Source organism: Artibeus jamaicensis, unplaced genomic scaffold (genome assembly GCF_021234435.1).
Source record: "Artibeus jamaicensis isolate MK-2021 breed Jamaican fruit bat unplaced genomic scaffold, CSHL_Jam_final contig_760, whole genome shotgun sequence".
NCBI lineage: Eukaryota > Metazoa > Chordata > Mammalia > Chiroptera > Phyllostomidae > Artibeus > Artibeus jamaicensis.
The window spans coordinates 1299605-1443783 of NW_026521955.1; the positions used below are offsets into that span (position 1 = coordinate 1299605).

At 39.5% G+C, this 144179-nt stretch overlaps 1 protein-coding gene and 1 long non-coding RNA gene across 8 annotated transcripts; one reads left to right on the forward strand and one right to left on the reverse strand.

Annotated features, from left to right (window-relative positions):
* Positions 1–12911: 12911 nt before the first annotated feature.
* Positions 12912–32903, reverse strand: MBIP (MAP3K12 binding inhibitory protein 1). 7 transcript variants are annotated; one of them, XM_053672537.1, is made up of 9 exons: positions 32732–32901; positions 28996–29115; positions 27001–27225; positions 26816–26912; positions 24281–24346; positions 23901–24050; positions 19903–20000; positions 14519–14557; positions 12912–13526 (listed from the first exon to the last, which is right to left on the reverse strand). In XM_053672537.1, exons 1-9 carry the CDS (start codon positions 32858–32860, stop codon positions 13422–13424), a joined length of 1029 nt encoding a protein of 342 aa, XP_053528512.1. In that variant the 5' UTR covers positions 32861–32901; the 3' UTR covers positions 12912–13421. The 7 variants fall into 7 exon arrangements, with proteins under 7 accessions (XP_053528512.1, XP_037019895.2, XP_037019896.2 ...); XM_037164000.2 differs by having other exon boundaries at positions 12912–13529; XM_037164001.2 differs by lacking the exon at positions 23901–24050 and having other exon boundaries at positions 12912–13529.
* Positions 32454–78174, forward strand: LOC119062926 (uncharacterized). Its single transcript, XR_005085074.2, has 5 exons — positions 32454–32675; positions 53797–53890; positions 63619–63667; positions 73297–73390; positions 78048–78174. It is a non-coding gene; the product is annotated as an uncharacterized LOC119062926 (long non-coding RNA).
* Positions 78175–144179: the final 66005 nt, after the last annotated feature.

Sequence of the window (144179 nt, forward strand, 5' to 3'; positions counted from 1 at the left end):
CCCTGCTGGGAGGTAAAGTCTGTGCTTTAATTATCTGCAAAACGCTCTGGCAGCGGGAACGTTTCTCTTTCCTCCTGTTCTCACTCAGTGTACTGGCTGCTGGTTTATTGCCTTGGAGTTTTCAAAGACTCCCCCGCCTTCCTTTCTGGTAACTAATGCCAGTTAGACTCCCCAAATATATTCCTCAGGAAAGGCCCCCTTGGGCCATAGGTGTACTGATTTATTGGCTCAAGTGATTCTACCTGCAAGCCCAGAGAGGCCAGACAGGGGCTGAGAGAATTACTGAAATTGGTTTTGTTTCTCTTCCCTTCCTCCTCTTCCTTCTTTTTGCTTTGCTGTTTTGTAAACAAGTAAAAAGGCACAAAAAACATGGTTCACCCATGTTTAGAAAAACACACATGGCTCACACCAAGTCCCACAAAGAGGCTAGATACGCTTTCACTTTGCTCAACTAAGTGAATTATTTTTGCTTGTTCAGATACAGCTAGTGAAAAAACTAAGCATTACTTTAAGGGCTGACTCCTATTCCCTACTTCTCATAAGTAGGGATCTAAATACTTCAGCAATTATTCCAGAAACCCTGAGTGCTGACCATGTGCACAGTACTCTGTGGCATGTCCGGCATCCAGCCCTTGTTCTCTTTACCTGAATATAGGTGCACCTGCGTCCTGGCTAGCTGGCCTTCTCTGTGAGGCAGGCTAACACAGGCCAGCATCCCCCCTTGCACTCCTCTTGTCAACGCTCACCAGTTCCTGAAGTTTTTGGTAGTTGACGACCAATTAACGAGATGTGTCAGCTAATGGTGCCACCAGGCATATTGTTGTAAGATCTCTACCACGCGGCAGGGAGGCTGGTTTCAGGAAGAAATTTCCTGTGCCCCTCAAATCTCAGTATGTGGATTACATTGGCTGTCCAACGGGCCCTGGATTAGACTGTATCTTTGACATGAATGGAACCTTCAGAGTAACTGGATCTCCCTTCAAAGAGAATCTGTATTCTAGAATTTTTGGCACAAACGTGGGTAAAAGTGTCTTTTGGGGAGGGGAGAGCCACCGTCCCCTGTAGCGAGGGGTGCTGCCTTGCCAGGCAGCCAAACCTGCTAAAAGCAGCTGCCATTTGGGGGATCCGAATGCTGATCAAACCTCCCTGCCCAGTGACAAATACCAGGTTCTGTGAGAGGGGCTGTGTTAAATAAGTTAATAAGTACTCTTCTTTCCTGTAACATTTTATCTTTAACATTAGTACCTCAGCAAGAAGGCCAGCTCTTGGATTCCACAGTTCAACACAAACGATGTTTTTGGTTGTGCTTGTGGTATCCCCCCAAAATTCAAAGTTGATACTCTCCAAGCTCCGTATTTCTTCTTTGGAGAAGCAAACACCTGTTTTGCTCCTATCAAAAGGGGAATTCCTCATAATTTTATTTATTTTTAAATTAATTTTTCCCTTTTCTCCCAGCTGATCATTTCACCCCTTTATTCTGTTTTTATTCAAGGTTACCTCGGCCTTTCCCCTTCCCATCTGCACCCTAAATTAGCTGTGCTACATGTAAGTGTGTTGGCGGCTTTTTGTAGAGGCAAGAACGTGAACCTCTGAGAGGGTGGGTGAGGGCAGGCTCACCAACCCTGCCCCGTACAGAGGCAGCACTCACCTTTCTAACCTCAAATCTAGTATCTGCAAACAGGGATAATAACACAGTCACTGCTCTGCTTTTTGGAAAGATTAAGCGAGGTAATTCATGAGAAGGCCTCCATCCTCTTCTGGTCTGAGCGAGGGTATTCATAATTGTTGGTTCCTGCCAGCTCTCCCTTCCTTTTTCTCCATTTTAAATTCTTCCCTCCGTCCCAAGGTTGAGGTGTAAGGTATATATATATTGGTAGTAGGGTTAGTGTTGGAGTTTAGCTCAGTGTTTGGTTTAGTTTTAGGATACTATTAGGTCTAGGATTAGGGTTAGGGATAGGTTTAGGATTAGAGTTAGTTGAAATTCAGAGAATTGAATAAAATTGCAGATGTTTGCTGTACAGATAATGGCCTTAAAATGGCATTGAAATAGACTAATGAGATATTTAGAACAAATCTGTTGTGATTTCTTCAAAGGGCCCTTTTTTTTTTTTTGAAATTTTTCTTTTGAGGCCTAGAGTTCAAGGTTAAGACCATGTTTATAATAACTTCTTAATCAAGTATAATGTACCTAAGTATAGTAACCTATTCACACTATAGCAGAAGCCAGAGTAATTTTCCTACCATTCAAGTCTGATCAGGTCTGCCCCCTGCTCCTCCCACTGGCTTCTTTAACTGATTTCCAAGGCCCTTGGGAGGGTGGGAGAGGTTCCCTCTCAGGGGTGCTTCTCTCACCCTCCCCCACTCTGCCACCCCCAACACCTGGAAGTGTGGTGGACTCTGTAGCTACACAAGGGCAATGTGTTGAATGGATACACAGATGAATGAATCAAGAAAGAACACAGTGGTTACATAGTCCATAGCCTGTACTGAGCTCAAGAACCCCACAGATGGCCTTCTTGCTGCAGCAGAGAAAAAGTTTATTTTTTTAATTTAAATACAGGGTGAGACAAAAATAGGTTTACAGTTGTGAGTAGGCAACACATTTTATTCTTGTATTAGGACTCATTAATTATTATTTTATTTTCCATGTAAACAGCTGTAAACCTACTTCAGCCCAACTCTGCATATATCTGTATCTGGCTATTAAAGAAAGGTCATAACTGGGAAATTCAATCAGTGTTGAATTTCCCAATTGTTTGTTTTTCCCAATCCAACCCAATTAGGATTGTTTTTAAGGTCATTTTTCCCCCCATGGACATTTTCTATTTTGTGATCTATATGTCTGGTGTATTTTTTGGAAGACAAATTTCTTTTCTATAGACTATTGCTTTGGATGGAAACCAGTTACATTAACATATATGCATATGTATTAGGTGTGTGAGAACAGCGAGGGTGGAGAGATAGAGGTGCCCCTCCACACTTCCCTCAGTGTTTTCCCAGAAGAACCTCCAACTCTGAAACAATGGAAGAGAAGTATGCTGAGAAATAAAATTCTGTAACCTTACAACAAATCATGCTGAAACTGTTCACATGGAGATTTTTTTCCAGAGGAGGGAGACAGACAATAAATGTGACATTTGAGTCAATTACGTAGTTTGCTAGAAGAAACTGAGTGTTAGGAGGAAGGAAAAAACAAAGCAGGTGAGAGGAATCTGGAGTCTGGGAGAAGAGGGACAGAAAGAAATACTTGGGTCAGGGTAGAACCCCTTGTGAGGTTGCCAAATTTAGGTAAAAATGAAACCCAAACAACAGGATGCCCAGAAAATGTGAGTTTCAGATACACAATGGAGAATTTACTCAGTCTATGTCCCATGCAGTATTCGGGACATCGACTCAGGTGCTATTCATTGCACATCCGAAGTCCAGATGTAACTGGTACCTTTATTTTTTCTGACACCCCCAATCGCACCGAGAGTGAGATCTGAGCAAGGGTCTGAAGGGGACGTGCGACAGCACCGCGGGGAGCAGCGCTCCAGGTGCCATTCCAGGCGGCAGGAAGGCCGGTCTGGCTGGGCCCGAGGAGCCCAGCGGAGATGGGCAGAGAAGGAGGGGGCCTCCCCGGCAGGCCTTAGGGAGAACTGTATTTTCTCTCCTGAGGGAACTAAGAATCCATTGTAGGGTTTTCAGCGCAGGAGTGATGTGAACTGACTTCTGATTTCGAGGGCTCACTCTGGCTGCTGTGATGAAAACAGAGAACAGAGGGGCCAGGGCAGAGTCAGGGGGACCCCAGGGAGACCTTGAGATAATCCAGGGGCTTAGAGCGATGGTCACTCAAATTGGGCTGGTAGCCGTGTAGCCAAGAGAAATGGTTGGATTTTGAATATATGAGTATTTTGAGGAGACAGCAGAATTTTCTGACAAATTGAATGTGGGATATGAAAGAAAGGCCGGAGTTAAAGATAGGAATCACGGGTGATTTTTTTGGTCTGAGGGCCTGAAAAGTGGGGAATCGCCGCCATCCATTGAGATGAGAGAGCTGTGACTGGAGCAGGTCAGAGGAAAAGATCAGGAGTTTATAGTCTCAGAAGTGCTGAGTTTGATATAACTGAAGGCACCTAAGGAGTGACTTTAAGTGGGCCACTTGATGCAGGAGTCCGGGCCGGGCAGGAGATGGAAATTTTGCACTCTCTGTAACCTCCATTTAGATCAGCACTCCCCAAGAGGAATGGCTTGTCACAGTCCTCTTAAGGACATTTTTGTGCCATCCTTCTAGTTTTACTTAGAAAATATCTTTCTTTGCACATATTGTTTTGTTTAGTTTTCTATCATCTATCCATCTTTTCAATGATAAGGATGAAGGGTGATGGATTTAAAACATTTCTTCCATTTTTTACCCCCTGAAATTCAGGGAAGGGGGAAGAGTCTTTTTCCTACACAAGGTCCCCTCCAGTGAGATTCTTCTCTGCTTTGTCTTTGAGGATCTCACTGTAGGTAATCTGACTTTTGTCTCTTTCACAATCTGTTTGTAACTAGGATTTAAAGGCACACAAGAGTCTAGCCCAAGGCTTGCTGGATTCTGAGTTTATATGGAAGAATTCCTAATAGAGGAAGGTGACAGGAACATTCAGAAAACAAACATTTTGAATCTAATATATCAAAGGTCGTTAGATTTCAGGGACCTGAAAGCTGAGGCTAGCTTGGAGAAGGTATGATCTAAAAGAACACATCATATTGTAATTTATTCTCAAGAGAGATTGTGACTTTTGGACAGTTTTTTTTTTACAGGATTTTACAGTATCAAATAATTTTAAGTTACATGAAATTATAAAATAGCTCCAAAGCATTGGATTATGAATGAAGTAGTTCTGATGCTTTAACTACTTAGCCATGAAGTCTTTGGGCAAATCTTTTAACTTTTGGCATGTCCCAGGTCTCGTATCTAAAAAATAAGTAATCAATTACAGTTGTTTATTCCTTCCTAGACTAAGAATGAGATACAATTCAGATTAATGTCTGAGAAAGCACTTTAAAGACATAACATATTCTATAAACTTAAGAGATTATTTCCCTATTGTCAACAGTATTATTTAATCCAAGAATTTCATAAAGTTTGGCTTACTAGCAAAATACAGAGTCAGGGACATACTTTCATTTCTTAAAAGAAGAGTATTCTTTCCATAATGGTATTTCATTGATGAAATGAACAACATTTTAAATGTTGAGTAACACCTAATTTGTTTTACTTCCCATCTGAAGTTTCAAACGGTAATATTTTGCTGAGAGCCAGAAATGATCAGGAAGACTTTGTGGGGGGGAATAGGCATCTCCCAACACTGATCTGGCCTCCCTATTGCAGATAGCTAGTGTAGTCAGATGAAAACTTTAAAAACAAAGTAGTCGATCAGTTGGTTTAACACGTATTCTAATTTCCCATCTGCAGCATTGTCTGTACATCCCTACACTTTGCACAACACTTGTCCTCTGCTTGGTTTGTTCGTATTTGTTTCTTTCCTTTCTTTCTTTCTTTCTTTTTTTACTCTGTAGTAGAGCACATTTGGCATGTGGTAGCTCAATATTTTAAATTGGGCAAAAGTAGTCTAAGGCAGTCATGGAAATGTAATTCCTTTGCCAGTGATTGGTTTAAGAAGGTGCATGTGATGCAGTTCCGGCCAATGAGATATAAGAGAATGTCTCATAAAAAAAGATACCTGGAGGGAAATACCATATTTCGCCCCATATAGTGCACTCTCATGTATAATGAGCACCCATGTGTTTGACCCAAACTTTCAGGAAAAAAAATGGTTTTGATTTTTAATCCAAGTATTTATTTATTTATATTTAGATACTTGTTTTGTGTGTGTGTTATAAAGAAATTTTAGCATTTATTTTTGAACATATTATGGGACAAGAAATTTTAACCAATAATTACAAAACACAAGAACAGATACAAGGTATTTCAGGTACTCCCCATGTACAATGAGCACCCTTAATTTTTCCCTCAAACATCTGAGTAAAAAAGTGTGCATTACACACGGCAAAATACTGCATTTCATGCTCTCCTGCATTGTTTTATCTGGATGTGACTCCTGCGGGTGTGGCAGCCATCTCGCCTCCACAAAGGCCTCAGGTGATAAAGTGTGAAGATGGGAAGAACCTAATGAATTAACCAAACTTGGACTTATCATATGTGTAATAACAAACCCCCCTGTTTAAGCCAGTTGAGTGAGATTTTTCTGTTATTTGCATACAATACTAGTATGATATAAAAATTGTAATAATGTTTAGCTTCTCTGGTTATTTTTTCATATATTCTCTTTATTATGTTAGCTATGCTTCGTGGGCATCTCCAGATGCTCCTAGCTTTCTTGAAAAGAAGCAACAGGGTAGTTATCGTGCTGTGGGTGAGGATAAGCATTCTGAATGTAGAGATTCTGTGTTTTATGTATCAGAATTTGCCCAGCCTTATTGTAGTGCTTGTTATTCAATACATGGTAAATGAAAAAATTGATGTTCCATAATTCCTTTTGTTAAAAAAAATTCATAATGGCACATTGGGCTGACAGTCTCAGGCCACACACTAAGGGGTACAGAATGCCCCTTCAATTCCTTTTTCCTGATTTTACCTTATAAAGGTAAATAGAGGTGATAGGCCATGAGTTTTTAAGCATCAGGCATATTTTTTTTTTCTCTAGATTTGTTAATTGGCATGAGAGTTCATCTATGCTTGGCTTTCTAATGAGACAGAAAAATGAGATCAGGATTCCAAGAGCAAGAGAAAAAAAGGCAATGTATAGCACTATTTAATAGGCGGCCACATGAAGGCTGAAGTTCTTTAGCAACAGTGAATTTCAAAGCATACACCTCATGCTTTTAAATCAACCGAGATAATACAGGAAAGAAACGACATTCAAAAATGAACGTACATTTTAGGCTTGGCTTATACTTTTCTGTCTACCACTTGAAATACCTGGTTCTATCCATAATAAATAAATAAATAACTTGTTAATTTGCATCCCTGTTTTAAACTGACATTTCAGTAAATCTCTGGGCTCACTTGTCTGCCAAGGTTGGAAGCTATGTGCTTGCAAGCTACCCACTCCAGCGGCCACCACACACAGTCCAGGGTGTCCTCCCAGAAATGAAGGGGTGGGAGCAACTTAGGTGTCTCTGGTTTGGGAAATGGACAGTAAACTACGGTTAATTCATACATTTGAAATATTAAATGGCAGTTAAAGTAGGTAAAGAAGACCTGCATAAGTCAATATTCTTAAAACTCAAAACAATGTCCAGTGAAAAGCAAGTTTTAAGTGTGATAGAATTAATGTAACATGTTAAAACCGAAACAGGACTTTAAAAATGCATGAGAATGATGCATATCAAACTCAGAACTGTGGTTCCCTTGGGGGTGGGGAGGACTGATTTTCTCTATTCCTGTGCTTGGCCTAATTCTTTCAAAATAAAAACTTCAAGTAAACATAGCAAATGTGACTTGTTAAAGCTGGGTGGTGAGGCCTGGTTGTCTGATACATAGTCTGTACTTCACTGTGTGTTTGAAATAGTTCATACTTTTTTCTAACGAGCTAATTCCACAATTCTAGAATGGCAAAAATCTATTATTAACCCCTTCTGTTTGACAGTTTCAATTTATATCAGTATTTTAAGTTTAATTTTAAGATAACTTGGAAAAAATTCTATTTCCTAGTGATTTATAGTAGTGTAGATAAAGGTCATCCTACAAATGCCAGTTGAAGACAAGCAAATAGTACTTATAATAAACTAAATTTCTGAGATAGTTCTGTGCTTACTAAGAGCTGCAAGTTATAAGAAATAAGTAAGCACATTTGAAGTATTTTGTCCTACAGGAACAGATTATTTTGGAAAGTATCCTAACTTTTTATGTTGAGAAAGCTGTCTGTCAGCTACTTAAGCATTTAGGATTTTTAAAAAGCAAAAATGTGAGCATTTTGCAATCCAAGGATTTTCTCAGATTTATTCATTCCTCTTGACTAAAGATTCCATTATTCCATTTCCTTATTATTTACAAAGCATGTGGGGAAGTAATCTCACACGTTTTTAACTTTCTTGGAATCATTTAAAAAATAAATCTTCGAAAAAATAAAATAAACCTTTGAAAGTGATTTAATCTATATTTAAGATATAAAAATATATAAACTCTCAATACCAGGAAAAACAGTCATCACCATTTACCACCAGGGTCCAAGGAGTCTTACAATTTTTAAAAATATTGTATGTATTTATATAATTTTATGACTAATTTATAGAAGTATAAGGAGATAGTTTAACTAGAAACTTTAATAAGAATTTAAGCATAGTAAGCAATTTTTATTTCATTTTTTTAGACTTTGAAGTTACATATACTTGAAATGGGCAAAGTTGGTTGAACGTAACATCACCTGTCATGCATTAATTTGAAACATATTCATCTTGTAAATAGTGACTCCAGATTTCAAATACATTTGTTAGGTTCTAACTTATCTTTACTTCTGGTTCTTTTTTGCACTTGCATCACCAAAATGCAATACTTTTAAAAAAACTCTGATGTTATGATTTGTTGAAGAAGGGTAGTGATTATTGGAAAACATTTTAATTTTTGGATTTAGAAGTGCTGATTAGTATGATCAGTCTATTTTTTTCATTTCTACATTATTTCCTTTCAGTCACCTTTGTACACATAGCTGTCTTCAGAATGTTTCAACTTAGCAATTATAGCAAGTAGATTTTGGTGAATAAACATCAATAAAGATGAAAGAATACCGCCGTGCCATCCACTTAGCAGAATTAGAGGGTCCAGCTTCTTGCTGTAAAGCATTGTATGATGAAGCCCTTCCTGTGGTAAAACTGGGTGAGAAAACCGTACTTCCCTTTTGTCCTTAGAAGTACATAGTTATCTGTTCTTGAGTTTGAGAAAACTTATTTAGAACACGCACCCAGAGTCACGGTCTGAGACTTTGCTTACCTGACCAATTTAATCCACACCATTAGGATCTAGAGCAGTCTTGTTATTTTGCATTCACCTTGTGATTCCTTTAATACGTGTGAAAACTTCTGTTAATTTTCTCCTATTTGCCATTATGGTTAAAAGGAAAAATTTTAAACTCTCAACTATAGTCACTGAAAGCCTACAACAAAGGACTCTAAGGGTCGTGTCTCCCCAGACTTTAGTATCTTCAATGATGCGATACTTTGGTCAATGCTACATGAAAATTGAAAGATTATGTAATAGTGATCATTTATGTCACTATTATGTTCTTCTTTTAGGTGATTCTATCATTGTTGTATTTCTTTATTATTTTAAAAAAATAGTGGATTAGTGATTAAATAATTCCTAGGATAATAAAAATAGCAAAATATTCCAAAAGAGGCAGGAAAAATTAAATCACCGAGACCCTATAATGTATCTTAGAGTTATAAAAGGGCCCAATAGACCTATATGGGATTTGAAAGATAAGAGTTTTATTCTACTTTTTAAAGGAAATTCTCTTTAAAATTCTCTTGGAGAATATTAGGGATGACTAAAAGTCATTAAACATCGATTGTTACAGTTAGAGCTGCTCAAAAAACTAAAATTTTGTTCAGTAGCCCCAGATTATATCTCCAGGGTTAAAGGATCATAAAAAGATTTTGGTTAAAGTCATGGAAAAAGTTATTTCTTAGAGAACTGAACACCTTAAAAAGGCCAGCTGTACACCAGTCTAGACCACAGGGGCAGAGTTCCAAGGCCACGCTTTCTGTGTTGGAACTGCCCCTCATCCCACAAGGAGCTCGGCGTGTGGTCTTGGAAAGACTAACATTCAAACCACAGATAATTAATTTGTCTGTAGATGGACAGTTGACCCAAGTTGAGAATACAAATTCCTCTTTTTCCAGATTTTTGAATGATAACAAACACAAACGGGCCACCGGAGCCAGGAGCTAGGCCAGAGCTAGCAGCACCGCAGAGCCCAAAGTCTAGGGCAAAACCAAACTGCGAAGAAGCAGGAAGGAAGATGTCTTCAGAGAAGCCAAGCCAGGGAGGGAACCAGATACATAGAATCGGGACAATGTGGTCCAGTAATGGGAAGAAGGTGACAAAACATGACTGAACTTCCTGCAATTTGAATTATTCACATTCTTTATAACAAAATCCCTTTACTTAGATTTCCGTTCCTTGAAAACAACACATCTCTATAACAGAAATTAGTGCTAAGAATGGGAATGTAAGTAACCAGCTCGGAGTGAAAATGTCCAACCAGCTGTGGAGTAGGCAGAGGGCTGGGGCACCGGCAGGGGGCGCAGCCCACTGCAACCCTGGGCCAGTCAGCACCAGAAGAACCTTAGTGCCCCATCCCGTGGACGACTGGCAGTGTTGAGGTAAGAGATGGCAAGATAGCTGATTAAACACTTGTCTGAAATCTTGGGACACACACCATATGTCACTAAAGGCAAAGCTTCAGATTTAAAAATTGTCAAATATTGAAATTAGGAATGTACTAGACATAATTAAAATTCAGTGGCAAAGAGGGTTTTCTACACCAGGTTGTCTGGCTAAAAGCAGATAGAGAAAAGCAGCAAATTACATACTTATGTTTCATCAAGGGAAATATTTTCTGCTCAGATTGCTGAAAATCAAATCCAGATATTATTTGTGAATTTGGAAAAGCCCAGTGCTCAGGAGCCTAGCAGCTGAAAGGAAGGTGTCTAGCAGTAGCTAGAAGTTAGGGAACCCCACCTCTTCCGCAGGCTAAACACCTACGCCCCTCACCACCAGACCCCACTACTAATAAAACACTTCCCCAAACTGGAATGTAACCTGTGGAGTAGGAGATTTAGGAACCACAGGGAAGTGCTTCCTGTCCTGCAAATCTCTTTCCAGTCACTTTTTCTTCTTTATTCTTTTGAGGACAAGACCATTAACGATGGGTCTAAGAAGAGCTGAATAACAAAAATCCTCAAGTAATGGTCATTAGGCAGCCTGGTGAGTAAGGGTGCCAATTCACCCTGCGGAAATTCCTGGCATGCCTTTTACTCAATGATGTACTCAAGACAGTTTTGAAAGCTCACTGAAATTCTGAGGTAGTTATCACCAGAAGAACCTTACTCTTGAACAAGCACCTATACCAACTTATACCAACACAGTGTCGAGTCCTGGCCTCTTCTGGAGGCTCTGACTCAAGTAGAAAAGGATGCTGGCACCAGACAATAGTCACTGAAGTGCAGAGAGGAAGACTCTAATGTCCTTTAGAAAAGCAGGCCTGAAGGACAGTGAAAAAAGGAAATCCTTCTAATGGCCAGACCCTGGAACTGTCAGGCGTGACTTAGGAACTTGTCTAGTGCCAAAGGAGTCAGCAAACATACTCAGGGCCTTAATTTAGGGGCAGACTGGCAACCTGCATGTGATCCTGTTGTCTGGGTTTCTTTTTTTTTTTAAAGATTTTACTTGCTTATTTTTAGAGAGAGGGGAAAGGAGAGAAATATCGATCAGTTGCGTTCCGCATGCCCCCAGCTGGGGACCTGGCCAGCAACTCACTCTCATGCTGACTGTGGACTGAGCATCGTCTCTGGGTTTGCAGGCCAGAGCTCAGCCCCCTGAGCCGCACCAGCCAGGGCTGTTTTCTAGGTTTCTTGTCTACAAGCAAGTCAGCCTCTTTTTCTAAGTGATCATTTTTATTGATGGCTTACCTATTGCATTGGTAGTGTGATGGTGGTAAAATGTGCCAATAAGCCCAGAGGGGGTCATTCTATAGCAGGATGGTGATTACAAGGACCAGATACAAACTGAGGGGCAGGTATCTGTAGCAGCTGTACCCATAATACTGGAGCATGTTAGGCGAAACTATCTTGAAAGATGAGTTTACTTCACAGAGAAGAAATATAGTAAGAGTTAGTAGAACTGACTTAGTGTGTACATCAAGTTCTTGGGAATGATTCCAAAACCCCCATTTTTTACCAGGTGATTCCACTTCCAAGGCTGCCACAAACAGTTGTGCACGGTTGTGTGTACACTGCAGTACTACAAAGAGGTTCCTGCCTCGTTGTCCTGTCCACAAGAGACCCCTCATCATCGCACCGAATGAGATTCAGTCTCTGAAGGACTTGAACTAAGCAGTACAAAGACAGGTAAGCAGCAGTGGTCCATGGCGTTGTGAGGCTTTGTAAAATTGGGTTCAGAGTGTGTACCATGGCAGCTCGGAGGCATGAAGAGGCCAAGGCCACGGAGACAGGACTAACGTGTCACCCTGAGTGGGGAAGCAGAAATGAAGAGGTCTTCAGAGAAACCAGTTGAGAGAGAGAGAAAGAAAGAAGATGCAAAAGTGATTATATGTAAAAGAGAAAAGTGAGGAAGAGGGAGACAGAGGGTGAGCAGGAAATGAGGGGAGAGGACAGAGACAGAACCACCCAGAGAGAGGAGAGACAGAGGCAGCTGGAGACGTAGTGAGATGAGCTGCTACTGACTTTCTAGACATCACCATGTCCAGCTGTATACTTCCTGCCATTAAATTTCAGGTTTCCAATTTTTTTAAACAATTCCCCTTTTCCTAATGATATAGACTTCTTCTGATTCTTACAACTAAACAATTCTTGACCTAAATGTCTGCTCCTTGACTGTAGTTGCATCTTTTAAATGTTTACTTTGCAACTATGGAAATATATGTACTGCCTAACATAACTGGGGTACTGTAAAAAAAAGTGAAGCTCTCAAGAGCTTGTAATTCACTTGTATTATTTATACAATAATAGCTAACACTTATTGAGCACTTCCTTTGGGGTAGTTTCAAAAGTTGTCCATGCATGATTTCACCTATTCTTCATGACAACCGTATGTATTATTATTATCCGTCCCATTTTACAGATAAGGAAAGTAAGGCACAGAGACAGATCAATAAATAACTTGCTCCAGGTCACACAGTCAATGAGAGAATAAAGGTGGAATATACTGTTTATTTACATTACAATTGACATCTGGAAAAAGTATCCATTCATTTAAAAATCATTTTGGTCAATTAAGTTTTTGTTGAATGCCTTATTATGTACAAAGTACTAATTTAAAGTAATAAACCAGTTAATGTCAGTGTGACAAATATAAAGTCCTTTTAAAATATCACTATTCAAAGCAATCTTCCTTCTGTGGTACATACGCACACACAAAAAAACATGTATTAAATTAAGTTTTTTAATTCCCAAAATACCTCCTTTAAAACAGAAGGAAATAAATTCTGACAATGCTCTTTTCAATGCATCAACTATTTCAAAATTCACTGGAATATCTGAAGATTACCTGTTGTACAATGAATGGACTCGTGAAAACAAACAATGATTTCAGAGGGACAGCTACATTGAAAAATATGCATCCATTTAACTAATTACAAAGTAAGTTACACACATGAATATAAGAAGTAAATGACAAGGATAAGAGGAGTTTTTCACGGAAGGTGGTGAGTTGCTATGGATTCTGCTTCTCTGGATTTTCGAAGCAGGGCTTGCCTGAGAGCACTAATTTTCTCATCGAGTTCGGCCAGTGAATAGTTCTGCTGTAAACAGTAAGAACACAAACTGCTGAGTAAGACTCTGAAGAATCTCAATGCAGATAAAGTGCTAAATGAACTATAAATATTTAAAATACACGAAAGCATAAATGTCTTCTTTTCTCATGAGAATAATTTTAAAACTGAACCATGTGTGTTGACTTTATCATGAATTTTAAGGTATAAAATAACAAGGCTTAAATATTTCTTTCTCTTTCCTAATGAAAGCTCTTCTGGGCTTTTTATTCTGTGAAAGGATAATAAGAACTTTTTTTAACTGACTGTCCTCATAATCAACAATGAAAAAACAAAAATTAAAGTTCAGGAGTAGCGTGAGTGCTTGAAATACCTGGAAATTGTCTTTTAATGGCTCAACCGCAATCAACTACCTCTCCTGGAGAAAAAAATGGATCCTCTAAAAAATGTACTCTAAATTTTACAATAAAAAAATAAGTAACGTGCTACACTAAAATAACCCAACCAAAAAATTTTTTTAACATTTTCCCCAACTTTAAATTTATATTGCCACCCCAACTTTAAATTTACGTTAGTAAGGCTAACAAAACCTTACTAACTATGATTAAACTAATGAATACATCATTACTGTGGACAGGGGTGGGCTGAAGACACCCTCTGTCCCCCTGCTTTGATTTAGATGCTGCTAATTAGTGGTGTCTGCAAAAAGGGGTGGGGGTGAGATTTAAATTACTCAAGCATTTATTACTTTTTGGCATTTTGTAACTTGATACTTCCCTTCTACTACTATTAACAGCTGAATACAGACTTTTATATTCATTAGGCCCATCTGAGTCATCCCATGCCGTTGAACTAAAATTAATTCTCTAATTCAGGTACATTAGTTCATGGTGCCCTTTATTTTAGTTCTAAATGCCAAGGTATGACCTAAAAAGCAACAGTAGTAGAAGCTTTTATTAAGAAAGGTATAAAGCAAATCAAACTGTTTCAAAAGCTATAATGAAAATGCAGTAACTTACCTGAGGTGGGTGAACTTTTCTTCTTTTGCCAGAAAAGTTCTAGGTTAAAAGTGAAAAATATTAATGCTTACAAGATGTAATCAATTTTCCTTTGTAGAGTACTGAATAAAATATGGACGACCCTGGCAGAGACAAAGCCCACACACTCAGCAAGTGCTGTCTGCCACCATCATCCACATTCTTGTATTCTGGAAGTTACTCTCCAAAGATATTAAAAGTACACAGAAGTTACACCACAGCAACATGCCTATCCCTGGCTATACACACTTCCCCACTAATTCTCAGCTCCTAATGAGGTTGAGTGTTTGTGGAAAGAGGTGCTCTGGGGATCTTCTTAGTTTCTTTTTTTTTATCATCTTTCCATCCCAGGATACTGAACAAATGAAGCAGCCACCGACACGAGGAAAACAGAATCTGGACCACCAGGCCAAAGGGTGGAAACACACCACACACGCTCCTGACCAACTGCAACGGGACACTGGGCTGAGGGAGCACCTACCCGCTGCTCCTCCGTCGCCCGGGGAACTCGGGTCGCCCCATCGGTCCTGTCAGTGCCCACAATGGGCACGGGGCCACTTCTGGCCAATCAGTGAGGAGAGGTGTGCTGGGGATTGGGGGGAGAGCCTCTGAACAAAATGTCCTCACTTCTAAAGAAAACCCTAAAAGGAGGCAGTTCCTCAGGACACTGCTGCTGGGCAGGACAGGTGACAGTGCTGTCGTCACCTTGCCATCTACCCGAGGAAGAAGGCAGGACTAAGAGCTGAGGGGGGGAAAGACCCCAATTCTTTGCCAATCATGATTCAGCCAATGAACCATTTAACCCTGAGGACTGCACTAACATTGAAATTCCTCTTTTATACGGTAATTTCTATGCTGTTTAAGCCATTTTTAGTTTAAATTTCTATTATATTAAGTTGACAACATCCTCACACACTGCTGAACCTTTTAAATGAATTGTCTAGATACTGTTTTTGGTTTCAAAGAACCACAAGCTTTCAAAAGGCACATCAGTGTATTGATACATTTGACAAAGAAACTGTCAATGTGGAAAACAATTTTCTCATGAACATTTCTCACCACTGAGGTTTAAAACAAGGGTGAAGACTCATTTTCCTTTGTGTCAAAAGCTGTTTAGAATATTGAGGTAAGCCTCTTATCAATACTTATAAATAGGAAATCATTAAAGTGTGAGAATTATTAAATATGGGGGAAAAACTGCTTTATAAACATGTTCCTTCCTTTGCCAAACCAAGCCGAATACCTGCTGGTGGTGCCTGTGGGCAGGTAAGGGCTTAATGTTTAATTTGGTCACTGCTCAGTGTCTTAACCTCCCCAGAGGTGGCTTTTTACAAACCTGATGAAAATATACTCCCCTTTGTTTTCCCAACAGTTTAATCTAAAAGTATTGCTAGTTTCCATGTCACTGAGCAATCAGACTTACTGTATCATGACACTAAAGTGAAAAGTATCAGAATAAGGAGAGTAAGGACATCAGTGGTGAGGTGACTAGAAACAGTGAAACGTGGGCCTTGCCCAGTGTGACTCAGTTGGCTGCAGGGTGGTCCCGTAAACTGAAAGGTGGTGGGTTGGATCCCTGGTTGAGAAGCCTGTGAGGCAACCAATCAATGTTTCTCTCTGTCTCTCTCTCCCTCTCTCTCTTTTGCTAACAATGAAAAACAATGTCCTTGGGTAAGGATGAAAAAAAAAACAGTAAGATGTCTTAGGGGCTAATCTGAGACCTGAGCAGAGTATTTTAACAGGCAGAACACTTAGTAACACATCTACTGTGGGTACACTGGACTAGCTTTAAAATTCATTGTTTTTAGGCACAAGGCAGAAATTTTTAAGTTCTTGGTATCTGAGAGAAATATTTGAGAGCATAGCACACTAAATAGCTAAACAGACATAATTTTAAAAATGTCTCTTCTCTCCAGTTATTTTACCTTAGCAGATAATTTAGCTGCATTGCTCATGTCCTGATGAAAAGGCGATCTCTCTCTCTCCCCACCCCTTTCTCTCTCTCTCTCTCTCTCTCTCTCTCTCTCACACACACACACACACACACACACACACACACACACACACAGACAGAGAGAGGTCCAGAGGTCCAGGGAGCCCATGCTCTAAGGAAGCTCAGTGGTAAGGAGGCCTCTTCTCTGACCAACCCCCTTCCTTATTCCTGATCAGTTCAGGACTACTGACTTTAAAGATGCTGTGTCTTAAATGCTTCCCTTCTGGCCCCACTGCCCTGACTCAGACTTCATTTCTTCCTGGTGTGGACAACGATGTTTCCTGAACTCCTCTCCTTGACTCTAATCTCTTTCCAACTCACACTTCATAATGCCATCAGATAGGCACCTCAATTATAGGTTTCTTTTTCTCAATGACACTGGAATTGCAAACTGGGTCCTGTGACCTTCAAGACCCTCCTAAATGTGTTTGCAATTTAACTTTCCAGCTGGATCCAGTGTTTGCTTCATGCTTCAGGTCCACCAGGCCTGGCCTGTATGCGGAAGGTTGACTTGGTCTTCAGCAACCCCCTCTCCCGACACTTCCCTTAGAACCAGGAGTTACCATTACAGAACAAATTCAAGACTCCGTCTAGTTAGTGTTTAGGAACAAAGTTAACACACCTTCAAAAGTTCAATAATTAACGATCAGCCAAATCTTACCCATTCATTTGCACATGTATTCAATGCCTACTACATTCTGTGTGTTAAAAGATGAATAAGACAGTTCTTGTCCTTCAGAGATTCAAAATACAGTGTGAAAAACAGATGTGACAACATGTAATTATAAGTGATAAGTGCTATCAAATGAAGAAAGTGCTGTGGAAATATACTTGTTAAGCATGCTATACTCACTGTTTTCAAGGGTCATAATTTAAAATTAGTAATTCTTTGGAAATACTCATCAGGATTGTGCCTTTAAAATGGTCTGTTATGCGATGCCCTTAAATTTTTAAAAACATTACCACACAAATCTTTCCATGCTAAATGTGAAGGGTAAAGATTTTTGGAGTAATTACATTAAAGGGGGAGAAATACTATTCTCCATCATACTTCCTACTTTATGTATGTTAACTATTTTTAGAGTTTTGTGTGTTTCATAAATGAACATACCTTTACATTGTCCAGCGTTATTTTATGAACCCAGGACAACACGCGTCTTGTTTTCCTGTCAATGCCCCTGTTTTGTGAGCTGCACTTCAGTGTCACCCAGTCTCTCAAGTGTTGAGTCCTACATCCTGAACAGCTTACCCAGTATTTCTATCTGTATATCCCGCTATGACTTCAAATTCACATTCCCCCACAAAACATCTCCTCCTCCAGATTTTATTTCTATTAATGGTAGCATCATTTTCCCAACAAGAAACTGGACTCACTCTTGCTCTATGTCCCTCCACATATTAATGATCTACACTGTATTTGTCAACTTTTCTTTCCTCCTGACTCCTGCATTAATCTTTCTATTCTCATGTCCTTAGCTCAGGATCTCACTTCACATGTAAGTATAATACCGTCTCCTTGTTCTTAGTCTTTCCATTTCCATTTCCCTCCCAGGACAATACTAGATAAATCATCTAAGTAACACTTGAACAAGTCACTTCTCTACTTAAATGCTTTTAAGAGCATTTAAACTTTGGATACTTTAAATTTCTGGGTGTATCATTTAAGGTCCTCTATAATCTGACTACTTCTTCCTCTTTAACCAAACACCCTAAAAATTCTATCCTATGTATAGTAGATCCCCCAAAACAAGATTATTATTTGAAGAACCTGTTCTTTTGTTAGTGAGTTACATAACCGGTATATGTTAAGCTTTTATAAATCAGAATCAGAGAGAAGAGATAAATGGTGGGGCAAGGTCTCCCTGGAGGTGTCTAATACTTTGATATTCTCTTGTAAGATCAGTTCTATCATTAACAAGAATTATATTAACAAGGTATGAAATTGAACTGAAAAAATATCCTGCCTGGTAATTACATAATGAAAGCAACTTTAATGGGAAAACTTATGCTAGACTGTTATAGGAAAAGGCATAAAATCTTTATAAAGTTTCCTAGAAAGATACTTAATCCTAGCAGTACAAAGACCTTTGAAATCATGTAGTATAAACAACAGTTCTCAAACTGTTTAAGTGTAGGCTAGAACTGTGTGACATTCCCAGTTACACAGCTACTTCATGGCTGGTTCCCGAAATGCGGTAACTGGCAATATATACTGACGTTTTACCATGTGCTGGGTCGGGTGGTAAGTGCCTGACCGGTGTTATCTCACTCACTCCTTGCATTAGCCCTTAGTACTTTAATAAACAGCATTTTACGTCGGAGGGAAGTAAATCACTAAAACTCTTTCTTTGAACTTGTGATCTTTAGAATTCACTGCTCACTTTTGTTATGTAACCTGCCTTCTCTGGAAATAACTTCTTTTGTGTACCTCACTCTAATACCCAATTTAAGGCTTTGGAAAGATTGATGCTATACCTAAAATAATTTTAAATATATTTTCACCAGTGACTTATAATGATCCATGCTGATATGAGCTATTTTACATATTTCAAAAAGTTTTAGAAAAAATATTACTAAAACTTTTGTCCACTTTTACATTATTTTAGTTTTTTCTAATATGCCACAGCTTAAAAAAACAAAAACACACATCCAGACCTCAGAAAAGGCAGTCCTTATGGTAAAATCACTCCAGAAGATGGAGGGAATACAATGAGCTCAGGATCATTGTCTAAAGCACAATAATGTTACAAAGAAGATACCTATCGGCACAACACTGTTTCTTATTGTCTTTGAAAGAGATAAAAAATGAATAAATGAGCAAATAAATAAATGCTAGAGTTGAGGAATCGGGCAATACAGACTAGCCTTTCAAAGCCCAGTGGCTAAGGTAAAGAAAAAGGCAGGGTGGCAGACTGAGGTCTGTGTGTTCAGCACGGGGGAGAGCCGGGGGAGAGACTTAAACGCCCACGAGCTGAGGACAGGAGTCTGTGAAGAGTAAGGGATTAAAGAGACAGGAAGGAGACTGACAGAGCAAGGTCCCAGAAGCCTTTGCGTTGCAAGGCAGCAGGTTCACAGTGACAAGACAGACCACCACCTAGTCTGATATGTTATGCCACGAGAATGGCTTAAGTTTCAGAAACTGGGTAATGTACGATCAAATTACCCTTTTTAAAACGATCATGAGTCTATAGTACAATATTTGGAATCATAATTTTTAAAGAACTAGGCAACACCCTACACAGAACTACGTTCATTCATCTCGGAATTATTAAAAGTGTTTTATCTACAGCAGATCAATGACTAAATTATTATATAATGAAGAATCCTAAAATAAAACAACACTTAGTTATTTTTAAAAGATACTTATACTCACTACAGATTGAAAATACTCAGGAGAGATGCCTTCCAATTCAAGGATCTTATCCTCAAGTTTTTTAATTCTCTGATAAATGTCTCTTGGCACTGGACCACCTAAACACATTTGAAAACATTCTGAGATACTTTTGAACAATTCCCTTCACAGTTTTTATTCTTAAAATACCAGGCAAACATATACTTATGCATAGGAATGGGAAATATTTAAACTTAAGGAAATAAATTAACAAGAGTAGATTAGAATGAAATCCTTAGCTCACATTTTCATCTTATAGACTATAGGATATATTATTATACTATACCTCTCCCCAAGCTCCATTTAGGTTTCCTATATCACTATGAGTTTTGTTTTATGTTAAATCCATTTTAGAAGATATTGAACAGTCCTGTATAGAACAATTTGTATTTTTAATAGACTTTGATAGTTACTTGGCAGGAGAAAAATACAGTCATAACTGATAATTCAACTCAGTGGCTGCAATATGCCGATCATTTTTTTCAACTTATATTACTCTCCATTTATATTACTCTCTACAATTTATATCACTCTCCATATTTTCTCCTTTAACCTAGAACGACATTGCGAGGAGTTTTACAATTTTCTTAATTAACAAACCTTCCAGGGTGGGGGGATGGTAAATTAAGGTCACTCAAATGTCAAGGTTATGACCACATCCCAAATCTTTTCATTTCTCAACACCTCCGACGCAGCTGTTCTGGCCCAGACCCCCACCATCTCTCCCTGGACCACCACCATGACCTCCAAACCGGGCTCCTTGTTGCCTTGCTCCCACTGAGCATATTCTCAACATGGTGGCCAGTAATCCTTTTAAAATGTAAGACAGCATTCCCCTGACTATAGAGACTCCAGAACCCTCAAAATCTTAATCCCCCAGCACACAGTGTCTTATCTGCCCTCTTGCTAGAGAGATCTCGAGCCTCTTCACATACCCAGATCCCCACATACCTACCGAAATTCGAGGTTTCTTTGAGTTTGGAATGCTCTTCTACATTGCTCATCTCATTTATCTAGAACTCCCTCCTTTCACACCACCGCCAACCAATTAGCCTACAATAATGTCTTTTGTTTGTTAATTAAAATTTTTTTGAGCTAACATCTTTTAAAACTCGGCTCCTTACTTTCTGTCCTCCATGTCCTCTTCCCTCAAACCTAGTGACTTAGATGCCTTCTTCTCTGCTCAAAACTTTCACATGTTACTCGAAGTCAAAGCCTTTACAACAGTCTACAGGTCCCACAGAGTTTGGACATTGTTCTCATAATCATATCATCCCAGCCTCTTAATTACTTCTTCTGTTACTCAACTAGGCCAAGCACCCTCAGTTTTAGTGCTTGTGGCTCCCTCTGCCTCCATATTCACGAGGCTTACTCTCACCAACCTCAGGTCAGGGTTCACAACCCTTTAAAAACTACCAGTGTTACCACCTCCCCCTACCTGGCACCCCTATCCTCATTCCTTTCCCTTATTTTTCTCCAAACCATTACTACCACTCAATATTCTGTAGATGTATTTTGTTTATTTATTGCTTGATTCTCCACTCTGAGATCCAGGAGGGCATAATTTTACCATTTGTTCATTGGGTATGCCTGTCAGCTTGTGCCCTGCACAAACCTAGGAAGCATCAGTCAGCAGACTACACAGGTGCTCACTATATAATGACTGAATGAACCCATGACTGTGCAATGAAACAATATGGGAAAATTTCTTATCAAAAGTTATTAGCTTGTAAAATATAAAAATTCTAAAAATATATATTTTATCTCGGGATCTTGGTGATTCTTGCTCTTGAATAAAGTAAAATGAATAACTTATTCATGTGACTTTGTTCTTGCCGCTCCCTTTACCTAGAACACCCTCTGCCTCGCCCTTGCACCTTTCAAGAGCCAGTTCAAGTTTCACTGACTCAATAAAGCACTGCCCAAATCACTTCACATCGTGGCTCCTTGTGCCCCCACCACACTCTTCCTTCACAGCCCCCTTAACACTCCACTTCACTATTAATCTGTTTTCTCCCAAACAATTATAAAGTCCTTGAAGTGCAAGACTATGATTACATCATCTCAGTATCCCTCCTGTCTAAAACAGAGCTTGGCATGTAGTGGACATTCAAAAGGTATTTTTCAAAATTAACTACTTGATACTATTAAACTTAACAAATCTGTCAATCCTTTCATACAGCTATATTTTAAATTCCTTTAGCTCTGGGCAAAAGGATTAATTTGAATACTAATCTCTTATAACCCTCAAAGCTTTACTCATTCTCTTTTACCTCTATCCAGCAAATACTCCAGCTGGACAGGACTCAGAAATTTCCTGAGCCATATTTTGTGCCTCAGTACTTTTTGCAGATGCTGTTCATTTTCGGAATCCTTTGCTCCTGTCCACTGAAAAACTCCTACGAACCCTTCAAAGGCTCAAATGTCACTTTACCAGGGACACCATTCCTTGACCTCCCAAGACAGCTAGATGTTAACTTTGTAAACCCACTGTGCTTTGCAGATATCTAAAAAGGTAAAATGAGCAAATTGTTCCTTCAGCAAATACTTGTTTTGTGCCAAACAAATACCTGTTTTGTGCCAGGCACTGCACTAGGTACATAGTAATGAACCTGACAGTTTGATCTCACTGACCTTACTATCTAGTAGAGGAGACAAGAGTACCAAGTGCTATGAGGCTAAATAATAAAGGGTAACCACACCAGTGTGGGGTCAGGAGGGAAAGTATGGTTTTAAAAAAAAGCCTGGGTAAAGGCCCTATGATAGCAAAATTAATAGAAAGCTTGGGGAGGCCAGAGATGTGGCTGAGATTAAAGATGTAGATCATGCTGTTTAAAATTATTACCCTTACCCATCTGAATCTCCTTCCCCTTTCCTTGGTCAAGCTGCTCCATCCATAGACCTTCTTTCCTAGTGGAGCATATAATTGATGTACTAGAATTTCTGACTACGTGTATTCTCAGTGCCTAGAATAGTACCTGGCTTATCGTAGGAACTTAATACCTATTTGTGGAATGAATAAGTACTAAGTTTGGTATGCATATAAGGGCAACAGCAAACCACTAAAAAATTTTTAGCTGGGGAGTGGCAAGACAGGATTTGAGCTTTAAGAAAAGCAACTGGGCCACAAGGTAAAAAAAATTGGTCTCAAGAAGGAAGTCCAATGGCAGAACAACCAGTTAACATCCTTCCACCAGTCTAAGAATACAGTCACTTCAACTAGAGTAGCTGCTGTGGACACAGAAAGACGTCGGTAGATTTGAGGAAGATTTTAGAGAGAGAACAGACAGAATCTGGTGACTAGAGGAGGAGGGAGACCCAGGCTTTGCAGCCAGTTAATATCTAGGTTTGACTTCTAGCTGTCACTACCTTGGGCATGTTGCCGGAGCTCTCTGAACTGCAGTTTCTTTATCCAACAACGGTAGCAGCTCCAACACCTCACAAGAGAACTGTTAAATATTAAGTGCACTGACATATGCAGAATTCTCTCAGAGTGACTGGCACTTAGTATTATTCAATAAGTGTTAGTTCACTTTCCCCGTGGCATTCATTTATTTATATGCTTACCCTCACTGAGAGTTCCATGAGGACTAGAATCACATTTATCAATACTTTGTACCTAGTACAGTAGATGACAGGAACAAACAATGGTCACAGTTAGGTTATGAAACTAATGGCAGAAAAAGACTTAGTTTCCAGCTCTAACTTTAATAAATTGAGTGTCAGGATCTCCTTAGAACCTGTTCCCATTCTACTAAAACTCTCAAACTGGTGAGAAGAGGAAGAAGAGCATAAACACATGAACTATAAATTCTTTGAGAGCAGGGACCATGTTTTGTTTTTTATTTTTGTACCAACCAAAACCCTGTTTTGAACAATACATAACAGGAGCTGAATAAAAATTTGGTGACTAAATGAACTGCATTTCTTCAGCCACTTGCACAGTTAGACTACAGAGCACTGCCCAGCACTCTGCTTACCTGTCTGCAATCGCAAGTGAGCCTCAATATTCTGTAGTCGCTCTTCTACAGCCTGATTACCACAATCTCGGAGCATGCTCGGTGTATGGCCTGACCCTTGCACTCCTTCAGGCCGAGTCTGTGGTCCGTATGTATTCACAACTCTAGAAACTAAGTTAAGAAATTTCTGAACCTATTAAACTTACATTTCAAAAACCAGAAATTCTTTCTCCTTAACGGGACTTTATATATTTACATAAAGACTATCTAACCACAAATCCAAGTACAACAAAAGGCAGGATTTTTTGGTTTAAAATGAACAAAATTTAGATAGAAAAAGTGATTTTTACTACATTTTGCTTATAATCTACAATAAGCCTCATCAAATAGTAGATACTTACCTTTTACATGACTTTTAAATCCAGGGTAAGGGGTAAAAACGGCATCGGTTCTTGCACAACTATTTTCTAAGGAGAAGTTAGATAAATATAAGTATATTCTTACTTCAAATGTATGAGATTTTGACAAAGTTCCAATAATTTGTATTAGTTAACATATTATTATAATAAGAGAATACAGTCTTAAGAAATAGTAATTAAATTACCATCACATACAGGATAAAATGTAGTGATCTCTGTCCTCTAAAATGTGTAACATCTAATCTAATTTTTGAATTTATACATACAACAGTCCTCAACATTCGGTGGCATAATATAATTTTTAATGAATACCAATATCCCTAAAAATCATCTGGGTCTCTGGAGGAAAACTTTATATAGCAGAGAGAATATCTTAATTCTAAGTCAAAGAGATGTTATTCACTTTATTTCAACACAGAAATGAAAAAAACTAATTATTTTTACTAAACTTCCTTTTTAAAAGACCCAGCATTTTTTGATATTACATACTGACCAAATTAGTGACCATCTAACAAAAAGGATTCATTACACATTTCCACATTTTTATATCCGAACTCCACATAAACATTTTACCCAGATTCCCAATGCTCCTTTAAAAAAATCTCTGTATTACAAAGCCATCTATCTACCTCTTTCCAGACTGCCACCCTTTCGAAAAAATGCAATTTTACAAAAGCTACCTTGTGGGAATTTGTTCTTTTTTTTCTAAGATTAAAAGTATAGTTTCTTACAAATCAGGTATCAATAAATAAATGTTTTAAAAAGGGGTACTACTAGAAAGATGTTAACATAATATATAAATGTTTCAAATACTATAAAATAGCATTTTAAATTATATTAGGTAAAACCATCCATTACCATATATTTTCTGAAATATTATCCTTATTTTATAATAAATGGCAAGAGAGATACTGAAAAAAATTCTTTCCCCACTAAATTTTTTTAAAAACCCACTGTTTATATATTTAAATCAAACTGAGAAGCATTGAAAGGAATACACTAACACGTTAGAGTAACACATTTTTATTTTTTTCAGTCTGAGTTTTCATAATAGTTCTGCTGATAAAACCAAACTGTGTGAATAAATGCCAAATTCACTTACCTTTTATAGATAAATACTAAACAATCCTTTTCTTTTTCTTTTCTTTTTTAATTTTTGTTTTGAGACACCTCAAAATATAATTTAGAGGGCCATCACTTCTCCATTCCCTTTCTAAAATTTCACAGGGCTAAGGGTTAAAAAAAGAAGCTATCATCCATTCTGGAGCTATATTACAAATATATAGATTAAATGACCCATCAGAGAGAAATTCAGCACGGTGTGAAGACAGTGAATGTAGGAGTGCTAGGCACTCTCCACAGCAATTCTTCCCAGCACTGTTTGGAGCCAGCAAGAAATTGAATGGGCCAAGGAATCCTGCTGAGCATTTCAATTCTTGTCAATTTCTATCCCCTGGTGGTTTATAATAATAGAGTTAGCAGGGAGAACAGAGGAATGACATTAGTGACACATGTGCTTGCTCCCTCAACAAACCCTTTCTCATGGGTTGTTTGCAGTGGGACTGTAGCACCTGAGATTCTGCCAGTGTTGCACCTGTTTTGAGAAACTAACAGGAAAATATACCAAATCTAGAGATATGCACATATAATGTTAACAGTAGAAAAGGCTGATTTTAGGACCCAACTTGAGAATGTATTATTTCATTATTAAGAGAATCAGTGTACCAATATAGTAAGAGTCAATTCTAGGTTCATCTGACAATTCTATATTCATGATAATTAGCCATGAGATATTAGAAGCAACAAGGAAAATCCTCATTCCAATTAGAACCTCTTCTCCATAATTTTTATAAGACTACTTGTTCTGATTATTACTATGGTGCCTGAATGCCCTATGCCAGTGCTTTACAATGTTTTGTATTCTGCAGCATACCTGCAGGTCTATAAATATACTACAGCATCAACTGGGGAGGAAGAGGAGAATCTGATGAAAAACAGCAAGTGAGAGAAAGAAAAAAGCATAAGCATCACAGTTTCATGACAAATTGTTTTATCGTGACATAAAACATTTTGAACAGCGTAGGAGCATTGAGAAAACTGCTCCCTCTTGAGGAATATTAACTTTACAATGTTCACTTTATGTAAGTTCACATCATAATTTCGTAAGTACATTTACAGGCATGAAATTTATATAGCTTAGTTCCTTCTTACTAATGAGACCCAGCAACTCTGTTACCCACACTTCATTTTCATTTTCTAAAAAAATTTCAAAACATTTCACCTGTGGTAAACATGCGCCTTTTATTATGCTACCATTTATTTGATTTTTGTGTAAATGAAACCATTTTGCAATATAGTCTATTATTAAACAGAAGGAAATTCTGTTGCCTTGGTTTCTAAGTAAACTTATGAAATAAACTGCATTCTTAATGTTATTTTTAAAAACAAGTGAAAGATCAGAGCAACTGTAAAAACTGTTCTTAAAATCCTATGAAAATTATTCCTGTAGATAGTTACCTTGATTACAATCAATAACATTGCAAAATTCCCTGACGTTGTTTTCATTGATTTCAGCTTGCTTTCTTTCAATAAATGCAGATATTCGTCTGTCAATCTACAAACAGTAAGTATGCATGTTTAAATAACTCAAATATAACAATATTTAAAAACTAATGCTCCCCCCGAAAATAAAACCTTCTTACTTCTGCTTTTCCAGCCTTTATTTGAACTACTTCTGGATCAAAATGGACCTGTGTCTTTTTCACATCCCCTAAATCACAGTCTTTGTGCTGTTCTTCCTTCTGTAGGTCACCAACGGGAAATATGGCATCTACTTCATTCTTGCTCCCTTTTTCTCCTTTTCCTATCTCTTCAACAACAGCTGTATTCTCCTCTTTTATCAGAGGCTGAAGTTTTGCTAAAAAAGGCTAAGAAGAACACAATCCATTTGCTGGGGTTCAAACTGATCAAAATTAATTATACATTTATCATATTTATATAAATTCCTGCTACATAAGTGAAATATTTAGAGTCAATTAGCTAAATATAAAAAGTTAGCATATCAGAATATATAAATCTGACCACTAGTAACTGTATGCTGTTCTCTGTATTGTGACCATTAGTATTTGTTATATGTCTGGTTTTTTTTTTTTTTAAAGGAGAGACAGAAAACCTGAGGAAATTTAAAATTTTCTTTGAGGGAATCGTTCTGTCACTCATCTTTTATTTTGTGCCATATCAAAGCCTCAGCCTCTGGCACCAATGCCACTTAATTAACATGTCATTCAAATGCCTCCTCAGAACACTAGGCTTAGTATTTTTCCTCTTTAACATGAGAGCCAGTGCTCTCACTCAGCAAAGCCCTGCATTATCACTATATCACTGGAGATTCTCCACTTGAAACTGCAGTTGGCCAAAGTGAATGAGAGAGTATAGACATGAAATACATAGGTGTTAGGCTGAGTGAACACTCAGGCTTTTCTTGACATGGCAAGGTATCTTCTTGGGTCACGAAATCAAATTTTTACAAAGAAAATGAACAAAACAACAAAAAAAGAAACCTACCACGACCCACAGATGAAAAGAGACAGATGCCTATCAGTATACTAGAGGGGAAAAAAACCCTGCTGTATAATGTGAATTATACTACTTATGTCCCCACCACAATTAGGCCTCAACTGAGTTCTAGAGTCACTGCTTCTGCCCTTTAAAACTATTAGGGCAGAAATAGGGCTAACTATTACTTTTAACATAAAACAGAATTAAAAATTTCCAAAGTCATTAAACAGAGAATTGAAAATTAATGTCTCTTCCATTAATCAAAACACACCTGCGCTTGTCTATATTTCAATTATTTTGCTTCCATTGTTTGCTATACCAAATACTCTTCTGAAAACCTTACATCGCAATAGCAACAAACTGACCAGTCTAAATAGTTCTTCCAGTTACCTTTTGACACTTCATATTTTATATTTTGATAAGAGATAAACTGCAAACTTGCATCAATTATAATTGTAGACATGTTCAACTGAAAACCAGCAAGATCAAAATGCTATTCAGTTATTTGAACTAATATACTAAATATTTTATAACATGGCAATATTATTATAAACAACAACTTAATCTTGACTTCTAATACAAAGTATGAATTATTTCAAACCATTAAGAAAAAGAAAAGGTAACATAGTGACTGGATACTGACTAAGATGAGACATTAATGCCACAGAAATTACTTTCTTTTTTAAAAACTATGCTGAAACTGTTTAATTGCAACAGACACTCCAGGATGTGTCATGCTGGGATAATGCCACTTCTTGAACCACTGAAAGCACTCCATGAGCCTCCAAACTCACCCAAGGCATGGAATCATTATCATGGCATGACACACACCTGCCGTGTCTTATTGCTTAATTATAACCCACCATAGATGCAACTGTATTGAATTTTCAGTGCAAGTCTCGAATTGAATAGAATTGTGTTCATTCAATCTTCATACCCACATCGGCCTATTGGGCTATATTCCTGTAACTGTCCTGATCACTATGTAAATTGACAGATTTGGATCCAATCTGGTTGAAGTAATCTTTTATTATTAATACTATTAATACAGTGTTAAGACAGAACTGACAAATACTCCAACTTATAATTAAAGTACACTTAATACTTATATCGAGTTAACATTTTAAACAAGAATTTACCTGTAAATATAAAACGTGCTGCTCGAGTGCACTAAAGAGCAAAGCAGGCTGGAATGCTGAGAGACTCTGGAGTTTGTTCCAATCGATTGTAATTTTCACCACATCATCTCTGAGGTTAAGCTTCAAAAGGGCAAACCAGCAACATTACAAAAATTATACGATTAAGCTGTACGTATATGGGATTCTCACACACAAAAAAAGATTTCTAAACAGTAACGCGCCTATTTAGATCAAAGTTATCAAGTTTTTAATGATACATTATTAACACGCTCTATCAAGTTACCATTTGAAAAGGCCAATAAAGGTGCCATTCTCATTAAAAAGTAAAATGACATCTCATTCTAATTCTATTCTTGGTTTTTTGTAATGGGATCATTTAGGGGGTGAAACCATCCACAAAAGATGAAAAGATGAGGCTTTTTTTTGACACTTCAATATCTAAAAACCTTTTGACAGAGGCCAGGATATGCTTGCGCTATTCAGAATCCTACACTTCAGGTTCAGAGCATTAAACAGAGGGGCATGCACATTTATGAAAGTGCTGATATCCACATTCCTTCTGTGGAATATATACATAAATAGATAACTGAACTATATTATTACTCTGACATCTTCTGTACCACATTTTTATTGTTTTCAACTTTAAACAATTTTCAAAATAAATTAAAAGTCATAATTATTCACATATATAGTCTAGGGATAAATGACAACATGTTTATCTACTTCAAATAAAAATTAAACTTTTATTAATTGTGGAAACCTGAAATTGAAAAACAAATGCTTTTCTACAATAGTGAAATAAACAGCCAGAGACTGGATGAAATGACCAGATGTTTTGCTGAACTGTATTTTCAATTTATTATAAGTTAGGTAAATGTGACCTATTTAAATAAAGTTACATATGGAAAAAACTACCAAAACCCTAAATTTACAATTAATATCAAAATCAGCAAAAATTTCAGAGGGAAAGCCTCTATCCTTAATCCTTCGAATGAATAAAAGTGAACCTCCATAAACAGCAACACGTGTTTATACTATAAGGATATATATCCTGCATAGCAGGATCAAGTTAACTACTATATTATTTTTTCAGAAATCGTTTTTTAAAAACTAGTCACATTTTGTACAAAATAAAGACAAGCATGACAGTTCAAATACAAGTCTTATGAGTTGTAATTATAATAAAACAAAAAAAATGAATAACTACCAAGAACCAAAGAAATTCAAAAAACACTATAGTGAATGAACAGTGTAAGACAGAAATCTACCACTCTCTGAACAGGAGACCAGAAATCACTTATAGTCCGTATTAGACAAGTACAAAGAAAAAGGAAGTTTTGTATAGGTTGCACTGACAAAGGTTAGTTTATATCAATTGTACTAAGGTTCTACATTAAGATTACCACGTTAATCTTGTGTTACTTAATATCTATAAACACTTTTTTAGACAACTTATATATGAAATAAACTATTACTATAGTTTTACAGTCTTCAAAAAGATCTATATTCAACTATACAAACTTATGAATACTGTTTGGGGATAAAGCAAACAATCCTTAACCAAAGAACAGAATCAAATTTTCTAGAGAAAATAATGACTTACAGAAAATAAATCATAATATTTGGATCACATTCTCATTTTCAGTCAGCAAGATTATGTAAAACTTCAAGTGAAATTAAAGAAGTGCAACTTCAGAAGACCACATAATACTGCTACAAATTAAAACTATCCCAACACATTCAATAGTTACTCAACAAATTCCGTTAGTAGTACAAATTCTATGTATTTTTACCATATAGAACTTGTAACTGTAAAACACTCACTCAAAAGTGTATTAGTCTGCCATTAATGTGAACTATTTAAATATGCATTTTCAATAAAAACTTTATTAGATTAACCTAAAAATCCAAGCTCAAAATAAGCAATTCTTCAGCTTGGTAAAATGGCCCACCCAGAGACAAGCAGTAAGGTTAAAAATCAGTAAATTTGAAACATGAAATAGAAAATACTTTTTTATATTCAATTTTATGTTCCCCTTTTGAGAGCTAATATAATATACAGAATGAACTTAGGCACATTACAACATGCATTTTTAAAAAATCCTTTAAACTTGTTGCAAAAAGAAATAGAAACTTTCTCCATGGGCAATTTTGTAAAGTATGCTACTCAGGCTTCCATTCTCATCTTTAAGAAATAAATTTCAAAATATAGAGTATTATCAAAATGGTTAGCCATTTAATTGATGACACAATTTTATTTTTTAACACCTGTATACACGGTCACTTCATTGTATTAAGTAAACTGCCAAATATTTACTCTAAACATTTGACAGGTGACATGAGCAAATTTTAATCACATCTGTACTTGTACCTACAGAATACTTGTTTAAATTTTTAAACGAGTTTTCAAAATTCAGTACACCAAATATTTTAAAAGGCACGTTAAAATTATGTCTTTTTTCATTAAAAAAAATCTCATCACAAAAAACTAAAAACCTTAAAAGTTCCATGTCCAGGCCAGAAAAAAGTTCTCCAACTTTTAAACCATTTATAGGTTTTGGGTCTTAAGACTGAAATGTTAATGTCCCCAAGTCTTTGGAATAGCTTTTTATAAGTTCATGGCAAATAACTGAATTTAAATGCTACAGCTTTTAGCAGATTCTATTAATAATCGTTCTAGTACACCAAACTGAATGTTTAACTTAAAGCAATGCTCTTTGTAAATCACGATAAACATATTAGGACTTTCTAAAATATTGATTTTCCATCCCCCCAAAGCTTTTAAAAATAATTTTCACAAATCAGACAAACGCTCTTTTCATAAGAGTTACATTATCTTTGACACAAACGCCTTCCGTTCCTACTACATGCACTAGTACCTGCCCCTCAACAAAGTTTTATATTTAGAAAATACTCCATCTAAGCTATAAGCAAAAATATTTCTTTAAAAAAAAACAAGCTCTTTCAAGTTGTTTTTTATTTAAAATTTGCTTTACACTTTACATCATGAAACAAAATAGTGACTTGACTGGAATACTGTAAGGAGCACTTTTATTTAAACAGCATTTTATTCTGACGTTTCTGCAAAAAGCTATACATCAGCCAATTAAAGTAGTTAACAGTTAAACAACAGTTCTGACGTGAACAGTATCCACCATGGATAACTCATACAACTTTTTGATCTAATTATTTCAGATTAATTTATTTTATGTTTCTCCTCCTTTGAAAAGGTAATTAGAGCACACAACGGCCAAAAGGAAAAAAGAAAGTCAGTGACTCCTAAGGGCAAATCATATATATACATATATAAAAAAGGTGGAGAGATTTTCCAGAAACCTCAGGCCATACTAACCTACCAATTTCTACAGAGAACGAACTGGAGGAAAAGGTACCTAAGCGCCAGGAGCGTACCAAGCCCTCACGGCTCTTCCGCACTCGTTCAACCGGTTCCTCTCGGAGCCAGGTTTCCACTAACCTCACTCACTCCTGGGGAGAGAAGCTGCAAGGAAATCTCGCCCGCAGCGGGTCCTGAACTCGGTTCGCTCCGCCACCCTCACTCCGACCCCAGGTGGCTGGGCACCGGCTCCTCCAGGACCTCAGCTACTTCGGCCGGGCCCCAGGCAGGCCTCGGGGGTCCCCAAGCTCCAAGGCCCCCGTCCCGCCCCTCGCCTCAGCTAGAGGTAAGAGGAGGGGCGGGAGGGTTCTCGTACCAACACTCCCACAGGCCATCACTCACTTGTCCAGCCAGGGTATGCAGGGAGCGAAAGATTTCGAACAGCACCTCTTGGGAGAGGTTGGGGCTGCAGCTCTGCTCCAGGCTCCGGTCACCGGCGCACGGGAGACTAAGCTCAGCCACAGCAGCCATGATACCTACACAAGCTGCCCCCAACACCACCCCCGCCTCCCTCCTGCTTTTGTCGCTCGGCGATGACGTAAAACAGCGCTCGGTGAAAGCGGGACTTTGAGAACCCACTCTTTCGACTTGACTGACAAACTCATAAACCAATCAGGTGCAGCTATGGCTTTACGCCCAGTGCGTGGACTGGGTAATTGCCCACCTGCCTGGGACTGGAAACAGTATTCAAGGTGATGGTTGCAGGTGTCGTTCACTGAGGGGTAGCTTTGTGAAGTTTTCCTTGACCGGTAGATGTTGCTTACGAGTGCTAGTAAGAGGATATTTATAGTTAAATGATAGAATGTTAGTTCCAACTTAAAAGTTGACATTTTAATGTGCTAATTGGACAGAACATTTGCATCTCTACGAGGTAGTTTAAAACACGCAAATTAACGTCACTAATTTTTCATGCGAGCATAAACAATAAAGTGCTCTATTATGCCTCATTTACTGTCAAGGGAATGGCATTTAAAAAGCTATGAAATAACTGTCATTTTTATATTAAAAGTTTTTTTAATGTTATTCCATTACAGTTGTCCCAAATTTTCCCCATTTGCACTCCCCCCCCCCACAGTCAATCCCCATACCTTGTCCATGTCCATGGGTCCTTCATATAAATTCCCTGAATAATTTCTTCATCTTTCAAACAGTCTCTGTCTCCATCCTTCTATCCTACAGCTATCAGTGTGTTCCATGATTCTGTTGCCTCTGGTTCTATTTTGCTCAGTTTATTTTGGTCATTAAATTCCTCTTATAAGTGAGGTCATATGGTATTTCTCTTATACTGACTTCTTATTTAACTTGGCATAATAGTTTGTACTTCCATCCATGCAGTCCTAACAGGTAGGAGTTCCTTCTTTCTTTCTGTTGCATAGTATTTCATTGTGTAAATGTACCACAGTTTTTTATCTCATTTACTGATGGGCACATGGTCTGTTTCCACCACTTGGCTATTGTAAATATCACTGCTATGAAAATTGGGGTGCATAAGTTCTTTTGAATTGGAAATTCGTGATTCTTAGGTTCTATTCCCAGCAGTAGAATTGTGGGATCAAAAGGCAGTCCATTTTTTTTTTTTGAGGAAATTCCATGCTGTTTTGCATAGTGGCTGCACTATTCTGCATTCCCACCAACAGTGCACTAGGGTTCCCTTTTCTCCGCATCCTTGGCAGCCCTTCTTCGCTGTTGATTTATTAATGATAGCCATTTTGGCAGATGTGGGGTGATATCTCATTATGGTTTTAATTTGCATATCTGATGGCTACTGATGTTGAGCATCTTTTCGTATGTCTATGGGCCATATGTATGTCTTCCTTGGAAAAGTATCCTTTATTCAGGTCCTTTGCAATTTTTTAATTGGGTTATTTGCCTTCCTGGTATTGAGTAATATGACTTCTTTTTTTTAAAGTAGAGAATACATATTTTTTTAATTTTAATTTTTTTGTTTAATTGTTGTTTGACACTGAAATAGAGAACAGGCTGACAGAGTAATAGGAGTTCTTTATATATTTTGGAGACGAAACCCTTGTCCAATATACTATCGGCAAATATGTTCACTCATAAAATAGGTTCCCTTTTCATTTTGATGATGATTTCTTTAGCTCTGCATAAGCTTTTTAATTTGACGTAGTCCCGTTTATTTTTTCTTTATTTCCCTTGCTATAAGGAGATATATAAGCAAAAAATAGTGCTACATAGGATATCTAAAATTTTACTACTTATGCTTTTCCTCCAGGACTTTTTTGGTATCATGACTTATATTTAAGTATTTTATCCATTTTGAGTTTATTCTGGTGTATGCTGTAAGTTGGTGGTCTAGTTTCATTTTTTAAGTGTATTTTATTGATTATGCTATTAGAGTTGTCCCATTTCCCCCTGTAATTGCCCTCTGCCCCGCACACACCGCCCCACCTGCATCCCCCACCCCTAGTTCATGTCCATGGGTCGTACATATAAGTTCTTTGGCTTCTGCATTTCCTACACTATTCTTAACCTCCTTCTGTCTATTTTGTACCTACCATTTATGCCACTTATTCTGTATACCTTTTCCCTCATCCCCCCATTCTCTGCACTGATAACCCTCCATGTGATCTCCATTTGTGTGATTCTGTTCCTGTTTTAGTTGTTTGCTTAGTTTGTTTTTGTTTTTGTTTTCTTTTTAGGTTCAGTTGTTGATAGTTGTGAGTCTGTTGTCATTTAACTCTTCATATTTTTTATCTTCTTTTTCTTAAATAAGTCCCTTTAACATTTCATATAATAAGGGCTTGGTGATGATGAACTTCTTTAATTTGACCTTGTCTGGGAAGCACTTTATCTGCCCTTCCATTCTAAATGATAGCTTTGCTGGATAGAGTAATCTTGGATGTAGGTCCTTGCTTTTCATCACTTTGAATACTTCTGTTCAGCCTCTTCTTGCCTACAAAGTTTCTTTTGAGAAATCAGCTGTTAATCATATGGGAACTTCTTTGTGGGTAACTGTCTCCTTATCTCTTGCTGCTTTTAATATTCTCTTCTTACCTTTAATTTCGGATTATGTAATTATGATGTGGCTTGGTGTGTTCCTCCTTGGGTCCAACTTTTTTGGGACTCTGAGCTTCCTGGGCTTCCTGGAAGTCTATTTTCTTTGCCAAATTGGGGAAGATTTCCTTCATTGTTCAAATAAATTTTCAATTTCTTGTTCTTTCTCTTCTTCTTCTGGCACCCCTGTGATTAGATTAAGATATTGGAACGTTTAAAGTTGTCTCAGAGGTTCCTAAGCTTCTTGTCATTTTTTGAATTCTTGTTTCTTCATTCTGTTCTGGTTGAATGTTTATTTCTTCCTTCTGGTCTAAACTGTTGATTCGAGTCCCAGTTTTCTTCCCTTCACTGTTAGTTCCCTTTATTTCACTTTTCATAGCCTTCACTTTTTCCACTATTTTGTGACCCTACTCCACCATTTCTGTGAGGATCCTGAGTACCAGTGTTTTCAACTGTGCATCTGATAGGTTGGATATCTCTTCCTTGCTTAGTTGTATTTTTTCTGAAGATTTGTTCTGTTCTTTCATTTGGGCCATTTTTTTTTGGTCTCCTCCTGCCTGTTATGTAGTAAGTGGCAGAACCTTAGATATTCTCCGGGGTAGGGCAACAGAAGTTACCATGTTGTGGTGCTGTATGTGGGGGAGGGGTCCAAGAGGGAACAATACCACTTGCTCAGCTCTCTGCTGGCTTTCAGTCACTTCCTCCACTACCCACAAGCAAATTGGGCCCTTCTGGTGCAGATTCCAAGGTGGGTGGGTCCTGTACATTCTAGGACCCTGTGGGTCTCTCCAGTGAACCCTCCTGTGAGGGTGGAGTGTCTCCCACTGCCTCAACCCCACAAGTTTTTTCTGTCAGAGGTTTTGAGGCTTTATTTCACCACACCGGAACCCTGGGTTGCGCAGTCTGTCTTGCTCCCCAGTTCCATCCAGTTTAACCTGCACTTGAATGTGGGACCACCCGCTTTGCCAGCCACCGCCTCGTCTGCCCCTGTTCTCCAGCCACTGCCTTGCTGTGAGTCCTTTCTTCCTGGCTGCCCATCTCTGCCCCTCCTACCGGTCTGGGTGGATGTTTCTTCTGTAACTCCTTGGTTGTCAGACTTCCACACAATTTGATTTTCTGGCAGATCTGTGGTTTTTTGCTTTTAAATTTGTTGTTTTTCTTTTGGTCATGCAAGGAAGCACAGTGTGTATGCCTCCATCTTAACTGGAAATCTCTAGTTTCATTTTTTTCTTACATGTACCAGTCCAGTTCTCCCAACCACTTATGGACGAGGCTATTTTCACTCTGTTGTATGCTCATGTCCCCCTTTGTCAAATGTTAATTGACTGTAGAGACATGCATTTATTTCTGGGCTCTCTATTTTGTTCCATTGATCTATGTGTCTGTTCTTATGCCAATACCAGACTGTTTTGATTATAGTGGTCTTGTAGTATAGTTTGATATCAGGTATTATGATCCCTCCTACTTTGTCCTTCTTTCTCATGATGGCTGAGGCTTTTGGGGGTCTTTTTTTGTTCTATACAAATTTTTGAAATACTTGTTCTAGATCTGTGAATTATGCCATTGGTATTTTAATAGGAATTGCATTGCATCTATAGATTGCTTTGGGGAGGAGGGACATTTTAACAATGCTTATTTTCCAGTCCATAAACAGAGTATATGCTTCCATTTATTTGTATCTTCCTTCGTTTCTTTCTTCAGTGTTCTTGGTTTTCTAAGTACAGGTCTTTTTCCTCCTTGGTTAAATTTGCTGTTAGGTACTTTGCTTTTCTTGTTGCTATAGTAAGTGGGAATTTTTTCTTAGTTTCCCTTTCTGGTAGTTTATTGTTGGTGTATGAAAAATACCATTGATTCCTGAATATCGACTTTGTATTTTGCTATTTTGCCAAATTCACTTGTTAGGTAGAGTAGGGTTTTTTTGGGTGGAGACTGTAGGGTTTTCTAGGCACAATATCATGTTGTCTCTGAATAATGACAGTTTCACTTCCCCTTTCCTATTTGGATATCTTTTATTTCTTTTTCTTGTCTGAATGCTATGGCTAGGACTTCCAGTGGTATGTTGAAAAGCAGACACCCTTGGCTTGTTTCTGATATTAAGGGGAAAGCCTTTAGTTTTTACCCAATGAGTATGATGCTAGCAGTAGGTTTCTCATATATGGCCTTTATTATATTCAGGAATTCTCCCTCTATTCCCACTTTGCTGAATGTTTTTATCACGAATGGTGTACTGGAATTTATGAAATGCTTTTTTAGCATCTATTGATGATTCTGTGACTTTTGTTCTTCATTTCGTTTTTGTGGTGTACTATCTTCATTGATTTGTGAATATTGTACCATCCTTGCATCCTTGGGATAAATCCCACTTGATCAGAATGTATGATCTTTTTAATGTCTTGCTGCATCTGGATTGCCAGTATTTTGTTGAGGATTTTAGCATCAATGTTCATTAGAGATATTGACCTATAGTTTTGTTTCTTTGTTGTATCTTTACCTGGTTTTGGAATTAGGGTAAACTGGCCTTGTAAAAAGAGTTTGGGAGTCTTCCCTCTTCTTGAATTTTTTTGGATTAGTTTGAGAAGAATAGGAATTAGTTCTTCTTTGAATGTTTACTAGAATTTGCTTGTGAAGCATCCAGTCCAGGACTATTGTGTGCCTGGAGTTTTTTGATTTCTGCTTTAATTTCCCTGGTTGTTATTGGTCTATTCAGGCTTTCTGCTTCTTGATTCAGTTTTGGAAGATTGTATGTTTCTAGACATTGATCTACTTTACCGAGGTTGTCCAATTTCTTGGCACCTAGTTGTTCATTGTAATTTCTTACAACGCGTTGTATTATTGTGGTATAGTAATTATGTCAAGCTTTAAAACGTGTATCCATTGCTATTCTCTGAGTTATACAGTAGGGACATTTACCCTAAAACTGTTTCAAAAAAGTGAAACACTGTGAATATGATTCTAACAAGAATTTATCCCAAGTTTTACATATAGCACAATCTTTGAAATAAGGAGAAAGACATAAATCTGAATTAAAATTTGACAAAGTATTATTTATCAGATAGCTTTCTTAGAAGATATGTGTAATCTCATAATAAAAGTCCAACATTTAAAAAAGTTTTGCCCAATTGAAGAAAAACAAGTCTAGAAGGATTTTTAGTGTTAAACGCTATTCAAAAACACTTAAAAATAACAAATTAGAGATAAGGGATTTAAAATTCTTCATTCTCATAGTCTCATGAATTACAGTAGAGGAAGCAAAGGTGGAAAGTCGCACAATGTGTATTCTTCAGTTTTTGATTAGGCTGAATGAGAGGGGAGGACTGAGGCACCAAAGAACTGGGGTAAAGACTCTATGGATAAAAGAATTCCTTTGACCTGTCCCTAGGGAGCCTCTTAATTAGGCTTTTACATCTAAAGATTGCAGGCTTCACAGGATCTTGAGAAATCTTGTCTGTTCCCTTGTTCCCAGCAAGGTATAAAGTTTATAATCCAGCCTATGTCTAGAGACACCCAGGAAAAAAATTCACAACATCTAATCCCACATTGAGCAACCTTGTCCTTCAAGGCATTCGTTCCCATATCTAACCTCCAGGCACGATTCTTTGGAATGTTAGCACATTTTTCTTTTCCTCTGGTTCTCTTGTTAAAACGAAGATAATTGCAACTGGTTAACTAACAGTTCTTGTTTTACAACAAATTAGCAACCATTTTCAGTTCATTTGTTTTCATCTAGATGTGAAGGTCCCCCCCCTGCCCCCCCAAATATTCAGGACACTAGTGTGAAACACATTTGGAAGATGTTTTATATACTACAAGAATACAATCTTTAATAAATAAGGTACTGCTTATTTCTTAATTTGCCATCACTAATTTTGAAATTTCAAGTTTTACTTGTTTCCTTGAACTCCTAATATAGAATTGATAGCCATTCTCCCCCTCCCCCAATATCCAAAGGTAGAACTTTCCAATCAAACCTTTCATAAGCTGGAATGGTATAGCTAAGATGCAATTACCATTAATTTATATAAAATATTTTTGAGCATTCACAGACCCCCAAAATCTATCAAATGATACCACACATGCTTAATTACATCCATTTTTACACTAAGCATACCACCCTTACTAGCTGTCGTAGGCTTTCTGATACGTTTGTGCTAACAGATGCACAAAGTGATTCTGCACTTCCACTTATATCTTAGCACTTATAATACTTAGCTTAGATACTACTTGGAATTTAACTCATTTATGCATTGTATTTTTTTCTTTCCAGGGACCACTCTTACTCTTTCCCAATGTCCATTATTTTCATTTTGGAAAAGAATTTAAAATTTCTTCTACTTTTTTAAAAAAGAGTTTGTAGGCTAAAAAGATGTGGATTTCATTGGGCTAACTTTAAATAGAAATATGTAGACTGTAATGAATGACAAAAATAAGATGAAATCTAAAAAGGGAATAAAGGAAATAATTTGCCTTTTGTGAAAGACAAATTACAGTTCATAAAAAGGGTTGCTGAAAAATCTGTTGCTTGGAAGAAATGATTCAAAGTGTTTGTTGGTCTTGGCATTAGCAAGAGTTACAAATGCTGTCCTGTAGGTCTATGCTATTGGAAGGATAGAAACACTAGTTGAAATCTAGGCTATCTACCTTATCAACAAAAACGTCCTTCATAAAGATCTTTAAAGGTACAACTCTGTTAAGTAATCCATTATCCAGCAACATGCTTGAAATACTATATGTACTCAAGAAATATTTGTACAATATATAGAAGTACAAATTTTCTTCTAATGTAGAAAACAAAAAAATAAATGTTATTTGCCTTCTCTGACTCGCTATGGCCTATTGGGTAAGTCCAAGTTCCTTAGCATGGCAACTAAGGCTCTTCTCATAATCTGGCCTTTGCCTAAATTTCCAGCCTCATTTTCTACCACAAACCATTTGGTGCTTAATGCTCCTGAAACTGTTCTTACTTCAAAGCTTCACTATTTTTTCCCTCCATGTTTTTAAAATTATAACCCTGACTTCTTGGAAAACTATTTCACCTTCAAACTCCAGCTCAGAAGTCTTTGGAAAGTCTCCTCATGTTTCTTTTCATAAAGATTTTATCTTCTCTGATAAACAACTTTGACAAGTCACATATACTTTCATCATGGTAGTTGTCCCATGGATACTGAATATTTGGTTATGAATCTCTCTCCCCATTGAACTATGGGCATTTATATGTATCATGTTCATATTATTAAGGCTTAGCACAGTTCCCCTCAGAGTAGTTGCTCAGCAAATGCTTGTTGAGCTGAAACTTAGGTATTTGCCTATCTAAGGTGAACAGATTTGTAAAATGGGGGGAAAAAAGAAAAACCAACCAAGTTTCTACTCTTGGAGTGAAGTTGTAAAACATAGTAAGAATGCTATAAATAATTCACTTCAAATAATGAACCATGTCTGTTTATCCTCTTCTGAAATACCCAATTGAAAGTGCTCAGATTTTTATTTTTATTTCTAACTATTTTATTGTTGTTCAATTACAGTTGTCTGCATTTCGCCCCCACTGCTCACCCCACCCCAACCAAACCCACCTCCCTCCCTTGCTTCCACCCTCTCCCTTTGTTTTGTCCACGTGTAGTAGTTCCTGAAAACCCTTCCCACCTCTCCTCTGGTTACTGTCAGATTGTTCTTACTTTCAGTGTCTCTGGTTATATTTTGTTTGCTTTTTTCTTTTGTTGATTATGTTCCAGTTAAAGATGAGATCATATGGTATTTTTCCCTCGCTGCTTGGCTTATTTCACAAAGTGCTCAGATTTTTCCTAAGGAATAAATATAAGTGGACTCCATAACCATTCTTATAAATAATATGCATGCAAATTAATTATACTTACTTAATGCCAAACACTCTGATCAGCACTGGAGGTACAAAGATGAGTTTGGACAAGGGATGTCTCTCAAAGAGCTCCAATTCTAGTGGGCAGGACATATATGAAAGCAAGCAACCATGATAAAATGTGACAATGATTATATTGGAGGAATGTCTAAAACATTCAACCGGTTATTTTCTTTGGGGTAGTATTTGGGTTCAGTGTCAGGAAAAGCTCTAAACACTTGTAAAACAAGGACTGGTGACCAAATGATGAGTAAAATTTTTTTGATATAGAAATTTTCAATATAAGAAACATGAGTGACAACTTAAACATGATTGATGTGTTTAGGGAGCATCACAGTGAATAGAGAAGTGCGGCTAAGCCACCATTTTCCAAAGTTTGTTCTGCTGAATACTAGCCCCACAAGAAGCTTCTTTCAATAAAAATTTCCATGATTAAATAGGCTGGAGTAATATCACCTAATTGTGTTGCCATGTCTTACAACGGATCACAACATCCCACTTTCTATTAGCAAGGAGCTCAGCACTACAGTCAGGCCCAAGGACACAGCTAAACCAATCCCAAAATTCCATCTCTGAGGATTTGTTTACTGGGACTCTCTGTATCAATTTCTGAATCAATCAAGGTTTAGTCCGGAGAGAGAAACCATGCCTGTTATTGTAACAGAAAATTTTAATAAAAATTGTTAATTAGGATAAGTTGTTAATTAACTGAAAAGATAACAAAGAACAATAATATATCACAGAGTTAGCAAATTCAGGAAGCAGCTAACCCCTCTAGGGTGGAGGAACAAGAGAAGAATTTGGAAACATTAAAATTTAGGAGCTTAAAGGAACATCTCTGTGGAGACGTTCAGAAAAGGGGGTCCCGCTAGCTGGGATCGATGTCTTAAGTGGGGACATGAAGAAGCTGATTTGGCAGTGCCTCAAAGGTGCAGATAGGGCATACAGGCACCATAGGACAACACCATGCCGTCTAACGTGTGTGTAATGGGAATCCCCAAAGGAGAACAGAAAAGAAATACTTCAAGGGATAGTTGTAGAGAAATTTCCAAAAATAATGAAAGCACCAGACCACGGACCAAGACACCTGGAGAACTCCAATGTTAATTATGTACTGCTGTGGAACAAATTACCCCAAAATTTAGTGGCTTAAAACAACAAGCATTTTTTATCTCCCTGGTTCTGTTGGTCGGGAAATTGTGGAGTAGCTTTGCTTGGTTGTTCTGTCACCTACTATGGAGAAAGCCAGTAAGACAGAGGCCACACTGCCTTTTAGGGCCTAGTCTCTTATTGTCATCTAATTCAGTTTGTTAGGTGGAAATTACTGGCTCACAGTCAAGAGGAAAGTATAAGGCTCTGTATCTCAGTTTCAAATATGAAGGAGAAATAAAGAATTTTTTAAGCAAACAAAATGAAGATAATTCTTTACCAACAGATCTGCATGCACTACAAGACAAGTGAAAGAAAGATTTTCAGGCAAGAGGACTATAACAAAGAAATTTCTATTTACGCAATGAAGTTAAGATCTTAAGAAATTGTTAAAATAAAGTGATATATAAAAATGTATCATATTTTGCCCTGGCTGGTGTAGCTCAGTGGGTTGAGTGCGGGCCTGTGAACCACACGATCGCGGTTCGATTTCCAGTCAGAGCACATGCCTGGGTTGCAGGCCAGTTCCCAGCAGGGGACTCACGAGAGGCAACCACACATTGATGTTTCTCTCCCTCTCTCCTTCCCTTCCTCTCTAAAAATAAATAAATGAAATCTTTTAAAAAAGTCAACCAAATTTGACAAAAATATTTATCATATTTTTATTTTTATTAAGATACTATCTAAAGCAAAAATAGTAGGAAATTATTGCAGGTTTACAGCATATGCAAAAGGAATCTATGACAACAATAGCACAGAAACCGAGAGGGAAAAGCTGCAAGTGCACAGTTGTAAGGTTCCTACCCTGCACAGAAAGCAATATAATATTATTTGAGGGTGGACTGTGATAAATCAAAGATGTAAATTATAAGTCCTAGGGCAACTACTAAGATGTTTTTAGAAGAAACATAAATAAGCTAATAATGGAGAGATGAAGGAATCATAAAACTAATTCAAAAAGGTTGAAAGAAGAAGAAAGAAACAAAAAGTAGAGGGAACAAACAAAATAACTTACAAGGGAATGCATTTTAACCCAACCATAACAGTAGTAACATTAACTATGAATGATGTCAACACAGATTGACTGAAAATTAAAATCTAACTACATGCTGACTAAAGGAAACCCACTTTAAGTATAAAGACAGACATAGGTTAAAAGATGAAACATGAAAAAGTGTATATGCAAACCCCAATAAAAATGAAGCCAGAATGACCATTTTAATATCAGACAAAGTGGACAGAACAGCAGTCTGTACATTTAAAAGAGTCAGCACACCAAAGAGACTTAACAGTGCAAGCAGGAGCAACTGTAACAGCATAAACAATAAAAATAAAATGTAAAAAAATTTAGCAATGTTGTTTGTGCACCAACAACGTATCTTCAAAATGTCTGAAACAAAAAGAAAATGATAGAACTGAAAGACAGATATAAATCCACAATTATGTTTGGAAACTTTAATACCTTTCTCTCAATAAGTATTAGAAGTAGAAAACACTATGTAAATTACTAATTTTAATAGAAGATAGGCCAACTAAAAGGGAATGGCTCATTGAAGGAAAGAAAAGCACATTTTTTAAATTATATTTTATTGATTATGCTATTACAGTTGTCCCAATTTTCCCCTTTTTGCCCCCCTCTACGCAGCACCACCCACTACCTAAGGTAATTCCCACACCATTGTTCATGTCCGTGGGTCATGCATAGTTTTTTTGGCTACTCTGTTTCCTATACTGTACTTTACATCCCCATGGCTACTCTGTAACTCCCTATTTGTACTTCTTAACCCCCTGACCTCTTCACCCATTCCTCCACACCCCTCTCTCATCTGTCAGCCATCAGATAGCCCTCAATATCCATGATCCATTCTGCCTCTGTTGTTCCTGTTTGCTTAGTTTGTTTCTTAGATTCAATTTTTTGACAGATATGTATTTATTGCCATTTCATGGTCCATAGTTTTGGTCTTTTATTGAATAACACTTAATAAAAATGTTTTATTAACATTTAACATTTCATATAATGATGGTTTGGTTATGGTGAACTCCTTTAGTTTTTTCTTATCTGAGAAGCTCTTTATCTGCCCTTCAATTCTGAATTATAGTAGCTTTGCTGGGTAGGGCAATCTTGGCTTTGGGCCCTGCTTTTCATGGCTTTGAATATTTCTTGCCAATTCCTTCTAGCCTACAAAGTTTCTTTGAGAAATCAGCTGACAGTCTTATGGGGGCTCACCTGTAGATAACTAACTTCTTTTCTTTTGGTGCTTTTAAGATGCTCTCTTTGTCTTTAACCTTTGGCATTTTAATTATGATGTGTCTTGGAGTGGACCTCTTTGCATCCATCTTGTTTGGGATTCTCTGTGCTTCCTGGACTTGCATGTCTATTTTCTTCATCAAATTAGAGAAGTTTCTTTTTATTTTTTTCAAAAAGATTTCTAATTTCTTGCCCTTTCCCTTCTTTTTCTAGCACCCCTATGATGCAAAAGTTGGTCCTCTTGAAGTTGTCCCAGAGGCTGCTTATACTATCCTCATTTTTTTTTTCATTCTTTTTTCTTCTTCTTGTTCTGACTATTTGTTTTTTGGTTCCTTATGTTCCAAATCATTGATTTAATTCTTGGTTTCATCCACTCTACTATTGTTTCTCTGTAAATGGTCTTTATTTTAACTAGTATATCCGTCATTTCTGACTGGATCTTTTTTATGCTATTGAGGCCCTCACTACGTTCCTCGAGCATCCTTATGGTCAGTGTATTGAACTCTGCATCTTACTGATTGCTCATCTCCATTTTGTTTAGCTCTTTTCCTGGACTTTTGATCTGTTCTTTCATTTGGGCCATGTTTCTTTGTCTCCTCATTTTGGCAGCCTCCTTATGTTTGTTTCTGTGTATTAGGTAGAGCTGCTTTGCCTCCATGTCTTGGTAGTGTGGCCTAACGTACTAGGTGTACTGTAGGGTCCAGTGGCACAGCCTCTTCTGTCACCCAAGCCAGATACTAGAGGTGCACCTTTTGTGTGAGCTGAGTACACCCTTCCTCTTGTAGTCGAGCTTTGATTACTATTGGCAGGTCAATGGAAGGGATTTACCCAGGCCAGTCAGCTGCAAGAACTGGCTGTGTCCATTGACCACTGCCTTCTGCCCTCCACTGGGGATCAGCTGTGCAGCTGTAGGATGTTGGTGCTCCAAGGTGGTCAGTAGCTGTCCACTTGGTACACAGGCTCTGCGGTTTCCTGGGTGGTGAAGGCCAAGGTCAGCCCCCACCTGTGTTCTGCCTGGGACCACCCTGTCTGAGCTATAAAGATATCTGAGATGGCTGCTGCTTGTGCTGGGCTTAGAGATTCCCAGATGAAGCTAAGCTATGAATCTAGGCTGGCTGCTGCTAGTGTCAAGCCTGGGGCCACTTAGCAAGAGGTATGGGGACTGGGAGCTCACTGAGGCCAGCTGTTACTTGTTTGAGAAGATTTAGGAAGTTGTGAAGCATGTGCCAAGACCAGACATTCACATCTTGGGTGGGCTCCAAAGTTGATTCTGACAGAAACTCAGGGGATCTCCTAGGCAAGGCAAAAAGTGTTAGCCTGGCTGATGGAGTCTCAGATATGGCACCTGCCCGCTGGCTCTGTGGCTCAGTGAGGGAAGGATTCCAAAAAGGGACAATGGCCTCTCTTCACCTTTCTGTTTGAGAGAAAACTGTCCCCCACTCCTGCTTTAATGCCAGACACTTCAGTTCTTCCCTGTGTGCCACTGATGCCTCTTAAGCTGCTGCCCAGGTGCTGGAACTCAGATAAAGTGAGTCTGAGTAAATCTGTGTCTGGGTTCTTTAAGAGGAACTGCTTGGGGCTCCAGAAGTTTCTTCTACCAGCTCAATCGCTGCTGATTTTTGCAGATAGAAGTTATGGAGACTTATCATCCTGGCACTGGAACCCTGGGCTGGGGTACCCGGTGTTGAGCTGGGACTCCTCGCCCCCAAAATTTATCTCTCCCAAGTTTTTATCTACCACATGTGGATGTGGAACCAGCCTATTTCACATCTCCACCCATTTGGATGGATGTGTTTTCTTTAATTCTGTAGTTGTTAGACTTCCATTCAACTCAATTTCTGATGGTTCTGGGGGATGGTTGTTCTATACTTTAGTTGTGATTTTGCTGTGGTTTTGTGAGGAGATGAGCCATATTTACTCATCATGCCATATTGACTGAAAGTCTGTCCTTTCATTTTTTTTTATAGTTATTAATCACCTTATTTATTTTCAGTGAATGCTTACCTTACATTAAAAATAGATTTTTTTGGTAAATAGTGTAAATCAATCTTTACCAAATTAATCTGTTTTCTCATTTGTATTTTAATTTCAGAGGTAGTTTGTACTTATTTCTAATTTAGTTTCACAAATCAGTAGTTCCTGATATTTAAAATATAAGTTTCCCAGGTAATGTACGAAATCTATATGAAGAAAACTGTAAGACACCTCTAAGGAACACAAAGTAGATGGACAAATTGAAAGACCTTCCATATTCTTGTCTAAGAATTAAATATTGTGATGTCAGCTGTTCCCCCCATGTTCATGTATAAAATTAATAAAATTTTATTAAAAAGATCAACAAATTTTTTTCTGGACCTATAAGTTTATTTTAAAGTTAATGTGGAAAGATTAACAAGAACAGTTAGGAAAATGTTATATCCTCCCATAAAAAAATGATTATTTGGCCTGTCACAATTATATCATAATGAAACCAAAAACTAAATGAGTATATTTTATGTTAATGTGCATATTCATTATTTCTGGTGTTTTTCATCCTTTGTGTAGATCCAGATTTTAATGTGGCATTATTTTCTCTGTGCTCCAAGAGTTTTCTTTAACTTTTCTTGTAGTCAAGATAGGGTTCTCTTAGTTTTTGTTTTTCTGAAAAATTATTTTACTTTTCATTTTAATATATTCATTGGGCAAAGAAATCTGTTTTTCTTCCTGTACCTTAAAGATGTATTTCCATTATCTCTTGATTTACACTATTTCTTGAGAAGTGTGCTGTAATTTCTAACTTCATTTCTCTGTAATTAATGTTTTCCCTTCTCTGGCTCCTTTTAACATTTTTCTTTTTGTTGCTTGTTTTCAGACATTTTGATTATGCTGTGCCCTGGTATCATTTTCTTTATTTTTATTCTACTCAGGGTTCATTGAATTGCCTGGATCTTTGTGTTTGTAGGTTTCATCAATTTTGAAATTTTTTAACTTTTATTTCTTCGAATATTATTTCTATCACCTCCTTTCTATCTTTTTCTTTTGGGACTTTTACTAAACATATGTTAGGCTGCTTGATAATATCTTAGATGTCCTGTCATTTTTTCCTATTCTTTTTCTCTTGGTGCTTCTTTTTGAATTGTTTCTATTACTATGTCTTCGTGTTCACTGATATTATCTTCTGAAGTGTTTAATTTGCTCTAAATCCCATCTAGTGTATTTTTTTATTCCTTACATTATACTTACCTTCTCTAGAAGTTCCACTGGAATCTTATTTTAAGTTGCATACCAAAAGAAAACCCTATTTGAATGAATGCTCCATCCACAAACCAACAGTGTAAAATTTGTAATATCTGGCAATCTAAAATATTAGGAAAATATGAATCATAACCTTAAGAAAATTTATATCTATCATCTATAAATAGATGATATAAATAAATTTTATATCATCTCATTATAGTTATGTTTCCTCATTTGAACATAAAGAGCATGTTTATATTAACTATTTTAATATTATTAACTATTTTTAAATGGTTAGTTACGCCATAATTTTTATTTCTGTGTTTGTTTCTACTGAATAATTTTTCTTATGGTTATGAGTCATATTTTGCTAATATTTTGGATTGCCAGATATTACAAATCTTACACTCATGGTTCCTGGATGAAGCATTTATTCAATTAGGGTTTTATTTTGGTATGCAATTTAGTTATGTATAATCAGTTGGATGCTTTTGAGGCTTGTTTTTAAGCTTTGTCTTAGAATGTCCAGAGCCGCTTTAGCCTAGGGCTCAGTTAGCTTCACAACTAAGGTGGTACACATTCTGAATATTCTGATTAATGCCCTTTGCCTTGCAAGAGCTTTCCACTCTTGTTGGTGAGAGTAAAAACTGTTTTCATCCTTGTGTGAGCACTGAGAATTGTTCTGCCTGTTACTCTCTAGTCCTGGGTAGCTTCCTATCACATGTACCTAGATCAATACTCAGCCAAAAACTCACAGGGATCCCCCTGCACATCTCCACAGCATTCACTTCAGAGCTCCCTTTTCTCTAATACTCTGTCCCACAAACTAGCTGCTTTGCCACCCCAAACTGTGATCACTATCTCCTAAACCTAGTGAGACAGGCTGATTTGCGTCTACCTCTGAGCTGCCGACTGTAAACTGTCTATAGGCTGTAAACTGGTGCAATTGTAGGGCTCAACTTGTTTGTTTCTTTTCTCTTAGGGATCACAGTCCTCTGCTTCCTGTGTGTCCAATGTCTGGAAACAGTTGCTTTTTATTCCCCCTGGTTGTTTAAGTGGGAGCACAAATCTAGCCCCTGTTATTTCACCTGAGTCAGAACTAGACATCTATCACTGCTTTTATTATGCCTTTTTATTGCCTTAAGGATCATGCGGTGGTTGAAACACTCTCCGCAGGTAACATCCTCTGGAACTGGAAAAGCCAAATTCATGCTAATCAAGTAGGGTTACATTTTCATAAGGGTAGGGGGAAGGTGTCGGGTAAAATACAGAAAGTTCCCAGGTGTTCCCTACAATGACTCTACCTCTAATTTTCTCCGCTTCTGAAAAGTTCACTTCCTGACTTTGACTTAACACTATTTGACAGAGTGGTTCTGATACCAAGTTTGCTTCACGAAGAACAGTTATAAGTCTATTTCTCCAAACATCTTAAAGCAAAGATCTGTGGATGTTAAACTTTCTGTATTCTTATGCGTCTGAAAGTATCTTTATTTTTGTTTTTACTCTTTTTAAAAATATATTTTATTGATTATGCTATTACAGTTGTCCCATTTTCCTCTCTTCACTCCCCTCTGCCCTGCACACCCTCCCCACCCACATTCCCTCCTTTTAATTCATATCCATGGGTTGTACATAGAAGTTCTTTGGCTTCTACATTTTTTATAGTATTCTTACCCTCCCCTTGTCCAATTCCTACCTACCATCTATGCTAGTTATTCTCTGTACCTTTTCCCCCTTTCTCCTCCTCCCACTCCCCTGTTGATAACCCTCCATGTGATCTCCATTTCTATGTTTCTGTTCCTGTCCTAGTTGTTTGCTCAGTTTGCTTTTGTTTTCATTTTTAGGGGTGGTTGTTAATAATTGTGAGTTTGCTGTCATTTTACTGTACATGTTTTTTATCTTCTTTTTCTTAGATAAGTTCCTTTAACATTTCATATAATAAGGGCTTGGTGATGATGAACTCCTTGAACTTGACCTTATCTGAGAAGCACTTTATCTGCCCTTCCATTCTAAATGAAAGCTTTGCTGGATAGAGCAATTTTGGATGTAGGTCCTCACCTTTCATGACTTGGAATACTTCTTTCCAGCCCTTTCTTGTCTGTAAGGTCCCTTTTGAGAAATCAGCTCACAGTCTGATAACTTTTTTGTAAGTGACTGTCTCCTTATCTCTTGCTGCTTCTAGGATTCTCTCCTTAATTTTAATCTTGACTAATATGATTATGATGTTCCTTGGTGTGTTCCTCCTTGGGTCCACCTTTTGGGACTCTCTGAGCTTCCTGGATTTCCTGGAAGTCTATTTCCTTTGCCAGATTGGGGAAGTTCTCCTTTATTATTTGTTTAAATAACTTTTCCACTTGTTGCTCTTCCTCTTTTCCTTCTAGTACCCCTATAATTCAGATGTTGGAACTTTTAAGGATGTCCTGGAGGTTCCTAAGCCTCTCATTTCTTTGAATTCTTGTTTCTTCATTCTTTTCTGTTTGGTTGTTTCTTCCTTCCTTCTGGTTCACTCCATTGATTTGAGTCCTGGTCTCCTTCCCATCACTATTAGTTCCCTGTACATTTTTCTTTATTTCATTTAGCATAGGCTTCATTTTTTCATCTATCTTTTTACCAAATTCAACCAATTCTGTGAGCTTCCTGATGACCAGTGGTTTGAACTGTGGATCTGATAGGTTGGCTATCTCTTTGTTGCTTAGTTGTATTTTTTCTGGACCTTTGATCTGTTCTCTAGTTTGGGCCATTTTTTTTTTGTCTTGGCTCACCTGTTATATGGTGAGGGGTGGAGCCATAGGTGTTCACCAGGGCAGGGTATCTCACATCAGTGCATTATGACATTGTATGTGGGGAAAGGGGTCCAAGAGGGAATAATGGAGCTTGCTCCTCTTTCCGCCAGATTTCAGTCACTTCCCCCACTTCCCACAAGCAAACTAGGCCCTTCTTATGCTGATTCTCAGATGGGTGGGTTTGTGTACATTCTAGGCCCCTGTGCATCTCTCCAGCAAATTCTCCTATGAGGCTGGGAGTTTCTCCTGCTGCCTCAACCCCCACTGGTATTTTCCATCAGTGGTTTGAGGCTTTATTTCCCAGTGCAGGGGCCATGGGTTTTGCAGATCGTCCCACTCCCCCATTGTTTCTCTGGGTTTATCTATATGTGAATGGTGACCCACCCTGGTCCTCCAGCCTCTGCCTTGACACAAGTCCTCTCCACCCCTCTTACTGGTCTGGATAACTATGTCTTCTGTAACTCCTTGGTTGTCGGACTTCCATACAGTTCGATTTCCTGTCAGTTTTGGTTGTGTTTGTTTTTAAATTGTTGTTGTCCTTCTTTTGGTTGTTCGAGGAAGCACAGTGTGTCTACCTACACCTCCATCTTGGCCAGAAGTCCTGTTTCCAATCTTGAGTGACAATTTGACTTATCAAAAATATCTAGGCTCAAAGCATTTTTTGTTGTTATTTTACCTCAGTACTTTGAAAGTAGTTTCTTTGTTTTTTTAGAGCTAGTGTTAGTGATGAAAAATGTAATGACATTTTCTTATTCTTTATAGTAGTCTGTGTTTTTTCTATAGAAGCTTGATTTACTTCACTTTTTATAAGTTTCATCATGAGCTTAGATATGAGTTTTTTCCCCAATTAATTTTGACCAGCATTTTATTTGATCAGTGTTTAAAATCTGAAGACACGATTCTTTAAAATTTTTTTCTATTTTACCTGTCTTCTGAGTTTTTTATATTAAACATAGTTTTTATTTCTAAGATGTATAATTGGCTATTTTTCTTAATGTATATGTTTCATCACCTATTTTTATTTGGTTGTTGATTTCCTCCTTTATTTCTTTGAAAATATTAAATGTATTTATTTAATATTTCTAACCCAGGCTTTTACTTATTTTCTTGTTTTAGAATTATTTATTTAAAAACAAGTAACAGAATAATAAAGAAATACATTCAATAGTACTAAAAGAAATCAATATAAAATATATTTCATTAAGGTATAATTAAAATACTCAAAATGGCACATATCTCTATTATTTCAAGCCAGTATAATACCTTTTTTGAAAACAAATTATTTTTTATTGTTTATTGTTTATTTTATTACAGTTGTCCCAATTCTTTTTTCTCTTTTGCCCCCTTCCACATTGCACCCTTCTCACCCGCGGTCCATCCCCTCTCTGTTGTCCATGTCCACAGGTCATTCCTACATGTTCAGTGACTAGTCCCTTCCCTCTCCTTCCATTCTTTCTTCTCTTCTTCCTTCCCTCCTCCTACAGCTATTGGTGTGTTCCATGTTTCCATGTCTTTTAATTAAGACTTTCATATTTTGTCAAGCATTTTTTGCTCAATTGTTTCTTAGATTGTGTGGAGACAATTTCATCTACTTCAAAGAGTTGTAAGTGTGAAAATATATAATATAAAAAAATGTCTCAGAAGAGTGGTTAGCCATACAATAAACCGACTATTTTTTCACCATTCTTCTTAAGTAATTTGACTATATTCTTTCTTTGCTTCTCATTGATATTCCCATCTTTATCCCTTTTATTTTCAGCCACCTATTACTTTAAAAAGAAAGAAATGAAAAATGCACCACGTCACTTCCTTCTCCCAATTGTTTTCATTTGTCATTTTAATGGTTTCTAAATAGAGATTCTGCACCGTCCCTCAAGATCAGAAACTGTCTCTTGGTGTAACTCCTGATTGACTAGAAGTCGCTTTTCTTACGGTCTACATTTATTTGAAGGAAGTCTAAACCTACCTCTTGTGTTAATAAATTGGCTCACTACACATAATTGTTGAGGTGATTGCTCTTCATCTCTCTTCTCGTCATGTAGTTTTCTTTATTGAATTAATGCGTGTAAAATGCTATACACTGCGCCATGCATAGAGTGATTTCTCAGTAAAGTTGGGTGCTGCTATTATTAAGATTTTATCTTTTTGAAAAAGGAATGGCAATTAAAATTGATGATGTTCCTGAAATATTTTACTATGCTAATATAGAGACTTATGTATTTTCTTCCTTCGCCAGGGAACATAATGGGAAGAAACAGTGCAAACTGAGATTTAAGGGCTTCTGTCTTTAGCATTGAAGAGAGATGCAAGGAAAAATTCCTATAGATTTTTAGGGATTGTAAAAGGGTGATTGTTCCTAAAGGCAAAGAGTGACTACATAAAATCAAGTCTTTTCTGATCCTGTGTGAGCCTTCTAGTATTTGGTAAATGTAATCTCACAATCTATCCTAAAAAAAAGTATTCTGAAATACAACAAAAAAGTTTTGAGGAAAATATCTTTCTATTTATGCATGTTTGAAAACCATAAGTATCTTATGTCATTATTAAAATAATATTTAAAGACTCAACATGGGAAAATGCTTGTTATAATTTTAAAAGAAAAAATGTGGGATAATAGACTGTATAGAGTATTAACTCAAATACTGGAATAGTTTCATAGAAAAAAGACTAAAAGGAAACTCACCAAAATATTTTCTATGGTTGGTTCAGAATGGTCTTTTTCTGTATATTTTCCTGTATTTTAATTTTCTGCAAATTGGCTTGAATGATCAAGGAAATAAAAAAAAATCAATAGCCTAGTATTATCTGCATGAATTAACTTACAAGTTGTTCAAATCAATTGAGATAGAGTATGTGAAAGCATGTTGTATACTATAAACCAAAGTAGTAAGGTAAATTATTGTTATTATCAATCACTGCATCTTTTGAACTCTCATATGGAGAGCTTTTTTTTCAGCCAACTTTATCTAATTTATTTCTGTCAATACACATGGGGTTCCAAAACACTTGGAAAAATCTCCCTGAAGATACTAAACTGTGTTATCAGTTTTGTTATTGTCTTGAACTATTACAGTAATGATAACAAAGCCTTTAAGCCTGTTTTATCTCATGTTCTTATACCCAGAAAGCAGAAGCACCCACCTCAAAAAAGAGAGGGAGAGAGAAAGAGAAGATTGTTGACCTTTAAAATACAGCTTTACAACAACTTTCTTGAAAAGGTGAGTTAGTTAAATCAAGGGCAGAGAAAATACCAAAATTTACACGAACAAATGTATGCTTATTAAGCAGCACATTAACTGCAAGTGATTTCATGTGTAGATTACTTATCATTTGAATGCAATTTTCTAAATTTTTTTAATATGAGTCTTTCCAAAAGTGCTCTGGTATTTAATAACATGTGCTATTATTAAGACAGTTGTTAAAGCACCCATATTTTGTTCAGTGCCTGACCCTTTCAAGATACTGCCTAAGACAATGCTACAGTAGTTACTTAAAATTGGAGGTGACTATTTCTGGATGTTCTGGCATCTTTCCTCTTCAAATGTGTATACCTACACCTAGCACAGTTCCTGGCAGATAGTAGGTGCTCAATAAATGTTGAAAAGAATGTATGTATTCATGAAAAGATAGATCTAGAGGCCAAAATACTTTAAGTTGAGGAGGGGGAAAGGAAGCAAACAATAGATATTGTGACCTTAGATGTTCTTTCTTAGTGAATAAGGATGGTTTCTAACTCTAAGGAAGAGGTGCTTTTTATTACCCAGGCTAAACTCCTCATACCCTTCCTTTCCCCTTCCTCTGTGAACTTTACTTGACTCAAGGAAGATCACTTCACTACACCTAAATCTCTCCCCCAACAAACAAACAAAAACAAAAAATCCCATCACCATCATCAACTAAAATTCTGATTCTACTTACTGACCATAAACATCCTATTTTCATCATTTCCTTTTGCATAAGTGGTGTACAATTACTACAGTATACTGATGGCTTTGCCACCATATGGTCCCCTTGTATTCATTTTTTCTGTTTTATTACTCTCAGCTACACCACCTGAAATCTCACCTATTTTTCAAGACTAAGCTTAAGAATCATCTCTCCCACCAAGCCTTCTCTGTCTCCTGTAACTGGAAGCTTCCCTGAGAAAGCCGGCATATCCTGTGCTGCTTCTATGACATGCAGCCTAGCCTGCCTTTTACTCTATGCAATACTATGGGTTTCATTTTCGTAACACAGCCCAGATTCAATAGATACTGCTTGAATGAGCATTGATAAACTGAATACCTTAAATGAGGATGGCAAAAAAGGTTAAAGGTTTTTTTTACAAAATAAACTTTTTCCTATAATCACTCCAATAAACAATTCATTTGAAATGCTATTTCTGTTCATATCTGACCACTAGAATGAATGAAGTTATCAGCAATTTAGCTAGCTTCCATCTTCAGCTCGCAGCATATTATTAGAAATGGTGATGGTGACATAACCTCAGTTCCTCCCTCTATTGTGGGAGGGTACTAATGCCTTAATATCATGTGAGTTACTAAAATCTTGATTTCTCTAATGAAACTTCAAAGGAATTGCAGGTCATGTCTGAAAGACTGATTTCTGAATCAATTCCAAACTATTACTTAAGACTACAGATGAGGATTTCTGGTTTGTTTTCAAATGGTTCTGATATGTCATATTTTGTCATGTTTTTCATATGGTACTGGTTTATCACTGTATTTATCAAATAGCATCCCCATTTTAACTGAGAATCCAAGAAGGATACAGAACTTGTAAAGATTAGGTACAATAAAAAAGTCATGAATGGTTCTTGGAATTTGGTAAAATGAAATGCTGCATCTAAGTGCAACATAAATGCAAATCTTAGCCATATAAAATCATTATCATAAAACAATCATGATTAAAAAACTCTAATTGAATCACTATTCTTTCCAAAAGATTGGAATTCTAAGGATACTTCTTAGAAGCTCTCAAATTTAATATGAGGCAGGAAATATTGCAATGAATATTCAAGAGTGAGAAATTAAAAAAAACAGTTGTGCCATTCTTTCATTATGCCTTTTAATCAATTCATTATTCATAACTATATAGTACTTAATGTGTGGTGAAGAATGTAGTCATAGAAGAATGTATCTGTCAGCATATTTGATTATAAAAAAGAATAAAAGTAAAAACAATAAGTGTACTCAGTAGGTTCTCATCTTTTACATTTGAAACTTTAGATATATACATTAATTTTTGGAAGAAATATAAAAAGCCAAATATTTAAAGTGAATATTTATACCATAACTAGATAAAACAATAAAGAAAATGTATATTTAAAATAATGTGTATTTATGACATAACTAGGCAAAAGCAACCCTTTTATTTATTTTTCCTTTTCTTGTAACTGTTCTTGTTTATTGAATTTATTGGGGTGACATTGGTTAATAAAATTATATAGGTTTCAGGTATACAATTCTATAAAACATCTGTATATTGTATTGTGTGTTTACCACCCCAAGTCAAGTCTCCTTCTTCAGATGTCAGAGCAGGAACCAATAAGCTTCACAAATGGTATTTCCAAAGGGAAGCTTTGGCAGACATCTAATCCTGCTGAAGCAAATTATTCTTCCTGTGATCAGCACCTGCACAGCAGCTTGCATGTCATGGTCTGGGCTAAGCCTCACAGTTAGCCAACCTGAGGGTTGATCCCACACATGAATGGGCCAATAGCAGTTGAGGCTCAGTTACAACACATAGCCCACACAAGGGACATTCCTAGGGTACCCAGCTCAGGTGGTGAGGAGACTATGCTTGTGGGTCCCATAGGACACCTAATATGTATAAGGCCACCCTACCAAGTCTGGAAGTCATAGCAGATCTATCTAATACATAGAAACAAACACAAAGAGGCAGCCAAACTGAGGAGACAAAAAAAACAGGTCCCAAATGAAAGAATAGGAGAACTCTCCAGATAAAAAGAGCTAAATGAAATGGAGGCAAGCAATTTACCAGATACAGAGTTCAAAGTAATAGTGTTAAGGATGCCCAAGGAACTTAGTGAGGATTACAACAGCATGGAAAAGGACATAGAAAATATAAAAATTACCAGTCATAAATGAATACAACATATGACATCAAGAATACAATGGAAGGAATAAATAGTAGGTTAGATGAAGCAGAGGACTGAATCACTGATTTGGAAGACAAGGTGGAAAAAAAACACCCAATTAGAACAGCACAAAGAAAAAGAGAATTTTAAAGAATGAAGATAGTTGTAAGAGACCTTCAGGACAACATGAAGTGTAACAACATCCACATCACAAGGGCACTAGAAGGAGAAGAGAGAGAGCAAGGGATTGAGAACCTATTTGAAGAAATAATGACTAAAAACTTTTCTAACCCAGTGAAGGAAAAAAAAACACACATGTCCAGGAAGCTCAGAGAGTCCCAAACAAGATGAAGCTAAAGAGCTACATACCAAAACAGATCATAGGTAAAAGCAACTCCAGTGGTTTAGTAAAGCCAGACATGTGATTTTTTTTGACTACCTGGACAATACCAACAGGAAAATGATGCCAAATATGCATATCATTTTGCAGCTGTACCTACAAGGACACAAATGATATTTTAATATTCAATCAGAAATATTACATATATAAAAGTTATGGAAATCTACCACTAAACTTTGCAATGAGTAAGATTTTAGTGGAGTCAGTGTTAGTATAAAATTTTAATATTCTAAAATAATATGCAGAGTTTGAAGGTACAAAGGATACCAAAGTGGAGAAAGAAAAGGATGCTTAAAGGATCTATTGAACTTGAGTCGTCACCCACAAGTTTAAGAAATGAAATGCCTAATTTTATATACTTCTGGATCATATTTAAAGATGCTTTAATTTAGCCAGTTATTCTGTTTTTCTGTCTTCTCATATGTTGACATTCCGAGCGCCATCTTGACTTTAGTAAGCTATTATATCAGGCGGCATTGAATAGGCTATACTTCAGTAATAAATCTTAGTAGCTTAAAACAAGACAAGTTTGTTTCTTGCTGCTATAACATGTCCATCATAAGTTGGCTAGGGATTCTGCTGTACATTATTCTCATTTAGGGACCCTAGCTGAAAAAGAGTCTCCACCTTTATTCTTTCATAATTACTGCAGAAAGGAAAAGTAAAATGTTAAATAGCAACACTATTAAAATGTCTTCCTAGAAGTGCTATTTGTCACTTCCGATCACATTACTTGACTAAAGCAAATCATATGGCCCTGCTAACTTCAAATGGGGTCAAGAACAGTAATCCCCTTACTTGCTCAGAAGGAGAAAAGCCAGGAAATTTAGTGTGCTAATGAGTTCCACACCCATCTGGAAAAGATTGGACATGGCAACTCCTCTAATTCATTGTTTGTTCAAGCCAAATTCCTTTTCTAGGTATAGAACTAGAAGGATGTTAATGAATAACTTTCTTCAAAGACTGAATGTAAGAGAATATTATATGGAACACTAGGGTAAACTGTTTTATTCTTCACTCACTTATTTATGGATTTATGGTCTTCCTTTTCACCAAGAAGCTGTAATTTGGTAGAAAACATAGGCCTGGGCTCCATGAAGGAATTGGAGGATGACACAGAATATCATTTCATTCAAGCAAATGGTCATAGGCCACATAATAAAGCAATAGGGACAGATAATATTAAGTGAAGGATCAGTGTTGAGTGGAGTAGGTTTAGAAAGTTTCATTGACAAAGATATACCATTAGATGAACAGGAAATATTAGGTTTAAACTGATAGAGTGTATTTCTAGTACAAAACATAGCAACTAAAAGTCCAGAAATGGGAATGAGCAAGGAAGAGGCAGAGATATTTCCTCGGCTGGAGTAAAGGGTAAGATTAGAGGTTGAAGTGGCACATTAGGGTCAGATGCCTATGAACTTGAACACCAGGCTAAAATGTTTGTATTCAACCTGATGGTCAACCATAAGAAACTATGGATTTAACCAAAGCAAGAATAAAAAGAATGTTTTAAGTTGTAAGAATTTTTAGGATAAACTTAAAGAAGAAATTCCTAAGAGGTTATGTTAGGCCACAAAAAATATCAGGAAAGCTGAAAATGGGGTTCCTCTTAGACCTCAAGGAGTTTCAATCTGGTTGGGGAGATAGACCATGTCTTTGAAGTAAAAGTAGTTTTTGGTTAAAAATTTAAAAAATATTTAATAAATAGTGTTGGGAAAATTGGACAGATACATGGGGAAAAAAGGAAACTATACTACCAACGTATACCATACAAAAGGATAAAATCCAAATGGAAAAACATTCAATTGCAAGTTGCAAAACCATAAAAATCCTAGAAGAACATAGGCAGTAAAATTTCAGATATCTCATGTAGCAATATTTTTGCTGATATATCTCCTAGGGCAAGTGAAACAAAAGAAAACATTTAAAAATGTGACTACATCAAATTAAAAACCATATGCAGAGCTAAAGAAACCATCAACAAAATGAAAAGGGGACCTAATATATGGGAGAACATGTTTGCCAATGATATATCAGACAAGGTTTTAATCTCCAAAATATATTGAGGACTCATATGACTCAACACCAGGAAAACAAAACAATCCAATTTAAAAAATGGGCAAAGGACCTGAATAGACACCTTTTCAAAGAGGACATACATATATGAAAAAGATGCTCAACATCACTAATCATCAGAGAGATACAAATTAAAACCAAAATGAGATATCACCTCACACCTGCCAGAATAGCTACCATTAATAAATCAACAAACAAGTGTTGGAGAGGATGTGGAGAAAAAGGAACCCTTATGTACTGTTGGTGGGAATTCAGATGGGTGTAGCCACTGTGGAAAACAGTATGGAGTTTCCTCAAAAATTAAAAACAGAACTACCTTTTGACCCAGCAATCCTACTTCTGGGAATATATCCTAAGAATACTGAAACACCAATTCAAAAGAATACTTGTACCACCACATTCATAGCAGCATTATTTACAATAGCCAAGATCTGTAAATGGCCCAAGTGGCCTTAAGTAGACGAGTGGATAAAAAAAATGATGGTACATTTACACAGTGGAATACCGCATAGCAATAAAAAGAAGGAACTCCTGCCTTTTGCTACAACATGGATGGAACTGGAGACTATTATGCTAAGTGAAATAAGCCAGTCAGTAAAAGACAAATACCATATAATTTCACCTACATGTGGAATCTAATGAACAAAATAAAATTATTAAAAATAAATAAATAAATAAATGAACAAAATAAACTAATAAACAAAACAGTAACAAACGGATGGCTACATGGAACAGACTGAGAGCTTTCAGAGGGGAGGAGGGAGAGGAACTAGAAGAAAGAAGGTGAAGGGAGTAGCCAAAGAATATATATGGGTTACCCATGGACATAGACAAGAGTGTGATGGAGGGAGGGAGGAGGAAGTGGGGACCTTGTGGAGGTGGTAAATTGGGGGAGGAGTGGGGACAATTGTAATAGTGTAAACAATAAAAAATGAAAAAAGTTTTCAAGTATAAATTTGGTCACTGATGAAAACTTTCCCCCAAGAAATAGTAATAAAAAATGAAACTCTAATTCAATCATTCAAAAAGGTTCATCTAGAGATAAGAGGTTGATTTATTTAGTTTGCAATGATAAAACACACACATATAAAATGTAAATATGTACCTGGCTGGTGTGGCTCAGTGGACTGAATGCCAGCCTGTGAACTAAAGAGTTGCTGGTTCAATTCCCAGTCAGGGCACATGCTTGGGTTGTAGGCCAGGTCCCCTTTTGGGGGTGGGTGAGAGGCAACCACACATTGATGTATCTCTTTCTCCTTTTCTTCCTCTCTCTCTAAAAATAAATACAAATCTAAAAATAGAATTAAATTAAAATAAAAATATATGTGTAAATTTGTATATCTGCTACCTAACAAAAGAGTATATTGTATTCTCAAATCACAAGTAAATAAAAATTCATTTTGTTCTATTAATTGAAACATGAACCATGGTTTTATGGGAAAAGCACGGTCTTTTAAAAAAAGATTTTATTTATTTATTTTTAGAGAGAGGAGAAGGGAGGGAGAAAGAGAGGAAGAGAAACATCAATGTATGGTTCTCTCTTACACACCCCCTACCAGGCACCTGGCCTACAAACCAGGTATGTTACCCTGACTGGGAATCAAACTAGCAACTCTTTGGCTTACAGGCCTGGGCTCAATCCACTGAGCTACACCAGCCAGGGCTAAATTTTTTATTTTTAAGTATATTTTATTGATTATGCTTTTGCAGTTATTCAGATTTTTTCCATTTGCCCCCCTCTATTCAGTATCATCCTTCCCTGCAGCAGTCCCCCCCTAGTTCATGTCCATGGGTCATGCTTATAAGTTCTTTGGTTTCTCCCCTTCCTATACTATTCTTAACTTCCCCCTGTCTATTTTGTTCCTACAAATGCTTATTGACCCCTGCACCATTTCCCTCTTTCTCCCCATTGTCCCCTCCCAGTTGATAATCCTCCAAATGATCCCCATATCTATGATTATGTTCCTGTTCTGCTTGTCTGGTTGTTTGCTTAGATTGTTTTTGTTTTCTTTTTAGTTCAGTTGTTGATAGTTGTGAGTTTGTTGTCATTTTACTGTTTATATTTTTTATCTTTTTCTTTTTTGCAAATAAGTCCCTTTAACCATTTCATATAATAAAAGCTTAGTAATGATGAATTCCTTTAATTTTACCTTGTCTGGAAAGCATTTTATTTGCCCCTCCATTCTACCTGATAGCTTTGCTGGATAGAGTAATCTTGGTTGTATGCCCTTGCTTTTCATGACTTGGAATACTTCTTTCCAGCCCCTCCTTGCCTGTAAAATTTCTTTTGAGAAATCAGCTGACAATCTTATGGGAACTCCTTTGTAGGTAACTGTCTGCTTTTCTCTTGCTACTTATAGGATGCTCTCTTTATCTTTAAACCTTGGCATTTTATTTTATTTTATTTTACTTTAAAAAAAATGTCTTTTTAAATTGTTGTTCAAGTAGTTTTCTAGATTCCCCCCCCCCACTCCTCCCTGATTCCCACCCTCAAACCCACCCTCTTTGGCTTTGTCCATGTGTTTTTTATACATGTTCCTTGATGGCCCTTCCTCTCTTTTTCTCTATTATCCTTCCTCCCCCCTCTCTGGTTTCTGTCAATTTTTTTCTTTATGTCAATGTCTCTGGTTACATTTTGCTTGTTTATTTGTTTGTTTGTTTGCTAATTATATTTTATACTTATAGGAGAGATCATATGGTATTTATCTTTCACTGCCTGGCTTATTTCACTCAGCATAATGCTTTCCAGTTCCATCCATGCTGTTGCAAAGGGTAGGAGCTCCTTCTTTCTTTCTGTTGCATAGAATTCCATTGTGTAAATGTACCATAGTTTTTTGATCCATTCATTTACTGATAGGCATTCAGGCTGCTTCCAGCACTTGGCTATTGTAAATTGGGCTGCTGTGAACATTGGTATGCATAGGTTTTTTGGATTGGTGTTTCAGGGTTCTTAGGATATACTCCTAACAGTAGAATTGCTAGGTCAAAAGGCATGTTCATTTTTAGTTTTCTTAGAAAATTCCATACTGTTTTCCATAGTGGTTGTACCAGTCTGGGACAGTCTGGTATTTCTAAAGTGTTCATGATCCTTGATTGGTTTTGTTCCAGTTAGCAGATGTTCTCTCTTCTCATCCCAAGAGCAGAACTTCTCAGCAATGACTACTCCCCAAAATTATTTGTGGTGAACAATGGGGTCATATTTTATGGATAAGGAAACTATACAAAATAAGTAGCGTTCAAGGAGTTAGTTGAGCTCTGGTGGGCGTGGCTCGGTTGGTTAAACATCGGTCTGCAATAGGAAAGGTCTCCAGTTCAATTCCTGATTGGGGCACATGCCTGGGTTGTGGGTTTGAAAAACAACCAATCAACGGTTCTCTGTAACATCAGTGTTTCTTTCCCTGTCCTTCTCCCTCCCTTCCCCTCTTTTAAAATAAATAAAATAAAATAAAAGTTGAAAACATAGCACTATTTAACTCATGGCATTTGGTTTATACACTGTGCTGATTTTGTTGTCCCCCAGTAGGTTAATTGCACCTTGTCTTATAGAAAAAAAGTTATGTGTATTAGTGTATCAGTCCTTCAATTGTATCCCAAGGACCATATTTAGCTAATATAAGTTCCATGGGGATTTAATCATTCTCAAAATTGTGTTCCTTGTACTTTCCTTATATTTGCTCTATACTTTGAGTATAGGAGATCTTAAAGAATGGTAATATATAAAATGAAAATGAAGAAATAAAATAGAAATCCATATTTAATACCCTTAAGGTAATAATCATGAAATTTTCATTTGAAAATGTTCTATGAATATGCTAGCAAGCCATTGGCTTAATGGAGTATTGAGGTCTGATATTTCCTCTGACTGAGTAGGTTAGCACAATGTGGAACTAATGTTCTTAGTCTAAGCAATTATGAAGAAATGAACAATGGTGATCATTCTCCTGAAGTATTTTACTTCAGTGGTTCCTTAAGAGATGGTCCAGAGTTTCTCTTTTATTGGAGCATCATTCACTACTTACATTTTATTGATCACAGATCTTGCAATGGCGTGTGTATGTGTAAAACTCACTTAAGGTGACAAAATAAATTTTTTGTGACTCAGTTGGGCCAGGTAAGTATTTCAGCATTAATGTGTGAGGGGCTTTGGGACAAATACATCTGACAAGCCACTGAGAAAAAAAGTGCTTTGTTATTTGAAGTGAGTACAGCTACGTCATACAAACAAATAAAAAACATACCCTAAAAAAATAAAGAAAGAGAAAGGGGGAAAACACCACAGCTTAAATTATAGATTTGTAAATGTTCTGCTGTTTTATAATTTTTTAGTTGAAACTACAGTTCTCTTTTTCTTCTTTCTATTTTTATAGCCCAGAAGATGGACATTTGGCAAGCCATAATAGACTGCTCCTTTCCCAGGTATGTCCTGCCTGTTTCCTTTATCTGTGAATAGGAAATGGCTTAAAGGCACCTGTGTGATGAAGGTCCCAGGGGCAGCTGCCTGACCAGTGAATGCCTGATTATGTGTTAACATGCTTTGTCAGATATTGGCAGAATCTGTTCTCTTCTTTTGCCTTTTCAGTGAGGGTACCATTGACAGCCTGGCTACCCATTTATAGAAATGTTGTCCATCAAACTGTGAGGAAGGACAATGGTGTTTTTCTGTGGCCAGTGACTGTGGGAAACTTTCCTTTGGCTATTCAGGCAATTTTTAGAGCTTGCTCTGAAGAGGAGAGACTGATGAGTGCAAAAAGTACAATTAAGCAAAGCCAGACTTCAATTGAAGGCTCTCGTGTAGTCTGCTGTTCTCATTTTTTTTAAAATTTAGAGGGGAAAAAACCCTATGGGTTTTCATGTTGCTGTGTGGCATTCAGCAGGGGGCTATTACAATCCTAAATTTTTTTTCTAGACCACCTAATTCTAAGTTAAAATTAAATGTAATGAGAGCCACTTGGAGTTCTGAATATTTTAAAGCATAATTCCCACAGAAGGGATTCGACCTAAACTGCAGTGAGCATCAGTTGGCTAATTATAGCTGCATTTTATATTACAGCAGGTGTCAGATGCAGTCATCTCAATAAAGTCCACATAATACTGTGGGAAATAACAAAGACTTTTCTTTGAATGTGGGTACTAATTTCTGCTAGGTGTCATATGAGCCTTGATACTTCTTATTGGCATTAACAAGAGCACTGTGGCACTCAGAAATGCTTTTTGCTTTGGATGAATTGATACTGTAAAGCACTTACCAGTCAGAGTTGGCAGATGTCAGTAGTTAATACTAATGTTGCAGAGGTCGGAATATAATGCAAAGAGTCTTATGTAAATACTCTTAGATGATGGGCTGGTTTTGAGAAGGCGCCTGAGCACTGCACCAACTCAGTTAATGAAAGTTAAATAGATAGCAGTGGGGTATCTGCATTTACTTTGGCTCCTGCTTTATTGCAACTCCTCTAGAAGTGAAAGGCAGATGGTAAAGCAGTAAACTAGGTGAACAAAATGCACTGGACTTGGGTAAGGGCTCGTTACGCTCACCATCCTTTCCTTGAACTTGTGTGGGTGATTCGAATTACTAAAGTGATAAGGCAAAAGCACGCCTGAAGATAAGGACTCTGGTTGGGTAACAGATAAAAAAATAAATTGAATTCACAAAGCATGTCTGCAGTTGAAATACATTTGGACAATGGGCTAGGCAAAAGGCATATCACTTGAAAATCATGACGGTTGTCCTGCACTGCTCCATTCTTCTCGGAGATACACAGTTTATCCAACCTATTGCTGTCACATTGGATCATAGCAAATGCAATCAAAACGAAGTACCTATTAAAGTCTTATTACAAATAGCAACTGAGATATGACAAATGTGAACTCTTTATACACATTCCTCTCTGGGATCAACACTGTTTATTTTACCAATTCAGAGTTAATAAAGCAAAGGTGGTATCCTTAATTATGATCCCCCAAATCAGTTTTGGGTTCTCATTTTGGCAGGGCACAGTTTATGCTATCTCATAACAAACCCTATACGGTGCCATCAGCGATTAGGCAGGACTTCAACGAGTTTGACATTTGTTCAACACTGGGTCAATCAATGTTCACTGTGGTAGGGGCTAAACAGGGGCCAGCAGAGAAATCTTAGACAGAAAGAGGGCAATGTCTGTCTTCATGTGCTGACCACTTTTCACAAAAGCAACTCCCCTCACAGCTCTTTTGAAGATTTTTGTTAATTTTCATTTAGATCAGATACGTCTATGAATTTTTAGAAAGTTTAGGACAAAATTGTAAAGTAGTGTACAAAGTCAGAAAAATCACCATAAAGGAGGACAGAGAATCTGCAAATGTCAATCGAGTCTTCAATAATGTTCAAGTGCTTATAATACCTAAAGCCTCAATTGTGGGTGTCTTATTTCTTATTTTTCTTACATAAATAAAATATTTCTCTATTATAGAAAATTTAAAAAACATATATAAGATACAAAAAATCCATAATTCTACTACCTAGCTCAGACATTATTAATATTTTGTTATATATAATTATGTTATATAAATTATGTTTATCTCCATTTTCTCCATTTATATACATATAAAATATATATGTACATTTTAAATCATGGGGAATATTATAATATACTTAGAATGTCTTTATTCTATTATATATTCTTCCACAACATAATTTTTACTGATTACACAATATTTAGTGCATAGATATGCCATATTTTATTTTTAAATTTACTGTTACTGTACCCTTAGCTTATTTCCACTTTTTTGCTGCTAAAACTATCATTTAATGAACAGTCTTGTACCTAGATGTTTTTCTCAGTTCATAATAATTTGCTTATTTTGGGTAGTGGAAATGCTGGATCTAAGAATACCTGCAATTTTTAATTAAAGCTACAGGTTTTAAGGCAATTTTCGTAGAGAAGAAAGATATCTTTAGTATGAAATTCTTCACTGTTTTCCACCTAGGTGTAAAATATTAATTGTAGAAAGATTTAAAAACAAAAGTCAGGAGTTTAGTTTCAAGTACTAAACTGTGAATAAAATAAGATCGTCTGCCTAGGAAATTGACAAGCTATTATCTGATTAGTCAGCAGGTGGCTTCTGTAGTTATGAGATTTCAGTAAAATGGATCTATGTACAGTGAACTATAAATATGCAGTGCCTGGCAGCACGGTGTGACTATCTAAAGTGCCAGGATCATTATTTAGACCTTTATGTGAAAAGGACTCTGGTATATATTTAAACATTATTATATGTAAAGAATTCTGGTGTACCTTGAAATATTGTGTACATATGCGTTGATTGGTCCCATGCCTTTAATATTGTGAAATTAAAAAAGAGCAAAAAGGGTCCTGACCAGTGTGGTCCAGTGGGTTTGGTGTCATCCTGCAAACCAAAATGTCACCAGTTCAACTCCTGGTCAGGACACGTGTCTGGGTTGTGAGCCAGGTCCCCAATCAGAAACCTGTGAGAGACAACTAATCTGTGCTTCTCTTGCACATTGACATGTCTCTCCCTCTCTTTCTCCCTCCCTTCTCCCTCTCTAAAAATGAATGAATGAGATCTTTTTAAAAAAAAGAGAGTAAAAAGGCCATTAGTTTTGGACTGCCTCTAATTTAAGCTATTCAGATTCAACTGGCCCACACTGTGGCTCAGAAATCTTTTTGTATGTCAATTCTAACCATGCTTTACGTAATAATTATGCCAAACCTTCTTCATTCTCCCCCAGGCTAATCCAAGAAAACTCATAGGAACTAGAGAAAGCCATTAATTTCTATGCTTTGCATTGATAGCAAAATAATGTATATTTTGATTTAATAGACTATTAGAGATATTAAGTGAGCTTGGAGATATTGTTGGGATTTAACTGCTTTCCAAGTAGAGTGCTATAACTATAATCACTGTACTTAAAGAATTTAATTAAAGATCTTGAAGATATTAATCCTACATCTAACCCTCACAGAGAGCTGAGATATTCGACTTTTGAATACTTTCAGTTAAGTGTTGATGTCCTATCTTAGCAATACATTTCAGAACTTAATATAGTCTCTTAAATCCCTGTAGTTATTTCATGTAGTAGACACATACTGACACTTATTTGGCACTCCTACAGCAGCCTGTCTGGGCTACCTGTCTACCTACTTTTGGAGAAAACACTTCTCTAACGCTAGACATTAGTGGGTGTTAACAGTTGGGTGTGATCATGGAAATAGTGACAACATGTCCTGAGATATGCTCCCTGAGAAGCAACATCAGAGGCCTAACACTGTGAAGGAATGTAGAATTCGCTAAACGAATCCAGCAATTACGAATAAACGAACAACAATAACAAACCCTGAAGGGGAAGACCAGTACCTGTTTTTCGTAATCTTCCTACCTACATGATGAATGATTCAGAGATGGGCAAAATACCCAAGCAGGGCCCAAGAAAGCCTCCCCGGCACGTTTTATAGTGGAGATGTTGGGTAAGATCTCTCTCCTCCAGGTCTGAGAAGATCTGAGGATGTGATTTTAGGGCTCCTGGCAGCCATGGCTCCTGCCAGACACAGAAACTGCCTGCAATTGCAGAGAACAAAGCTAACATGGAAAAGAGAAACAGAACAAGAGGCAGCGAGAGAGGACTGAGACAGAGAGAATGCTTGCAAGAAACAGCTGCCAGCAGACCGATCCATCTGATTCCACACGTCCCAAAGGCCAGCCTCGGCGCCTCTCTTCTTGTATGATGGCAATGGATAAGCTGCTTACATTCCTTTTTATTCTTTCACATTAACTGATTAGAATTGGTGTTCTGTTACTTTCAAACCTTAGAGTTCCGGCCAATAAACATACTCAATTGTTTCTTATTTGTGTACCCTCAGTAAAATCTCTAGAGTTTATAGTGAGAAATTAGAAGTGGGTTCTTTCTCCCAGAGCTCTTGGTAGGGAACCAAAGGAAAATATTGACAGGGTTCACATTTGAGAGTTCACACAGGACAATTCATAAGACTTCTAATTTTTGTTTTAGTGACTATGCAGTTCTTATTTTAATTTCAGCTTTCAGATTAAATAATTCTGTCATTCATTCTATACTTATTTACTGATGTTTTCCTATGTGCAAGGGACAGTAATAAGTACTGTGGACTGGTAAATAAAATAGCTCCCCTACCTTGAAGAGGCTTCCACCTTAATAGTAATCATGATAGCAAATACATATCTGGAAATTGTTCTAAGTGCTTAATATATTTAACCCTCACCACGACCCTATGAAATGGGAGTTATTATTGCCTGCATTTATGGATGCGGAGACTGAGCCACAAAGGTTTTGAATAGCTTGTCCATGTTCCACAGCCAGGTGATGGAGCTGGGGTTTGAACCCCACTGTGTGGCTCCTGAGCCGAGCTCTTAGCCACTACTTCTTACTGCCTCCTAGAAGTAAAGACTAAACTATTAAGAGAAGTCTTCATATAAGAAAGTTCAAGTTAAGCTCTTAATTAGTAAGTTTCAGAGTGGCAGATCTTCATTGTACCTGTATAAAATGAATCAATAAGTTATTCAACTATTTGTATATGCAGAAACCTAACATGGAGATAAATAACTTTATTTACATGTTTAGCAATTAAAGCTTCTCCTTATGAACACAAACTTCTTTAGTGTTTTCTAACATTTAACCAATTTTTCTGATTGCAATAGGATACATTTATTTTGAATATATAGAAAACATAGAAAATCTTGAAAGTCACTCATAATTTCCCCATCACTATGTACCCATTGATAATATTTATTATTTAGATCATAATATTGTCTTACAATACTTATTTTTCTTAGGTAGGACAGTAATAACAGTGAATCCTATTTCTCTGTTTCACCAAGTATGAGAATGCTGATTCTTTTTTTTCATGTTTGATTATTTTATTATTGTTCAATTACAGTTGTCTAAATTTTCCCCCTACCACTCACCCTCACCCCAAACCAATCCACCTCCCTCCCTTGCTTCCACCCTCTCCCTTAGTTTTATACATGTGTCCTTTATAATAGTTTGTGAAAACCCTTTCCTCCATGGTCCCCTCCCCGCTCCCCTCTGGCTATTGCTAGATTCTTCTTCATTTCAGTGTCTCTGGGTGTATTTTGGTTGCATTTCTTTTTTGTTGATTAGGTTCCAGTTAAAGGTGAGATTGTATGGTATTTGTCTTTCATATCCTCGCTTATTTCACTCAGCATAATGCTCTCCAGTTCCACGCATGCTGTCACAAAGGGTAGGAGCACCTTCTTTCTCTCTGCTGCATAGAATTCCATTGTGTATATGTACCACAATTTTTTGATTCATTCATTTACTCACAGGCACCTAGGTTGCTTCCAACTCTTGGCTATTGTAAATTGTGTTGCTATGAACATTGGGGTGCATAGGTTCTTTTGGATTGGTGCTTCAGGAATTTTAGGCTATAATCCCAGCAGTGGAATTGCTGTGTCAAAAAGCAGTTCCATTTTAGTTTTTTGAAGAAATTCCATGCTGTTTTCCACAGTGGCTGCACCAGTCTGCATTCCCACCAACAGTGCACTAGGGTTCCCTTTTCTCCACATCCTCTCCAACACTTGTTTGTTGATTTGTTTATGATGGCCATTCTGACCAGTGTGAAGTGGTATCTCACTGTGGTCTTAATTTGCATCTCTCCGATGGCTAGTGATGCTGAGCATCTTTTCATATGTGTCTGGGCCCTCTGTATGTCCTCCTTGGAGAAGTGTCTGTTTAAGTGTTTTGCCAATTTTTAAATTGGGTTTTGTGTCTTCTTGGAGTGGAGTTGTGTGTATGAGTTCTGTATATATTTTGGAGATCAAACCCTTGTCCGAGGTATGGGCAAATATGTTTTCTCATATAGTTGGTTTTATTTTCATTTTAATGCTGTTTTTTAGCTGTGCAGAAGCTTTTTAATTTGATGTAGTCCCATTTATTCTTTCCTTTATGTCCTTACTCTAGGGGACATATCAGTGAAGATGTTGCTGCATGGAATGTCTGAGATTTTCCTGCCAATGTTTTCCTCCAGGACTTTTATGGTATCACAACTTATATTTAAGTCTTTTATCCACCTTGAATTTATTTTTGTGTATGGTGTAAGTTGGTGAGTGAGATTTATTTTTTTGCATGTAGCTGTCCAGATCTCCCAACACCATTTGTTGAAGAGGCTATTTTTACTCCATTTTATTCTTCTTCCCCCTTTGTTGAATATTAATTGACCATAGAGACTTGGATTTATTTCTGGGCTCTCTGTTCTGTTCCGTTGGTCTATGTGCCAGTTCTTATGCCAGTACCAGGCTGTTTTGATTACAGTGGCCTTGTAATATAGTTTGATATCAGGTATTGTGATCCCTCTGACTTTGTTCCTCTTTCTCAAAATTGCTGTAGCTATTTGGGGTCATTTAAGGCTCCATATAAATTTCTGAAATGTTTGTTCTATATCTGTGAAATATGTCATTGGTACCTTAATAGGGATTGTGTTGAATCTATGAATTGCTTTGAGTAGTATGGACATTTTGATGATGTTAATTCTTCCAATCCGTGAACATGGTACATGCTCCCCTTTGTTTGTGTCTTCCTTAATTTCTTTCTTTAGTGTTGTGTAGTTTTCTGAGTACAGGTCTTTTACCTCCTTGAGCATGTTGGTTCTAATACATCTTATAAAATTTCAATTCCAATTTTGCTTTAAAAAGATGCTTTTCAGTATTGGGTTTTTTAGTATTTACATTGCAATTGGTTTATGTAATACCAATCTGCATTAACATAATTACTAAAAACTAAGAGAATGCACTAATGGTACATTTCACAGCTATTCCCATAAGCAGGGCAAATAGGCCACTCCTCATTTGAGAAGCACCAATCAAATTACTTTTCTTATTTTGAAGATTTCATTATTCAAATGTGAATATTATGGAGTCTTAATAGTCCTAACTAGTATAAACCAACTTCTCTTTAGCATATTAACTGGGGTTAGTTAATTTTTTGAAAAGGAAACCAGTATCTAGAAATGAGAAGAATGAGAATCAGTGGAAGTGTAATCCACTCATGAAGTGATCTGGGTTAAAATTCTGCCTCTACTATAGCCTGATTGTATTCAACTTCTCTGTATTTCAGTTTCCATATGTGAAGAGTAAGGGACACCCCTTACTGTCCTTGAAGTAAGCTGCCACAAGATAGGTGGCCATGTTGGAGAAGCTCACATGGGAAGGAACTGTGGACAGTCTCTGGCAGCTCAGGGTGACCTCAGTCCTGCAGCAGCAAGGAAATGAATTATGCAGATAACCTGGGGGAGGTTGGAAGCAGATGTTTCCCCAATGTAGCCTCTGAAGAGACCACAACACTGGCTGACACATAGAATTCAGCTTGGTGAGACCCAGTTAAGCAAGTCTTGAACTCCTGACCCACAGAAACCTTAGAATTATACATATGTGTCATTTTAAGCTCTAAATTATGGCAATTGTTATTCAGTGTAGAAAACAGAGTTATGAAAGTCAATTAAGGACTGAAAAACTGTTCCAGATTAAAGGAGACTAAAGTGATAGACGATTAAATGCTTTTCATGATTCTGAACAGGACTGTTCAGACAATTGGGAAAACTTTAATGGGGTCTGAGAATTTAGCAGCAGTGTATCAATGTTATTTTCCTGATTTTGATGCTTACTTTGCAGTTAGGTAGGAGGAGATTTGGTAATAAACATTAAAGCAGTCAAGAATGGAAAAAAAAGTAGTTAATGAAGGTGTTTTTTCTTCCCTTTGAAAGATTGATCATTTTTCTACCAAATTTAAGAAAGGAAGCATTGCTTTCTTTTACTGTTCTCCTAATGGTTAGGAAAGGGGATAAAGTAGAGGAAATTAAATTTGGTGATCAATTACTACCTGCCACAAGTGCGATATCCATTTCACATGAATTATCTAAGTTAAGCTTTACAACAGATGCTAAAGTAAATACTATTGTCCCTATTTTATAGATCAAGTAGTTGGATCATTCCCTGTTCTTCACTGCCTCCCTCTACCGTGACTTTTCAACACCTCCCCCAAGAGCAGGCAGAGTACATCTCCTCACCCCACTGCTGTAGAGATTAGTCATGCAACTTGCTTTGACCAAGGGTCTGAGTGCAGAAGTGATGTGAACTAAGGATTAAATGTACTTGTGTGGACTGGTTTCTTTCCTATGCTTCTGCTATTCACTGTGAAAAGAACCTGCCTGCGTAGCTACTGTTCTGGAATAAAGAGAAACATAAGTATACCTGAACCTAATTCAAAGCCTGGAGCCAAGCCAAGCCAATCCTAGATGAGCCCATCAGAATCAAATCTACCCAAAGGCTTGGTGTACAAAAAATATATGCTTATAAGCATAAGCCGTTGGAATTTTGGAGTTGTCACATATCTTTATTTCAGTGTGTCTGACTGATACACTGGCTCAAATTCATATTCTCAGTCAATGAGTTTGTCTGATTCTAAAACCTATCCTCTTTATCCTGCCTTATGCTGCTACAACTCTGCTAACACTATGTTCATGGACACAAAATTCTACTAGTGCTAGGTGAAATATTTTTGAAGTGTCTTGTAAAGTTATTTTTGTTTCCTATGCTACACATTTATATTTTTAACCATTTTTAAAACATCTTCAGGCATTTATCATAAAATATGATAATCTTTGTATAGTCAAACTGGTAACTTTAGGACTGAGCTATTTTTGTATAGGCTATATTGGTCACATTTTTAAAATGGGAAGTTTTTAAATAATTAGGATCTATATTATTGAAGGTATGTTATTATGATTAGGATATATATTTTGGTTACTTAGGATTTTTTAGGATATTGCCAAAGCATTATGATCCAAAGAATTGAATCTCCAGGTGGCCCATGGGGAGATTTAAATTTTTTTCAGGTGAAATTCTGTTGGTATAAGAGGAACCTCTGGCACCCCACTCTGAATCCCCCCAGCCTGCCTATGATTACTGCCATGGCTGCGGTGGCCAAGAGATGCATGTTCAGACTCAGGTTCATGTTGTCCCACTTCAAACACGCACTTGTATGTTTCTTTTTTTTTGCCCAGTGTCTACTCCGGAGATACAGGAGCTTGCTGGACCTATCTTCAAAGGCAGCCCAGAAGCAGGTGGAGTTAATGCCACCAGGATGCGGTCAACCAGGTGGGGAAGGGGCAGTGGATGAATACTGTAGCCTTCTGCCTTTGGGGCGGGCAGCTTTGGAAGGCATTCTGCATATTTCTTGAAGACCCAAGTGTAACAGAGCCACCTTTGCCCAACAGTCATCTTGTTAACACACCTGCTATTGCTACCCTCTTCTTTCCTGTCCCACTTGCATCCCTCCTTTACTTCTGCTTCCTAGGATCATCTCTCAAGACAACTTCTGTACCCAAATTCTTAGTTGGGAAGAGCTCAAACTAAGAGGCGTTTCCCAGAAACTGAGGAGTAAATACTCTTCCCCCAAGCCAACATGAGTTTGAACATGGTAAGGGAAATAGGAATTGCAAGATTAGATCTCAGTGAGGGCACCTCCCTATTTTGTTACTTGGGTTACATTGTCAGATGGCCATTTGGCAACAGGAATGCACTGGTTTCACACGCCGATCTTGAAAAGCTCCTGGACTGCATTAATAGTCGCCGGCACCTGCTCGCCTTTGTTTATATTGTGGGGACCGAATGCCGTGACTCCTTTGAGCAACAGGGAGGAATGACCTCTCATGCTCACATCTTCTCTCTGTGACTCACTGGATAACTTTGGGCCTACCATTAGGCCTCAGTTTCCACATCTGGAAAGAGAGGAGAAAATTCTACTCTCGCTAATTTGTCTCCTCAAAGACAAAATGAAAAATTTGTAGACGTGCTTTATTGATTGTAAAGACTTTAAAAACACTGGAGCTGGCAGAGTGTGCGCACTAAGGACCTCGGGAGACAAACCGATTTTGCCCAATTTACTGGTTGTGTGACTTTGAGCAAATTACTTTTTGTGCCCCCGCTTCCTCATTTCTAAATGGGGATAATAACAATACCTAATTCAGAGAGTCCTTGAGAAGATAAAGTAAGGTGATATATGAAAAGAATTTAAACAGCACCAGAAACATAGTGGTTAAACATAAATATTATTACTGTTACTAAATATTTGTATATCAGGTGAGTTTTTGAGCACCTAAAATAAGCAAACTCTGAGCAGGAAACAATACTGTATTATTGTAAGCAGCTAATGTTATTTATCCAAATGAATATGAGAGCCATGTATTCACATGTGTACAGTACCAAGCAGTATATACAGAATATTGGTAGAGGGTGGGAGTTGAGCTGGGTGGGAACTGAGAGATGGTTACTATTTTGATATATAAAGGTGGGGGTTGAGGGTTTTAGTCAGTGAGAGGTGCATAAGTGAAGACACAGACAGGGGAGTGTGGAGAGATTTAAGGTTAGACAAGTGTCTTGGGTTCAGGTTGTAGAGTCTGGATTCTCTCTGGAGAGCGGGAGAGAGCCACTGAAGGACTTTTGAGCAAATTGAGCACCACATTAGAAAAATTAATCTGATGGTGGTTTATGTAAAAGAATAACAGATGGAAGGCTTAGATACCAAGAGATCATTTGGAAGAAATGTGTGGTAGATTTTAATGGTGAGGTAACTGATAAAGGACTGAACCCAAGTAGGGCAGTGAGACCAGAACAATCCAGACAGATGTGAGAAGCATTTTGCTGAACAAGTCAAGATGCTGATGAGTTCTTTACTCTTGACTCACAGAAAAGAGCTTACCTATCTGGTTTACCGCAACACATAGCAACCAATTATTAAAAAAAACCACAGGTAGTGGGGGAAGAGAGAGAGATTTGTACACAGCTAGATAATACATTCATTCTTATGGTATACTTTTGTGGGACTTTTCAAAAGGTAACCTTTCTACTATAAAACGTATGCTTTATCACTCCAAAGTGCTTTGAAAGGTGACCCTGGAAACATTTTTAAAATGAGTTAATAATAGGTAGTGGCAACTATAGACATTCCTGGAGAAGTGTCTATTACTTCTGACCTACCCACAAAGTTGGCTTGACCCTGTAATCATTATTGCAGATCAGTCTGTGACAACTATTAATATCCCTGTTTTACAGATAAGAACATAAAGGTGAAAAGTGAGAATTTTATAAACTCCCTTTACAAATCCCTTTCATCCCTCCAGTCCTAGCTCAAATGTCATCTTCTCCCTGAGGACTTTTCAGAGCCTAGAGGCAATCTCAACTTTTTAAACACTTTTTTAGAGTCTTTCATGACATTTAGAGCTGGTATTACAGTCATTTGTATAAATGTTTTATCTCATTTACTCACTTATAAGTTTCTTTAAGATAGAGGGTATTGTATGCATCTTTATATTCCCCTTAGAGCATTGTGTTAGTGCCAGACACATAGTAGGGGGCTCAATAAATGTTTGTTGAATTGAATGAAGTCTGAACACTAGGAAGCCCTACTCTGCTATGGGCATGTTTATTTGAATATGTAAGTGGTAGCTTCCCCAAGGGTCCCTTGAAGAGTGTGTTGATACCTTAGCAGCTCTTTGAAGTTCTGGTGCATTTAATTAAATGTGTAATCTTTTTAGAGTTCTTATACCAAGAAGATAGATTGCAAATTTTAATGTATTCATTGTTCATTGCAAAATAAAGGCCTATGCATCAATTAAGTATTCAGTTGACAAAGACACTAAAGATAAGAAATAACTGGGGTTCAAGTATTAACCAATTGCATTCTTCCTAAAATTAGGTATTTTATCATCTCCGTTTTATTTCATATTCTTTTTCCCCCTATTGTTCAGAAATGATCCCTTGCTAGATAATCCCACTTTCTTCTGTTTTTCTTTCTGTTTTTACTTCATGTAAGGATTTTTCAAAGAATGCTGAGGTCTGGTTCTCTGAAGTGCAGTTTATCAAGGGGACTTGCTTTAAGCCACAGAGAGTTTGCTTGCAAAGGATGGAGCCAGGAGGGTGAGTGTGTGCTGCAGGCTGATCCGCGGCTGCAGCCCGATGGACTGATGCTGCTCTGGGGCTCTAGGCTGCCAGCCCTCTTTAATTAAGGCCATAGCTACCTTTGCAGAGCCTTCCAGCTGCCAGAATGTTCTAGGCTTTGGGATACAGTAATTGGGTTTCTTGAGAGGCCTTGTGATGTCAGGCCCTGTGTCTCAAACAAGGCTGATCATAAGACTGACATAGGAGGCTTGTAAAAATTTTATTCCCAGACCCCATCCTAGAAGCTACTTCCTAGAAGCATCAGGGGAGGGGCCTGGCATATCCGTTTTTAACAAGCACCCAGATTAAATCTTATAATCAAGGGAATTGGGACAGTGTCATATAGTAGCTTAAAATAATTGGCTCCAGTAGCTTTCACCCACTGGCTATGTGACTCATAAGCAAGCTACCTTCCCTCTCTAAGTTAGCTTTCTCCACTGTAAAAGAGGGATAATGACAGTGTTTACCTATTATTGGGATTTTAGAATTAGAGTAAAAGATAGTGTATGTTAAATACTTAGCATAATGTCTGGGATGTAGTGAACTCTCTCTCCTTTTATGATACCAGCAATCTTGCCACCTGAGGGTGTTATACATCCTAGATCACATGATCCAGGAAGTCTTTCCTGTCTAATTCAAAGAGATTCACTGAGCTCCTGTCCTTACTAACTCTGTAGTGTCTCTTCTAGGAGATCATAGTAGTTAGATTTGAAAAGGGCATAGAGGTGTGTAATCCAATACCTTACTAGCATTGGCTTATTTTTGGTCTACTCCTTACTCATTTTCAGTTAACTCCCTTTTCATGTATAGTTGTAGATTACCCTTCTAGGGCCATTTCCCTCCTACCTTCTACTTAGACTGGGCAACCTGGATGACTTCCCAGAGAGTTCCAGGATCACTCATACACCCAGAAAATCCCCTGCTTTGCTTGGTTTTTTGATGGTTGTAGGGTTTGCGCTTCCATCCAGCATCTTTTCATGGCATCTCTGCCTCCCCTGCCCAAAGAGAAACTCTGTGAATGCTTGTCCTGAATCTTAAAAACCAACATATTTTCCTTGGTTCTAGCTATCTAAGAGTCAGCCTTATTAAATTTTGTTATATGTTTGTCTAGTTTTCTGTCTATCTTCTGAATCAGTGTTGTCTCTATTAGACTGTATGTTTCTGAGAGTTGGGATTTTTATTGTTTTCCATTGTCTTATGGAAAAATTCTACACAACAATGTAATAAATGCACAGAAATATGATGCCGGTGTTGGTAGTAAATATGATGGAGTGTCTCAACTGACTAAAACCATCATATTGTCTTTGTTTCCATAAAATTCTTTTCATCCTAAGGTATATTGCCTGATGCCTTTTTTACTTTAAAAACAATTAAATGCACAATTAATCTTTGTCTCTGCATTTCTCCAATTTTAAGAACGACTTCTTTGTGTGCACTGATTTGTCAAGCAAAACTAACAAACATCTCCGGGAAATTTAGAGTACAGAATTTAGAGGCATTCATTTGCTTTTCTTGGCATTTACTTCCTTGAGAAGTCAAAAAATTATCGAAGCATGACTTTTTCATTCCAGAGACTGCATTGGCTATCCTTAATCAAGCTGTGCTTTTCTCAGTGTTCCCCATTTAATCTCCTAAAATACTTCCTAAGACTTTGCCCCCCACAATGGAATCAAAACTAAATGGTCTGTAATTTCCTCAAGTGTTCCCAGATCCTGTTGTAAATAATGACATTGTGCTGGCCACTTTCCAGTCTGAATGAAGTGACCTTATAAAAATGTCTGCTCAGTCTTCTATGTCTTTTTTTTACTTTCTGTAGGGCTCTTGGATCCAGCTCGGCAAACAATACCTATTCCAAGAAACACCATTCTTCACCTCAGTCATGTTATTTCCTTCATATGGGCAGTGCTGTATCCAGAGCTAAAGGACTTGTGTATTAAAGTTAATTAATATTTCAAAATAAGGAGTTATAGGTGCATTATGGCAGAAGATGAGACTGAATGACTTATAAATATCTGATGTGACAGAAAGAAAATATGTATTGTGGTTTCATAAACTCTTTAAGAAAATGTTGAACTTCTATTTATTCATTAGATAGCTTTTATTGTAATCATGTTCAGTACCTTTTTTTAATTAAAAAAAATAAACCATTTCCTACTTTACAAAAACATTTAAAATTAGTCATTCCATGCTGGCAGTTCAAAAAGGAATATTTTGCCTTATTGGTAAAGATAGATATGCTTTCTGAACAATTTTGTTGCATTCAGATGAGAAATATTTGATGTTCTGGTTGTCCTAATGCTCACACCCCCTTCAGCTCCCCGTCAAAAAAAGAGACAAAAAAAAAAAAAAAGAATCAGGACATCTGGCAAGGCCTGGGGAAAAGCAGCTAAGCTCACTGAAGGCACAGGGTGCTTCTCACATGAAGACAGACTGAAAATACAAAAACCCATTAGTGGGAAATAACAAAGGCTGAAAGGGGAGAAGTAACTGGGACCTCTGAATCCCCAGCTATGTGGGACCACCAGCTAGTCCAGCTAATTAAATTTATCCACCCCATTTTTGTTCGTGGCTCCCATAAACATACAAGTTTTATAAATGAGATACAAGTACTGCCACTAAGAGTAGTTAAAAAATGGAGATATTGGGAGTTTTCAACCCGATGGCAGTGATTTTATTATTTTCTTTGAGAAAAACGAAAGGGTAATGAACTTGTGAGAGCGTTTTGAAGTTCAGGAAGCAAATCAAGAAATAAAGACATTATGGGAGTTGTAAAGCTAGTAAATAAGCTGGCAAAAAATTTTCCTTGTAAAGTAGGAGCAAAATAAAAATTATTTAAAATTTGGTCGATTGGTACTGGAGTAAAGTGGATGCTTTGGCTCGTGCTTGCACGACTACAAACGTCACCTGTGTTAGTGGGGGTCAGCGTGCATTCTCGTACCTTCCCTCCACATTGTTTAGCTCTACCAAACACCTACAAACACAGCGCCCCCCTATGTAGGAGAGTGGCAGCAACATCCTATTTAATTAACTAATTAGATGACTCATCCTACACCTAAATTAGCATTATTAGGTCTTTTATAATGATTGTTGAAGCATTGTAAATTAATTTCCTCACTGGCTATGACGATTATTTGCTGCTATCACAGTATTAAGAGAGAATGCCATGCACAGTAGGAAATCTCTATCAGCAGAAAATGAACATGGTCATCCTTGGATCACCAATTAGGAAACCTATTGTGTAGTAAAAACATCATTTCTATGCTGTAATATGATCAAATAACCATTAATTACCTTCACTAGTGAGAATTACCTTCTTTGTTGGAGAAGTAGTGCATTTCATATTTATAGTTCAAAGATGTCAGGAGAAACCAGCAACAAAAACATCAATTTCTAAAAATGATACATGTAATCCAAATCATATTAACCTAACATGGTACATGTCAGATTAAATTAGCATAAGCTTTGTTACTGAACCTGAATAATATAGCTTACCTCTTAGCCTTTAGATCTATTGATTAAATAGTTCATCTTCACCTGCCTACAAATACAAATATAATCAAAGTGCACTGTTCTCTAGGGAACTGAATGGGGAAAAAAAGGCCTGGTAAGTATCCAATCCAGATTCATGATAACTGAAAGCCTGTTTCCTTGCCTAATGCACAGATGACAGAATGAAGATAAGTCCCCAGAGGCTGTTTTTAGAGCTGGTGTGTGTGTGTGTGTGTGTGTGTGTGTGTGTGTGTGTGTGTAAATATGCATGCTTCCTATAAACAGGCTCCAGGAACTTTTATGAGCTCCTCAAGGGGCTCTGTGACTGACCCACACCCCCTCCGAAGTGCACCACCTCAGAAGTGGCGTGCGCGAGTGGCCACTGTGGAGGGGGCAGACCACTCGTGTGCGATCGCAGCGCTCGGCAGCTGTGAACGGACCAGAGTGCAGACAGGAGGCCTCAGCACTGCCCAGCCAGGCCTCTGTAGCCTCCATGGGCAGGGGACGGTGCACTGGTCAGGAGAGGGAGCCCTGGATTAGGTTGTCCGTCTGGTCCCAGCTCCTACCCTTTACCTGCTGTGTGAAGGCAAGGCACCCTAACTTTTCTGTAGCGTAATTTCCTCATATTTAAAATATTACTTTCTTTGAAAGTTTATTTTGACTTTATATATTCTCAAGGAATTTCTGGTGGCTTAAACACCAAATGAAAGACAATGAATTTGACTGTACAAAAATTGAAGTTGCTATAGGACTATAATTATCACAGAAAAAATAACATAAATGATATATTTATTATAAAATAATTTAGCAGGAAAGAGGAAGAAAGGTATTGCAGGGAGAAATGGTAATAAGTGAATTCAGTGTGTTTGTATATTAATAATGCTGGGTATTTAGTCCATAAAATTTGTTATCTATTTTTGTATATGAATAAAATTTTCTGTGTAAAACATAAAACTATATACAGTTTCTGAAGAATAATAACAAACTAAGGGAGAAAGTATAAGATGTATACTCCTAAGCAGCTATTTCTCCTAATATAGAAGGAGGCCATACAAATCAATAAAGTACAAAAAAGCAACATTTTAAAAATAGAAAATGAACACAATTACAGGAAAAAATGCATTGACTTTTATTTTATAAAATATTTATATCTTACTTATTTAAAACTATGTTTAATTAATTTAAATCAATATTATTTATTATTATAAATTTTCATTTATATTTTATGGAATAAAATTCAATTATGTTTCAAATATATTAAATAATTCTCATTTTATTCATAATAAGAGAAATATAAATTTAAACAACAGTGAAAATTCATTTTTATCTTATCATCCTGGCAAAGATCAGAAAGTTTGAGAGTGCATTGTGGGTAATAGTGTAAAGAAGTATAACTTCTTTGAAGAGCAATTTTACAATATCTATTGGAAGTTAACATGTACATTCATGTTAGCCTATCAATTCCACTTCTGGGAATTAACTTACAGATACATGAATTGAAAGCAAAACACATAAGGATATGCAATATATTTCATTGTAATAGCAAAAGATTTGCAATACCCTAAATGCCTGTTAGGAGGGAACTGGTTAAACAGATTATAACATGTCCATATGATGGAATACTAAGAGGTAGTTAAAAAGAATGAGGCAACTCCAAAATATGAGTTGACCTCTAATATATCAAAAATGAAAAGCACAATATATTAGTACATGATCATTTGTGTAAAAAAATACATATGCTCCAAATACATAGAATAGGAATCTCTAGAAGGATATACAAAAAAACGAGGAGTGGAAATGAGGTAGAGGAAGCTATAGGCATGGGAGGGAGCCTTACTCTTCATTGTATGCCCATCTATTTTTTAAACTTTTTTAATCATATACATATATTACCTATTTATTAAAGTATTTTTTTACACTTAAGTGTTTAGAATTGTGTTGGTATGAATTAAATGCTCAATACATGTTATCTGCTCTTTTTGTTACTTCATTGTTACCCCAGCCTCCATTTCAGGCTTAATTTTCCACAGCATGGCACATACCTTTTTACAATACCTACGTGAACAGTGATCAGTCCCCGAATACGCCCTCTGCTCTGCTGCATTATTGTGCTACTTACGTTCATGTGCTCACCTCCTCTTAGATGTTCCCTTTTTCGTCTTTATCTATTGAAATGCCATTTGTCCTTCAAGGCCCAATTTAAATACCTCCTCCTCCTGAATTCCCTATCAGCTGTGTAATCTCAAGAAATTTATGTAACTGCTCAAACCTCAGTTTCCACATCTATTAAGTGGAAGGCGATCATGGAAATTGTAAGAATTAAATGTGATAAGGCAAGTAGTAAATCTGCCCCTGCATTTAGCTAACATACAAGTATTGACTACCTCTTTCGTGTAGCACTGTGACATACACTGGGACTAAGGCCATGCAAAATGTTGACTACATCTCTGCCCTCATGAAGTTCAGAGGACAAAGAGGACACCTCCATCCTGTGGACAGGTGCTATGGCAGGTGTGAGCACAGGGAAGGGAAGTGCAGAGGAGGGGCACCTACCCCCGAATGGCCAACTCTTAGGTGAGAAATAGTTGGGTTGGAAGAAAAGTTTGAAACAAAATCTGATTTTAAGTTTGAGTGACCCCAATGAAGTTATAAGCAGGGAGCAGTAGAAAATTTAAAAAGATTAATCTCAGCACTTCTCATGCCTGTGACTATCTTGGGTCATTGGTCTGTGAGCATGTGATAAAGGCAATCCCCAGGGAGATGGTGTTCCTCTGCCCTCAGCCCTGGAGGGTCTTAGAGAAGAAGTCCTCTTGCTGCCCTGAGCTTATCAGCCTCCATGAAACCAAGCCCTCTGGACCATAAGACAGAAAAATTAAGTTCTTCCCTAGAGAATCATGCCCTTCTCTAAATGGTGTTGCAGGGAGAAATTAAAGTTTGATTTAGATGCTCCTTTGTACCAACGAAGGGATAGGGCCTTCCAGAATTAGGATTATAAAAGGATAGTTCCTTCCCAACCCCTCCAGCTGCCCACTCCTGCCCCAGGTGACCCCACCTGTGTTCTCTTTCCGCCCTCTGGTCACCCCACCTCAGCCCCCATCTCAAACCCCACTTCAGGTCCCAGTTAGGTGATCCCCACTGCTCTCTCTGGGACCAGTCCTCCCCTCGCCTCTCAAGAGGAAGCTCCTTTCTCTGACTCCTTGACAGCACTTGAAAACTCAAGCAAAGCCTCAAGTGTGACTCAGATATGAGTTGAAGTCCCCACTCCGTCCATAGTACTCTTGTTCCCTGAAGAAAAGGCAATGAGAGTATGGTCTCCCCACTGGGGAGAGACGTGTCACTGGCGGAGTAAGTGCGACGTGTAATAACAAGCGTTCCCTTTATCAGACTTATGCTCCATAAAAAAAAGAATATTTCTCCCATTACCTTGGCTTTGGCTTTGCTGTTTAGGGACTACGACTATCATCAACCTCTGTTATCATTATGCTGAGAAATATTTTCTACTTACAGCTGAGGCCTGACAGCTTTATGGAAAAAAAACCACTTAAGCTAATTGGAAAAATAATTCCAACAATACTATTTTGACTCCAGATATGCTTCTGATGGAGATAAAGAAAAATGCTTGCCAGTTCCCATGCCATAAATTGAATAACTTTTTAAATGAATTTAAGTTTGGTTTGTCTTTTTGAGGGGAAAGCCAAACACACATACATGCACATGTACATCCACACACAGAAGCAAAAACAAAATAAAATGAAACAAGAAACCCCACCTGAGCCCAAACTAAAACGGTGATTCTGCAAAGAATCCTACAGTGAGCCCAGCCATCTCCACATGGCTTCTGCAACCATGACAGCTGAAACAGTAGGCAGGAGAAATTTTTATTACTTGTGATCAAGTAGCCATGAATTGGAGATGTGATCAGGTTCAGCAGCACACAAAAATCACGTGGAGTCCCAGGGGCATCTGCCAGACACAGCCCTAGGCTCCTTCCTGCATTGATAGAAAGGTGAAGTCCAAAGCCTCTCTGAGCATGTGCAAGGCAACAGATTTATGCTGCCCTCTACTGGTGAGCAGCTCTACTGCAAACTTTTCATAATGGGAACAGGGCGTGGGCTGATTGACTACTGCCCCACTCCCAGCCCCATTTCCTAGCAGCCTCAAAGCAAAAAAAAACAAAAAAAACCGGCTAAACTTAGAAGCTGAAGGTCATGGGGCTGAGGTGAGAGGGAAGGGGCTGAGAATAAAGCCCAGAAGAAGCCGGAAGACTACAAACCAGAGAAATGTCACTATTAGAATCCAGTATAGCCCACTGAGTTATCTATCTATGTACTTGCTCCGTGCAGGGAAATTTTTATTTGGACTCTCTTGTGACGTTTGAGTTACTTAGTACTGAATGCATTCTGCGATGAATTCAGAAAATGCATTTCACTAATGCTTCCCTAATTCATGGGGGCTGCTGTTTTACCAGTCACCACGATCCTTAATCAGTAGAGTTGTATAGCATGTAGATAGTCTGTAAAAGTGCTTAATAAAAATAATTTAATTCTAAATTACATGAGTGCACTTAACCCTAAAGATATTAAAACTGATTGTTTGATGTATTGCCACGAGTAGGTAGAAATTCAAAAATAAAAGCTTCCTGCACTTAAATCAAAGAGCACCAAGCTCATAGCCACTCAGTGCGAGCACATGCGCCCGTGTCATGAAGCTGGGCTATGATAAACTCACCCATTTTAGGCTTTTAAACTGTAAATATGAAGTACTTGAGTTTGATCAGTGATGAGATACATAAGTGAGTTTTTCCAAGCAAAGTACTGTGTGACCTGATAGCCTGACAGAGGCCTGTGGGGATCACCTGTCACTTGTTTGCTGACTTGGCCAGGGCAGCAGTGGGGCCAGCCGCCAGTGCTGGGCAGGGCCAAGATGAGACGGCAGTCTAGCCTCTAGCCTGGAGGCAAGTCCTGGGTGAGCAAATAGGGAATAGCAGTATTTCTACTGGCTGCATTTACCCTTGGGTTTTCATCGTAACCCGTATGTTTACGCTTGCTTAATTCACTCAGCACAATATCACGCCCAAGAGGAAACTTCAGGCCATCTCAGTTATGGATCAGAATAAATTTTGGAGGGGTAAGCTTGTCAAATTTGTGTTCATTTGAACTAATCCTCCAACAATTTGACACTTTATACTCCAATGGTCTAGTTTATATGATACTATAAATATAGTGAACCAGTATGTTCTGTGGAACATTCTTATTTTCTTGGTGCCCTCAGATTATATTAAGATAGAGGGTGGGAGAGTTGACGTAAACTGGGTCAAGAACATAAATATGTACTATTGTCTGTCCCACACAAATGCACGCTGCTGTGATCCCACCAGCCAGCTCACTGGCTTCATGCTGTTTATCTAAGGCTGTGTTCATCTCCCCAGCAAGGATACTACATCGTCCATAGCAGCTGCAGTTGAGACTACTATTTAGTTGAGTTTGCCACAGTCCATCGCCAGCTTCTAGAGTTCATCTACTTTTTGTGTTAAGCCAGAGTTGAGAGTTAAGGGGGGATATGATAGGAACCCCTGGCCCTGCATCTTTTGTGCCGGTAAGGGTGACACTAATCCCTGCCACTCTCATCAGGATGTAGTAATGCTGTTGATGAATAAGCTTGGCAGGTGGGGAAGCAGATTCAGAGGCTGTCACTTGGCCTTTCCTACTGTGATAGATCTTACTACACAAAAGAATGAACACAAGTGAAGGTTCTTGCCACTCCCAAATATGTTCATTACAAATAAACATCCAACAACTAATGCAATGACCACGGGCTGCATCTCGGTCCCAGTGGTCCTAGAATGAGCTGATCAGGAACTCTACTCTTTGTCTAGATTTAAACAAATTCCCCACTAACGAGAGTAATTCAAGCACTTCAGGCCTCCAGGTATTAGTGTCCACTCAAACTCTGTGCCCAGCTGTCATCTAAATGTCTGCATACTCTCCATTACCTACTCTACACTTGCCTTAGTAACGGCCACGGGTTCCACTGGGCAAGTACAAGGGGAAGCGCTACTACATGTACCGGGTATAATGCTGCTGAATCATCACTTCTCATCCAGTGAATGGACTCCAGGTCTGACAGCTGGCTCAGGTCCAAAACTAGACCGAGGGTCCTGACTTTTTGTTTTGTTTTTGTTTCAATTTAATTATTTATTGGGGTGGCCACTTTTAACTTCTCCATCATCCATCCTTGCTTTCTGTGGAGTGCATAAATTAAGCAATGCTCTCGTCAGCTGTCCCTCTCTCCTGCTCCTGGGAAAACCGCCTACTATTAACCATCTCCATAGCTTCTCTGAGCACCAGACCGCACTGGCTGCCACCACGAGATGCCGGCTCATTGAAAGAACTGTGGCCCTGGCTGGGCGGCCCAGTTGGTTGGAGCGTCGTCCCTCGCACCAAAAGCTCACGGTTTCATTCCAGGTCAGGACGTGCATGACAGGCAACCAATTGATGTTTCTCTCTCATCATCTCTCTTTCTCCCCACCACCCCTCTTCCTCTCTCTCTTAAATCAATAAACACATCCTTGGATGAGGATTAAAAAAATAAAACACACACTGTTCATCTCGCTTTGACAGTTAAATGCCACAATGTAGCCTATGTTGAGGATATTGTCAGCCCCAGTCCACTGGTACCAATTGTTAATCATTTCCTACCATGAGCCATAGCCTGCAGAGGACAGACATCACTTCTCAGCGATGCTGGTGGCCTCCTCACCAGCACATGCCTTAGCACCTTGGTAGACAGAGTATACTCCAAGACCTCTCTATTTGTGCTTATTTCCAGTCCTATGCAGAGTATCTGTTCTAACACACCCATTGCTCTGTGCCCTTCGATTCTGTCTTGTCAGGACTTCTAGTTTGATGTGGGCTATTGCTGTATCCAAGCTTACTAAAGCTTATTGGCACTGTCTCCTGGGCTCCTTGCCAGGAATTAAATCCTGTGTCCCAGGTGAATGTTCTTAAGTTGGTAAACTCTCCTCAATCCAACTTTACATTCTACCCTCTTTTATCCAGAATCATCGTGGTGAAATCCCACAGTACTGTTGTGGCTTTTTCAGTACATTTTGGGTAGGTCCCAGAGATCCTGCAGCTCGCAAGCGAGTCCAACCCGTGGCCCGTGGACCACATGCAGCCTGTGATGGCTATGAATGCAGCCCAAACACAAAATCGTAAATTTACTTAAACCTTTTTTTTTTCTCATCAGTTTTCATTAGTATTTGTGTATTTAACACATGGCTCAAGACGACTCATCTTCCAGTGTGGCCCAGAGATGCCAAAAAAATTGAACGCCCCTGTATGCTCAACTTTATATGCTAAAATTATATACCGAAATTTAGCATATAATCCCTTTCCTCACTTACAAGCCCAGCACTCCCCTGGCTGGGCTAAGTTGTGACTTACTGTCAGTTACTGGTCCGGCCGTCAGGAGGAAGGTGAGTGTGGACCCTGAGAAGACCATGCGTGACCCAGTAAACGGTCCCCTGCATTGTCTTCAGGTGCAGCTCCAGGGGCAATGGCTTTCAGCGGGGAGGACCGGCTCCCTTCTGCAGCACAGTTGTGCTGCGCTGGATCAGCTGATAGAACAACGTGGGAACTATGTGTGCGTGGCAAATAATCGAGATTCCGATACTTTAGTACTTCAATCTGTAATTCCTTTGGAATTCACTTGGGGTGTAATGTGAGGTAGGGCCCTAATTCCAGATTTCAAAAATTACGATTAACTAATATTTTTTAAGTGAATAGACCATCATTTCCTGGCTAGCCAAAATGCCCGTCATCATACTGTGATTTGCATAATGGGTGTGTTTGGGGACTTTCTGCTCAGTTGTGGAGACTCATGTATCTAGTTTGGAATTAATATCCTGTAATTCTTAAGTTACGAAGTTATTTTTCTTTTTCAGTGTATTGTTCCTCCTCAGAATTTCTTGACTATTATCACCCATTTATTCTTCCAGGCAAGACTTAAAATGGCTTCACACACCCCCTGATCTCCCCAAAGGATGACTGGTGTACTCATCAGAATCCCATGAAATTTACAGGCTAATTCAGGGAGTGTTGGTATCTTTACAATATGAAGTTTTTTCCTCTAGGAACCTGGTTTTTCTCTCAAATTATTTCATTTTTATTTTATGTACTCAGTAAAGCTTTATAGTTTTAATATTGATTGTGATGTACGTGTGTGCAGGTCTATTGCGCATGAGTTTTTCTCTACGTTCTGATATTTTATCAAAAAACAGTTAGTTGTATGTTTTTATTATTTACCTGTTCCTCTTTCTTTTTTTTAATATTTTATTTATTTATCTTTAGAGGGGAAGGGAAGAAGAGAGGGAGAGAAACATCAATGTATGGTTGCCTTTCGTGCGTCCCCTGCTGGGAACTGCTGGCCTGCAGGGAACTGGTCTGCAGGGAACCGGCCTGCAACCAAGGCATGTGCCCTGACTGGGAATCGAACCTCAATTTTCTGGTTCGCAGGCCCGCACTCAATCCACTGAGCTACACCAGCCAGGGCCTGTTCCTCTTTCTTAATTTTATTAGTCTAATTGCTTTTAAATGACTCTTTTAGACTAAATAAAGCTGACATGCTTCCCTCTGCAAATGTGTGCGTTTTCCCTGTGCACTGCACAGACACCCAGGGAAGAGTCTAGGTTAATAACCTTCCAGGTGGCCCCTAGAGGGCCACTCATCTGAAGGCAGAAGTACACTGAGCAAAACCTCGGGTCAGTAATTACCTTCCTGACCTCCTCAACCGCCTATCAGATACAGGCCCCACATGTGACAGTACGCGCACTCCACCCGAACACTAGCGCAGGGATGGAGAAAACACTGTGCAACCACACCTCGTTCGAGGGCAAAGGAATGCCAACAAATAAAGACAGTCATGGCAGCAGCCAAAGATGGAGGAGAAAAGCCAGGTGGCAAGCATATTCTTTTGGCAGAACACCGGGGGCCTTGACCAGAGAAGGGTCCGGGGCTAGTGGGAGAGAGACCTGTGTGCCTGTATCACAGCGTCAAAGAACACTTTCCTACGGCAGCCACATAATAGTTCAACCCCCCCCCCCCAAATCTTTTAAGCTCCAAAACACCAGTCCTTCCCACCCCATTTTTCTTGGAGAAAATGAACTGTCCTAGAAACTGAGATTAAAGACAGCCCTCTCAAAGACATAGCGAATAAAAAGTGGGCTTGTTAGTAAACAAAGTAAAATATATGGGGACATCACCAAATCGTCCTTAGTGGAAGCTCATTTGAAATCCAGGTCTTATCCTGCTAACATTTCCATTTACTGTTTATATTGTGTGCCTATACTTACTAAGCTTCTCTCTTTCCATAACTAGGTTATGCAGTCAGGTTTCCACACACACACACACACACACCCAAAAAAGAATGAAAAGCTGTTATGTTTGTAGGGTGAGCAAATATCTTTATTCCTCTTCTTTTAGAAATGTAAATGTAAGCCAGCCAGGTCTTTCCTGTACTTGATGAGGGTCAAGGCAGCCAAGAAGCTCCGAGAAGGCAGGACACCTTCACTCTGGTCGGTCCAGGTTCTCCTGCTGTGGTCAGAAATGCAAGAAGGGGCTTAGAAAAGGCGTCAGAGGGAAATTTGCTGTAGAACCCCTAAAATGCCTTTGCACTAGGAAGGGCTGTCTCGGAAACTGAACCCTCTATCAACTTTGCTTTGGAAGGACTCATTGAGAAAGCTTTTCTAAAGAGGTAAAAAATAAACAACAAAACCAGTGCTCAGATACGTTAGTAGGGCAAGAAACAAGGATACAAACAAGAACCAAATTAGTTGAAAGGCTTCGCAATTTCATTGTCTGAGTAGCTCTGACAATCATCTCCCCTTCTCCTTTTGATTTCCATTTGTTTAACTTTAGACCCTTATCACTTTTCATCTTTTTTAAGAATTGGTTTTAGAGAGAGAGAAACATTGGCCTGTTATTCCACCCACCTATGCTTTCATGAGTTGATTCTTGTGTGTCTCGACTGGGGATTGAACCTGCAACCTTGGCATATCAGGATGAGGCTCCAACCAACTGAGCTACCCAGCCAGGGTACTTCTTGTCTTCATAATTGAAATAGGCAACACTCTACAACTTCAGATCTTTCCCCATCCACTAGCCTTGTGTTCTCTACAGAGATCATGACTGATCTGAGAAACACAGTCTTCTTAAATATTATTATATATATGGGGTGTATAGGTTCAAGGTCATGACAGGCTTGAATGTTGTGGCTTAACATTAGTTATGTACCAAGCATATGTACCCAAAACGTGTAACAGTATTAAGAAAACAGTTGGTTTGCATCTGTCAGGTAAGCCTCAAGCTCTGCCGGGTTAAATGCAGACAGGATCATGTCATTGCTTCTGACCTCACCTGCAGTACCATTTTCCAAAGAAGGGTCTTGCATTAGGGTCATCTGGGATGCTGAATTTTTTAAATGCTGCCTCCCAGGCCTCAGACATCAGGATCAAGTGTCTGGGTGTCTGGGAGACCCTTCAGAACCTGGAACCTTGGCTTATCTCTGCAGCCTCATCTCTGCCACTCCCCATTTGTCCTTAGAGCTGGATCCAGCTGAACTCCTTGTGTTTGGTTGAAACATGCCAGGCATCTCTCCCATCTGTGCCTCTTCACATATCATTGCCTCCTTTTCCTTTGACTGCTGAAACCCTTGTGCACCCTAAAACTCACGTCCTCCGTGAAGTCCTCCCTGATGACGCTCCCCACCAGAGTGTCTTTCTGTCCTTGGGGTTCCCACAGCGCGGGGCACATTATTCTGCTCCAACACTCACCCCAGGCTATTGCTCTACCAGTACCTGCCTCTCCCCTAGACAGAAAGTGTCTGGCAGAGGGCCTGGGTCTTATTTATTTTAGCACATCAAGTGCTCAATAAACATTGGCTGAAGAAATGAATGCATATGATATGAGCATTTATATAATGTTTATCTTTCCAGTACACATGGTAAGAAGAATAAAAAAGAACCCAGTGAAAATAATTCTAATGGTATGTTCTTATTTCAGTCTATCCAAAATACTATCATGCCAGCATATAATCCACATAGAAAACTATTAGATATTTTACATTCTTTCTCATACTGAGTCTTCAAAATTCCAGTGTGTAGTTTAAAATTAATAGCACGTCTCAGACCAGACTAAGCCACATTTCAAGTGCTCAGTAGGTGCATGTGGCTAGTGGATACTGTAGGGGACAGTATGGTTCTAGACTGGACAGGAGGCAGTCCAGAGTCTCTGAGAGAACCTTTGCATGTGAAGAAAGCTGCATTCTGGTCTGGAGTTCATCCTTGGTGGTTGCATGTCGCTGGAGTGGTTTTTATCAAGATGTTCTTAACCTTGGTCTCCCAGCGCTGCATGGAGCTGAGGCGGACCCTGCTTGTGAGCCGAGCACAGCCAGCTGGCAAGCCTGCTTCTCTCCCAGCCACTCAGAGCTGCGACGCTGCCACCCCTCTCGGGAACATTAAAGGCGTTAAGGGAGAATGCTGCATTCCTTGGCATGCAGGGCCACACCCTCCAATGCCATCATCACAGAGGCTCCAGTCACCGAAAGAAAAAGCCACAGAAATGTAAATACAATTCATTTGTAGATGCCTGGGTAGAGGTAAGCACCGGGTATCCACACCCTCCAGGGACATCATTCCATCTGAGGGAGGAGATTAAAAATAAAGTCTTAAGCAGGAAACTTAGAACCCTTTTAAGACATGAGCTGTTTGTCTTGCTCAGGCCTGCCTGCTGCCTCCCTCTAACTCAGACCACAGTGAGTGTTTGCTGGTCCCAACCTCTGCTCTCCCGGGGTCAGAACTAAGAAAAGAAAATGAGTCTCCATCTCCCGCCCCACACTCTGGTGACCTCAATCGAGAAACCCCGTGCCAACTGGCACCGAGTGTGGGGTGTAGCTGAGAGTCGGCGGGGCACTCCCAGCCTGGCTCCCTCTCGGTGGGCAGTGACCCAAAGCAGTCCTTCCCTCTGTGTCCCCTCCCCGGGGCCCCACTTACAGTCAAAACAGTCAGGTACACAAATTAGCATCTGATCCAAAATGGTTTCCTGGGAAACTAATGGCAAAAATTCCAGCTTTAACACATTTTCTTTGCAACCTAGAGAGCAAAGCCATGCTTTTCACAGGCACAAAATCCCTGAACCGAACTCCATCTCTTATAAGGCAGCATCATTGACCAAAGACTCTGGAACAGATGAGAAACGTTATTCCTGAGCCCAAGAACCGCATCGCTTATAAAGCAGCACCACGACCAGACTCCGGAACAGACGGAAAGTGCCCTTGGAGGCTCTCAGGACGCGCTGAATCTGTTTCCTTCTGACTTGCTCCCACCAAACCTTGCCCACCATTCACTCGTGCCTGTTTTTACAGATGTTAAGCATTTCCTTGTTAATTTTCTTTTCACAGCACCCTCCTTCCTGCAAGAAGTTAAGCTCTATGGAGTGTAAGCAGGTAGGAGACAGGTCAGAGGTTTTGCCACTGTCAGCCAGAGCAGACCCAATATTGTGCCCCTGCCCATCAGGGTGCTCCCCTTGGAAACTGCCCGTGGGGAAAAACTGCATCCCAGTAACAACAACAACTACTGCAACTACGCGTTTGTACATGGTTCATAGTGTACAGACTGCTTTCACAAACGTATTTTTTCTATTCAACTTCACAGTATTAGAGTAGGAACAACAGGTTCGGTCTTTCTATGACATGTTTCACAGGTGCATTCATTCCACTGATGAACACACTGGGGGCCTCCGGGGGCCTGGACTCTTGGGGTGCACAGGAGACAGAGCTGTCAAGACATTGGTCCTTCTGGGAGGAGCTGGCTCTTTCAAGGACAGTAGAAAACAGACCATAAGCCCATAAAACCTGACAGAGGTAAGCAGCATGCTGCAGGAACTCAGAAGGGGGACCCTCAATGCCGAATTTTAATATCAGATAATCCCTTCATCTGAAGAAATTAAACTCCTTAGTGACAGAATTTCTGGTACCCTAACAAGCTAGTAAGGGCGCTGTTGGCAGAGGGCCTGCGGAGGAGCCCCAACGTCACACGGCACCGACTGCGTCTTCCCTGGAAAGTGTGATATTGTGTGTATATAACATGCATTGTATGCACAGTTACAGTGTGGACCAACGAGCAGTCATCATAACATCAGGAGTGGCTCTAAACTGACAGGCCGATGCTCTCGCGACAGCGCCCCAGACCTCATGCTCTCCAGGTGGGCGTTGGCTCCCAGTGCAGAGCCACCATTGCTGTGGCCGTTGCTTAACACATTTTAAAATTCCCTTTTGGGCATTGTCTTCAGAATCTGGAGGTCATGTTTCCCCCTCTCTTTTTCTCTTGTTTTGTAATTGCAGGAGTAATACATGCACATACGCATGATAAACAACACTCAGTATTACACAGATACACAATCTGTAATTCGCACAGACTATACGATTTGTATAGACTTAACATTCATTCAAAGTACTGCATAGCCCTTCTCTATAGACATAGACCATAAGTTATTTAAGCAATTGCCTACTGATGAACACTGAGATGTTTTATAATTTTTCAGTCTTGGGAACAATTTTGTAAATAATGCCCCTATAAATATTCATTTGCACATTGGTTTGAGTATTTCTAGAAAATAATTCCTAGATGTTGAACTGAGAGCATATTTTTTAAAGATTTTATTTATTTATCTTTAGAGGGGAAGGGAAGGAGAGAGGGAGAGAAACATCCATGTATGGTTGCCTTTCATGGGTCCCCCACTGGGAGCTGGCCTGCAACCCAGGCATGTGCCCTGACTGGGAATCAAATCGCGATACTCCGGTTCACAGGCCCGCGCTCAATCCACTGAGCTACACCAGCCAGCGCTGATAGCATATTTTTTACAGATCCTCAGTGAAGGCAAAGCTTTAACATTTAAGAATAATAAATAAGTTGTCTGAAAACTTTTTGGTCAAAATAAAACTCGACAACACACAGGAGAGGGAAGCACTGTGCCAATAACGGCACTAAATGCTTGCAATGTCTCATTACTCCTAGAGATTCAGAACGTACTGACATTACTGTTCCCGCTTCAGACACGGGGAGAATGCAGCACAGCGAGGCTAAATTTTCCACGGTCACACAGTGGGCAAATGGCAGAGCCAGAATTGGAACTTAGGCCTTTCTGATTCTTTTTATTATGCCACTGCCATCATGAGATGAGGTGGGTTAAAAAAATGGGGGTGGGGGTGGGAATAGAGGGAAACCAGCGGGCCAAAAGAGCAGTATGCAGATACTTCTGCCTCTTCTCTGAATGTCGTGTTTCAATTACTTCATGTTGGATCACGAACTCACAAGGCAATACTAACGTTTTCCAACATAATGCTTTACTTGTGTAGGATTTCCTCACGAGCACTGGGTTTTCCCTTTGTTCAGAGGACTTTCCTGGCACCATTGTCACCTGCTCCCATAGCACCCTCTGCAAACCCCTGTGACATCATCACTTACCACACCATGTCTCGTCCTTCACCCTCATTAGAATGAGAGTTTCTTAATAACAAAAACCATTTTCTTTTATCTTTGTGCCCTCGGTTCATAACACAGCACCCAGCACAAGGTAAGTGCTCAATAAATATTTCTTGCTTGAATGAGTTGCCTGAGGAGCATTCCTTCCCCTAGACCTTCTGCCTGATGCACTTTGAGTCAAAGAAGCAAACTCCCGAGGCGGCGTGATTTAAGGGATGGATGGACCCTCACAACGTAAAGGATGCCCGGCAATCTGACTGCAACCTCCCCCAGATGCAGTCTGTTTTTTTCCTTTTCCCAGTGTGAACACCCAGCTCAGCACCTCTTTACACTCCCCAGAAAGGATTCATTCACAACACAGGCATCCGTGAGCAACATCGATTTCTCTGCAGGTTTTGTAGGGATGTTAAGAGGGGATTGTGGATAACTTCACAATCCTGATCAGACAGTTTGTGTCCTTGGAGCAGAAGGCCTCTTTACCCCCAGCCCTGAGGTCACTGTTCCAGCTGAGGCAAGAAGTTACCTCACCTGATGGCTGCTATCTCCCTCTCTGGCTTTTAGGAAATCTTCTTCCTTATTAATCTTAATAATTATACTGCCATGCAAATTTATTGATTCATTACTATGTGCCAGGCATTGTGGAAAGGACTTTCTATACATTACCTTGCTTAACCTCTAGAACCACCCTGTTAATGGTTATTATTATTATCCCCATTTCAGAAATAAAAATATTTAAGTTAAGGGAAATTAAGTAATTTGCCTAAAGGCGCTTAATTCACTTGGGGTTTGAATGTAACTTTGATTCCAAAGCCTGTGCATGTGCTTGGACTCTATCCTCTCTTAATATAGATCCGACATTGCATCCTTGGCTGCAGTGGTCTCGACACTCCCTTCTTCTTCTCTATCCTGGGTTGCTCTAGGGTGACCCAGGGGTTACCACCTTACCTTTGCCCTACAGGCCCCCTCTGGCCTGCTCTATCGTCTTGCTCTTAATTCAGGCACCGTGGCTTCTGCCCTACCCATCGGCACAGATGGCTCTGGACCTTCCTTGAAAATGAATAATTTTTATTGCATATCAAGTAACTATAAAAAACATCTCTGATTCATACTATTAGATACAAAAGGCAAAGTAAAGAGAAATGTATATGATATACTACCATGTTTTACAAAGCATAGAAAATCTAGCTGCAAATGGGGTGAAATCGAGATTTTTGTTGCTCAGATGATAGTAAGGGACAGGAGGAGATTTCATTATATTCCTTTTATAATTCTTGATGTTATGACCATATGACTATATTGCCAATTTTTAAAAGATAGATGTTTTAGCGCTTTCATGATGGGCAGACAAGAGTATTTTATTACAGTAGTTGGTAAACAATAATTTTAAAAATAATAAATGGATAAAATAATTTTGAGAAAAAGCACAAAGACAAAGAACCTCTTCCAGAAGAACATCTCACATAAACCTGGTAATCCCAAGCACCCAGCATTATGGGTAATTCAAGCACTGGTCTGAGAGCAGTGAGTTGGTAACAGAAAGTACCGATAGGGCTATGTAGGTCCTATTTCTTACACTGCCCATTGCTAGGGGTCAGGGCCCTTCTCTCTCATATGGCTAGACCTCAATAAATATTAAGTGGCATTTGGGAAAGATTGCCACACAGAACCCCTTTAACTCAAAGAGGAGCAAGAAGCCATTTCAGTGTGATTTGCTGAGTACTAAAAAGACATCAGAACCTTCTGGGGCAGAAATGAGTCAACATCAACTCACTTGCTACCTAATAGCACAAAATAAAGGGCAGTCAAGTAAGCATCTGTGCTGTCATTCACATTCTTGACCCCAACGTTGGCGAATGAATAATTTGGCCTAGCCCAGTCCCATGCAGTTCCTGACACAAGTGAAGAAGCTCGGATCACTTCTCAGGGACTCTCAGAATTTTGCTAGCTTTAACTTATTACCTTCCCAATACTTGAGCACATCCTATGATAGAATAAATCCCCAAGGCCAATCATAGAAGTGACTGGCCTTCTCAGTTTTCTTCGGCTTGGAGACCACCATGGGTTGAGACCTCCTGCCCCTCCTCCCAAGATCAGAATGGACTGGACATGGCTTCGGGCTTTCTCTACATTCAGATCTATCTCTCCAGCATGCAGGAAGCAGGGTAAATGGCAGCCTACTTTCTGTTATATCACGTTTGTAGCAGATGGGATTTTATCCAGATAATTTTAAGCCTTATTTCAAAAACCTTGAAATGACCAAAAAAGGGGGGGGGGGGTGGGGGACAATGAGTTTAGAAATCTGACTTGCAGCTATCCCCAGGGCTAAGGCTGAGAGAAAGTCCAGCAGATTCAGTGAGCCCCAAGATATCCCCAAGTAGGCTCCAACAGGAGCTGGTGACAAATGGCTGGGTCCTTTCAGTCCAGGAGCCTGAACCTGAGCGGGTCACTGATGTGTCTGATTGTGAACACTGATGCGTTCAGATGAAATCTGAATTTTTATGTTTTTCTTTTTAAAATATTTTAAACATATAAACTTCCAAATAATCTTATTTTGCATGTAGGCAGTTTGTTTAGAGAATGCTGTCAGTAACAAAACAGTTAAAGAAAACCACAAATGAGTAAGGGAGGCATGATGGAGCAGAAGAAGAAGTTGATCTTACAACAAACACTTCAGCTGATCCCTTGCGGAGCTCTGAACCTGGGCTGGCCTTTCAGAGCTTCCCAAATAGGAGGGTGGGCCTTCCATCCCTGTGCAGATGAACCACTGGATATGGGCTACCCTAGGGAGGGAGTATAACCTAAGGCTGCTCCCTTAGGCTGAAGGAAATTCCTGGGGACAGAAATCTACAGATCTTCCAACAGACAGCACCCCTGGTAGCTGAGAGAATAAGTACCTCAGCTTATGGGTCCTCAGAGGGGATCTGGGCACTGCACAACAGCCTCTACGACATAATCAAACACCTGAAGGAATACCAAACAAATGCATCGTTGCTCTGAAAGTAGCATGCGGTCAGGACAGAGAAGACGGTAGTATGAGATTTGGTGGAGCAGTGTCCTGGCTGTGTATGTTAGGAAAGTTCTTGACACCATACTTGTCTGTGTATGATTACCTTCTGACTATGAAATTGCTAGCTCAGTAAGCCAAAGGAGGCTGATTAAAAGTCATATCTATTCTAAAACCCTCAGAAGCAGGGTCTCTCGGGGCCCATTCAAAAGGAGAATTCTTGCTACAGATTCTTCCACATTTCTTCTATTTCTGTGAATTCCACGAGCAGGTGGCCACTACCTGCAGCTGATAATTACAGGCTTTATGTATGCTGTTCCGTGAAAGGAACTTGTCCATGGTGCCGGGACTGACAGGGAACTATACAGCATATGTTTGACCTGGTAAAAGGGGAAAAATACTCTTTTGTTATGGGCCATAGGGTTTTCAAGGCTGCTATCCATGGCAAATGCTCACCACACTTAAAGGCTAAGGGCCAAGCATACAACCTTTTAAGAGCTTGCCAATAGAAAGTCCATTCACTGAAAGCCTTGGCTGTCCCACGCAAGCGACGGGTAATCAGAGCCATATTGTATTCCCCCTTTTGTAAAAAGGTAGGAGTTCTATAGCTTCCACCACTGAAAATATTTAATATTGCACCTTTAATTTGCAATGATGATGGTGGTGATAATAATAATAATAAAGAAAATGCTGCCATGGACTTTGTAGATTAAAATGGATATTTTGATCTCGGGGGCAACATTTTCTCTTCTGGGATGGAGCAAAGCAGCCATTTGACAATACCTGAGAAAATAGCACAGCGGTTCTGGGCAGGAATATTGTGAAAGCTTCATTGAAATTATAGAACAACTGAAACAGGGAACTGGCCCCAAACTGGGTACTTACGCCCTCCCCTCTCATTCTACTCCTAGTTCATGTCCACGGACACCTGCCCAAATAGACACTTATTTAACTACGGGCATTAACTAATATTGCATGATTATATTATGATTATTAGAGTTTTTGTTTACTGTTAATAGTCTCTTATATAATTCATTCTGTGATGCTCATACTCTAAAGTAGGTCACAAAGTGATAATATGAAAAAGTGGAGTGAATGAATTCCACTGTGATAGCAATCAATTTTGTCTTTCTGATTTCTAAAATGATTACTTGAGAATATGCTAGAAACTACATATTTGTTGAACCATATGAATATTTTGGGATTAGAGACAAAATTGTGACGTTTTAGAATTAGAGGGTACCATCAAGGTTATTAAGTACAAGTTTAACTTTTACAAATGAGTGAAGAGGCCCCAAAAGGTGTAATTGCCTCGGGTCCTACATGCAGAATAAGGGTCCGAGCTTCCTGATGCCCTGGCAGTCTTCTTTCCACCAGAATAAACATATGCTTTGCTTATTAATATTATCTCTGTGTGTTAGTTGCAAGTTTTCATCAATCAAAAGAAAACAAGGCCTAAATGCCTCTTTATTTGACCAGGTTCAAGATTGTTTCTTATAACCCAGAGAAAACGGGATTTGAGACTGTGAAACCAACTTGATTTCAGCCTCCGGCAGATTACTTAACTTGACTCAGATGAAGCTGGACAACATGTGATTGCACAGGCCAGGAGCTTCGGCATTTCTGGCTCTCACATCATTGTGCCCGGAATCCTCACAGATGTTTGAGAGTGCTTATAACAGCAGCACCCACGAAAGCTTCCAAAACCCCTGATAGATAACCAAGACACCTAAAGATCCGAACATCCATTTTGTTCAGATTTCCACATACTACACAGATTCACGTAGTGATGGCTTGGACGCATCATCCGACGAAGAAGCGTTGAATCATCGTGTTCTGCTAAGACTAACCCTACAAATCTGACCCTACCATTCCAATATCCTAGAAGAGTGGAAAAGACAACTAGACAGGTCAAAATGAGAAAGCTTCCACCTTTATATGTGTACCCCTGCCAGTGGTGGAGCGATCTTCAAAATAAAGAAGCAACTTTTCTTACTTTTTTTCCACAGGGCTTTTCTATGACCGCTGACTCCTGGAGTGTACATGTATTTCCCAGTTCACGATAGTTTGCTCTCTGTCTTGAGAAGTCCAGTTTGGGACATGAAGTCATGCATGAATACCCTGCTCTACAAGGCAGGGTATTGATACATGCTAATTTGTAAGCCATATATTTTTTCTTCAAATAAGTGTGTTGCAGATTTGTGCCTGGAGACAGATGGCAGGATTTGTCAGCTGGTGGCTGACACAGTATCAGTTGAGCTCGTGTTAAATCTGAAAACATGCATCTATCTTCTGGAAAGCTACAGTCCTCACAAATATGCCTTCTTTTACCTTCCCCTCTTTGCTGTTCCATGGCCTCCATCATAGGAAGAGGGGTTCTGAGAGAGCTCTGTGACCTGTGAGAGTGAACCACAGCCCAGAACATTTCAGCCATAACTGAGCTGGGCGTGGACTTGGGACCTTGGTATTAAGTTTGGTATTAGTTAACGAAGGCCCCATAACAAAGTACTACATACTGGTGGTTTAAACAATAGAAGCTTATTGTTAGCTCTTGAGACTAGAAGTCCAATATTAAAGTGTCAGAAGAATTGATTCCTTCTTAGGACTGTGGAGTTGGAATTGTTCCATAGTTGTTTCCTAGTTCCCAGTGGGTTGCTGGAAATCCCTGACTCATTTTGGTGTATAGGCGTATCACCCCAATATTTGCCCTTGCCTTTGCATCCAGTTCTCCCTGTGTGTCTATCTCTGGGTCTGAATTTCCCCTTTTTATTAGGCTGTGGTCTTACCAGATTAGGGCATACTCTAATGGCCTCATCTGAACTTGACTGTTCCAAATAACATTCACAGGTGCTGGAGGCTAGAACTTGAATATTTTGGGGAAAGGATACAATTCAATTCATAACAGAGCTTCTAACGTAAGTCCAAGAAAGACAATGAGAACAATGGGATTAGGAAGATACAGTCCTAATCTCCTCTCTTTCCTACCCCATTGGGTGCTTCCTCATTCTCCAGGCCTGCCGATCCATTCCCTGAGTGGGGTTTCCCAAAGGAAGCCCCCTGTTGGGCTAGGATGGGGTTGGGCTTCCTTCTGCCTGCTGAGGCCTTGGGCCTTTGCGCAGATTCTAGGCCTAGGTTTTAATGCTTCCGATACCCAGCACCTGTGTGGGCTTCCGATCCCAAGTAGAACAGACAAATTGTCTATGATCTTGGTCCTCTTTATCTAAACTTATAGATGAGGCCAATATCAGGGTTAAGAACATGGGCTTTGAAACCAGACGGTCAGCTCTGAAACTTCCTAGATGTGTCTCCTGGACAATTTGCTTCAATTGTCTGTATTGGTTTCCTCATCTATAGGCCCATCAGGCAGTTATAGCAGTGCCTGGTACACATAGTAAACACTCACTAATGTTAACTGACATCATTAGCTTATCCCTGGCCCCATAAGCAAGCCCTGGTTCTTATAAAGGCAGGCAGGACAAGGGCAATGGGTGAAATATCAGGGTGAGGAGAGGGCCCCGAGGACAAGCAGTAGAGAAAACAAGCACCTGTGAGCAAACACCTACAGTAGGGATGAGAGGGAGCCATGACTCAACAGTGAAGGAGCAGGGAGATGAGAGGACAGCAAGGGGTCAGGAACCATCTGGGCAGCAGACCCTTGGAGGCGGTCAAGCAAAGAGTCCGGGAAAGCAGTTCAGGGCCTCTTGTGTGTTTCTTTTCTGAAAGTAGAATGATCTCAGAGTGCGGGCGGGCTTAAGCCTCAGCAGGCACATTTGGAGTAGTACGTATGTGTGTGTGTGAGAGAGAGAGAAAGAAATCATTAGGAAATTCTTGGCTTCAGTGCCCTTGTTACATAAACTATGGTCCTATATTCCATACTTACAATCTAAGAAGACTTTGGGGACCATCCTCACCTTCACCCTTCAAACTTGTCCTCTGTTTTCACAATGTCAAGTCCATATCTTTCATCCAGAACAGCTGCCACCCTGGGCTACTGCCACCACAGAGGTGCTCTGCTTGCAAAATTCTCTGTTTCATTGTCACTGTTTGGCTATTACCCCACTGCAAAGGAACAGTTCAACAAATGAGTTTAAACTATTCACTTTTCAAATATTAGGTTAAGACTATCTGAAGTTTGATCAAGATATGGCGGATAAGAAATCACTGCCCCTCCTAAAAATTTAGGTTATGATTCAAGTGCTCTTTTAAGAAGCATTTCAGAGTGTTGACTGTATGCATTATCCCAGTGCCCAGCAACCGTGGCATAGCTGCATTTCGACAGTCTTTTGTGATGAGAAATGTATGTGGGTGAAGCGTTTGGTCATTCAAAAAAGCACCAACCTTCTCCTGACCCTGCTATTCCCTTAAGGTACCACCCTACCTCCCTCCTTCCTTTTACTCCTCAAATTGTCACGAAGCTAGTCTGTGCTTGTTTCCACTGCCTCGCCACCCACAATCACATTGGACTGTATAATCCTTAACTCTTTGCATCCTCACCACCCAGCTCAAACTGCTCGTTGGAGGATGTAATTATCACATCACCAAGTCCCAGGCTGCGTAACAACCTCTACCCTTCCTGAATTCTCTGTAGCATTGTACAGATTTAAAATTCCTTCCCTCCTGAGGCTCTGTGACCCTGAGCCACTCTGGCTCCCGTTTCTCTGACTGCTCCCTCTCTGGGTCCTTCTTTAGCTAGTCTATTAGCTGTAAATGAAGTGCGTCCAAAGTGTGTGTCCTCCTGCCCTTTTCCTCCCTCCTTGTGTCTCTCCCTGGCTATGTCTAGTTTATTGGACACAGAAGGGCTTCCAGTCAGTGGGGTTTTTTGAAACACAGAATATCCGAGGCTACGTATGTTCAGCCCTGGGGCTTTGCAGAATCTCCTTATAGGAAATGAGAACAGGCATAAGCCCAAGCACCAAAGCAAGATGAACCAATGTAGAAATGTGACACTGGGGTGCCATGCTCGGGTGCAGCTTAGGATAGAGGATGGGCACCAAAGTGCTTAACCACAGGGTAAAGGAGGAGTCTGAAGCAGTCTGTGGGCCAGTGCGCTTGAAGAAGCTTATTTCTCTGATAGTCGTTTATAGCAGCTTCAACAGTGTTCCTTATCTCTCCATGAGGGGTAAATATTCCTATTATACTTCCCCAGCAAGTCTTTATTACACTGGACACAGTGTGTTATATACTTACTAGTTTATATCCACCTGTAGACTATAACACCATATACATCTTATACCATTGTTTTTCCAATATCCAGACCAGTGCTTGTCCCATGGAAACAGCCAAATAAATATTCGCTGAAATAGTGAATGAAAGGAGCAGGGGGAGGACATAGGAGAGGGTGAAGGAAGCATAAGTGGTGACGGAAGGAGAAGTGACCTTGCAGGGGGGGTGAGTGCACAATGCAATATACGGTAGATGTATTATGGGATTGTACACCTGAAATCTATATAATTTTATTAACAAATATCATCCCAATAAGGCCCTGGCTGGTGTAGCTCAGTGGATTGAGCACGGGCCTGCGAACCAAAAGATCGAGGTTCGAATTCCCTGTCAGGGCACATGCCTGGGTTGCAGGCCAGTTCCCAGCAGGGGCCAGTTCCCAGCAGAGGATGCACCAGAAGCGATCGTACATTGATATTTCTCTCCCTCTCTCCTTCCTTTCCTTTCTAAAGATAAATTAATTTAATTTAAAATTTTTGTTAAAAATATCATCCCAATAAATTCAATGAAAAACTTTTAAAAGTTAAATAAAAGAGAAATAATTAATAAGCCAGGTTATTAAATTTGGAAATCAAATAGGTAGAAAGTATGGGAAAGGAATCATATATAAACCAACATAAAATTTGTACGCATTGCATACCATGAAGTCACATTGCAATGTTAGAGGTGCACTGCAGTGTTAGAGGTGAACTTCCTAGCAGTCAAAGCAAAGAAAAAAATCAGTTACAAGATGTAGATTGCTGGTAGGATTTAAAAGAAAAGTTGCTCAAATGAGGCACAGCTATCCCTGTGTTGACCGACGAGAAGCGTCTCCATGGATTCTCACAGAGTCACTGGCTGGGCTGCAGACAACGCACTCGAGGGCGTCCCTGTGTTAGATGCAGCTGTGGATGCTGCGGGGCTCCTTTCATGATACCTGTCAGTATGGGCTGCCACAGACCCTAAAGTGATTCCATGACAGGAAGGCCGGAGTCAGGTAGCCAAGTGCCCAGCACTTTCATGAAATGGCTTGATCCAAGGATAAGATTTAGAATATGTAGAACAAGGTAAGATTTCTCTGGACAAGTACATTTGGGAAATATTGTATACTCAGATTATTGTGGATATTTGCACGCACATTAATATGTATTAAATGCTCTAAGAAGTCCCTTCAGTAAAGAAACTTGGTCTAACCAAGAATTTTACCAAAATAGTTTTATCTTTTTATCACGTAACACCTGTTTACATTTCAGAGAAATGAAAAGGTGACATTTTCAGGAACAATTGTCTAGGGAAATTATCTTCAGGTGACACTCTGTGAATTTTGTTTCTCAGAACTAAGTTAGGGCAGAATCTATCCAGAGTGCTCCAGGTTATTCCTTTGAGCCAGAACTCAGAGTGTGGGTGTGCTGTGCTGTCAATTACAAATGGGCCTTTTGCTTTGATAGTCAACTGATGGGCAGGTCATCTACAGAAAATAAAAGCACCTGTCAATCTTTTTGCCGATACCCTCCTAAGGGAGGACCTGGGGGCAGGCCAAATATTGTCTTAGGAAACAGTCATGACTCCAGCCTATTAAGCCCGGTCATACAACCTGAAGCAACTCAGTGGAACACGGTCTCAAAATCTAACTCAATCTGAACTTCAGTGATGGGAGTCTTCCCAAGAACTCCTCTGTGCTTCTAGCAGTGGTGAGGAACACACTGCTGTTGTTCTTAAAAATAGCAGCTATCAGTTATCTTAACAAATGATTCTACTCACCATAGGTTAATGTGACAGTAATTCGGGATGCTTGATTTTTTTCCACTGGAACTTGAGATTTAAATCACTAAATCATAAAAAAATCATACAATGCATTGACCCTTCTCTCTGAGCAGGCATGCCTCAAACTAACAATAATGGGTAAATATAATTTCCACGGCAAGAGCGAGGAGAAATGAAGTTTGTCTCCTGGTATAGTCCTTACTTTTAACCAAGTGAAGAACCCCCCTCTGCAGTATGTCAGGAAACAATCAGTTAAATGAGGAACCAGAGACACTCACGATTCAAATCACCCAGGCCAGATGGGCAAGAGCCTTAGAAAGGAAGAGAAAGACATAACTTTCATTCATTTTTCTGTTACTAATCTCCTGGAAATCTCTAAACTATTTCCTGTCCTAACTTACTAGGTTTCATGAAATCAAGAAAGATCAAGCATCATATAAATGTATCAGGTAAGTGAGCTAAAATCAATTTTACATTCTGTTCTGGAGTTCATTATATTTTTGGCAGCATATTTATCTCCCTAATTATGTTTTACTTCAGCTGAAATTAATTTTAATTGGTATTTCCTCTGAACACACTGAATAGAAAGCAGGAAAATCTGCCTGAGATTAAAAATTGACCTTGAATAATCCGAAATTCACACTCACTATGGATGACTTCATCCATGCCCATGACTGCACCTCTCCCTGATGCTCTGAGGGCTTCCAAATCAGCCTGTCTCCTCCACCCCTCTCCTGAGCTGTGCATCACGACCCAGCTGTCTCCTGGACACCTTTACCTGTATGCGACATGTGCAATGTGAGTTCATCATCTTTCCTATGGTTCTTCATCTCTGCCCTCCACCCCCATAACCCCGACCTCAATGACTGGAACCACCTCACACCCAACTGCCCAATCCAAAATCCGGAAGCCACTCTAGATTCCTATTCTCGCCACTGTCTTTCCTGAGACTAAAATACAAATTCCCTTGGCGTGACTCTGAAGGGCCTTCACAGTCTAGCCCAGGGTTTCCCAGTGAAGGCTCTGCTGGCGGTTGGGGCACAACAATTTTCTTCTCTGTGCATAATGCCCTTCTTATTCCTCGACTACCTACTAAGTGCCAGTAACAATCCCTAGTCACCATCACAACCAAAAAATATTAAACACGATTTTTACATTTCCTAGTGCTCCCGTAGGGTAGTTTTGCCTCTAGCCGAGAACCACAGGTCCAGCCTTGTTTGCTCTCCCTGCCTCATCTCCCACTGTGCTCCTTCACAGAACTGGCATTCAGCCATATAGAACGATTTGCTCTTCCCACGCGTGCTGTGCCCTCTCAGAGCAGGCCTCAGTGCCTTTGCACAGGCCGTTTCCTCTGTTGGTAACCTCCCCGTTTCAGCCCTTTCCTTATTAGGTCAGACAGAGTTCATGGTTTAAGATCCAGTTCAAACTCCTTTATCTCTGTGAAGTCTCCCAGCCAACCTCCAACCACAGTGACCCCTCATCCTTGTAAACTCAGATAGTAATCACTCCCCTTCGGTCAGTTCTAGACACAAAATAGCTGCCATGCCCACATTCCACTTTGAGGGAAACTGCCCTCCCCAGAGCCCTGCCCTGTGTAGACCAGCTCTTTGTAGACCCTGCGACTGCCTTGCAACTAGTAGACTCAGAGAGGCTCCAGGTTGTGAAAGCAGGCCACCGTCGACCAGTATTCCATGAGGTGTTCTACTTTAAAAAGATAGATAAACTACATCCCTTATATATTCTCTCTCTCCCTCTTTCTCACTCTCATTTATATTAAGAAATGCAAACAGAAATAGCCATGTGTCAGGAGCTGCTGTTGCTCAGAGGTCATAGGGTAGGGCAGCATGAGAAAAAGATTAAGTCAAAGTCCGTGTGGACCATGAGAGAAGTGAGCAGACCAGCAAAGTCACTCATGTCGCCCATGGCCTGGAGTCCTCGCCGCCATGCCCCACCGGTCCCCTGCAGCACCGGCAGCAGTGCCAGGGGGCCTCAGGGGAGAAGCACAGAGGGACAGCAGGGCACTGGGACTGCTGAGCAAGTGAGAGTGACTCCTAGAGTGGAGGCAGCGCTCTTCACACTGAGCTGCCTCCAAAGACCCTCCCCGACCCGAACGTGACAGGCCCTTTTCCTTTTTGACATCGCATGCTTACCCAAAGAAGAACAGGCTGACTGAAAGGAAAGCTGTTCCTACTCTGCTTCCACCCAGCCATCCCTGTGGTTGTAGGCAAGTGTTTTGGGAGCACTTTTTCCCATGTGCAAAACGGGTGTTTGAGTACCTGCCCTGCCTGAGATCCCGCTCAGTGATCAATTAACAGCATGACTGCGAGCAAGTCATTTGGCCTCTGTGAACTCAGTTTCCCTAATTTAAAAATATGATCAATGAAACCCACTTCATATAAAGGGCACAATAATCAAAATAGAAACTGAATGTAGGAAATACCTTATAAATGGAAAATTACCATATAAATTTATACAACTATTATTATTTCCTTTTTCCAAACCTTACCAGCATCATGGAAGATATTTTATTGGTATTTATAATTGTACATATAGCATACTTACTAGCATTATTCTAAATCTTACTCAATTCTACTGACTTGGCGTTAATTAAACCTCAAACCTCCTTTTACACTATTTTGTAACTAAAGATTATCATTTAAACTCAGCAGTCCCAGTTATATAAGAGATTACTAAACTTATGAGAAACATTTGTCATTTGCTTTTTTTATCACATTTTGAAATCCTTGTGCGGACACCTCAGTGCCTTTTTCTGCTTGCTACCCACTAATAATAAATGGTTTGGAACCCTTACATAGCTGTGGAGCAGTTTTTCCAAGACTGTTTATTATATAACTGCCATTAGTAACCACCGATATTTCTTCAAATTCTTTTGTGCACCCAGAATTCCAAAAGCCCCTGAAACCTGAGCATCATTCTTGACCTTTTTCTTTCCTACCCTTCAATCCATAGGACTCGTTTGGTCTATCTCATAAATATCACTAGAATGAGTCCACTGCTATTATCCTAGGTGTGACCACCTGTGCCCTTCACCTGAAAGCCTGCAGGGGCTCGGCTCCCTGCCTGGTCTCCCCTGCTCCGTCTTCTGTGCAGGTGCTGCAGGGGACACAGGCAGGGGAGATATTCTGTACTGGTGGAATAAAGACAAAAAGGTCTTCAAGAAACCCTCAGTTTGCAAATTGTGAAGAATGCTAACAGAGAAACAAGCAAAGGACTGAAATAGAGTCCTTTTTCTATTGGGGGAAGGGGCATTGTAATTATAACAGGTAGTCAGGGAGAACTTCTCTGAGGAGGTAACTTTCTAGCTAAGACTGCAAGAATAAACATGTGCCAGGAACATGCCGGGCAGGTGCAACAGATCCCGAAGGCGTATTTGAGAACCCAGGAGAACCTAGGGCAGTTGTAGCTGCCATTCTTCCTGTCTGCAGGCAGAGCCAGTGCCTCTCTACCTGCAAGTACAGGCAGCAAATTGTGTTGGAGGTGAGAAGGCGGCACCCACCTAGGGGGGTAATTGCCCGTTCTACAGTGCAAATGTGATTACATTACTTCAGCAGCATCATGACTTCCCATTGTCCCTAAATGACAAACATCTGTGTGTGTGTGTGTGTGTGTGTGTGTGTGTGTGTGTCAAAGATTTTTATTGTATTTTTCCATGACCATTTATGCCCCTTATGCCCTCTTCTACCTTCACCCATGCCCACCCCCTGCAATAACCACACTGGTTTTTCCTACCTGACTGCCCAGTCTCACGTGTTCCCACCCTCTTTCTCATTCTGCACTGACTTTCCTGGGGTTCCCTGAATGCACTGTGCTTTCTTGTGTCCAGAACTCACCTCCTCTGCCCTGCGGACTAGACCATCCTTCCTTTTCCCTTCACTTTATCACACCTTTGTCATATTTGAAGCCTTAGCTTAAACATTCCTTCCTTTGACAGAACCTCTCAAAACATGTGTGTGGGAACTTCTATATCATTCACACTGACCTTTAGCTAGTGTGTATCTGATTCCAGTTACTGCATTCACTTCAGGTCTCTAGGAAGGGGGTTCATGGAGTGTTTTATGACTGCTTCCAGTGTAGTTGGCATTGTATCCATTAACTATTCTTTGGCTGAGGATCTCAAATTGTTCTTCAATAAACTCATTATTTTTCAAAACTCTTTCTGAATGGAGTGCCCTGTACCTTGCCATTCCAATATTCTGAATGGCAGCTCTGTCCACGTTCTTATCCAAAGCGGTTCCAGATGTACCAGGAGACTACCTCCTAAAGCAGACCGCAAGACAGAGTCATAAATAGGACGGCTATCAAGTCTTAGCATTAGCAAAGTCCATTTGGAGGCTGTAAGCTATATAAGGAGGAGAAGTGAATCCAGGTTCCTAGTATCATGTTCCCAAGCTAATACAGAAAACAAATGCTGACATTCACCTTTGACAGAAACCTTCCACAGATAGAATCCAAAGGCAAGAGCATGGATTTAAGGTGCTCAAAGTCCTGCTACAGTGAAATACTGCTTTATATCAATTTCTTTTCACCAATGCTTGTGTGCAACCAACCTCTTTCTAAATCATCGGGTTTTCAGAAACTTGACAGCATATTTGTATACCCACATTTTTTTTAAAGATTTTATTTATTTATCTTTAGAGGGGAAAGGAAGGAGAGAGGAAGAGAATTGGCCTGCAACCCAGGCATGTGCCCTGACTGGGAATCGAACCGTGTTTGCTTGGTTCCCAGGCCCGCGCTCAATCCACTGAGCTACACCAGCCAGGGCGTATACCCACATTTTTAACCCACATGGATGTGTACTGCTTGAGACCAAACCTTAAAATAACAATGAATATGTATGCTTCTGAGCAGAAATGTCATGAAGTAATGCAAATGCAAATTAATGATTTATTAGTTAACAAATACCTTACACTTGACATTTTGTCATATTGCATATTCAGAAAAGACAAAGGAAGAGTATAATAGAGTAGCTGCCTAGGTTACCAGATGGTCCCCGAAGCCTGCTGCCCTTCAGTCTACCAGGAAACCACGTCAATGTTACATTCCGAAGGTGGCTTGTAAGAGATATTCCTACTGAAATGGCCAGCTTCTCCCATTAGTTCTGGAGTCATCAACAGTATGAGTGCTGTTTATTTTACATACACAATTACTTGTTTAAAATAATTTGAGGTGATATAGGTATATTTATGCAAAGATCAAAAGTAAAATTATAAAAAAGTTGAGGCAAAGGGGTAACAAAAAGTAGAAAAGCAAGAACAGTGATTTTCAATGGGTGAGCCACAAGAATTTTTATGATTTAGTCAGGGACACTGACCTCTCCTCTTAGATTATCAAATAAAAAAATGACAACAGCCAGCACAATAACAGCTGCCCAGTGTGAATAAATCAAAACTATACCTATATTATACCTACTCTTTTGTCATATTGTCGGAAAATATATTTTTGTTTGGTGTACCAAACAAAATTTTAATAATTAACTTATGTGTGCCATGAGATGAACGAGGTTGAATGTTGCTGAGGAAGATAAAGGTAGTAGGTGAGCAATTACACTGTTTCCAGGGTTTTCAGTTGCACTGCTGTTTGGCATAATGCAATTTTTATGTGTGTTAGAGATTCATTATTATTCCCTACTCTGCATATCATTATGTTTTTTTTAATTAAAAAACTACTTTTTCTAGAGTTACCCACATTTTTTCCTAATTTTATTTGTAAGCTCATAAAAATAGACCATTGCTGATTCTAATGTCAGCTTTGGGGTCATTGGGAGTAAATATTCTTTTAAATTCTTCTATATTTAACAAATATGGTCAATGAATTTAATGTTGATAATATTCTCAGTCACCTGAATGACTTTCCTGGGTGAAGATAAAAGAAACATGACACTGTCCATCAGATCATTTGATTCTCCCAACAAAATCCTACAGCTCACAGTTCCTGACAAGGGACCTTCTGCCCTCTGCAGAACAGACACCTCTGAGCAGCCTGCAGTGTAGCTTCCAGGGCTACATTTTCCCAACCAGCCAAAGCGCAAACTGTAGCCAGGTTTGAGGGCACCATAGTGGCGATATCCTAGGAAACCACTAGGTGGAAGGGATTTGTTTCTCATTTCACAAGACCTTTGTTCTCTCAACCCAAACCATCCCCTCCCGTGTACCAGAGCTTTAGATTAAGTATTTGTTCTGACTTTTTGTCACTGCATCTTCCAGATAAGTTTGTTCTCGTTGTTTTCTCTTACAAAGAGACTCATTTTGCAGGGTACATCAACACATCCTCACCAGTTACCCTGAAAGAGAAAACGTTACATTTGAAATGAGAAGGGCTAATTATTCAGACTTGCTTCTCATGTGTGGGAGCTGTCTGCAAGGGTAGTTGGTTGGGTCAGCGATCAGCAAGCAGATTGTGTGTGACCCGTGAAGGCAGGGGCCTCATGGCTGTGGAAAGTTAATGCCAACAGTGCAGGCAGGCTGGTCCACACATGCAGACGTGACTGCAGTGAATCATAGAAAGGTTTCCTTGAAGGTGTGAGTTTTGAGCCATGCCTTGGAGGAGGACATGGGGGCTTCTTAGGGCCAAAATGGACACTGCCAGGTTCAAAAACAGGAGAGGCTGGGAGCGGAGGCTCATTCTGCCATGGCACAGAGTAGCTATTTCTGAGGAGGAGTCAAAATGGACCCTGGAAATATAGCTCCAGCCCTGTTGGCCACAACCACTCAAGATCAAGGCAAAAGTGAGAAGGATGTCAAGTTCTAGACAGAATGGGTATCACTCAGCATTAAGCATGAATAAGAGTTCTGTAGCTCTTGTTGCCTTGGTGATGAGGCGAGAGGTCAATATTGAGGAGCAATAAAAACAAGGATCACAGTATGATTAGAAGGCTGGCCTGAGTACGTGAGTTTACATTTGAAATGATCAACACCAGGAAGCCCCTGGAAATTCTTGAGAGAGAAGTGACATTAGGCAAAGGGGTTTAATGAAGCCTATTCCAATGGCTGTGTTTGATGAATTAAAGAGGAAAACTATGTGTGTGGGGGGCAGGGTGAGGGAGGGGGCAGCGGTTCAGTAGTTGTATCTGCAGCCAAGGAGCACTGTTGTCTGACCCTGAAGCAAGTTTGCTGATTTGGTGCCAAACCACAGGACCAAGCTTCCTGGTCCAATATAATGGCATCAACTTCTCAAGTTTAAAAAAATGTGAAAAAATTAATGCAGTCTATTGATCTCTTACCTCAAGAAATAGTCCACGGTGCCCTGACTGGCATGGCTCAGTGGGTTGGGTGTCCTCTGGCAAAAGTGATAGGTCACCGGTTCCATTCCCAGTCAGGGCACATGGTGGGTTGTGGGTTCAGTCCCTGGTTGGAGCCATATAGGAGGCAGCCAATGGATGTTTCTCTCACTTTCTTTCCCCCTCCCTTGTCTTCTCTCTAAAAATAAATAAATAAAATTGGAAAGAAAGAAAGAAAGAAGGAAGGAAGGAAGGAAGGAAGGAAGGAAGGAAGGAAGGAAGGAAGGAAGGAAAGAAAGAAAGAAAGAAAGAAAGAAAGAAAGAAAGAAAGAAAGAAAGAAAGAAAGAAAGAAAGAAAGAAAGAAAGAAAGAAAGAAAGAAAAAGAAAGAAAGAAAAGAAGGAAGGGAGAATAAAGCCACCAAAATTGTGGCTTCTCAGTGTGATCCATTGTGTCAAATGAAATATTTCTATGGGGCCTGAAGTTTGCTAATGATGATGGCTAAAGCAGGACCTTGATCCAGGGGGAATAAACGATCTCATAAAGAGAGCAATTGCATTAATTAAGACAGAGTTCTGTCTTCGTTGCTGTTAGCAGTATTGTCATCAAAAGCAGCCTTATTTTAGGTATCGCCCAGTGCCCACAGCCAGCTCATGGACAAGGGCACTGCACCTGTCTTTGATCCCTGGGTAACAATTCAAAGTGCTGAGCAGCTTCACAAAATTCCATCTCAGTGTGATCCTTTTGAAAAAGAGTGGATTTGTGTGCACACTTGCATCCGAGCAGAGAAAGAGTGCAAGACAGAATGTGACGACTGTAGAAGGTCTACTTCTGCAGAAAGCAATGGACCGCCTGAGTGCCACGGGCAGGCAGTGGGATAAGCTAATAGAGGAGGGGAAGTACAACACCTGCCACCCCCCCACCACCACTTGGGCAAGGAGGACCCTAGGTCCTGGGCATAGCAACTGTGCTGGCTGGAGGCTGATTTTCATGTTCATTCTTCTTTACGGGAAAATTTATGTACTGACAACCTCTTTGTGAAAGTGTCTAAAAATAAAGAATTGGTCCATCCTAAAAAAAGTCGCATTATTTTAGAAACAAACCACAAGCAATGAATTTAACAGATCCAAGAGAGTAATGCCTATAGTCCATATATGCAATCAACCTGTCTTACACCTGGTCACTGCAGTGTGGCATGCAGCTGATTGATGCTCAGCAGAGCACAGAACCTTAAGTGGAGCCAAAGCTATTACGATGAGGGCCTCCAGGGCCTGTTTTTGCTTAGACTTGTGATTCTCAGCCTGGTTGGGCATCCTAATCTCCTGGGGAGCTTTTCAAAGACAGGGGATGCAGGGCTCTCTTGAAGAATGGAACCTAAATTTATCTCTATGTATGTCACTTTTTTTTAGGTTCCTCATATACTCTGGCATGCAGCTGGAGTTGTGAGTCTCTGGCTTAAATGGTAAAGCTGAAAGGGTCTCACACAAAGCACGTGCATACACACAAACTTTCCTGCGATAGCCAAGCCAAGCTTGCCCTTTTTTTCTTACAGTCAGAAGTGTTTGCAGGTATTCTGGGATTGTCAGGTTCTCCGAATCTCCCAATTCTTCAATTCGTAATAAGATCGGTCTCCAGGGTTTTCTTAAAGCTGAGTGCTATTGCAATATAGTACCTTTCCCCAAAACTTCCAAAGCAGTTTTTCTAAGTGAAGATGAGCCCTCACTCACTGCCCAGTGAGATAACTGGAAACTTTTTCTCGTAGTTCTCATTGGTAGTCTGTCCTCCGCCCAACAGTGTTCACTGAGATCCACATTTCTTGTTGATCTCTCTTCCAGAAATTAAGAAAGGGGGAAAGGAACAGTTTCTGGAGCCTGGGAGAAGAATTAGCCTCCCAAGAACAAAGTCACCAAGAAGCTGCTGAATTCCAAAATAATCTCTATTGAATCAAAACACAAAAAGGGAGGCTAATTCAATTAGCAAGTGATTCTTTTTCTTAGGATCTACTTCTTGCACTACTAAAGATGGGGAACCACCAAGCACTGGTGCCTAGGCCGCAAACAGAGAAGAGACTCACAGTGCTGGGAGTCTGTCGCCCAAAGGGCAGTGGCTGTTCACTTCAGTATTATTTATTGAAAAATTAGCAAAGTGGTGGGCTCTGTAGGACCTAGAGCTGTGTTCCTACGATAAAGTGCACTGACCAAACATGGAGAAAGGAAAGGGGTAAAAATATTCTTCAGGGAAGGGGGGATCTAAAGTACAGAGGTTAAGAGCTTTAGGGGAACATTTCACGTTCTGGCTTTCAAGTGAATTGAAAACACTGTTCCTGAAAGAAATGCATCTTGAGAGTGCACTCGGCGCAGAGCAGGAAGTTCTTAAAAAACAGTGTGGGGGGAAGGGGAGGTGGCTTATTTAACATCTGACATGGGGTCTTGTATGTAATAGAACCAGAGAAATGTTTATTGGATGGAACACTATTTCAATAGGTTGGAGTCATATTTTTATTCTCTATAATTTGGAAAAGATACTCAGAATATGAGAGCTGATGCTTTGATCTTAATGTTGTTAAATATCTTACCCAGAGTCCGGTGTCTACCCTGTTCCCAGCAGATGCTCACGGGAGGCACAGGTTCTGCTTGCTTGCCACGCCCTCTGCACTGGTGGCGCCTGAGCAATCTGGAAGAAACCCAAGGGCTTGCGGAGTGTAGTTTGGAAGCCTCCAGTCTCAGACCTCTGTTTTTATAGGAAGGAATGAAAATCCAAAGAGTGCGAGAGTTGGAGCCAAGAGCTCTTTGTACCATTACTTAGGTGTAGTCCTGCTAGAGGCATTCCTGTGTATTTTCTCCCAGGTCTGTGCATGTTTTGTATTGGATGTGTGAGGCACAGTGAAAAGAGCCTGGGTTTTGAGATCAGGCAGACCTGGGTCTGAATTCTAACTCTGCACTTATTTGCCCTATGTTCTTAGCAAATAACTTCATGTCACTGAGTCTCCACTTCACTTGTCAAGTGTAGCTAAAATGCACATTTTAGAACCTAGCCATGTATGGAAAGTACCTGCCGTGTGGTTCAGTATATGTTGGTGCCCTTTTCCAGGCAGGCAATTGAATATCTGAGCATGCAGACAAGAGAGGTGCAGGGTACTTCATAATAACAGTAATGGTCGTAACCATACATAGCGCTTACCAGGTGCCCTGTTATGTACTTGGCACATCAGTATGATAACTCATCTAATCTGCAGGACAACCCCATGCAGTAGGGCCTATTTTTTACCCCCATTTTACAGGAAAGGAATCTGAGGCACGGACTAGTAAATTAACTTGTTCCAGGTCACAGAGCTAAGAAGTAGAGAAGTTGGGATATAAACGGTGATGACATGATTCAGAATCATCCTTTTTTTAAATTGTTGATACTGTTACAGGTGTCTTCCCATTTCCCCGCCCCCTTTGAGCCTCTGCCCAGCCCCCTGCACCGCCCCCAGCCTTCACCACGTTGTTGTCTGAGTCCCTGTGCTGTGCACAGTTTCATATATATTCACTGGCCAATCTCATCCAGTCCTCCCCTCCCTGCTCCCTCTGACAGCTGTCAGTCTGTTTCATGTGTCTATGACTCTGGATTTATTTTGTTTGTCAATTTATTTTGTTGATTAGATTCCACGTATGAGTGAGATCACATGATATTTGTTTATCTCTGACTGGCTTAGTTCATGTAACATAATATTCTCCATCCATGCTATCACAGAGGTTAAGAGTTTCTTCTTTTTTACAGCCAAGTAGTATTCCACTGTGTAAATGTTCCACTGCTTTTTTATCCACTCATCTACTGGTGGACACTTGGGATCTTGACTATTGTAAATAACGCTGACTCATGCCTTTAACCGACATATCATTTCTGCAAAGGTGAGGGGTAGGAAGCAATGACGGAACAATGTGGGCAGGGACATGGGGGGACTTGGAAGGTCTGGGTGAGAGGAACATGTAGATGTGACATCAGAGATGTGTTTACCTGGACAGAGGCATCCGGAGAGCAGACAGCTCAGGATTCTGGAGCAGAGGAAGCTGAGCACTCTCTAGATATTAATAGATATTTTAATATGCCAAACTACCGTGTATAGAGCACTTGCTGTGTGTTGTATAGAGCATAAGCATGTCTTATTTAATTTTCACAACAGAATCCTGTGAGATAGGACTATTACCCAGAACCTTAAAGGTAAAATCACTTGCTTACGGCCATATGCTCACTGAGCAGTGCTAGTGTGTGAAGCACCAGGCCTTTTCTGCTGCATAGATCCCCTACTGTTTTTTTAATACTGATTATAAAACTACATGTTTTCATAGCCACCTTCGAAGTATTTTGCCCATCAGCGCTAATGTCATCTATAGATGTTGATCGTTATGTAATTCTTCACTTGGCCTCTTTTCCAAGTTTACGAATGACATCTTAATATTTCCCTTTGCTGGGGAGAGCCTCTCTGAGCGGGCCACAGTTAGGCACTCTTTACAGGATGACCTTTACCCTGTGGTCACTCTTCCGTATAGCGCCACAGTGATCGAATCATCTCCCCTGTCCATAAACAACTGCACTTGTGAAGCAGAAATGACGATTAAGAGGACTGGGGCAGACCCCTGTTGGGAGCTCTGATCGGCTCGGCCAGGGACCGGGGAGCCTACTATCACGCCCATATGTGTCCTCTCACAGGGTCGGCCTCGTGGAAACAGGCACAATAGGTTCAGACAAAAGCCGGGGATGATATTGAACTCACTCGTTCAGGAGAAACCTTTCTCAGAAGGCCACCGCATTCTTGAGTAGGGGCAGCGAGCCCAGGGGGAGAAGTGGACTTGAGATTTTCTTTTTCATGCTAGTGAAATTAATTTATATATGCTCCCCCAGGGCTTTCATTTTTTTCCCCTTCAAACTGGGCCTTTAGTTTGGAGACTCACAGTGAGGGGAATCAGCATTAGACACAAGGCCGGCTCCTTTCACAAAAGTCTGTTTTTCTTTTTTTAATTGCAAAGAGTATGGCAGAAAGTAGTATTGCCTTCTATTGTTTACACAAGGCAGAGAAACCTAAAGGCCTCCTACATGAGCCATGTCACTGGCTTTCATTCTCCTAATGTATTTGCAATCCCATGGGTTTTACTTGATTAATTAGATACCAGGTTTCCAAAAAGTTTTAAAGATAAAGGAAGTTTGGGTTTTTTTGTACCTGCTTAAAAAAGATCATTTGATTTAAGCTTAGGATGTGAAAAGTAGAAACCCGAGTGACCTGCCCATTTCTATGGGACACTGAAGCAATGCTGCAAGGGCATTTTCTGTGTGAGTCTAGTTTTCTTTTCTGTTGCAATGCATGTAATTTTAGTTGTTGTGTGTCAAAGTTTATATTCCTGCTTTAAAGCATCTCTTCAACTTTAACAGCATAAGTGAAATCCCCCAAGTGTATGGCCTCACTGGTAATATGGCTTTTAAAATATAAGCCCTTCTCCATTATTCCCCTTGTCATTAACTGGTAAATTACTAATTTATTTCCTATTAGAATTTATATAGTTTGCAGCAATTAAGAAGAAAGGCATAATTGCTGACAAATCCAGGGCACTATTTAAATCACTTCCTTGTTGACAACATATTTCTCTTCCCTCAAACTGAATGTCACTGAAATCTGATTTGTGCAGAACCCTTGTGGACGAGCAAGCTGCACCTGTCACCTGGGCGCTAGCATTCTGCTAAGGATCAATTTACATAACCTCATTTAATGGTTCATAAATCATACCCATTAAGCCCAGCTAACAGGAACCAAGGGTTCTAATTTATGCTGCCTTTCAGAGCAGAAAATTGGGAGGCTGGAGCCTGTGGATAAAGAACCCAGGTCTTGCCTTTGATTGTTGATTGTGATGGTAAATGTATGGATGATGAGAACAGATTTTCACTTTATTGATTTCCTGCCAAAGCACAGCATGCTTTATTGTGAAAGGGCGCCTTTTGGCAGCAATGCTAAAAGTGGCAGTTGTTTAGGAGCCCTTTGCCAAGATGAGGTCTAAGACAATGCGGAGTGGTAAATACTAAAATAATATCAAGCTGAAATGTCATTCTTTAAAAGAAGAAAAAAGAATGTCTAACCTTTTGGAAATCAGTGACCTTTTCTCCTCAGCAGTACCTCCCCCCACCCACCCCGCCATACAGCGCCCCCTCCAAAGCACTCGAAACCAAGAATTGGGAGAAGATGCTTTTAAAGTCATAAAAAAACAATACTTTGCATCCTCTACCCTAAGCCACTTGCTGATGGAGGCTCATGCAAAATAATGCAGATGTCTAGAATCCTTCAGATAATGATATTTCAACCCACGCGCTCCGCTGAGCCAAGTTTGCAGCCTCCACTCTCTTTCTTCTGCCATGTTCTGCTTTTTGGTTGAAAACCCAGAATCGCCATTTTTCTCTCTATTTTTCCCATTTAGGTCAAGATATTGTATCCAACTATATATATATAGTTCTCCGCAAAATGCAATATATAAAAGGTCATCTTCTCACAAGTGCTTGGGATGGATTTCAAAATAGCGAAAGTGGTCCTAAGGTCATTTTCCAGATCAAAAACATCTCTTACGTATTGCTGAGGCACATCGATTCCCTTCTATCACCTCCGTTCTGCCCCATAATGTATATTCTCATGTTAGCTTGTTCTCAACATTTTTGTTAAACATGGCGATTTTTTCTGATAAAATGCAGAACCTTTCCCTAATCTCTCTCCTCAAGGCAGGGTTTTCTGAAACATTTCACTTGCATTTTGGGTTGTGCCGTTGTTGTGGGCGCTTATTTGAGGTAGACTCCTCCCCACCCCCATCTTTAAATTCCAAACCTGCCATGTGGAAAACTGGTGGGAGCCAGGCAAGAGAGTAGAAGCAAGTTTGGCAATCGCTGCTGTCTGCTTTTCCATTCAAAGGGAAATGCCTCCTGCTTTGTTATGGGTCCTCTTTTCATAAGGGAAAATCAATGGTATGTGTTTCTAGTCTATTACCTGGAAGGGTTGATCTACAGCTAGTTACTTAGTGCTACAAACAGAATGTAAGTGGATGTGCAGAGTTTAAGCATATCTGGAACAACTTCTCTCTACCCTCCTGGTAACAGAACCCTCCTTTCCCAGGGGAGCCCATTTATATGAGTAAGGTGGGATTGACACCACTCCCCACCTCCATCCAAAGGGATAGACTCGTAACCCAGGCCTGGCCAATAAGAGGATAGCCATGACGCTCTCCAGTGATGAGCTCAAGAATGGGCACCAGATATGACCCCAAGAGTTGTCTGGAATTGCCGTCAGGGAAGACTATCTGTGTTCTCTGGAATTATTAATCTGGTGGTACCTGGAGTCTGTCCAAAAAATGGAGAGAGAGTGACAGAGCCTCAAAGATGTCATTTAAGGTTCTGGATCCAGCCATGTCTGAAAAAGTTGTACCTCTGGGTTTGCTATTTTCATGATTCATAAATTCTCCTTTGCCCACCCCTCCTTTTTTAAAATTAAACTGGGTGTCTGTAATTTGCATTAGTGGTTCTATACACTATGCAAAGGAGTTTAATATATAAAAATTTGATGAAAAATAGAGCTTTTTTATGCTAGAAGTAAGAAATCCAAGTTCTGGATCTTGAAATTATCATTTAATCTCACTAAGTTTTGGTTTTCTCATTTGATAAAAGGAAGTTCTATATTGGATGATATGTAAAGCCCTTTCCAAATCTATTTTACTCATTCATTTATCCAATTATTCATTCATTTATTTAACAGATATTTATTGAGAGCCTACTGGCTGGCACTGTACCAGGCAGTGGAGATTCAGAAGTGAACACAACAGAAAATCCTTGCCCTCATAGTTTACATGCTAGTTAGTAGAGGCAGACACACATGTAAGGAAGTATCAAGGAATGTCAACACAGGGAAGGTCCAAAATTTTAAGTAGTTCTTCACTTACTCGTGACTATACAACAAGCCTTGCACTTAGCGGCTTACAACAAGCATTTATTATTTTTCACAATTGTTTGGGTCAATCACTGGGTCTAAGCTCAGCTCGGAAGTTCTTCTGCTCATCTTGCCTTGGGCAATTCACGTGACAGTGGTCACCTGGCTGCTTGACTGGGACTGGAGGGTCTAAGTTGGTGTCACTCATGTGTCTGGGGCTTGGAGGCAGTGTGAGCACTCCAAGAGAATGAAGGCAGATGCTGCAAAGTTTCTTGAGGCCCAGGCTCTAAAGCTCACCTACGGCACTTCCACTGCTTTCTGTTATCCAGACTAGTCACAAGTCCAGCTCAGATTCCAGGAGCGGAGGAACAGAATCCACCTCTTGATGAGAGGAGCTGCAAAATAGTGTGGCCATATTTTTCAACCTACCATAAGTGGGGTGGCCAGAGAAAGCCTAACTGAAAAGATATCTGTGTAAAGACCTGAGGGGCTCAGGGAATAAGCCATGCATGTATCTAGGGGAAGAAAATTCAGAACAGAGGAAATAAGTATTACCCTGAGGTGGAGGAAGGAGGAAATGCAGGGAGCAGGAAGGAGAAGCCCAGTGTAGCTACAGGGAAATGAGCAAGGTGGAGAGTAGGAGCAGACGAACTCAAAGGGATCATGGGGAGCTGGTCCTCTCAGAGGGATTTAAGGCCTCTGCCTCTTACTCTGAGTCAAAGGAGGGTTCACAGCAAGGTTTTGAGCAGAAGAGTCATAATTTGACTTATATGCTGGATGAGAACCACTCTAACTGCTGAGTTTTGAATAGATTAAAGGGGCCAAGAGAAGAAGGAAAAAGAGTAAGAAATAAGCTCAGAAGGTAGTTTGGAGCCAGTTTGTGGAAGACCTGGAATGCCAAAGGGTGGGTTGGTACAGTACTGGGTTCCTCCAAATTGGGACCCAGAATTTCTTATCATCTACAGAGGAAGTAAAGGAAGACAGGAAGTGGGGACTAGTTTCCTTCTATGAGCTTTATTCACTATTTCAGAAAGTTTAACTAAGACTTTGCATTTCTTTCTCTTTGGTTAGAGTTACATTCCACCTTTTCCTTAGGAAAATCTTGGTTAGGTCATAGGGACATGAGACTTGACCTGACTGTCCCTGGCGTCACAGGCATTTTGGGAATGTGATTGGGACAATTGGCTTTCTTATTAAACCTACAAGCTAGGTAGTCACTGCAGAGGGAGCATTTCACAGGGACCTGAGATAGTGTGGCAACCAGTATTATGGGACAGTGCAGAACTATGCTTTCCTAACTTATTGTTTTTTCACATTATAGATTATTGATTTTATAATATTACTCTGCAGCCCTGTTGGCAATTGGTTATTGACGAAACTTGACTCGGTACTGAAGTGGAAGTTTTGCCAGCACTTACTAAATGCTATTTGTTTTGTGCAAAGGAGCTTTCAAAACATGGAATTTATAGGCAGAATATATGTTGATTGTTTGTAGTTTAAAAGGAACAATGGAAGTTTGGTGGTGTGGGGCTTAGCATAAACAGCTCCGTTTTTCAGCCTGTTGTCTTGTTTTTAACGGCTGTTAGGAAAATGTGTAAAAATAACTTTAAATGGACATATATCTACATATCTAAATTTGTGGGTGCTTGACTAGCTCACCCATCAAGATCATCTTTCCCTTTCATTCTCCTTGAGCCATTTGACAGTCCTTTAAGTTGTGTAAAACTGATATTAATGCAAATGAGTCTTTCTGTATTGCAAATTTCTTGTGTCTGTTAGAGTGCAGTTGATGGCTCCTTGTGGATAGATAAGTTTTTGTGTTTGTAAGTGAACCCATTTAAACCTTCCTTTACCTTATATAAATGTGTTTTTTAATTTTTAATATATTTTATTAAGAATTCATTTGCCTTTCCTTTTGCAATAGAAGCACATTCTTAGATTTGGATTTACTGATGGCATTCTTTATTCATGACCTTATTCTGTGGTTATCCGCCGAATCTGGGGCATATAGTTATGGGTTCCTCTGAGTCAAGAGGCTACAGAAGCACCTGCAGGTCTCAGGAGTTGAGCTGCATTTCAGGAACAAAGCAGAAACAAGTTTCATGTGCTCCATCCTTTCTCTCGTGGCTTTCACTTAGAGCATTAGCACTATGTTCAGTATTGTCTAATAACTAACATTCTGTATTGGTATAGATATTATTTCATTAATGTTGATTTCCTTTGATCATGGAAAATGCATTCTTTCTCTTTAGGGAAGGATTTTTAGTCAGCTGATCTTGTGAGAATGTAGAGGCTTAAGATCATTGAATCGTCTGTGTTTCTTCTTTTAAATCAAAGTAGCCCTGATATCATTTAGCAATTGGATGATATTAAAAATCCCAACACAGCATAGCTCTTCTATTGAAATTGGATTGATTTCTTTAGAGACCATTTGATCTCAGCAGCAGCCTGCAAAAAAAAAATCCAGAGGATTTTTTTTAATCTAAGCTCTCAGTGTTTTGAACATGAAAATACCCTTTCTCCCAGTAATTTGCATCTAAAAACAAAAGTGAAAGTGTGCGTGTCTGTACATATAAAAACCTAACACTTCACTCTTGTGCTGAACTTTTTGATTTCTCTATTTACTAGAGAGAATTACCGTCTTTCAAACGTGCTAAAATTTCCCTTGAAATATCTCACCAACCCCATAAACCCAGAGTTCTCCAAATTGCATATGCTTTTGAAAAGTGTGCAGTTTTTAAAAAAGGAATTATAATGTGCCTCGACATTTAAGGTGTGCAGAAACTCAGTAAGTGTCCCTCCAACCCTAGGTTAAGGTCCCCACCTGGAACACGTATGTTCTTCCCTCAAGGCAACTTGAAGCCAAGCCATGAAATTTTGAGACATTATGGTGATAGTTCAAGTTACAAAACAATCCATTATAGGCTATTTTAAAGTAGTGACCTCTAAAAGTTTTAAAGCAATTTACTTTGAAAACACTTGGTACTTCTTAGAAACACATATATTGTTGGGAGCAAGATTTCCAAAATTTTAGTCTTTTGTAAACCACATGTTTTTGCCTTATCTGCATATCAGTCATTTATTATTTACTTTATGGTTTTCTTTAAAAGGACTTTAAACAAGGTCCCTGTTCTTTTTGTTATTTTTAATCTTAAGATTATCCAAAGAAATAATATTCATAATATTATGGGTTTGATATGTTGATCATTAATTTTTCTGGCTCAGAATGAAGGTATAGCCATTAAAATAAACATCTTTATATTTATATAGCACCAAAAACAGTGGTAAATATATCACGGTTTGAAAATACTGGTATGAAGAAGGCATTACAGTTTCTCTGTAATGGGTAATTTTATGTGTAAATTAGACCGGGCAAAGGGATATCCAATAACCTTATTTCTAGATGTATCTGTGAGAGTGTTCTTAGAATAATTAGCATTTGAATCAGTGGACTGAGAAAAGAAAGTCCGCCTGCATTCTGAGTCATCATCCAATCCTCTGGGGACCCTAACGGAACAAAAAGGTGGAGGAAAGACAAATTCTCTCTCTTTTCTTATGTTGGGTCAGTCATCTTCTCCTGTTCTCAGACATTGGACATTGAATGTGTTCTTGGGTTTTCAGCTCCTGAGACTCACACCAGCAGCCCCCCTGGCTCTCAGGTCTTTGACCTCAGACTGAATTATACCACCGGCTTTCCCGCTTCTCCAGCTTGCAAAAGGCAGATTGTAGGATTTCTCAATATTCTCCATAACTGTGGGAGCCAATTCCTATAGTAAATAAGTAGGTAGGTAGGTAGGTAGGTAGACAGGTAGATGATTAGATAGATAGCTAGATAGTGTCCTATTGGTTCTGTTTCTCTGGAGAACGCTGAGTAATACAATCTCACTACCTTTTTTCTAAGTGTCATATAGTCTTCCTGTTCACAGGTAGTAACTAGGCATAAGCCTTGTTCTCCACCTTCCACTATTACAATAAGGTCTGCAATTCAGTCCACAGTCTCCTAGGCTGAAGGCTCACAGAGTTCTCGGTATAAAGAAAACGCCCCGTTTCCCAGTATGCCCGGAATAGGCTCTACACACCACCAGCAGCTCCCCCCTTCCCCCTGCAGCTCCTCACTGCCCAGGGTAGGGATTCCCATTCACTTGGGTAAGTAAGTGCCTCACTTTCCTAAGGTGACTTCTGGTACCTAAGGCCTAAGATCAGCAACCCCAGTGGCCCGCTTTTCTAGGTCTCTGTAACTACCTTGCGTGTCTTTTTAAATAGATCTAAACTGAGCTAGTGCTATGCAACAAAAGCCTTAAAATGCATATGTTTTTTAACTCACAAAGTCTACTTCTAAGACTGTATTCTAGAAAATAGTCAGAGATTTGGACAAAGATTAATTTATGGGATAGTGATTGTAGTGTTTATAATAATGAACATAAAGAATATGAGAAGCAATCTAAGCTATAAAAGGTTGATTAAACTGTTATACATACATGTGATGGTATGTTATGAAATGTTTAAGAAATCAAGTTACAAGACATAAAAATGTTCATGACGTAGTTAAGTAAAAAGAATAAAGGTATGGGGATATATGAGCACACTGTATTTTTTACTTATTTTTCTATAAATCTAAAGCCACTCTAAAAATAAGATATATTAGTCCTGGCTGATGTGGTTCAGTGGATTGAGCTCCAGCCTGCGAACAAAAGGGTCCCTGGTTTGAGTCCCAGTGAGGGCACATGCCTGGTTTGCAGGCCAGGTTTCCCAGTGAGGAGCATGTGAGAGGCAACCACACATTGATGTTTCTCTCCCTCTCTGTTCCCTTCTGTCTAAAAATAAATAATTTTTTAAAAATAATAAGACATAAAAATAGAATATATTAATTTTAACTAAAATTAATAAACAAGCTACAAAATAGTATGTTTTATATGATCCCTATTTATAAAACAAAAAAACTATATATCAAAAGAATAGTGTTTTTTTCCAGCATTGAGTAGTGTTAATTTTCTTCTGTTCTCCAAATTTCCAAATGATAAACATATACATAATTTTTAAACAAAAGAAGAAAATTAAACAAGCAGTATGTATTGTTTTAAAAAGTCATTCAAGTGTGGTAGGTTTGAAAAATTCAAGTTCTGCGTAGTTCAGAGACAGTCCAGGCTACAGGAACCAGATAAAGAAAACTTAGGATAGGTGAATCCTGTCCCTTAACTTAGAGAAATTTCTGTAGGACAAAAAGATCTTCTGAAGAACAGGTGAGTGTTCATAGAGGCATTTCTCGTGATGTCGCCCTACTGTAAAGACCTGGATTCCATTTCAGCTCCCCTCATGCCTGCTGCAGCAACCTACCCTCCACTGTCCACCTCTGCAGTGACCTTTTAGAACGTCCCATGGTGTCTCCAAAGAGGTCGTCCTGGGTCGCAAAGGCAGGTACAGGGCTAGGAGCCCACAGACAGGAGCGGGCTTGTTACAGGCTTGTTCTCGGGTTAAGGGAGAGATTCCAGTTTCCCTCTGCTCTGCTCCAACCAGTTCCCCTGAGAAGGAAAGAAGGCCAGGATTCCTGGAAGAAGCGCTGCTCAGGAATAGAGCTTTACATCTGATGCTGAAGTCTATGTACTGGTTTCGAAATATCTCTGGTGCATGCTGTTGAGGCAGAAAAGCAAGGGTCATAAGAGCATACAGTATGCTACCTTTTAGTTAAGAAAGAGAAAAAAACCTGTAAATACATACACATTTGTTTACATTTTTTCAAAGAAAGAGTGGAAGGATATACAACAAACTAATGAAAAAATTACTGAAAGGGAAATGGGAAATAGGGTGGACTGAGATGGACCTATGAGCAATTCTCAATAAATATATTTTTCTATCATTTTGATTTTTAAACGATGTGGTTATATTGTCTATTGAAAATAAATAAAATGCAACCCAAGATGGAACAAAAATAGGAAGTTAGTTTCTTTGAGGGGGACAGAGGATAGGAGGCAGGAGTGCTGGCAGGCAGCACGGCGCCAGGCACGTTCGGTACCAGGCAGTGGAGGCATCAGACAGCTCTTTCCACGGACAGGCTGTCACCCCTCAGGGTTTGGAGATCAACCTCAAAGTCTGACGAGAATTTACTTCGTATCTTACCAGGTTCTGACCCTTATTCCCAGTCAGGTACTGGGGCCAAGAGCCACTCCTTCACTAGTGGGGTGTGGAAGGCATTTGATACCTGGGATATAGGCTGTTGACCTGCAGTTCTGGGGTGCACAGAACCTGGGGCCTAAGGGAGAGCACACCTATAGCCTGGCAAGTTCTAGCTCAGTGGCCATGACCTGTAGTTCCCCCTGCTAATTCAACAGTCTCTGGGGGACCCACTGCTGCTAATGTGCCTTATGTGTTGATGTGTTTAAAAGCGTGAAGGGATTAGAAAACATCACTCATATGTCTGCATGTGTTACGTTTATAGGAACACACTCAATTCTCGGTTTTCCACAAGTGAAATTACCCACCAGGCAAGGATGGGGTCAGCCAGGAGAGGGTTGGAGCTGGATACAGAACATTCGGATATACGTGTATAAAGGATAAAAAAGTGAGTGTGGAGAGGAAGAGGATGGGGGGAGGGAGACTGCCTGCATGCCAAAATTATAAAAAGTGTTCCGCCTCTCCTTTCACTGACCTGGATATGGAAAGATCAGATCAAAGGCCATGAAATTTTACGGATTGGAAGGACATTAGAAATTGACTAGAGGAACTGCTTCAATTTACCAACATGGCAACTGAATATAAAACATCTATGTGGTAGGCGGAAGAAGGCGCATTTGCGCACACAGACATAACATAGGATATGTTATCGACTCACACAGAGATACACCTCGGAATGCTTTTCCACTTCCCAGGCAACTTAATTTATATTCGCTTTCCTTTAAAATACTATTATTAGTTCATTCTCATTGCTGAAATAAATCATGAACATCAGACTTCTGTGTTTGTTTAGTATTTTGAAGCAACCCTCAAACTCTGTGGAAATGGTTTCATTTACCTCAAGAATTTGCCAAAAAAATTAATGACTGTAACCAGTAATGACTATTTTCTACTTTCTTTTCCTTAAGTAATTGACCATTAATTATAATATCAATAGGCAGTGGGTAAGAAAAACAGACCCATGTTAGGGCTACATTTCATTTGTCACTGTTTTGTATATATCATAAATCTCTAATATTGGGCTATTGTCACCCATGATGAATTATTGTAAGCATGTCAGCACATGGTGGAAGTCAAGTACATTCAAATACTACTCAGTCAGAATTGAATTTGGCATGATAGTCTCATAAAAGGGGGCTCAATTGAGAGTTTCCACTTGCCTGCTCTAAACTTGTCACTTGTAGGTGCTAAAGAGCTTGTTGTGTTGGTTTAATTAGTCAACAAATCGGTCCTTACTTGATTGCGTGGTCGTATCACATATGTTAACACTTCAGTGTTTGATGGAGATATTAACAAGTGACAAGAGTCTCTTGGTCTGTGGACTTTAAAGAAGAGAAGCTCTTCTATATTATTTCATTTGGCCCTGCCAATATTTATTAGATCATGCAGCCTGCAGGCTGCCAGTGAAAGAAAGACAACACAAACATTTTTCAGGGTTATGCTCATCTGTGTCCCAAAGAAGGGTCACTGAACAATTGATGGGAGAAGAGCATAAGTAAGATAAGTGTTTTCTTCTACAGCTTACAAATTCATTATTTGATACAGTTTGCTGCAGACCTCCTTTGAGCTTTTTTCACTTAAAGATAATTTATGACAAGAACAGAGAGGTTCTTGAAAATGCTATAGCAACTGAAGCTGAATGATACCACACTGGTGCAAGACGCAACTCACCAGAGGCTGGGGAAGAGGAAGTTTGCATTTGTATGAAGAACTATATTAGTTAACATTCACCCATGGTGGGGAAAATTTTGATATTAATAGTCAATAAGATATTCAAAGAAAAAGCTCAATAACCAAAATGGTTATTCCCAGGAGTAGGGATAGTAGATAAAAAGTTGGTGCCCTGAAAATTTGCAAAAGACCCGTCTATTCATTTTGTCTATAGCAGAACAAACAAAAGGGCCATGCTTACTTTGAATGACAGGCTTCATTTGTTCTGTCACCATTCCGGATGGCTTTTATCTGTGCGTGAGCAAGAACTGGGTCTCCAGGCCACGTGCAGCAGTGGTGCAGAGCACATGAACTGGTGCCATCAGGTCGTTCATTTCAGCCAGCATTGCTTTGCAAAAAAAAAAAAATCAAAAACAGAATAAAACACATTTACATGACTACTAACAATTAAAAAATTACCAGCAGAGGCTTAATCAGAGAATATGGCAGGTTATAAAATTATAAGTGAAGGTTTTTCTGGGAAGTTTTAAAATCCAATTTATTTTAGGAAACTACTTGAAAACCCTAAACATCTTATCTCTTTGCCTCACAAAGGATAAACTTTGCCATTCCTCTCCTTGGAAGAACCACACTGATTTATCTAGTGTTTGTTTATGTGGTGGTCGCCACCTTGTTGGTCAGAGACCAACACTTATCTCTCCCTCAACTACCACCATGCGAAGGGGCCCAGCCTGTGGTCACCCGCTTGTCGGCTGACAATTGTGTTGTAACTATGGCAAAGCACTGGGAAGAGGTGTATGTGAATAGGTGAGACAATGGTGTCTTTACACAAACATTCTCTGGATACACAAAATAGCCAGGGGTTGAGGCAGATTTTATGTAAATGCTGAAAAAAACCCACAAAACAACAACAAAACTCTCTAGATAGTTACAGCATCTTCCTTCCCCAAGACCACTTCATTTTCAACTGTGCCCTGGTTGGAGAAGCTGCAATGTCTGGATAAAGTCTTTTCCACTCTAAGGTTGGCATAGAATTGAAAAGAAGCAATGTACTCTCTCTTGCTTACTTTCACCTCAGCTTCTGCTTAGCCTAAGTGCCAAATAAATCACCTTTAGGAGGTGATCAAGCCTCAAAACTTCCTCATCCCACCCCCTGCCCTCATAAATGCCTTGACATTGGAGTTACACATCAGGTCTCAGAATCAGCCAATCAGATTTTACCAGGAAGCAGGCCTGCAATGAATGTTCTTTGATTAATTGATGGATTGACTAGACTAAATTATGATTGTCAGTCCAAGCAATAAAAACAAAACGTAATTTGGCTGAGTTACTGTGAATAATGAAAGGTTAAAGGGGGTGAGATGGGGTTCCCTATACAAATTTATGTTAAGAATGTAAAAGTTTTAGCAAAGTATTTTCTTTTGAGGCATATGAGTTGGAAAATGGGGTTGGTTGGCTTACAAAAGATATGGGTACCTTCAGTGCAAGAATTTTCCTTCACTGAACTCTAAAGAAAACAAGAAGAAAGGCAAAGGATGCAGAGAATGAAAAGGCATTTGATGTAAGATGAAGAGGGAGGATTAGGGGGAGGGGTGGGGGAGTAAAAGCTGCTATAAGGGAAGAAAAGGAAGGAAGAAGGAAGTAGGAACGTGTGGGACTTAATTCAAGTCTCAAACTCCCAGAGCGTCCAGTGCTTTGCTATTACCATAATGCTATAAAGAACATCCTGAGACATAAAGCTTTGTGCAGTTTCGAAAAGTATTGGGAGGAATGGAACTATAAGGACTTTTCTAGCTACTTTCTATAATTCTGCAATGTTGGAATTTCATGTAATCAAAGTGGATTGACTTTATAGACAGAAAAATATTAATTCAGAAACATTAAATTAAAAAAAAACACTCTTGGAGCTGTGATTGTTCTCAAAGAGAAGAAAGTAGAAATATCAGCCTATCAGGTTTAGCAATATAACGACAAGCTGTGACTATTAAGTTTTATTCAGTTCGTTTAGGAATATTTACTTCAGTACTAAGAAAGGTTTTCGTCTCTTTGAGCACATCTACGTTCAAAGAAGTTTGTAATCTTTTTTAGTTCTAAAAGATTGTTGCTTTGCCTCCTCAAACAAGGACAAAAACACTTTCTTTCCTGAACTAGTAGAAAAACCTTATTTAAATGATTTTTCCAGCCCCAAACTTCCACAGGATGGGAAACTATTCATAGGAATAAAATGGCCTCACAAAGTGGATCGTGTTGCCTGGGACCATGAAAGGGGGAAGGGACCAACTGCAAAGGGGCGCGCGGGAACAGTTGGGGTGATGTGCCGGATTGGGGTGCTGGCTATATGACTGTATACATCTGTCAACATTCATAGCTCAATAAAGCCCGTTTTAAGTAGCTTTTAAAATAAATTAGTGCTTTCCTGGGTGACCATTTACAAGATTATTCCAAATTTCTTTAAGGATCAGGATGACTTTTCAAATGTCCTAAAGCTAAGCTCCAAGAGGTGTTTTAGACTGAAAAGCTAAAAGGGTCTTCTGTACTTAAATGCCATTTTTATCTATCTGAAACTAGCATCAAAGAATAAAAGAAGTACCCATTGTAAATTACAGATTTGTATTTAATAATTCTCGTAGTTCTTTTCTCTTTTAATTTCCCTTTGGGGGTTATCCTCATTCTGGTATTGATATTTGGATTAAGACAAATACGCACCCATTCATTAAAAGTTTCTCTCATATAAAGGAATTCCATTTTTTTTGATGGGTGCTAGACTCACAGACAGACAGAAATAAACTGCCATTCTTCTGTTTGATAGCCAGACGCTGCCCGTTGTCACCAGGGCAGTCATGCTGTTAAATTAGGTCTAATGAAGGAGTAATTGCTTTAGATATAGTGAACCATTTCAAAGAAAACAAGGATTCTAATTGATTTGCAATTTGTTTGGCACATTGCATTGTCTGCTGCTATTGATTAGTCTTCTGGATTTCACACTGCATGTGTTTCCCTTTAGTAAGGGAATAGCAGGTTACTGATTACTTTCTTTCTGGGTTTAATGCAGCGGTTAATGTCTACTTTGTTCTTGTGTCATGTCACAGGCGAGGAAGGAATAATAGGCAAGTGGGTGGCCCTTTGCTAAGCAACTTCCCTGCTGCTCTGAGCTGTGTGCTCCGAGACAGGCTGAAAAGCAGATCAAGAGAAAGGGTTAGAATAGCAGGACTCACAAGTTATGGCCTGAGTCAGGCTAGACCCGCTCGAAACTTGGCTTTCCCCCTCCCAGTCAAAGCATAGCATGGGACGAAGCAGCTGGTGGTAGATTTGTTCTTGTATCATTTGATTATTTGTAGACAGGATATGAATCTACGTCCATTGTTTTTGTTTAATAGGTATGCATACTAAATGGGAGCAGAAAAAAGAATATTTGAGGTTGAGGCCTTTTGGTTCATTTAACCCTTTGGAAAGTGACATTTTGTTGGCACCTGGGAAGCACTTGTTGCTGAGGTGTCGATATGATCATCAAAATGGCTCTTATGTTTATACCAACTGCAGGGGAGGGAGAAAAAGTTCTCAGGGTTGCAGTCATTTCATTGCCCTCAAAGCACAGCGGGAATTATTAGCTTACCCTGGCGCGCCCCTTTTGTTTTCCTAGGGCTTTGCTCCCTCAGCAGATACTCATTTAAGACGAATCCACTGCTTTCTGAAATGTGTTTTGCAATGGTGCACAGAACAGGCACTCACTTAGAGGATCTAATCCTTTCACAGCTCAGCTTGTTAATGTAGCAAACTGATGAAAATGGGAAATGGATTCTTTAATGAGACCAGTCCCTTCTTGGCTTTATTCTCCCAGTCCAACCCCTTGGAGAATAAAGGGGTCTGTAAGCCCCTCCTTGCTCCTCCAAACCAGGATCAGGCACCCCCACTTCCCACCCAGCAAGCAACCCATTTTCCAGCACGCAGTCCCCCACCTCTGGGCCCCTTGCCTCCCCATGACATTCCCAGAGCTCTTGGAGGCTTACAGACAACAAAGGGGTGTGGGCAGTGAAAGGTCCCTTTTTCTCTGCATCAGTCACTTTCTCCCTCAACCGGAGCCCATCTTCTCCTGAATTCTGGACCTCATCAGCAAGGCTGTGGAGAGGGGTGGCATTCAAAGTAGCAAATGCCCAGAGATTGCATCTAGACTTATCAATCAAACACAAGTTTGCTATACTACCCAACATACTTATATATTTAATGTTTGTTTATTTAATGTAGTTTTTGTGCCTATTGGGTTTTTAGTGATCCTGATTGAGAAGAGTTTGAAAATAGACCCAAGCAGGGGAGGTAAACTTGGTCTCTGGTCTTAATTCTTTTCCTTTTACCACTCTTACCCCCATGGGTCTTTCTAAAACCTCTGTACTCCTCCTCCAGAAATCACACTGCCCCACACAAAGGTCTCAGCAGGTAAAATTCAGGGTAAGTGGAATTTTAAAGGCAGCGTAGGAGTCATGACAGGGCAGTCTGCAGCTAGACGAAGCGTTTGGGAGGAAAATGAGGCCAGCTCTGCCCGTTTGCCTTGCAGAGGGCTGACGTGGGAAAGCAGACTCCCCACAGACTAGCTGGGGTCTCCCTCCAGCCCTGGCCCTCCATTGCTCTGTGCGTGTCATGGAGAATTGGCAGCCCGATGAGTCCTTGTGGGTCTCTCCTTAGAATGTGGTTAATGCTCAAAATAAAGTATATCCAGGGTTGCAAAGCAAACCAATTACATTAAAGTTACCAAAATATTTTTTAAAGAAAATTTATATATAACAGCTTCTTTATTACCTATTATTAATACATGTATTGCTTTAAATAATGAGATCTAGGCATGCATCTAGCAACTCCTATAATTTTGAAGTGATAACAAGTAATCAAAATTCCAGGAACTGTAATAACTTTAATGTGTTATAAAAACATCTGAGATTTCTTTTGGTGGCACAATCACGGGCACTGATAGTTATTGCTTTTGTTGCTTGTGCCTGTCATTGAAAGGAGTTATAAAAATAAAGATGTATTTTTTCCTTCCAAATCATGGACCCCACACATTCTTTCAGTAAACCCACAGGCCCGCTGCTTGCAGTCACAGCCTCTTCCAGTGCCCCATCAGGCAGGTACCCGCAGCCTGTCCTTGTAGTTCTAAAAACAGAGGAGAAACGAGCATTTGGAGATGTTCAGCTGATGATGCCCTACGTCTGAACCCAGTTCATATTGGAGTTACTAAACTTCATGGACCATAGAAGTCCTCCATGCCTTCAGAAACTTTTGCTCCTCCCGGTGTCCCCCCACCGACCCATAGAACTCTTGTCTATATAGGTTAAGGCCATACTCCATAGGCCCATGGAGAGAGGAGACCTGAAAAAAGCAAACTAGAACAAGATCATAAATTGTGCCTGTTTGCATTCATATGAGTCTGACTTCAAGATGTACAATTCAATAAATAAAATCTTTCTGAAGGTTGGTAAGATGTAAAAGTAACAAAGTAAAGATATTATCAAGGAAAAATTTGCTCACAGTTAAGTTTGTCAGATTTAGTAGACAAAACTACAAATATTGTTTGAACATACTTATGCTAAACATATTTCTTGTTTTTCTGAAATTCCACCAGGTTTAGCTGGTGGTTCTATATTTTATCTGGAAATCTTACATTAACATATCATATAAGAAAAACAAGTAAATCCAAGTGTAGATTATAATTAAGTGATGTGAGAGAACTTTTACTGGTTAACAATTTGAAATCATCAAGGTTTTAGTGATTTGTTTTAAAATCAAAGAGGGTTTTGGGGATTGAAAGGAGAATGAAGAGATGAGGTGTTAAAAGACAAGGAGGAGAAATGTGAAGAGCCGGACGCAGGAGGAAGGAGCTGGAGACAAACACGGAACATTATCCTGGACTAGAATTCAGGGCAAGTTGGCTTTTGGTGGCATCTTACCACCAGCACTCTGATCGGATCCTTTTTTTCAAAAATTGATTTGAGAGAGAGAGAGGAAGAGAGAGGGAGAAAGGGAGAGAGAGACAGACAGGGACTGAGAGAGAAACACCGATTTGTTGTTCCACTTATTTATGCATTCATTGGTTGATGCTTGTATACATCCTGACCGGATATCGAACCCACAACCTTGGCATATGGGAAGGACACTCTAACTAACTGAGCTACCCAGCCGTGGCTCTGCTCAGACTCTTGAAATGGATGAAGACAATGTTGCTTGAGTTTTCCCTTAAATCTCACAAGACAGAGAGGAACCAAGGCCCAGGGAGGTTAAGCACCTTGCTGGAAGCTGCAGAGCGGGCATTCGCACCCAGGGCTGACACACCAAAGACTTCACACTTGCTGCCATACCTCACTGCCTCCCTAGCAATGAACACTCCAGGATTTTGTTCTCCCTGGGTTTTCCATCTCCACCCCTCCTGTTTACTTGAGAGGATTAAATTATAGGGCCCGTAAATCTGTGTCGTGTGTCAAACTATGAAGGCCTTACTCTCCAGGGGCCTTCCTCTTGTCCAAGGGAGAGCAGTCAAATCAACCAGCTGCAAAACTCACTTCCTGGGAAGGAAAAGACAAGCTCAATCGAATTCTTTACTGACAACAACAGCAATGGCAACAACAACAACAAATCACAGCCTGGTCATGACAGCATATTCTGGCCTTCCCTTTACTCCTGAGTCATGGGAACTTAGACTTGGAGTTTTAAAGTTGAGGAGGGTGGATTCAGACCCCAATAGCCCCTGTGGACCTATGCGATCTTCAAGGGCTCACCTGTCCCGTGCTGGTACTACCTGCCAGAAATGTCTGCAGGACCGTGCTCACCAGGTTCCCAGATGAAGAGCCCTCAGAACAAGGGAAAAGTGTTCTATTCATTCTTTTCATGCCCCAGAGCATAAAAAAGGCAACCACCAGTGAGCTTCAGACACTCTTTGGAAGTCCAGACTTGCTATAAATCACCGGAGATGGCGATGTTGTGGCAGCCCCAATGGGGCCCCGCCATCCTCTCCAGAGAGTGCGCCCGTGTCTAAATCTGCTCCCAGAAAAACCCTCCCGGAGTCAAGTCCCAACATCCTCCAACCCCGGAATCCCATCCTCTCCTGTCGATGTTCAGCTGTCCCTCCCCTTTGTAGAGGTATTTTCTCTTGCTTTATCACAAGTGGTGTCAATAGGTTATTTATATTTTGAACTGGAAAAGAGGATTATACCAGGACATTTAATTTTAGTTTAAAAATATAGAAATTACTCCCATGTATGAAAAGCACTGCTTTAAAATGAAAGGAAATAGTTCACTTCTTGCTGTCACAGCAGTAGAACTGGTAAGTACTTCCAAGTACTTCTAAATTGCTCCACTTTGCTATTGTCTGAGGTCCTTGATAAGCATTCTGCATTTTAAGCTTTATCTATTTCTCATCATTAAAAAGCTCATTAGTTAGTCAGTGTATTGGTACTTTCTTCATAGTTCATAAATTCAGATTATAGCCTTGCACCCTGTAAATGGTGCCACTCATTAACACATACAAAACACTAGTGTGGAGACATTTACTGGTGAGAATTAAAATTAGCTTTCTACATTTAGGAGTCATAATAAAAGACCCTGTCTAAAGATTTTAAAGAGAGACATAAAATCAATAACATTTTATCGTGTAACTGGACTCAGCTCCTCACTGAACTACTGCAAAGCTTAGGTTACACGGCCTGTGATCAGCACTGCCCGCGTAGCACCCGATGAAGATGTAAGGCGTGCATGCACCCAAGCCTGCGTTTTGGATACCGAGTTCTTCTTTTCTTGATCTCATGTGAATAGTATTTCCTGTGTCCCCACAGTGGTCAAGTTTTGCAATGATGTCCCTTCTAATATGGCTTTATTGGGAAGCTAATGTGTCTTCATTTGAACCCAGGATTCTTGATCACTACTTGGTCAATCTGTACACTAGAAGAAGCCCAAAAGTCACCGATGAATAAGCTATGATTCAGATAGGAACCTGGTGACCTCACTGACCTTGAGTCCACACCCAGCAACCTCAAGATGTGTAGAACCTTCCTAAGGATATGGCACAGTGCTGGATGTCTTGTTCCGACAGTGGGGATGGGCAAACAGAGAAGAAAGTAGTGAAGAGTGTGTTGGGAAAGTGGAGTCCACAGACAAGACATCATTCTGTTACCCAATTTAAACAAGTCGCAAGTGCAGCCTTACCAATCTATGTTCTAAATGGAAGCACAGGGAAAATAACCTCCCATAAAAACTGGGACTGACACTGAGTGAAAAAGAATTTTTAAAAAAGCACGCGTTTATTCCTGTGGGTCCCTTGAAAACACGCATGTGCACACACACACCCTCCTCTGTGTTCTTATTCTTTCTATTTGTCATTTTGCCCTGGACTAGATACCATTGATCTGAATGGACCTGTAATGCAGTTATACTTCCCCCTTTCCCAAAAGTGGCCTACCCAACTTCCAAGGCCACTCTGTGTTCTGATAGGGAACTGTCTCCTGGTATAAGGAAGGGCATGAGCTGATGAGGCTGACAGATGATCACAGAGCAGCTTGGAGGAGGGGGGTGAGGGAGGGAGTGGTTCTAATTACATACCTGTGGGGCACGGAGTTCCCGCCAAAATGCTCTAGGCTGGGCGTAACGTTTCTCATACAGAGGAACTTCAGAAATTATGCTTTCTGTCTTGTGCAGCACTTCATGGGCAGGCAAGTTAAGTACCGTATGTTTTGGACTATAAGATACACCTAGGTTTTAGAGGAGGAAAATAGAAAAAAAACAAATTTGAGGCAAAATTTGTGGTAAAATAACATAAATAGCATAATATTTTGCTAATGTAAATGTAAACAGAACTCAACAGCAGCATTAACAATCATTATTTCTCCCAAATTTGGGGGGCAAAAGTGCATCTTATAGTCTGAAAAATACGGTAATTTTACTATGAATGAATTCCATTCTTTATTACCCCACTTGCAACAAACTATCTAGAATGAGGATAGTATTCCCTTACCTGGCTACATAGCTCCTTGTTCTTTCATTTCCTTTCCTTTGCATTCCCTGACCATAAGGTAGCATTTGGTTTAATTCTTTTTATTTATTGAAGCCCATCTTTGAGAGTCTTCCGTGATGCCCATGACCCAGGCTGGCTTGGCTCCTTCCCCCATAAGAAGCAACTGAGCTCACTGTTTTCTAAATACCAGCCTCTCCCCTACCACCCCCCATCACCCACTCCACCACCTTCTATGTCCGCACCCCAAACAACTACCTCAGTTTTCACATCATCCCCATATTGTGAACACCCAGCCCAAAGAGACCAACATCAGAGAACAACTGAGGAATTCTAGTTTCTGTCCCCAACTCTACCAGGCCTGCCTCTGGAAACGTAAACTATTTTCCAATACAATGCGTCTTAGCATCTCTAAGTAAAGAACAATGCTGACCTGAATACTGAATACCGGTGTGAAGCCTGCAGTGAAGAAATGGCGCCGGGTCATGGTACGGAAGGCTGCACGCTCACTCTAAGCCCGTGTAACCACATTTGTTCCTGTGTGAGACAGGGAAGGTCCCCTGCTGAGCTGTCTTCTTCCTGGAACACATCTTCTTTTAAACGTATTGCTCAGCTTTATGGCTCTCATTCTGATTACACTGCCTCGCCACTGGGGAAGTGTAGCCTTCCCCAAACTTTATCCCCACATTTTGCCTGGCCTCTTGAGTTGAAGCGAATGCCTTGAGATTTGAGCAAAGCATTTCGAAGTTTCAGCTCTATGCTTCTCAAAATTTCTCCACCAACTGTCTTTCAAGAGCCCTGGTTTGTGTAGACAGCTCACTTTACACAATAGATACGCTTTTGGGAGTGGACAGTAGTTTTTTTGTGGATACAATTCTGTTTTAAATAATACAAAAGAGGAGTCACTATAGCAACAATTCATTTGATGAATTATTTTGTAAAGAATGAAACACATTGCTGTTTTGAAGAGTAGATTGTCTTAAGACAAGACACACCTCAATACCCCATGCCTTCTGTGCTTGTTGAGGAACATCGGCGACTCCGTGAGCTCTCACCTTAGTTAAACTCGGTAGTGATTTGTTCTCTGGATGACTCCTGCCTGCCTGACTCTTCTGGGCAGACTTTGCTCATTCCAGTTTCCTCCCACTTAAACAAACAGAGGATGTTGCTATGTTTTACCACCACAAGTCTGGCCCCAACCTCTGCCATCGCTCACCTCCCTTCCGATCTCCTGCTAAGTCAGGCCGAGCTCAGCCTCTGCAGCCTGTAGCCCATCCTAAGCTGATTCCCTTGGCTCATCCTAATGTCCGCTGAAGCCCTCTGAGCCCTGACATTTGGCTCGCACCAATACATGGACAAGGTCTCAGCACTTCTCAGGAATCCAGCCCTTTGCCTCCCCTGTCCCTGCATTTTAGAAGTCAGGGCTACAGTGGGTTGTGTTTCTTTGTGTAGTTCAGAGTTTCTGGGACAGCAGTCCATGTCACTCATTTGCACAGTAAGCCAGCCTGCTGCAGCCCAGCACTGTAAAAAAGCGTAGCACACATGGCAGTAGCTCTTACTCAGGCCAAGCGCATACTCTTAACTCCATACCAGTAGTCTATGGGAACCATGGAGATCCACTGCCCCTTGTCCTGGCCTCCGCCACTCCTAAATAATCTAATTCCCTGACATTAAATGGGCAGTGACTTACAACTGTAGAGAAGCACAGGCTTGCCATATGTATATTTTCATTGGTTTGTGTGATAGGCAAAATAATGGCCCTCCAAATATGTCTGTGTTCCAGTCCCTGAAACCCGTAAATATGTCACCTTACATTGCAAAGGAGATGCTGCAGTCGTGATCAAATTAAGAACTTTGGGATGGGGAGATTATCCTGGGTTATCCAAGTGGGCCTAATGTATCGCCTAAGTCCTTCAATAGCAAGATCTTTCTCAGCTGTGATTAGGGAGAGCCGGGACTTCAGGAGAACAGTGAGGGAGGTGCAGTTTGCTATCTCTGAAGGTGCCATGAGCCAAGGAGTGTGGGCAGCCCCTAGAAGCTGCAAAAGGCGAGGAAAGGGCCTCCTGAATGGAATGCAGCCCTGGAAGAGACGCCTGGACTTCAGTCCAATGAGACCCGTTTTGGATTTCTGACTCCCAGAATTGTATGATAATATAAATTGCATTGTTTTACACCGCTATATTTTTGGTAACTTGTTGGTCACTATAGGAGACTAATACAGTCTGGAGAGCAGTTTGCTTTATTTATTGCCACAATTTAACTGACTTGAATGCTTTAAGAGCTTTCATTGCATTTCTCTCCCAGAGGGTTTCTGTAAACAAATTACTACCTGGCCTTTTCATTGTTTTTTTTTTTTTTCCTTTACTTATAGGCTGACACTTATTCAGGTTTATTCCACGGAAAGGCTGAAGCAAAAAATCATCTCAGCATATAACCCCAGACAAGAACCATCCACACAGGATGCCACATTTTCTCCCTCAATAAGGAGGGCGCAGGGCGTTGTGCAGGGGCAGCGAATGCATTAACCAAAGACACACTCCAGGGAAGAAGAAAGAAAAGATGTTTTGACCAGCTTGACTGTGGCACTTCATCCCTGGAGTTGCTCCCTGAGGCTCGAGTGCTGCTGACTGGGCAGTTTTCCTTCTGAGAGCGTCTGGCTGCGCTGCCTGGGCGAAGGCTCAGGGCAGAAGACGACCGACCGCCATGACAGAATCCCAGCTCTCACCACGCCCCTCCCCTCCCAACGACGAAAAGTTAAGAAAACAACCAAATGTGTCCCCCAGAAAAATGCCTAGTCAAGCAGTTGTTTCACCCCCTGCCTGTTGAACATTTGGGTCGCCCGATGCAAATGTTAAAGCTGTGTTCAAACCAGAAAAAATAAAAATAATAAGCTGTCAGAATAATTACTAAGAACATGCAAGGATTATACAAAGTAAACTGCAGCCTGCAAAAAAGAGAATTGCATGTTAGCTAATTGTTAATTTTAGCAATCGCGGTGGCTAATTACCGCGGCACACAGTGACTATTAGTTAGATGCCCCAGCACCTGCTTTCTCCAATGAACAGATCTCTTCATCGCTAGAACAGGAGCAAAATGTGTAATTATTGGCCATCATTGGGGCGATTTTTCAGTGATTCTTTTGTGCAATGTGAATAAAGCATAATGACATATTTTATTAGAGGGCAAATAGCTGTTTGTTAATGGAAATGATGTGAGATCCAAAAAACTAGAAGCTAGGAGCATGTTTTCGTTATCAGCATGAATTCAAATGTATTTTCTTTTAACTCTTTATAAAAGGAGCATAGAAATCAAATCTAAACTGAGTATAATATATTTAATGATATGTACAAACACAGCATTGATTAATTACCTCAAATGCTTTCAGCGGTACCCCATTTATTTTGTTTCAGTCGTGTGTTAAATTTCAGTATTTCATATTTAAATTCTTATTTTTTGGTCCGAGAGTCTTGGTGGAGCTGGCCCGCGTCACACCTCATTTCCTGAAGAATTCTTCTCGCCCGGGTTTGTGGCGCTGGCCAGGCTTTGTTGCTTTGAGAGCTGTGTACACCAGCATCGCCCTGAGGAAACAGCTTGAATTGGGTGGGTTGTCCATTGCAAATGAGGGGCCCCAGAGGACGAGACTGGAACTCTTTCAGGCTTGGAAGTGACATTCTTTTCCCTTCCATGAGCAAATGAATAGACCTACCCGTACTACAGGAAGCTGTCAAAGCATCAAAGTGATGTCTCCTAAGGCACATAAATGATCAGGTGTGCGTGTGCACGTGTGTGCGTGCGCATCGATCTATTGGAAAACTTTCGTATGGCAATGATGCAACATAAGAAATCGGGTGTTTCCTTTCAATTTTGTCTCTGACAAGCCTCTCACACCTCGCTTCCATTCCTGCACCGGCCCCCACCCCCGCCCCAATTTGTGTTTTTATAAATGGATAATAGTTCTAAATATAGTGCTATGGAGCTGGAGTCTAAAATCCTCTGGAACTTACCAATGAAGAAAAGAACATTTGAAAATGGATTAGTGAAGAATCAATACTAACATGACCAGCATGTCCCAGTTGTTTGACCAGGCTCCGTGGTGGGGGGAAGCTGGTATGAAGAGAGTGTTTAATCCCACCACATATTCATACCTTATTTGTATTTCTAACTCTGAACACTCTGTGCGGAATTCTTCCTAAACCACGACACAAGAAAAAGCTCCTCTTGTTCTCAACAGGAAAGATTAAAGGGCTGTGCTTGAGATGTGTGTTTGCTGAGCTTTCGTCACTCCGCTCCACTCTCGGGTTCAGTTATGAAAGTTGTGTGTTTTCAAAGGTCACTGGAAGGCAACCCACCTCCGTTTTCCGAGTGTGGGGAACTCGCTCCTCATCGGCAGGCTTGTTGTTTTATTACACTGTTTACAAACAGGGAGAAACCCCCCTGACTGGGCACTTCCCCTTCCTACCACGGGCTCCCACTATTTTAAGATGTAGATAAGTTCAGTATTCAGGTTCACTGTTTGACCCATTAAACTGGTATTGAGGTATAATTTGTGTGTTTTCCCAGTACCGTTGCACATAGAATGGGGTTCATTTCCACACGTTTGAATAAATTTATCCAGTTCAGTGAACCTGTTGTGAAGCTCAGCAAAACTCAGTAGGTGGCTTTAAAGTCCTGTAATTAGCCCATTACAGAAAATCTGTACTTTGGATTTTTGCACATTTGTTAATAAGCATAACGTGCTTCATATATAAATAACATTACATTACATGATGCAATATAAAGGAATTAAAGGCCAACGGAGTTAAACAAAATACTTGAAAGAGGTCTCAAATTAGCATGTTTAATTCCAACTCAGTGCACAGGAAAAGCCTCCTGCTCTTACTGTACAAGCCCCACAGGCCTGCCATTCGTGGGCCCTGCCCAGGGTGCCAGCTCCCCAGTCACACACCCCACCTTCCTGCTCTGCCCCCCCGGAGGCCCTGCGCAGCCTCACCTGCCCCTCAGTTCCCTCCATTCTGGTCACGGACAAGGAGAGAAGGTAGGGAAAAAGAAGGAAACAGAACAAAAGTCAGCCCAGCTGGGACTTTCTGGGATGATGTTTGTGTGAACACGTCCTCCCTGACTCACAGGGACAGAGTGGGCCTGGCTCTTCCTTGCTGTCTGCTGGCTTTTATCACTCACATGCGTTTGACAATCTTTTCCGAATGAAGTGCTATGGGAATGCCACATATACAAGAACTTATCCCTAGAAATCTTACTCTCTACCTGTGTAATATTGTCTTACCGTGGCCCATTTGAAAAGGTTTTTCACTTCTCTATGGAACGAAGTTGTATTTCCATTTCAATGGCCCCCAAATATAGTGTGTCAGTAATGTCAACCTGTTTCTGAGAATCCAAGTGCAAGTTCAACACGTAGATGAAGTTGAGTTGTGTTTACATAACTGGTAACAGAAAGCAGTTAAACTACAGCTTGCCCTAGGATGTCAGGTCCATGAAGCCAGGAGCCCTGGCAGTCTTGCTTTTCTTTGTGTTCCCTCACCTGGCACAGGTCATTCATTCATTTATTCATCGACTATTCATTGAGTACCTACTGCATGCCACACACTGCAACAGGTTTTGGAGATACAATGGTAAATAAAAGAAACCCCCACTAAAAGAAACTAGCCAATTGGCCAAAAGTCAACCCTGCAAAATTAATTCATCACTTGATCAATTCACTGAATCACTGTCAAATTTACCAAATGTAATTATTTATCAAAAACATACCTCTTTTAACTATTAATATAATTTGCAACAATTTGTATAGAATGGTTTTTGGTGATCAATTTTCATTTGCTTTTTATAGCAACATTCTGAAGAATTTTAATTTGTCAAAGCTAGAGGTAGTTTCAGTCTTATGAAAATATATTCATAAAATATTTCATATTTTATGGGTATATGTTATATTCATAAAATAGTTCATATTTTACTCAAAGTTTTAGTTATTTTCCTTAGAAATACTCAGTCATACAGATTTAAAAAGTCATTTACACTTTTGTTAACTATTTAGTACTTTAGAGACTTTAGTACTTTAAAGCCAAATTTCTATGGTGAATGCTAATATATGATGTCGCTTCATTATTTCCTAGTTAATTTCTTATTTTAGCTATCTTTTAGCATTTTTAGAATTTTAAACCAATTATAAAGTCTTTTTTTACAAACTTTAGTTTTATGGTAACACATGAATTAAATTTGAAGTTCTATGATTCATTTAATTATGCCGATCCCTCTGAGCCTCCTAGTTTCCTTTATGCATGTTTGAGCACATTTTCCCTCTTATTTCAAATCATTTGGTACATACAACTAGATAAAAATATCTCCACTTATTTTTGCTAGAAAATAGGAATTAAAAATTGAGCATTTCAGCCCTGGTCTCATTTGGTTGGAGCATCATCCTATAGACTGAAAAAATCATGGGTTCAATTTCCCATCAGGGGACATACCCAGATTATGGGTTCAATTCCCAGTCAGGGCACATACAAGAAGGCAACTAATCAATGTTTCTCTCTCTATCCCTCCCCCTTTCTCTAAAACCAGTGAAAAAATATCTTCAGGAGAGGGATAAAAATATGTATATAATATGAGTATATTAAAATAAATTAAGCATCTCATTTTTATTATTTCTAATTTCTTTAACTTTTCTATTTTTTCAAATTACAAACATAATTAATATTCATTTTGTAATTTCTTGTTGGCATGGTGGACTTAAATTTTCTTTCTAGCAATTAAATTTTTCAATTGTAGCACTACACATGGAGTGAGATTGTTTCAGTTGACTTAGAGTTTCCCCCCATCTTTCTGAATGTCACTTAGAATTTTTTTCCACTCTTTCACTGATGCCTCGAATGGCATATCAGTCTTGATTTTATATGACTAGCAATTAGTATCTAAAAATCTCTGCAGTTCATGTTGATTTAGTTGCTCTAAATCCATCTTTAGCAAATTTCATACTTAAGGGGATGAATGTTAGAATTAGGGTACTAATGTTAAGTAAAGTTTTGGTTACTGATTATTAAATACCTTTTCTTGAATCTTAAATATATATGCTAAAAGGGTAAACCATTCTATGATCCTTAGCTGTTAACAATAGAATGTTCCTGAAAATGCTATTATAAAGACAAAGTTGAAACCAATCAATTAAACCTTCATAGAAATCATCAAAAGTGTTTACACATTCTATCCGACATAATTTGCTGTATAATTTATAAGGAGAAAAATAATCCATTCTGTTAGACCGGTACATTGCTAAATGTGACAAAGTGTGATTCAGAAAATGGGATTTCAGAAAACTATTTTTATAAGGGATTCAGAGCTAGAAACAAACAAAACCAAATGCGGTCCCTGCTCTCACAGAGCTCGTAAGTGAGGGGGACAGGCAGGGATCCAGGGACCTCATTTCACAGGTTAATGATGCCATGAGGGCGTACCTGGAGGAGCTGAACTCCTTGGGAGACCAGGTACGGAAGGGTCAAGTTAACCAGGCAAAGGGGGGTTGGGGGCAGGGCAGGGACAGTGGCCTTTCAGGAAGAGAGGAAAGATGTGCAAGGCCCAGGACCTAAAGCAAATATATGAGGCCTCCGCGGCTGTCAGAGGAATCAATGATCTGCTGTACGAACTTGTTCAGGTCCTCGGAGCCCTCCTCAGAAGATGGCCCTCCTTGAAGCTGAGGCGTCCTCATGCCTGCCTCCTGCAGGCTGTGCCTGGAAGGCAGCTTCTCTGCCCCTCACCTCGCCCTCAGTCCTGTCTCAAAGTTCTCCCAGAAATAGGTGTTGAAGGAGTCCAAAGAGTCTTGGGCCAGAGCTTCAGACATTGTCAGCCATCCTCAGCTCTGGAAAGATGAGAATTCCTAGAGAATATTATCAGTAAGCTTCACCCTAAATAATCGCCCAGAGCATCAGCTCTCCCAGCACTTGCCTAACTCCA

Coding starts and splice junctions, on each gene's coding strand:
- MBIP (XM_053672536.1), bottom strand. CDS start 32,860: ATGGCTGCTGTGGCTGAGCTTAGTCTCCCGTGCGCCGGTGACCGGAGC. Junction 26,913..27,000: donor TAAAGGCTGGAAAAGCAGAA/GTAAGAAGGTTT, acceptor TACTGTTTGTAG/ATTGACAGACGAATATCTGC. Junction 24,347..26,815: donor TGTTATTGATTGTAATCAAG/GTAACTATCTAC, acceptor ACTTCTCCTTAG/AAAATAGTTGTGCAAGAACC.